Source organism: Sus scrofa, chromosome 12, assembly GCF_000003025.6.
Source record: "Sus scrofa isolate TJ Tabasco breed Duroc chromosome 12, Sscrofa11.1, whole genome shotgun sequence".
Classification (NCBI taxonomy): domain Eukaryota; kingdom Metazoa; phylum Chordata; class Mammalia; order Artiodactyla; family Suidae; genus Sus; species Sus scrofa.
Genome location: NC_010454.4, coordinates 1,335,284 through 1,442,625, shown reverse-complemented (window position 1 = coordinate 1,442,625; position 107,342 = coordinate 1,335,284). Strand labels below are relative to the sequence as shown.

The 107,342-nt window shown below is 63.5% G+C and overlaps 1 protein-coding gene and 2 long non-coding RNA genes across 3 annotated transcripts; all 3 read left to right on the top strand.

The window, feature by feature from the left end:
- Positions 9,852-11,136, top strand: LOC106507952. Its single transcript, XR_001304369.2, has 2 exons — positions 9,852-10,501; positions 10,840-11,136. It is a non-coding gene; the product is annotated as an uncharacterized LOC106507952 (long non-coding RNA).
- LOC110255944 lies at positions 19,861-23,796 on the top strand. Its single transcript, XR_002336928.1, has 2 exons — positions 19,861-23,089; positions 23,531-23,796. It is a non-coding gene; the product is annotated as an uncharacterized LOC110255944 (long non-coding RNA).
- Positions 36,004-92,352, top strand: BAHCC1 (BAH domain and coiled-coil containing 1). Its single transcript, XM_013989840.2, is given in 30 exon segments — positions 36,004-36,245; positions 57,303-57,482; positions 67,241-67,363; positions 70,693-71,337; positions 71,340-72,416; positions 72,669-72,777; positions 73,010-73,218; positions 73,330-73,488; positions 73,663-73,889; positions 74,052-74,382; positions 75,397-76,083; positions 76,086-76,202; positions 80,071-80,270; positions 80,417-80,553; positions 81,057-81,167; positions 83,217-83,337; positions 83,813-84,104; positions 84,793-84,975; positions 85,066-85,367; positions 85,546-85,653; positions 85,755-85,893; positions 85,993-86,107; positions 86,226-86,301; positions 86,406-86,514; positions 87,229-87,348; positions 87,499-87,627; positions 87,630-87,674; positions 87,783-88,960; positions 89,350-89,586; positions 90,075-92,352. Coding segments are annotated over 30 exon segments (7,851 nt in total). The 5' UTR covers positions 36,004-36,067; the 3' UTR covers positions 90,282-92,352.

Below are 107,342 nucleotides of genomic sequence, written 5' to 3'. Positions count from 1 at the left end.
GGGGATTCCTCAGGGAGAAATAAGCTTCTCTGTTGTTTGGACTGTTCCACCGAAAACGAAGCCTTTGTAGTTGGAGCAGTTCCACGGAACTGTGCTAGACGAGGTAGCCCAACCCCAGTTCTTCCCTCCCTGCAGTAGAATTTCACACCTCCCTCCTGGCCAGGGCCTCGGGTGGGTGGGCAGTTCCTCCCCTTGACTTCAGACTTGGCAGCGTGATGCCCTGGGGCCAGTGGGTTGTGGGCACATGTGAAGCGAGCAGAGGCTCAGAAGGCTCTAGCGGGTCTGTGTAGACTGCGTGCTAATGGGAAGCCACTGGCCCCAGGAGGGGGAGGGAGCCCCCAGGGCAGGGCTGGCCCTTCCCCCCGCAGCATCCACCCTCTGAGCCTGAGTGTGAGCATCGAAGTGAGGGCCGTTTAAGCCTCTGCACTTCGGAGTGGTTTGTTATGCAGCATTGCTGTGGTAACAGCTGACTAATACGCCCCACCTAACAGAAACGCCTGGTACCCGGGGAGCTGGTGTGACAAAACCCAATAGTATGTGGCATTAGCTTAGTGGTTGGCTTGCGGATGGCAGGGAAACGGATATGGTGAGCTGGAAATGATGACATGCTTCCCTTGTTGTGCCATGCCTAAACACGAGGGAAATCTGGGGAGGCGACAGCAAAGTGCCAGAAGGTAAGTGGAAAAGTAAGATCAAGATGAGTTTAAAAAGATACTTTCTGGGAGTTCCCACTGTGGGTTAAGAATCCGCTGCAGCAGCTCAGGCCCCTGCAGAGATGCGGGTTCAGTCCCCTGCCCAGTGCAGGGGGTTAAGGATCTGGCGTTGTCACCACTGCAGTGTAGGCTGCAGGTGCAGCTCGGATTCAACCCCTGGCCCGGGACGTCCATATGCCAAGGATGCGACCTTTAAAAAAAAGAAAGAGGAGTTCCCATCATGGCTCAGCGGAAACGAATCTGACTAGTATCCAAGAGGATGCAGGTTTGATCCCTGGCCTTGCCCAGTGGGCTAAGGATCCAGCCTTGCTGTGAGCTGTGGTGTAGGATCCTTTGTGGCTGTGGCATAGGCCAGAGCTGCATTGGCTACAGTTCCGATTCGACCCCTAGCCTGGGAACCTCCATATGCAACCCTTGAAAGAAAAGGCAAAAAAAAAAAAAAAAAAAAAGAGATCTTTTCCCAAAGTCAACAAGGTATCTTAGGATATTAAAAAAATATGGACGGTGACATAAACGCTGTTCAGTAGGTCATCAAAACTTAGATGGCACACAGCCGAGTGGTGAACGAGTGAGCCAGGAGGTCAAGCTGTGGAATTCTCCAGCGTCAGAGACACACTCATAAAGTAGGAAGGAAATGCTAAGAAACGTGGGACGTAAGCCCACTGTTTTCTGCGTTCCGTTATTGAAAAGGAATCAGAAGGAGGAGGAGGAAAGGAATGCTTCGGGTGAGAATATTCAGCAACAGCCTGGGCTGAAGACGCAGGAGGACTCTCCAGCACGCAGAGAGAACGGCATCAAGGAAGAGCTCCCGGGGGCAGAACACAACACGTTGCCTCCAAAACGAGAAAGGAAAGGCTAAGCCTGCCATCAGACGGCCACACCGCTGGATCCCGGGCACCGGCGGGGCAGCTCCGCAGTGTGGAGGCAGGATGCCTTGAGCCTTTAATTCTCTGCCTAGCCTGACAGCCTTTCCGTCGGGAGGAAAAAACGCTTTTCTGGGTCGTGCCAAGTGTTAGGAGAGTTTATTCCCAACAAATACCATCCAAAGTAATTACCAGCTTCCATATACTCCAGCAAAACGACAAACGCGTCCAAGAGGGAAACATGGGCTGCGGGAGCCAGTGAAACTATTTTTATCGGGGACGCAGGCTGGAAAATGCTCTCCACCGTCTGGAGGGAAATCCAGACGGCCTCACCGGGCCGTGGGGCGGCGGCAGGGGGTGGGGGGGATACCTGCTGGGTGTCTCCTTCGTGGGGACAGTTTCCAGTCACCTCTAGACGGGTAGGGACGGCTAAGGTCAAAGTGCATGTGAAACATTTTAAGGTAAATGACTGCAGGTATGAAGTCACACCTCCAAAGCATTAGAAGACAAAAGTGAAAGACATCCCCCCCCCCCCCCGACTTATCTGTCAGAGGCAGGAGATGGGGGCGGAGGGCGTCTAACGACAGGAAACGCAATGAAAACCCTAAGCCAGGTCTCAGGAGCGGGTTTCAGTGTGTCAGTCGGTAAATCACGGTCAATGCCGCGCAGTCTTGCCTGAAAAGACAGAGACCCTGGAGAGGCTACGACTCGGCATCTCGAGGGTGCTGTGTCTGGGAAGCCGACCCCAGCCGTGGCTGGTCTGGCCAGGGGTCCTTAATCTGGGCTCACGGGCAGGGTCGGGGGCCGTGACAGTGGATGGAGCCGCATTTCCACACCTGCTCTTCTCGGATCTCACCTCCAGTTTGGCATGTCCTTTGATTAGAACCCTGACTCTACTGAAATGACAGGTTTTTTCAAATTACATTGCAATGATTGCACGTATCTTGAAATAGTGTTTCTGTTTAGCAGTACTTCCAAATGTTGGTAGTATTTGTTTATTTATTTATTGGGGGGTGTTTGTTTTGTTTTTTTCTGGGCCGTATCCATGGCACATGGAGGGTCCCAGGCGAGCGGTCTTATCCCAGCTGCAGCTGCCGGCCTACACCATGGCGACAGCCATGCCAGATCCGAGCCACATCTGCAACCTGCACCGCAGCAGCTTGCAGCAACGTCGGATCCTTTAACCCACTGATGGAGCCCAGGGATCAAACCCACATCCTCATGGATACTAGTGGGATTCTTTTTTTTTTTTTTTTGTCTTTTTGCTATTTCTTGGGCCGCTCCCGAGGCATATGGAGGTTCCCAGGCTAGGGGTTGAATCAGAGCTGTAGCCACCAGCCTACGCCAGAGCCACAGCAACGCAGGATCCGAGCCACATCTGCAACCTACACCACAGCTCACGGCAACGCCGGATCGTTAACCCACTGAGCAAGGGCAGGGACGGAACCCTCAACCTCATGGTTCCTAGTCGGATTCGTTAACCACTGCGCCACGACGGGAACTCCCTAGTGGGATTCTTCACCTGCTGAGCCACAATGGGAACTCCCTTGGTAGATATTTCATGTGTTAATGAGGAAGCACAAATATCACAATTTTTCTCATTTAGTGATATATCTGTACAAAGCACACAAATCATATACTTTGTTGTCTTGTTACATAACTGGTTTCCGTTATAATCCTGTGTATTTTATGTGCTGAAAAACCTTATTCAAGAGCTTCCGTGCCTGCCCACTTGCCCCTCTCACAAGCGTCCTATCTTAATAAATCTATTTCTTGCCTAAAAGAAAAATCGTATTCTCGGGAGTTCCCTGGTGGCCTAGTGGGTTAATGATCTGGTGTCACTGCTGTGCCTCGCATTGCCGCTCTAGCAAGTTTGGATCCCTGGCCCGGGAAATTCCGCGTGCCACAAGAACAGCCCCCTCCCACCAAAAAGTTTACAATGATAAATTTTGTATGTATATTTTACCACAACAAAAAGCAAACAAAAGGAGGTCCTGTCGTGGCGCGGCGGAAACGAATCTGACTAGGAACCATGAGGATGTGGGTTTGATCCCATCAGTGGGTTAAAGGATCCGACGTTGCTGCAAGCTGCTGCGGTGCAGGTTGCAGATGTGGCTCGGATCCGACATGGCTGTAGCCATGGCGCAAGCCGGCAGCTGCAGCTGGGATAAGACCCCTCGCCTGGGACCCTCCATGTGCCACAGTGAGGCCCTAAAAAGCAAAAAGCAAAATAAACAAATAAATAAAAAATCGAAATTCGTAGGATGACAAAAAAAGCTATATTCGACAAATGCTCATCAAAAAGAGCAGATGCGGTAAGAGTAATAAAAGACAAAAAAGAATCCAAAGCAAAGACGAAAAGCATTTAGAGGGGTCCTCCCCGGAAACCCCCCACAATATTGAACTTGCAGCCATCACAGAGATATGGGGCCATCTGGAGTAGCGTTTCTGGGGCTTGAGTTGCAGAGACCAGGCCACAGACAGCGGGCGGCACAAGCAAAGTGTGTTTCTTTGAAGCAGGAAGATGTGGAGCCCGAGAAGGTACAGCTGTTGCAGGACCTCACTAGATAGAGAGGCTGGCTTTTGGAGGCATCTAGCTTTTGTCCTCATGGCTGCAGAATGGCTGCTGCGCCTCCGATTATGGGCTTTCCCACGACCACTCAGAAGGGGAAGGGCTATGGGCTAAAAGCCTAAGCCTTATTGCCACAAAGCTTCTCCTTCGAGTTTAGGGAGAGGAGTCCTCAGAGAGTTCAGCCTTACCTCTCCTTGGCCAGGACCGGGTCACATGGACACCTTTTGTCTTCCAGGGAGGCCAGGAATCGACAGAGGACAGGAAGGTGAACGAGGGGGGTCAGGGTACTGGTGCGTCTCTTTCTGCCACACCAGTTGGGAACGGCTATGGGCCAACCAACATAGCTTTGGAACACAGAACGAAGCGCTAGCGCGCACCCGTTCGACGAAGCCACACTTAGCAGAAGCTCCTCACACATTGGTCTCAGAAACTGAGAGGCCAGGTAGACAAAAAACAAATGAGGAAATAGTAGCTGCGAAAAGTGCAATTCGGATTTCCCGTTGTGGCTCAGTGACAACCTACCTGACAAGCATCCAAGAGGCTGCCGCTTCAACCCTGGCCTCACTCGGGGTTAAGGAAGGATCCAGCATCGCTGTGAGCTGTGTCGTGGTGTAGACCAGCCACTGCAGCTCCAATTGGACCCCTAGCCTGGAAATTTCCATGTGCTGCAGGTGCGGCCCTAAAAAGCAAACAACAACAACAAAATCATCGGAGTCTGGGGACCTTCCTTCCTTTCTCTCTCTCTTTCTCTCTTTCTTTGCCTTTTTAGGGCCACACTGGTGGCATCTGGAGGTTCCCAGGCTCGGGGTTGGATTGGAGCAGCAGCTGCTGGCCTACACCGCAGCTAGAGCAACTGAAGATCCGAGCGCGTCTGGGACCCACACCACAGCCCACGGCAACGCCGGGTCCTTCACCCACTGAGCGAGGCCAGGGACCGAGCCCGCGTCCTCATGGATACTAGGATACTGGTTGGATTCGCTTCCTCTGGGCCACGACGGGAACGCCGCCTCCTCCTCCCTCTCTGCGTGCTTCGTCTGGGTCTTGCGTCTTTGACCGCAGCTCCAGGCTGAGGACCCCACACGCGCACTCAGGCCCCAGATCTGTACGTTACCTCCACGTGGACGCTCACAGGACTTCGTGGTCAGTGTGGCTGCCTCTTTGGAATTCTTGGGGCTAATCTGGAAGGATGTGGGTTGGCTGACAGCCCAGAGGGGCGAACTGCACACCCAGGCTTCCAGTGGCATCGGAAGCAGGGCTGCCCCTGGCATCCAGGCAGCAGGAACCTGTGGCCTTCTGCTTGGGCCTCCATCTTCTGGCTTCCAGCTACCGGTGCCTCCAGCTACCGGTGCCACAGAACAAACCGTCCCAGACTCAGTGGCAGGAACCCCCATTCCCTGAGGCACACGCTTTCTGTGCGTCAGGAGTTTGGGCTGGGCCAGAGGCAACGGCTGGTTCCAGGATATCTGGGCCGGGATGACTCAAAGGGCCTGGGGGCTGGAATCATCTGGAAACACCTGTGTCCACGCATCTGGTGGCTGATGCCACTGTCGGCGGTGGCCCCTCCGAGAGGCTGGGCCTCTTCACGACGAGGAGGCCTTGGGGGCATCAGACCTCGTCCGGCCTGGCCCAGGGCTCTGAAGTAGAGAACTGACTGGAGGCATCGAGGCTTCCGCCCCCAGCCCTGCTGTCCCCAGAGCCAGCCCTGACCCTCGGGGGTGGGGGCACAGAGACCACGAAAGGCGTATCAGAGGATTTGTGAGCATGCATTTTTTTTTCAAACCACGCATGCGGGAAATGGCCCAATTCCGTTCATTGCACAAGGGTCGAAATTCCAGGGAGTGAGTCCAACCAGCGAGATGCAAAGAGTCCCCAGGAGAGTTCACTTAAAATTCGCGGGAGGAGGAGTTCCCGTCGTGGCGCCGTGGAAACGAATCCAACTAGGAGCCATGAGGTTGCGGGTTCAATCCCTGGCCTCGCTCAGTGGGTTAAGGATCCAGCGTTGCCGTGAGCTGTGGTGTAGGTTGCAGACTCGGCTTGGATCAGGTGTGGCTGTGGCTGTGGTGGAGGCCGGCAGCTACAGCTCCGATTCAATCCCGAGCCTGGGAACCTCCATGTGCCACGGGTGTGGCCCTAAAAAAAAAATTCATTGAAAAGTTGGTCTGTGAATTTGGGGTGGGTTTCGGGAAGGCCCCCTTGGTGACTGTGAAGCAGCTTCCTGGAGGAACCTGCCTTTGAGAGGCATCGGCTTGGCCCTGTGTCTCACAGTCAAGATCGCCAGGCCAACCCACATACAGCACTGGGTGCATGGGCGATTGCGGGGTGGACCAGGACCCCAGCCCGGGAGAGCACGCGGGGCGCGGAGTGAGAACGAGGGGTCCGGGGAGCAGGGAGCAGAGGCGTGAGACGGGGGACCTGGAGCGGGCGCCGGGCCCTGGCCCCCGGCCCGGCCCCTCCCACCTGGGAGCCCCAGCAGGGTTTCCGGACCCCAGCCCCAGCTCAGTGCCCGCTCACAGCCCGACCCCGATGATCTGAGAGGCCTGGAAGCGTGGCCTGCAGCCTAGTGTCTCTGCAGACAGACAAGGGACCCGGTGGTTCTCAGCCTGAGCGCCCATCACAACTGACTTGGGGACTTGCCGACACGGACAGTCTCGATTCCAGCAGAGGCTCTGCAGGACCCTCGACGGGCCTTTCTAAGGGCTTACGCTTTTGTGTGTGTGTGTCTTTTTGCCTTTTCTAGGGCCGCACCCGCGGCATATAGAGGTTCCCAGGCTAGGGGTCGAATCGGAGCTGTAGCTGCCAGCCTCCACCACAGCCACAGCAATGCCAGATCCGAGCCACGTCTGCGACCTGCACCACAGCTCATGGCAATGCCGGATCCTTCACCCACTGAGCAAGGCCAGGGATCGAACCCGCACCCTCATGGTTCCTAGTCGGATTCGTTAACCACTGCGCCACCATGGGCACTCCCTAAGGGCTTATACTTTTATTTAAGTGTGGGCAAATACATGTAAGCAATCCAGCAGTATATATTTGGCAATTATAAAAAATCACATTATATTATTTTACATGACTGTGATATGCAAGCATTATTTTGAAATAACCATGTAAAATTTATTTTGAAGTAACTATGGATTCATAGGCAGTTGTCAGAAATACACACACAGATTCAACACGCCCTTCACCCAGTTTCCTCCCAAGGCAACATCTTGCAAAATCACCCCACATCACAGCCAGGGTTTTGGCATCAATGCAGTCAAGATACAGAACATTCTGTCACCACAAGGGTCCCCCAGTTGCCTTTTATAGCCACGCCCCCCAGTTGACCAGCCCTCCCCATCCTCTTCCTCTCCGTTCCTGGAATTTTGTAATGTTGTCTTTGTCTTACTATGAATGTTATGTAAACGGGGCCTACCGAATGTGAGCTTGGGGACTGGTTTTTCTTTTCTCTTTTCCTTTTGGTCTTTCTAGGGCTGCACCCGCGGCAGATGGAGGTTCCCAGGCTAGGGGTCTAATCGGAGCTGTAGCCACCGACCTACACCACAGCCACAGCAATGTGGGTTCCAAGCTGAGTCTGCGCACGCGGCACGCCGGAGCGTTGCTCACAGCAACGCCGGATCCTTAACCCATTGAGCGAGGCCGGGGACCGAACCTGCGTCCTCATGGCTGCTAGTCAGATTCGTTCACCGCTGAGCCCGGACGGGAACTCCAGGACTGTTTTTCATTTTAGCCCTTCTGGTAGGTGTGTGCCCAAGCCTCAGCCTCGCTGGGGTTTTAATTTGCGTCTCTCATCAGGACGTGGACCGCCCCCTCCTGTGCCCCGCTGCCGTTTGCGTGGCCTCTTCAGGGAATGTCTGCTTATGGTCTTTCGCCCCTTTTCTAATTCGATTGTTTGCTTTTTTGCTGCTGAGCTTTAAGAATTCTTTCCATAGTTTGGATACTAGTCCCTGGTCGGATTTCCCCCATTGGTTTGTTTCCTTTCCTTTTCTTTTTTCTCTTTTTCTTTTTTTGCTTTTTAGGGCCGCACTCATGGCATATGGCAGTTCCCAGGCTAGGGGTTGAATCAGAGCTACAGCCGCCGGCCTGCACCACAGCCACAGCCACACTGGATCCGAGCCGCATCTTCAACCTACACCACGGCTCCCGGCAGCGCCAGCTCCCCAACTCACTGAGGGAGGCCAGGGATACGCCACGATGGGAACTCCTGTTTTCCTTTTTGAACTTTCCTTTTTTTTTACTTCTGAATAATGTCCAGCTTACCGTCGTTACTAGAATAGTACAAAGTGTTTCTGGGTGCAGCTCAGACAGTTTCCCCAGGTATTAACCTTTTACCATGTTTTCTTATTCTATTTACGGTTTTTAATTTTTGGAACCATCTGAGAGCAAGTGACAGACACGATGCCGCTACCCGTTAACATTCACCTGTGGATTCCCCGAAACAAGTACCCGCGTAACGATCAAAGTCAGGACGCTGAGGAGTTCCCTGGTGGCTTAGCGGTTAAGGACTTGGCATTGTCACTGCTGTGGCTCGGGTTCAGTCTCTGGCCAGGGAACTTTGGCAGGCTGCAGGCACAGCCAAAAAAAAAAAAAAAAAAACACGGATGTTATCTACGCGTTCCCTTTTTTGGCTGCCCTGCAGTGTATGGAGTTCCCGGGCCCAGACGATGTGGCGGCACTGGCTCTGGAATCCACTGTGCCAGGCCAGAGATCACAGCTGTGTCCCAGGGCCCCAGAGACGCCACCGAGCCTGCTGGGCCACAGCAGGAACGCCTGAGGATGTGAATGTTGATACCATATTACCCTTTACTCAGACTCCAGCCGAGCGCCTCGGATGCCCCAGCAGCGTCTTATCCAGACGCCAAACCCGGATCACACGCTGGCTCCGGGTTCTCTGTCGACTTCGTTTCAGAATCCAAGTGCTTCTCTGTGGCTCTGCCACTCTGGCGCCGGCAAGCCTTTGTGCCACACTTGGCTGTGACCAATGGGGCAGCACCTCGGGATTCAGGGAGGAGGGCGGATGGGCAAACGGAGGCCAGCAGGCGGGGGGCTGCTCAGGATGGCTCAGCAGCCAACAGCGGTCTGCCCAGGCTCTCCAGCCCCTTGCCAAGACTGCGTGGACCGTGACCTGGGAGTCTGAATATCACTGTCAGTTGCTCAGGCAGCCCAGAAGGTCAGAAGACCAGAGGGTCTCTTCCATTTTTCTTTTTTTCTTTCCTTTTTTTGGTCTTTTTTGGGCTGCACCTGCGGCACATGGAGGTTCCCAGGCTAGGGTTCGAATCGGAGCTATAGCTGCTGGCCTACACCACACCCACAGCAACATAGGATCTGAGCCGCATCTGCGACCTACACCACAGCTCACGGCAACGCTGGATCCTTAACCCACTGAGCGAGGCCAGAGATCGAACCCGAAACCTCACAGTTCCTAGTCAGATTCGTTTCCGCTGCGCCACAACAGAAACTCCCTAGTTTTCTTTTTAAAACCAGCCTCACCTGTAGAAGGTGGAAGTTCCGGGCTAGGGGTAGAATCGAAGCCGAGGCTGAGGGCTCTGCCACAGCTACAGCAACTCGAGATCTGAGTCACCTCTGCAACCTACGCAACACCTCGTGGCAATGCCAGGTCCTTAACCCACTGAGCGAGGCCAGGGATCAAACCCACATCCTCATGGACACTAGTTGGATTCTTAACCCACTGAGCCACCATGAGAATTCCAAGAGGGTCACTCTTTTTGGTCTTTTTTTTTTTTTTTTTAGGTCTGCACCTACTGCATGTGGAGGTCTGCAGGCTACGGGGTGGATAGGAGCTGAAGCCGCCGGCCTGTGCCACAGGCACAGCCACCCAGGATCTGAGTCCCGTCTGCACCCTACACCACAGCTCATGGCAATGCCAGATCCTTAACCCACTGAGCAAAGCAGGGATCGAACCCGCCTCCTCACGGATGCTAGTCAGGTTCATTAACCACTGAGCCACGACGGGAGCTCCCCAAGAGGGTTGCTTTTGAAAAATCTAGTTTAAAATATCTTTATCTGCAGAGTTGGTCTTTATATTTCACGACTGTGAATTTTTTTTCTTTTTTTGGTTGTGCATGTGGCATTCGGAAGTTCCTGGGCCAGCGATCCAACCTGAGCCACGGCTGTATTAACACCGGATCCTTCACCCACGGAACCGCCAGGACTATGACATTTCCGAGGTGACTTGGGAAAACATCCCTCGGTTTGGGTGGGTGCCTCGATCCATCTCCGCGCTCTGGGCAGGACCGCATCGGAACGGATGCTCTTTGCTGCTCTCACCGCGTCTTATCTGAAGGCACGCGACACCTGTTGTCCCAGCGCTGGTGGCAGGCACGCTCATCTTTCAGGTAAGGCAAGTCTGCCAGGCTTCTCCACTGTAAGGCTGATGGATAAGGATTTGAACTCACTAATGAATGAGGAATAATTAGCAAAGACTCGGTGCGGACGTGTGTAGAGTCCCTGTAAATTTTCTGCTTCCCATCAGCCTTTTGGCCCCTTTGTTGCCAATTCTTCCTGAATCAGTGCTAATATACGGGTAGCCGAAAGCAAGTTTTCTAATTCCGTTGTGCCTTCTACACCTAGGAGCCCACTCTCTCTCCCCTTTATGTAGTCATTCATTTATTTCTGTCGTGCATTATTTGTAGCATAAAGATAACCTTTCTCCCCGCTTTATTTGCTTGCTCAGAGTCTTCTGGACTTGGCAGCGGGAGCCCCTTCAGCCGCGTCCCGCCTTTTGAGCCCCCATCACGCATCATCCTTCCTTCCCTTCTGCCCCTGCTGGAGATTCCAGCCACAGCATGTCCTGCCCCAGCCCTGGAAATGAGCCGTTTCTCCAAAAGCCCTGGTCCCTCTAGAAGCGAATGGAACTTAGAAAACCAAGATCTGGGCACTGGCTGTGCTCGTTGTTTGTTTATGAGCCCTTTTGGCAAACGGCTAAGACACACGCACACCTATTTCTATATTAAAAATCATGGATTCAGGAGTTCCCGTTGTGGCGCTGCAGGTTAAGAACCCGACTAGTATCCATGAGGATTCGGGTTTGATCCCTGGTCTTGCCCAGTGGGTTACGGATCTGGTGTTGCTGTGAGCTGTGGTGTAGGTCACTGACACGACTCTGATCCAGTGGGGCTGGGGCTGTGGTGTAGGCCAGCAGCTGAAGCACTGATTCGACCCCTGGCCTGGGAATTTTCATGTGCTGCAGGTGCGCTCCTAAAAAGAAAAAGGAAAAAAAAAAAAAAAAAAAAAAAAGGAAAGAAAGGGAGAAAGAAAAAATTCCTTTAAAAAAACAGTCATGAGTTCATACCAGACCCACAGCTGGGCTCCTGCTTCCTGAGCCAGTCGGGGCTTCCTCCTTCCTGAATTTGAAGCTCCCCCCCGGGAGGGGAGACGCCTGGCTTCTTCAACACACTTCCCTCCAACGACTGCCTTGCCCTGCATGCAGCCCTCCAGCCACACGCCCGCGGGGTCCCGTCCCTTGGCCCCCCTAAAAGGACTGGGTCAGATGGAACCCAGGAGCGGGTCAGAGGGAGGGCAGCGCTTTCCCGCAGCTGCTGTGACACATTGCCGCGAACTGGGTGGCCTAGGACACCATGCTCAAACGGGTTCCCGCCTTTCTCTAAGCCTGGAGTCCCAAGTCCAGGTGTCGCAGGGTTGGTTCCTTCTGGAAGCTCTGGAGGAGGATCTGTTTCGTACCTTTCCCGGCTCTGTGGCTGCCGACAACGTGGGGCTCCCTGGCGTCGGGCCTGGGAAGGTCTCGCTGGGCACCCTCAGCGCCGCGGGCAGCCTTGCGCCGGGAGCCCCAGGAGGGAACGTTTCTCTGGGTTCTTTCACCCTCAGCGCTGAAGAGGCCTCGGATCTGGGGCCTGGACAGGCCGGGACGGGCCAGAGAGATCTTTCTGGGCAGCATGCTGGCTGCGGGGTCCCTGCAGGTTCTCTCCCCCCACCTCTGCCTCCAGGACTTGACTGGGATCCATGAGGATGCGGGTTCGATCCCTAGCCTCACTCAGTGGGTTGAGGATCCAGCATTGCTGTGGCTGTGGTGTAGACCGGTGGCTGCAGCTCCGATTCGACCCCTAACCTGGGAACCTCCACATGCCGCGGGTGCGGCCCTAAAAAGAAGAAAAAAGAAAGAAGTGGCCCCAACCCAGGGAGCACGTGCTCTGAGCAGAAAGAGGTCGCTGCTTAGACCTGCCACAGACGAGGGGGCTTTGTGTTTAGAGGGCAGTTGGGGGTGCTCCCCAGAGGCCCCGCTAAGCGCCACGGCCCCCTTCGGGGAACGGGGTCGGGAACTTGCTCTCTCGAGGGGTGGGGGTGGGCGGGATCTTGCTCAGGCATTAGCAGCGCCTGGATTTCCAGAAGGTGCTGGGGGAGGGGTGGCTCTCCAGAGAGACCGGCCCAGAGCGAGGACCCGGCCCGTGTCAGCTGCACCGGCCTGCATTTCGGTCAGGACGGGAGAGGCCGGAGCAGTGCTCTGTGCTCTCGGGTTCATTTGTTTGATGAAGTTGTCATAACTTGAAAGGCTCTGGTTTATAACACTAACTTCCTGTTCCAGCTCACTTGCCAACATAACCACAGGCAGGTTAACGGCAGGTCCGTCAACCCGCAGGGGAGGTGGCGAGCGGGAGCCCCCTCCCCGCCACGTGGCCCAGCACACACGTGGGCCGGTCTTGGCTCGGGGAGGCCGGCCCAGCCCCGCTGGCTCAGCCACGTCTACACCGCGAGAGCCACTCCTCGTGGCCGCCGCGCTCCAGGGCCCTCTCTACCAACCTTCCTGTGAAGGGGCCCGGCTGGGGGGGAAGAGAGTCACCCCCCGTGTGTGCCGGAGACTGAGAAGGGGAGTTACCTGGGGACGTGGACCCCCAAACGTGAGCGCCCCTGATCTGCAGCTCTACTTCCAGGGACCCTCCCAGTAGCCGAACCCCCCAGGTGCGGGGGGGTGGAACCAGGAAACCGAAGCCTCTAAGCTGGGCGTCCGTGGGAACAGGTCTGTGATCCACCGGGGGTGGGGGCGCAGGTGCTGGGAGCAACCATGGGCTCTATCATCTTTTCTGCCTTTGGGATATTTTTTTTTTTTTTTTTTTTTTTTTTTTTTTTGTCTTTTTGCCTTTTCTAGGGCCCCACCTGTGGCCTGTGGAGGTTCCCAGGCTAGGGGTCCAATCAGAGCTACAGCTGCCGGCCTACGCTGCAGACTCAGCAACGTGGGATCCAAGCCGCGTCTGTGATCTACACCACAGCTCACGGCAACGTCGGATCCTTAACCCACTGATCCAATCCACAACCTCATGGTTCCTAGTCGGATTCGTTAACCACTGCACCACGACAGGAACTCCTGGAATTTTTTTTAAGCATTGTGTTATTTTCCTAGGGCTGCCGTGAAAATTTTCTACAAATGTAGTAACCAAACAATAGGAATGTGGAGTTCCCGCTGTGGCTCAGTGGATTATGAACCTGACTAGTATCCATGAGGATGTGGGTTCGATCCCTGGCCTTGTTCAGTGGGTTAAGGATCCGGCGTTGCCGTGAGCTGTGGTGTAGATCACAGACGCGGCTTGGATCCGGCGTTGCTGTGGCTGTGGTGTAGGCCGGCAGCTGTAGCTCTGATTGGACCCCTAGCCTGGGAACCTCCACAGGCCACAGGTGGGGCCCTAAAAAGCAAAAAACCAAAAAAACAAAAAAAACCAACAGCAGGATTTTGTTCCCTCAGCGCTGGAGGCCAGGAGGCTGAGGTCAAGGGGCGCTGGCCGAGCTCCCTCCGACGGTTCCAGGGAAGTACCTGCTTCCTCCAGCTCCCGGTAGCCCGGGCTTGTGGCCACAGCAGCGCAACTCTGCCTCCTCCTTGTGTGGCCTCCCTGTGTGTCCGGGTGTCACATCTCTCCCTTTCTCTTATGACAGGGACGTCTGTCCTTAATTTTGGACCCATCCTAAATCCAGGGCCACCTCCTATGGAGACAGGGTATAAGTTGGAGCCGGGGGAGGGGCAGAGCCCAGCCCCTCCCCTGTGAATGGAGGAGCAGAGCCGAGGGAAGGGGCACGGCCCAGGCTGGTGGGCGCCTGGGCTCCCAGGCCCGTGGCTGGCCTCTAGGTCCAGGGACACAGGAGGAGCTCACACAGCCTATTCCCTCGGGGGGGGCCCTGAGAACCGCGGGGGATACGGCGGGGCTCACAGGGTGCCCGGGGCTGTGCCACCAGGTCAGGGCCTTTCTGCAGGCTCGGGAGGTTGGGGCCAGGGAGCCAGTTCTGGGAGGGGACGCTGGGGTGCACGCTGGCGTGGGGAGCGACCAGTCCCGCGAGGTGGCACTCAGCTGGGAGGAGAAAGGGAGCCAAACGGGCCTGTCCGGGTGGCCGGTGGCTTCTCGCGCGCCAGACACACGGGTCTGGGCTCCACCTTCTCTCGGTTGACCCAGGAGGCCGAGACTCTTCCTGCTGGGATCTTCCTTGTCCCCAGCCTGTCCTGGGGACCCCCCCTGCCTCTTCGATGTCCCCTCCCTCCCTCTAGGGGTGTCCCCCTTGCCCTGGCACTGACCTCATCCCCGCCTCTGCTTTCTGTCTGAGCGCTGCCCGGACCCCGGAGTCCAGGTCCGCAAACCAGCAGGCAGCTCTCCTGCACTCCAGAAGGACCCGGCTCCCTGATACCCCAGCCCCTGAGCCCCCCTGAAGCCCGGCAACCCTCAGCACCCCATCTCAGCAAAGGGCCCCCCAGGCCTGCAGGCTCAGCCCCAAGACTGCTGTCATGGTTGACTCTGATCTGCAGCCAGTCCACCTCTGGCCCTCCATCCCAGGCCAAGCACCAGCATTCTTCCCTGACCTGCAGCTTCCTCCCCGGGGTTCAGCCTGCTCCTTCTAGATCTCCCAGCAGCCACAGCCGTCCTTCCGTGGGTCTCCCACACCCGCACCCCGAGCCAGCCTTCTCAGTGGCCTGTGAGGGCCTCTGGAGTCTAGCCACCAGCGCCCTCATCGCTGCTCCCTGCTGCTCCTAGCTGAAGCCCACCGGCCTCCTTTCCTTCCTGGAAGCCGCAGGGCCTTTGCACCTGCCAGGGACCTAACCCACCTCCTCATGGATACGAGCTGACTGCGCGGTGGCTGAACAATGGAGTCAGCGTGAGGCCTCCAGACTGGCGGGTGGGGCCGACCTTGGCCCTCCCCTGAGAACTGGCCCCCTCTCTCACCCATGGGCCCCTGGGAGGCGCCTTCAGCCTCAGCACCTGGCCTGGGGTTGGCCCCTGCTGGGAGCTGCAGCTGGGTCTCAGGCCACCTGCTGGCCTGGGAACTCTGTGGTCTGCGAAGACATGTGCAGGCGGCTCTGCTCAGGGCGGGGGAGGAGGGAAGCGAGCTGAGCGGACACACAGGGGCCTGGGAGCCACCAGGAACTTTCCAGCCAGCCCTGCAGCCTCACCTCAGGGGCCTGTCTGCACCAGCCAGTGGGTGGGCTCACTAAGCAAAGGGCTCAGGCTGATTGGCAAACAGCCAGTGGGACAGGAAGGAGGGTCCAGGACGAGACCCCTCCCTCAAATCAACTGCTTTGTAACGAAAGCCACCTCAGCACAGAAAGGACAGCCTCACTCAAGGCCCCGTGTCAGTTGGGTGTTGGTGGGAAAATAACCCTTGATCCCTACATTATACCATAAACAAAACTTAATTAAAAATGGATCACAGGAGTTCCCGTCGTGGCGCTGTGGTTAACAAATCCGACGAGGAACCATGAGGTTGTGGGTTCGGTCCCTGGCCTTGTTCCGTGGGTTAAGGATCCGGCGTTGCCGTGAGCTGTGGTGCAGGTCGCAGACACAGCTCGGATCCTGCGTTGCTGTGACTCTGGCGTACAGCTCCAATTCGACCCCTAGCCTGGGAATCTCCATATGCCGTGGCAGTGGCCCTAGAAAAGGCAAAAAGACAAAAAAATAAATTAATTAATTAAATAATTAAATTAAATAAAAAAGGATCACAGACCACGATGGGAAAGGCACCCCCAAAAAAGTTCTAGAATGAAACATGAGGGACTCTCTTTAAGGCCTTATCGTTGGCAAAGATTTCTTGCAGAGACACCCAAGGCACAACCCATACAAGGGGAGCCTGGACTTCATTCCAAGAAGGGACTTCTGCTTCTCAAGATGCTGCGAGGAGAGGAGGAAGAGAAGCCGCAAACCCCCGTGGGGCTGCCTGTCTTGGTAGATAGAGACTTAGCCAACCAGAGCCTGGAGGCCAGAATAAACAATTCCTATGAATCAGTCAAAAGAGACGCACCGGTTTTTCTTAATGGGCAAATACGCCGAGGAAAGGCTGGTCGGCCTCATTAATCACCAGGAAAATAAACACGCGGACCACAAGGAGATCCCGCTCGGACCCCCTGGACCGTCTCGACGGAGAGCGTCCGACGGTGATCAGTGCTGCTGAGGCCGCAGAGAGCGGGGCTCGCGCACACCCGGGGTGGGGAAGGGGGGGGGGCCGCAGGACAGTCCCCGGAAAACCATCTGAGGATTTCTGCTGATTCGCGGGGAGCCTGGGGCGGGCGACTGCGTGTCAATGGGACTGGCCCAGGAGCTCCCGGACGACGGGTCAGACGTTACTGGGAGTGCCCGTGGGGCTGAACTTGAGCGAGGACAACACCGCAGTTCCGGGCGTACATCAGACCCAACTATAAATAATGAGCAGAGATGCAGCTCCTCAAAAGTCACGGAAAAGGCTGTGTTCGCCAGGGCCGGCCCCGGTGTCCTGGGGCCCGCGATCGGGATGGGTTAAAGCAGCACAGTTTTGGTGGTGGTGTCTGCTTGCTTTTGTTTTTGTTTTTCCATTGTCGGCCACTCCGCGGCCTACGGAGTTCCCAGGCCAGGGATCCGATCCAAGCCGCAGTCACAACCCAAGCCACAGCTGCAGCAACGCTGGATCTTAAGCCACCGTCACTGTGCCGGGCCGGGGATCCAACCTTCGTCCCAGCGCCACCAAGACGCCGCGGATCCTGTTGCACCACAGCAGCAACTCCAAAGCAGCACAGTTTGATCCGCTGGAGATTCTGGAGGCCAGAGGTCTGAAACAAAGATGCCGTTGGGCTTGGTCCCCTGGGGGCGCGGAGGGGAAATTCTGCCTGTGATTCTCTCCTGGCTTCTGGCGACCTTGGGCTGTGATGGTCCTTGCGGTCCCTGTGGCCGCATCACCGCCTCGCCTCCCCCCTCCGCCGCCGTGTCACCAGGCCTCCTTCCTGTGTGTCTGTGTCCAGCCTCCCTCCCCTTGTTGGATTTGGGGCCCGCCCTAATCCCGCGTAATCTCATTTTGAGATCTTCAACCAGTTACATCTTTTTCTAAGTAAAGCCTCCTTGGCAGGATTCGGCGACACATCTTCGGTGGGACGTCATTCAGCAAAGCCCCAGACTGGAAACCGCGTAAGTTCCACCCAACAGGAGAGGATACACACCTCACAGGAGTGACCGAAAGATAAAGGAAGAAGCAAAGCAGGAGTTCCCGTCGTGGCGCAGTGGAAACGAATCCCACTAGGAACCACGAGGGTGCCGGTTCCCTCCCTGGCCTCGCTCAGTGGGTGAAGGATCCGGCGTTGCCGTGAGCTGTGGTGTAGGTTGCAGATGCGGCTTGGATCTGGTGTGGCTGTGGCTGTGGTGTAGGCTGGTAGCTACAGCTCCGATTAGACCCCTAACCTGGGAACCTCCATATGCCGCAGGTGCAGCCCTAAAAAGCAAAAAAAAAAAAAAAAAAAAAAAAAAAAAGAAGAAGGAAGAAGAAGAAGAAGCAACGCAAACCCTCGCACTAGAAGTCAAAAGAGTGGTCCCTGTCGGGGGGGGGGGGGGGTGGGAGGGGCAGGGCTGGCCAATGACCTGCAGGCCCCAAGGGCGCCCCAAGGGGGCCGCTAGGCTGTCTTCCCCGCTGGCTGCTCTGCGAGGGTAAAACTGTGGGGCTGTAACTATAGCCGATGGTACTTTCCTGTCGGTAGGTTGCATCTTAGTGCAAAAGGCGCCCCAACCAAGACCTCAAAGGCGTCCCCAACCTTTGAGTTTGGAGAAGGGTGGGGAGTGGGTGACCCCCCCCCCCGAACACAACCAGGCATCACCACGGCTCAGAGCCCCTCCATCTGGTGGAGCAGGTCGGGGCCCCGTCCCGCCTTGACCCCCTGCCGGCCCCACCTTCGCGTCCTCTCTGACTTCACCCTGAGCTTCTGTTCAGGATGGGAGAGCTGCCCACGGGCCAGGGCCAGCGAGGGGGCTGGCGTCCAGGCGCTGCCGCAGTAAGTGACCACCGACTGGGTGGCTTAAATGGCAGAAATGTATGCTCTCGGTTCTGGAGGCTGGGCCCCCGGATCTGGGTGTTGCAGGGCCACCAAGGGCATGTCCCTCCTCGTCCCTCCCAGCTGCCGGTGGCCCCACGGCTTCCCTGGCTTGTGGCCACACTCCCCAGCCTCTGCCCCCCCCGCCCCCCTGCTTCACACAGCCTTTTTCTCACGCCTCTCAAATGTGCCTCTGCTTCTCTATCGAAAGGACACTTGTCAGAGCTCCCTGGTGGCACAACGGGTTACCTGTCCGGCACTGTCACTGCAGCGGTTTGGGTTGCTGCAGTGGCACGGGTTCGATCCCTGGCCTGGGAAATTCCACGTGCCACAGGTGCGGCCAAACATAAAAATAAATAAGTAAAAAGAAAGAAAGGACCCTCGCCCTTGGATTTAGGGCGCGTCGGAGCGCAGGGGGATCTTGTCTCGAGATCTTCACCTCAGTTGCACCTGCAAAGACCCTTTTCCCAAACAGGGTCTCATTCACAGGATGCAGGTGGGCACGTCTTTGGGGGCCCCCATTCAGCCCACCACAGTGGGAGCCCCAAGACAGCACAGAGTCAGGGACAGGACTGCTCCTGGCCACGTGGTTAAGCACGTGCCCTGTGGGATCTGAGAGCTGTGGGCACATCGCCAAATGCCGTCACTGAACCGCCAGGTGTGAACAAGCCTGCAGAGGGGCTGGGCCTGGCCCGGAGGGCCCTTCAATGACCATGACCGCCGTTCTGACAGGAGAGTGATGAGCACGAGCACTGGGCCACCCTCGTCCACAGACACTGCCCCCCACCCCTGCCGCGGGCTCGCCTGTGTCACTTGGGACACCCCAACAGCATCTGGCTGCTCCCTTCCCCACTGGAAGGAGTCTGCCCCGTGATCCAGGAGGGACAGGTGCACTCAGGGAGATGAGGCGACCTGCCCGCTCCCAGGCCAGTCCCTGGCAGATCTCGATTGGGTCTGGGCGGGTCTGAGCCTGGGGCCCTGCTGTCTCCTGTCAACCAAGAGGCACTTTGTCTGCAGAGGGTGGCTCTGCCGCTCCCGAGCGCACATGCAGGTGCAGCTGGGCCAGAAGCGACTTGCAGGAAGTGAAGGGTCCCCCTCCCAGGTCTTGGGCGCTGTGGAGTTGGGTGGCCCCTTAGAAACCAGAGCAGAAGGGGCCTCGGAGTGGCCCAGCAGGGCAGGGGTCCAGCGAACATGGCAGGCCTTGGGTGTCTGGTGTGGTGTGAGCCCTGGGCGTGGTCTTGCACTGTGGCGAAGGGGGACAGGGCAGAGGTGTGGGTGCCCATTGGCACCCCTTGTGTGGCCTGGGCAGCCTGAAACACAAGGGGTGTATGGGGCCGCCCTGCTGTCCATGGGAGGAGGGCAGTGCTGGTGGGGACCTGGGGCTGCTGAGCACGAGGGATGGCAGGGGCAGACAAGGCCTGGGGGCCGTTGGCCTTTTTGCTGCTGATATGCGACTCAAACCTTTGAACTCTGGGTGTTGGGTTCATTAATAACGTAAGTCACCCAACAGGAAGAAGAAGCAGGAACTGGGCTGGGCTTGGCCCGCCAGGAGTGCCATCGGCCTGTCCCCCACCCCAGGGCAGAACCCCACCCCTGCTCTGCCCCAGGCACCCTCACCTCTAGCTTGGCCCCTTGCCCAGAGACCCCGCCACTAAACGCGTCCATCAGAACCCAAATCTTGCACTTCTTGGGGTTTGCGGGGCTGCGGGTGGGGGGCTGTGCGTAGCAGCCAGAGCTCGGGCCAGGGCAGAGGATCTGGGTCTGAGCCCTGGCTCCTTCCTCTTGCCTGTGGGACCTTGGCCACCTGCTGGGGCTGGAGAAGGGGGTCCCCGATGACTGAGTTCAGCGCTCAGGAAGAGTCACTGTACCCCTGGGTTTTCGAGGGGACTCAGACTCACTTAACCAGCCTGAGCAGCCGGCAGGGGGTCGCTCTGCCCTGCGGCCGTGGCTGTTTTCCCAGCCAGTTCAGCCTCTTCGGGCATTCTCCGACTCCTTGGCGTGCCTCGCAGTGGTGGACCCTGACTCCTGGGCGAGCCCTTCTGCAGGCCCTTGACCCTGAGGGGAGCCTGGCCTCAGCCCGGGGCACTGGGTGCCACATACCCTGTCATCACCGGGCACCCGGGGCCTTGGCCTTGGCCTGGCACCTTCCGGGTGTGTCTGCCCAGGGCTCGCCGCAGCATCAGTGTTCAGGAGACAAGCCACACCGCTTTTGGGGAGTGGGAAGGACTTCTGGGGGCTGTGGGGGGGGAATAAGGAGGACCCCAGTTCCCAGCCCAGACCCACAGCAGCAAATTCAAGCCACCGGCCCACCAAGAACCCTGGGCCTCCACACCTCCACCTGCCCTCCTGCCTCCTGGAAGCCCATGCCTTGCCCTGGAGGCCTCCGGCGTCCAGGGGAGGCTCTCCAGCCACTCTCCGCTCTGCAGATCAGGGCCACCGAGGCCTAGTGTGGGGTGTCCGCCTCTGGAAGACTAAGAACTCAGAGGGGAAGCACACCCAGAGCCAGGCCGGGACGGGTGCTGCCACCTTGGGCGCCTACTTGCAGCTGGACCTGCTGTGGGGAGGGGATTCTGTGCAGAAGGCAGAGTAACCTCAGCCTTACCCCGCCCGCCCGATCCCCTCCCTCACCCACAGCCACCTCTCATCCTGCCTCATCTGCCACCGCTGAAACTGGGAAAAATGGGGTTTAACAACCCTGTTTTGAAGCTTGGGACTTGACGTGGATTATTTTTTTTTGGCTGCACCCAGGGCACGCCGAAGTGCCCGGGCCATGGATCGAAGCCCTGTCGCATCAGCGACTCAGGCTGCGACAGGGACAATACAGGCTCCTTAACCCCCCGAGCCACCAGGAAACTCCTTGATATTGATTTTTAACGCCTGTCCTCCACATCCGCTGGGCCCCAGGCCCAGGGCCAAGGAAAGACGGTGCATCCAACGCCCCCCTCAAGGGTTAACTGAGGCCAAAAAGCAGCCACTCTGGTTCTGAAGCGCCCCCAGCCCCAGGCGCTAATCCCTGGTCCCGTGGTGGCCACGGGAGTGTGGGTGCGGACAAAGCGGTGTTCATCCAGCCCCGGGTTTGATGATCGCAGCACAAGGACCCCATTCTCTCGGTCCCCAGCTGCATGCCCTCCCCCCGGGGAGCCCGACATCCCGGGAGGGCCCCTGAGGGCGGGGGCTCAGCTGCCGGGGCGCCGGGAATTCACAAGGGGCCTGCGTTGGGGAGCCCGTTCTGCCTGAATGGTACAGACAGCTGCAAGTCAGCTCCTCACGCCTGCAGTGGGAAGCTGCCTGCGTTTTTACGGCTGATTTTTGAACGTGAAGGTGGCGGTTCCCATCCAGCCTGTTAAAACCTCATCCCGGTTTCCGTCCAATGTGACCTTCTGGAATTGGCTTGCAGATGCTTTTGCCATAGATCAGCAGGTCCTCCCGGCGGCAGAGGTGGTGACCTGCCTTGCTGGGCCTTCCTTCCAGGGACTCAGGGAAACCGGCGGGGCTGGCAGAGCCTGCAGAGGGGGGCTCTCCAGGGAGAACGGGCCTGGGGCGGGGGGGTGCTGCAGCCCGAAGCACGCAAGGGCGAGGCCCACCTCTTCCTGCTCTGTCTACAAAAGGGCAAGAAGCTTGTGGGCACAAGTCTGCCGCGTGCATCCCAGGCTGTCAGGGACCCAAGACCAGCCCATCCATGTCCTGGTTTTGCAGAACTTGGGGCAGGTACCGAGCCTTTGGGTGAGAACACAGGAGAGTCGGTGCCTGTCTCAGGGTGCCCGTCTCAACATGGGCGTGATCATCGCGACACGGGTCCCGGTCTGTCCAGAAGCTTGAGGCGGTGCCAAGGACGCCGCCGGGCACTCAGACGCACATGCTGTCATCTGGGCCAGAGGGGCAGGCCAAAGGAGTTGTTTAAAGCCTTACCTTCTGGATGCCAGTCTGGGCCCCCAACCGAGGCTCTGCCCATCCCCTGGGCTGCAGCTCGCCAGGTGGGGCCCAGGGCCGCCAAGCGGCCAGGCTGGTGTGGGGGTGTGCTCTCCCCTTCCAGTCCTGGCACTTCTTTCTCCCAGGGCCCACGGAGGCTCCCTCACTCCTTCGCTCTCTGAGAAGACCCCCCCCCCTGCAACTTGTTGAAAGGCAATCCTGGGCCCCAGCTGTGTACTCCAGCAGGACAATGCATCTCGCCCAAGCCCGGAGGTCTCAGGCAGCACGTGGCGGGGTGGCCGCTGGGCTGGGACCTCCTCCCAGCCAGGGGGCAGGGCAGGGCAGGGCAGGGCAGAGGAGGGAGGGCCGGGGCATAAATTTTGGAGGAGAGGAGAGGATGGAGGAGGAGGGGCGAGTGCTTCGTGGGGCCTTGCGGCGGCTCAGAGTCCCTGGCGTGACCTTCCCTGCCACGGGGACAAAGGCCGGCAGGGCGGGCGGCGCCTTTAAGGACGTGGCACGGCGGGGTCGGTGCCAGGAGGCGCCGGGCGCGCCCCGGGGGAGACGCGCTGCGGGCGGAGGAGAGCTGGCGCTCTCAGCCCGAGGCCCCAGGGGCGCCCTGCGTGGTCATTTGCCCTCCTTGCCCCACTCGCTTGGGGTGGGGGCTGGGTGGACAAGGTCCTCGCCTCTGTTCCGGGCTCGGTGGGGGCGGGGAGCTCCGCGCGCGGGATGCGGGATGCGGGGGTGGAATGCAGACCCCCTGGAGGTGGGTAGCAGAGGGAGGGCCGGGGCCCTGGGCCTCTGAGCAGGAGGGAGGGAGGTGCTCGCCCCCCGCCGCCCGCCGGGGAGCGTGGAAGCGAGCGGCGGAGAGCCTGCGGCCCGCGGGGGATGGGGACCCGGGCGAGGCTGGCGATCCCTCCCGCAGCCCGCGGCCGGCCGGCCGGGATCTGAACGCGGGAGGAAGCCCTGGCGCGGGGCTCTCGAGCCACCAGCGAAGGCGACCCCTCTGCCTCCCGACCCCAGCCCCTCCCCGGAGGCGCGGAGAACCGTCCCGGGGCGCGCGCGCGGGGGGGGGGGGGATTAGATTTCGCTCCTCTCTCATCAATTTTCTGTTTAATGTCACCGGGCCCCATTGTGGGAGAGGGAAGCACGTCACCCGGGCCATAAATTTGCGCTTATGGCGTCTCCGGCCGCCTCCCCGTTCCAGGGACCCGGCGGACTCAGACGAGCAGGTCGGACACCGGCTGCCCGGACTGGAGCTGGAGCCGCCGCCGAGCGGTAGGTGCTGCGCCCGCTTCTCCCCACGCGGGTCCTGGGCGCCCGGCTCAGCTCGCCCTGCAGCGCAGTTTCCAAAGGGCTTTTGTTGCTGGCTGGGATGTAGGACTTGGATTTTTTTTCCCCACCCTCCTGGGGGAGGCTTTTTGCGTGGAAAATTCCTGCTATTAAAAAATACAAATGCAAACCAAACAAAAATCAATTCTGATGGAAAGAAAAAGCCCTCGTTGCGAGCACGTTGCAAATACTCGCCAGAGCAGAAAGCAGCAGGCCAGGCTCTGGGTTGGCTTTAGTGAAACGGACCTGAGCCCAGAGCCTGAGAGAGCCCCAGCCTTGATGGAATGTGCCCGAAAAGCCCCCAGGGCGGGAGTGGCCGGCCTGGCGCTGGCTTCGGGGCAGCTCCTCTGGCCATCCTGGCTGGGGCTTTTGGAAGAGATAGTTTTCTGGGGAGTCTCCCTTTGGGACCCTTTCCTGCCCCCCCCATTCCTGCCTTTGGCGGGTATTGATGCATCACGAATTGGGGTGGAATCTGTATTTGTGCAGGTCAGAAGAAAACAGACCTATTGAATGTTTAATTAAATGGATCGACTGCCCTGTTAACAAAAGAGGCCGTGGCCGTGCTTAGGTCAGACGAGACTGGTGACTGGTGGCCGAGTCGCCTCGCCTGTCAGCCCGGCTGCCTGCCTCTCAGGACCGGGAGGAGAGGGCTTCGCTGCAGGCCCTGGCAGCTCTATGGGGATTTTGATGGGAGTAATTTATTTGTGGTCTATATATGGCACAGGTAACCAGGCCAAGGATGCAACCCTCGGTCCCCCCAGAAATAAGAGGACAAGGTGTGTCTGTCACCTTCCTAGTCCTGAGGCCCAGCCCCCGGTTCTTCCCAGAGGCAGCCTGGGGAGGGAGCCCTCAGCTTGGTCCCGGAAAAAGTCCTGGGGTTACAGGACAGGGTGGGGGCGTGGCTCCAGCCAGGGGGGGGAGCAGGTTTGTGGGATGGGGGCCCAGATTGCTGGGCCGGGTGTGAGCGGGGAGCTTGGCCAACACAACGTGGGGGCAGGAAGAGCACGGGGAGGGTGGGCTGTGTGGCCCCAGGTCTGTTTGGTGTGTCAGAAGCCAGTCCGGATGGGCGGCCTTTTACCCTCTGGAGCCCCCTGCTGGGGCAGAGGTGGGAGGGGGGGCATCTGGCAGGGGCTGGGGCTTTTCCAAGTCTAGGAATTTGAAGAAATCCAGGGGGGAGCTGGCTTCGAGGGCGCCCCCCCATCATGGGCATGGTGGGTAGGACAGGTCCCGCTGTGCCACCTGATCTCTGAAACTGGTGCTCAGGGGAACTTTGCTGGACACGGGGGCGGGCGGGGTGGGGGGTGGGGGGCGGATGAGCTGCGACTCCAGAGACTGGGGCTTCCAGGCCCGGTTCTTTAGGCTCGACTGGCCTGGCTGGCCCGCTCCTCTTCTGCCTGGGCCAGCTGGATTTTCTCAGAGACCCTGACACCCAGCCGGCACCCCTCTCCCCAGGCCCTCCCACCAGTGTGAGACCAGGCCCTGGAGGCCACGTCCAGACGCACCCTGACAGCAACACGTGTAAACATACCCAAACACAGCCTCAAGCAGAGCAGCAGGGCGGCAACTGCTTACTCGGCACTTCCTTGGGCTCTGGGGCCACGTCCAGAGGGAGGCAGGTGTCCTTCCGAGGAGCAGTGGCCAGGCTGGTGGGGGGGGGGCCCTGCCGGAAGAACTAAGTAGCCCGCCTCTCGTCAGGCCCTGCCAGACCTTTGGGCCCCAAGCGGGGCAGTTCCAGCCACTGAGCCTCCTGCCCCCTTGCCCACAGGCCGGTCTGTGCTCTCATCAGCAGGATCCTTCCTCACGTGCTTGAAGACCAAGGGCCCGGTTTGGGTCCACCTGCTGCAGGGAGACATCTTCAGGGTGCATCTCAATTGCAGCTTTTTTTTTTTTTTTTTTTGCTTTTGAGGGCCGCACCTGCAGCATATGGAGGCTCCCAGGCTAGGGGTCACATCGGAGCTACAGCTGCCAGCCTGCACCACAGCCACAGCCACGCGGGACCCAGGCCACGTCCGCGATCTACACCACGGCTCAGGGCAACGCCCAATCCTTAACCCACTGAGTAAGGCCAGGGATCGAACCCGCATCCTCTTGGACATTAGTCAGGTTCATGACTGCTGAGCCACAACGGGAACTCCCCCCACCCCAATTTCAGCTTTACAGGGTGCATATAGGTCCCCAGAGCACCTGCTTCCTGGCGCTGTCCCCAGACTTCCTGGCACTACTGGTTCTTTTGAGACTCCCTGTGGGTCCTCCAGCCTAGCTGAGAAAGTGATGGGAAGCTGGGGGGGCAGGACAGAGGGGAGAGCAGGGGAGGGCGCTGGGAGGCCCCCTCCTCTGGGGTCCCGGGATCCCCCACCCCCTTTATCCGCTTTAACACTAATAGCAGTCAGACTGTCACGAATACAAAGTCAGGAAGGAACCTGGCCATCGGATGCTCCTGCTCATTTATGAAAATCACTTCAATTTAACCCAGATGGGCCTCCTGGTTGATAAGCTCACACAACCAGCTCCCTGAATTATACTTTCCGTGTGAACACACTGGCTTATATTTAGCCACAAATTATGACTCTGTGTTTAACAAGCACCTTTCCTGAGCGGAGGGGGCTGGGCAGCCTCCTGACCTGGTTGCACACACCAGCAACAGAATTAGCCCCCCCCACCCCCGCCCCAGCAAAGCTGTTCATCTGACTTCAAAGTCTGGCTCCCCTGCTGCTCTTGTTGCCTTTTAAAACTTCCAGCCACATCCCCAAGTCTGTCTTGGAGTCTGTCTGTGGCCTGCAGAGACCAGCTGGGCCTCCCTGACATTCCGGGGGCTCCAGCTGAGCAGGGCTCAGGCCTGAGCTGGGATCCTGAGAAAGGCACTCAGCCGAGCGCACGGAGCCTGGGAGATGCTGGAGGCAGTCTTCCTGCCAGGTGACAGGAGAACCCTCCCGCCCGGCCCGGCTCCTGACAGCGCTTCATCTTCTGTCTGCTGCCTCCTGACCCTGGGCCTCAGAGTGGCCCCCTCTCCTGCCACCTGGCCCTCTGGGCCCCGCCGGGCCTGCTAGATAATGAAGGGGCTGTGACTGGAAGCTTTGTTTCCGGTGGGGGCAGCTCCCTTCCCCGATGAGGGGTCTGGGAGATCTCTGCCTTCCTCTCCCCTCCAAAATAGGCCTGCCCCGACCAAGCTGAAGCCCCAAAGACAGAAGGCAGGGCAAGGAGAAGGCCACCCCCGCCTAGGCACCCGTGTCCCAGGCAGCACCTTGGGAGGGATGCTTGGGGGTGGGGCGGGGGCTCCTCCGCCCACTCCCAGCCAAGCTGAGGCTGGTGGGGAGGGAAGCCAGGGGTGCAGGCTGCTCTGATGGGTGCCCAGGGAGTGGGAGCAAGGGCAGGGCTGGTGCACACTGACCCCCCCCCCAATCCACCTCCCACACCTGCCACACCTGGTGGCAGAAGACCTCCTTCTGGGGCTGGGGCGGGCGCCTCGCCTGCTTCCCAGAGGCTCAGCTCCCCAGCCAGGGCACCGATTCTCTTCCACCCCCGTTACCTGAGAGGAGGCTGCAAACCCCTAAACCCTCCACCGTCCTGGGGAACCCAGTGGGCTGTGCAGCCAGCCAGATGGTGGGGGGAGGTGGGCTGGTAACTCGGCCCCTCAGCTGGGGGTGCCCGGCCCCAGCCCGGCCTCTCCCCTATGGCACGCGGGGCAAGTGCAGACCCGGGGTCCCAGCGCCCCCTCCAGACCGGCCTGCCTGCGGCTGGCCCAGCCTCCCACCCCCGTGCCTCTGGTGGGAAAAATGAGGAGTCAATTTTTGTCAAGAAATTGTTTCTAATTTGCCCTTTGACTAATGGCCCAGGGAACAATGGAGAGACACGGACACACAATTGCCCAGGCGGCGCAGCTCTGCTGCTCTCTGGCCCGAGCAGGCGTTTATCTGGAGCAGCAACTAATTCACAATTTTATGTAACTCGCCCGATGCCTCCACCCCCTTGCGTTAAAAAAAAAATGATTATTTCATGATTTCAGACACAGCGGGCCGGTGGTCTTTGGGGAGTGAGGAGCCCTGGATCCGCTGCTGCTGCTGCTCTCGGGGGGAGCAGAGGGGGCGCCAGCGCAGGAGGGGGCACCTGGTGGTGGCAGGGCCAGGGGCCACAGGGGCCCCCAGGCTGTGCGAGGGAAGAAGGCAGGTTCTCCCAAGCGCCGGTGCCAGCGAGCGCTGTGAAGGCGTGTGTGGGTGTGTGGCGCGCTGTGTGATGCGCAGGAGTGTGTGCGTGTGCGGGGGGGGGGTGGCACACCAGTGAAACGGCACGTGAGTTGTGTGTGCGGGAGTGCCGTGTGGCTGTGTGCTGTGCAAGTGCGCGTGCCCAGGTGTCAGGCACAGCTGGCTACGTGGGGCCAGAGGCCAAGCGCAAGCGAGTACCTGCCAGGCCTGTGCTCCCGCCAGGCAGGAAGCGAGCTGGGGGTTCCAGGGCGCCCCTGGGTGGTGTTCCAGACTGGGGCAGGGCATGCCCGCTGGCCAGGGTGTGTGGGCGTCGCCTGATGGGGAGCCCACTCGTGAAACTGTGGGCGGCTGCAGAGACCTGGGCGCCCCAGCTCAACCCTGACCTCATCTCTCCAGCCCTCTCCTTCCCGCCCTCTCCCACCCAGGGGAAGGCTGCTCTGCAGATCCTACACCATGTTCCTCTGAAATTGGAAACAGTTGTTAGCTCTGGACAACAGGGAGGGTGAAAAATGAAAGAGGGGAGGTTTCCTCCAAGCTGAGAGCTCGCCCAACCAGACGTGCCCCTGCCAGAGCCTCCGCGGGCCCCGTCTTCCGAGGGGGAACACGGGGAGCTTATTTTGGTACTGTGGGAGCTGCCTGGCGGCCAAGCGCCTGTGCTGGGCAGCTGCCAGCCCCTGCCACATCCAGCAGGCCCGTCTGCAGCTATTTGCTGTAACAACTGTTTTGAAACAGTATTGGGGTTAAAAAAAAAAAAAAAGAGCCCACTAGATTTGTTTCAAGTGACACTGGGGAGAGAGGGAGGCGGGAAGTGAGGCAGACAGGGAGCTGTTCTTCCTCCTCCCCACGTGGGCAGCATCTCTCTGGGAAGGTGACCTGCGGGACAGGGCAGAGGACTCTAGGGCACTCTGGTGTTCTGCAGGCCAGTTCTCACCCCCTGACTTAGGCGTGTGGTGATGGGGAGCTGGAAGGATCTGAGCCAATCTTCCGAGGGAAGGGAGGCCCGGAGCCTGTGCTGCCCTCCCGCCTCTCATCCAGCTGGTAGCCTGCAAGTCTAGGGCTGTGGCTGCGGTGGGGCCCATCAGCCAAGCTCCAGGACCCTCGGACAATACTCTGCCCGAGGGGGATGGGACAGGGTTTGGGGGCCCCCGAGGAGCTTCCCAGCAGATGCCCCTCCTCAGACACCCGGAAGGAGAATGGGGGCCTGGAGGCCCTTCCGACCCACCGTCGCGTCTGGGGGCGCACCAGCAAGCACACCCTCAGGAAGCTCCGAGCAACTCCAGGGACACTGCGGGTTGCCAAGGCGTTCTTTCTTTTGGATGGAGGGTTTCCTTCTTACACGTATTTTTCTCATTTTAAAAAATTTCAAGTGGAGCTTTAAAACTTAATCTTAAATTAAAAAAAAAAAAAAAGTTCTGGGCCAGAAAAGAAGCTCATCGGAGACAGTAATGGGGAAACATGCGGAGGTGAGGGGCGCCCCGCTGGGGCCTGGGAATCCAAGGGCAGTGCGGAGCTGGCGGGGCCGCTGGGCGCACGGATCGGGCCGGCTCGGCGCGCCACGCCACCGAAACCGGAGAAGTGCTGGGAGCCCGGAGTGCTCCGGGAGGGCACAGACAGCCGCTCCCTGCCTCAGCTCCGGCCCCGCCTGGCCCTGCGCTGGATCGGGGGGCCGAGGGCGCCCCCACCCACCTACCCACCCCAAGGAGGGCGCGATTTCTCCGGAGCCGAACAGGGCTCGGGCTGGCTTTCCCCGGTGTGCGTGGGAAGCGGGCGGCCTCCGCACGCACTCAAGGGTTCAGGACCAGGAGGAACCCCGTCTCCTCAACACTCCCTCCCGGGCCAGTGCTGGGATTTCTTTCTCCGGAAGCCACGGCCCAAGCCCGGTGGTCTGCGCCAGAGACCTCTCCCCCCACCCCCGCCCATCCCGGCGGCCGCGTTCAGCCCGCGCCGGCCCCCCGGGCCCACACCCGCGACCTAATTCAATCGCCCCCGGCCTAATGAATAGCCGTGCCCTAATCGGATCTCCTAGCGCTTTATGGATTTATGCGTGCCGCCTCTCCTCCCGCGGCCGCCGTGCGCCGCTCGGGGTCGCTTCCGAAGGCACCCGCCTCGGGACAGGCCAGGGGCTGGGGCCGTGGGGGGCGGAGCCCTCGCCGTCCCCTAGGGCTGTCGTCCGAGCCGGGACTCGGGGTCGCGCGCCCTGTCCTGAGCCCCCGGCCCGGGCCCGAGGAGCCCGGCGCTTACCTGCCAGCCCCAGGCTCCCTGGAACTGCCCCGCCGGCCGCGCCGCCGGAAGCGGGCCCTAATTCCGGAGCCCCGCCCGCGGCCCGAGCCCCCACCCCAGGTCAGAGATGCCCGCGGGGGAAGGCCGGCCCGGGCCGAGCGCCCGCTTCCCCTTTCTCTCCGGATTCCTTTGATCCGCGGGCTCTGCGCCGCACCTCGGCTCCGGGGCGGCCGGGGTCGGCCCGAGGGGGTCCTGGAAACGGTCCCCAGCTTATCTCCTTTCATCAAGCGGCCTTGGGCCGCCTTGAAACCGCGGAGCCAGTAATTGCTTTTTTCGGGAGGCCCTGTGCGGACTGGACAACAGCCAATCAGCGCCTTGTTTACACTCGGTGATTGACAGCCTGCTGGCGGAGTGCCCGCCAATCCGGGCGATCCCGCGGGAGTGGGCGGGGAGGGCGGGGAAAGAAGGTGACAACAGAAGGTCTCCGGCTTAACCCTTTAGTGTCCCTACCGGGATGAGCGGGCAGAAAATTTCTAACGCTTGTTCACGCGTTGGTTGGCATCTAGTTTATACATACATATACACATGTAGGTGTGTGTGCACATACACACACCTATATATGTATGTGGGTATATATATATATATATATATATATATATTGTCCCCCGGAGGGGGAGGCAGGGCTTCACCTGGAGAAAGAGGAGCAAAAATCATGTATCCATTGCCTCTAAGACACAGCCTTGACTCCTGAGAATAAATAGCATTTTGCTGGGAAACCAAATTCTAGCAGAGATATTTATTTGGAGACTCTTTTTTAAAAAGAAGTTTGCATCTGATTACCATGAAGACACCTCCCAAGTGTCTTTTAATTGGGCGGGAATTTAGCGGATATGTAAGAGCGACATTGAAACGTACTATGCCCGGGTTTCGCGCCATGCATATCAAGGTGAACATATTTTAAAAACCTCGTTGCTGATGAAGAAAGGGCAACCTTTGTCTTGACCTTAGTAAATCCATGATTTCATTTCGATCAGTTCTCTGTTGTAAAATGTAGCCAAGGAAGATAAAAGCAGGGTCCCCAGATACATGGCCAGAGACACAGGACCTTCTCCCCAGAGTTTGATCCTTGGATCAAGGGAAGGAGAGGACCAGCCGGGCGAATCTGGAGCCTGTACTGCGGGCGCGTGGGCATTCCTGAGCTTGGTCACAGCAGGCGGAGGCCTCAGAGTGGCCGAAGGACTGGGCAATCCGAGGAAGCCTCCGTTCTTGGAGCTCGGGCCTACCTGTGCCGGGTTCGACCACCTGCCAGACAGATCCTAGGTATTTGAAAAAGCATCTGTTGCAATGAGTGTTGCTGTTTATTCTCCTGGCCTCTGTGCACGAGACGCCAAAAGTGTGACATGCTGGGTTAAAATTAAAAACAGAATAAAAAAAAAAAACAAGCCAAAGCCTTCCCCTCGGCGTGGACACACACGCTCCCACTCGTCCTTGCTCCCTCTCCCGCCCAGCGCCAAACCGTCCCATTCAGCAGCAACGATCTGCGCAGAGGAGCTGCGCAGTCGCCGGGCTTGAATTAGGCGCCATCGGGCTCCGTAGTAGCCCTGCTGCTCCCTGATTGGCAGCTCCCTGGCCTGGCGCCAGCCTATTGGGAGGCCTGTTTACGCCGAATGAGTGGCACGAGCTCCCGGCCGCGGAGGGCCGCGCGGCCAATCAGCTCGCGGGCTGCTCGGGGCTGAGTGGCACGGGCTTATTAGTATGCAGGGCCCGTGGCTCGCCGCGCCGGGCTGCAGGTTTGAGAGCCGCTCTGGATGGGCTCGCTAGAGTCGTTGTTGTGGAAGCGGTGCATTTACAGTGCAACAGTCAGCACATTGAAAATACCAATAGGAATACAAAACAAAGTCACATTTACTGGTTTAATTGTATTGCATTCAATTGTATCCAGGAAACAGCCTCCAGTAAGTAACTGAAATTGCTTTCATTTTTTTGTTTTTTGTATTTTTATTATTATTTTATTTTGGCTTTGGGGATTTACATTTTTTTTTTTTTAGCGAGAGAAATTCAGGGTTGCGATGTTAAGTATATATCTTCCCTTTAAAAAAATCCGTTATAATGTCGAGCAGGCTTTTTTTTTTTTTTTTAAAGATGGACTATATATAAGAGCGATTTTTTTTTCCCTCTGAAAAATCGTATTGATCGGTTTAAAATCCCCCCCCCCCGTAATGCGTCCTTGCTTTGCTCTGAGCGCTTGTTTTCTCGATCGACACCCAGCATTAAAAATAAATAATCGCGACAGGACAGGGACCGCCAGGCTGCGTCCGGCGCGAGCGGCGCGGACGACTCTGGGTGGACAGTCGGCGAGCTCCCAGACGCAGTCAATGCGTGCCCGGCTCTGGCGGCACCACGGACGAACCCCAATTGTTTGCCCCCCCCACCCTTCTCCCCTCCCCCGAGCAGCCTCGGGTCTGCCCCGCCCGATCGCTCCTCGGCGCTGGGAACGAGCCGGCTCGCACTGGCCGAGGCGGCCCGGGCCACCTACCAGGGGGGCTTTCCGGTCGCTGGCAGCGTGCGGGGCGAGGGACCGGGCGGAGAGGGGTAACTGTAAGGTTGCGGGGCGGGGGTGGGGGTTTGCTTTGCAGAGCCTAATTCATTTCAGAAAAATTTTTCCCGGGGGATGAGGGTGGAAGAGGGGCCAAGCGAGGCCAGGGCAGCCAGGCTTTCTACCCGCGCGCGTTCCGGGCGGCGTGCGGGGCTCAGGCCACCGCCCGCTAGGCGAGGTCTGCGGGCGGGTGCGCTCTGGGGCCTGGGGATCCCGCGCGGCCCTAAGCCTCGGTCCTCTCCGGGTGGGGGCGGGGGAGGGGGGGTCGGATGCCACCGTTTCGCAGGGAGCGGGTTCTGTGGCGGCGCCGGAGCAGCCTGCCCCGGTATGCGCCGGGCCCCAACCAAGCCTGCAGGCCCCACGGCGCCAGCGCGCCCGAAGCAAGGGCAGGCTTCTTGGTGCCTAAGTTAAAACCGAAGCAAATCTGGAGGAACCCCACATCCTGCGGCGCTCGAGCCACGCTCAGCTGGAAAGGCGACTCCAGGGACCGCGCCGCGGGGTCCTGGGGAGGAGCCCGGCGTTGCGAGGTTCAGCTCTTCCCAAAATGCCCTTGTCAGCGATTTTTCAGCCGGCGCGGGGGCCCCCTGCCCGCCACCCATTTCGCTCCGTTTCATTTGTTAGACCCGCCCGATTCGCGGCTGCAGAGCTGTCCTCTGCTGCCGCCTCTCCCGGCGCTTGGGGGAGGGGGCTCGGAGCCCTGGGACTCGCGGGTGGCGGCACCTGGGCTCCGGAACTTCGCGTCCAGGACGAGGCCGCGGCGGCCGCGGGTCCCCGCCCCGCTCCCTGCCCTGCTGGTATTTTGCAGGCCGCCTCTCTCCGGCGGCCAGGGAGGCGCGGCGCGGCCTCTCCCCGGGAGCAAAGAACACAAAGAAAAGCCCCTCCGACCTAGTAGGAATCGCCGCGGCCCAGACGGGCGGCAGTAACCCAGCCCCTCCCGCGTAAAAAGTCTAGCAGGCTGGTGGAGAAGGATCAATCCAGCCCGCGATCCGCCCGCAGAAGGTGAAGATTAAAATTGCTGCTCGTAGCGGAGCCCGCATCCCGAGAATGTAGAGCAGCTTCTGCTTTCTCGGCAATTTTGGGATTTCTTATTGGAAAAAAAGGAAGCCCCCCCAAACAAAAGCAGAGCCTACGCGGCTTCCCGGAGGCCAGCGGGGAGTGCTGCACCCCCGCGCGCGCAGCCCGGGGCCCTCGGCGCCTTTGAAGCCGCAGATTCCCGACCTCCCTCCCCTCCTTCTCCCCTTTGTCCCGCCCCGCGCCCCCCGGCTCCCACCTCGCTTCCCGCAGGCCCCTAGCCCGGCACTGGCAGCCCCTCCCTTCCCTGACCCCGGTGCGGGCAGCCGGCTCACCCGGCCCGCCTCCGGCCCTGGCGGCCTGGCGCTGGCTCTGCAGGCCTAAGCGGCGGCGAGCCGAGCTGTTTGTTAGACCGGGGTAGAGAGCTGACGATCCCCAGAGGGGAGGAAACCCAGAACCCCTTTGTATGAAGTTGAGAGACAAAGAGAACTCTTTGTGTAGGCCTCGTTTATTTACAATGCAAAAGCTCTCCGAATAAATATGAAAAAGCTTATCAGCTGAGCAAATATGTATTCACTTAATACATTATGTCTTCGGTGGTAGATTAAATCAAACACAAAATACTCTGCAAATAAGACGTGTAGAACCCGCGGCATTAAATATAGCGATTTAAGATGGTATTCACAAAATGCAAAACGTCGTAATCGCTTTGTTGTCACGGGTGGGACGACCAAAAAAAAAAAAAATCAGAAGGCATTCTGCACATTTTGCTGTTAAGAATGTTGAGCCTACCCACCGCCCTTTTGTCGGAGGTGATCGCAAACATTCAAACAGTGCAGACTTAGGAAATGAGGAGACGTGTGCAACATGAAAGAGGTCCACGCGGCGGGGGCACCGCCGGCCAGTGTGTGTCGCTTGCTCGGCCGCCCCGCACCCAGCGTCTGAAATTGTCCCCGGTTTCGCTTCGGAGTGTGGCCTCTGCGTTGGGTGGGGTGGAAGCCAAGGGAGGTGGGGGGCCTTCGGTGGCCCAGCCTGGAGGTGGAGGTGGACGGAGGCCTGAGGTCCGCTGGGACCAGAGCAGCGGGGAAGGTTGCTCTGGGCCCGGCCAATTGTCCGTGCCCCCGGGTCCCCCCGGGCGCCCGGCCTCGGCTTGGCGGCCGGGGGCAGGCGCCGAAGGGAGGAATTCCCTGGCCCATTTGGGGCGCTGAGAAAGAACAATTTCTGATTCTCAGAGCCCCCCCAACCCCCAGCCCCCAGTCCGCAGAGGAAGATCCCGGGCGAATGTGACTGGGGGGCGGGGTGATTGTTCGAGCCTCGCCAGAAAGCTCCCGACTCCGGGACGGCAGGCCCGGCACTGCGGCGAGGCGGCCCAGGGGACGCCGGAGGCGGACGTCGACTCCCGGGGCTCCGGGGAGCTGGCCCGTGGTCCTGGCTCGGCGCTGCGGGGTGGGGGCCTGGTCCCATTAGGGCTCGGGAGGGGGGCTGGGTTCAAAAGAATGGACCCAAAGACGCATAGGGGGATGGGAGAGGGGCGAAAGGAAGGTTATTAAAAAAAAAAAAAAAGAAAGAACTCTTGAGTTACAATCAATAAAATTACTCGCTTAATTAGCATGGTTATTCGGTTAAGCGGAATGCAGTAAAAGCTGAACCTCGGAATAGGGAGAGAGGAAAAAAAGCTAGTGTGGACCCCAGGCCTTTCCTCGGAGACACCTTTGGGCAGCGGGGGAGGGGAGAGGGTGTGTGTGTGCGTGCGTGTGTGTGTGTGCGCGCGCGCGCGCGACTGTGTCTGTGTGTGCGTGATGGCTTCGCAGATTTGGGTTTTTATCACCCAGCGGAGCCAGCAGCCTTTCGCCGCGGCGCCCTCGCCGCAGGGACCTGCGAAGGGGAAGCGGCGAGCGGTGCGGCCGGGTTCCCTCGGGCTCCACCCGGCGGAGCGTGGCCGGGACGGTGCGTGTGCGCGCGGGGATCCGGGCGGCCCAGGTGGCCGGCGCGCGCGCGTTCAGCGGGGAGACGCGCGGAGCGCTCCGGGCCCCGCCGCCCGGCCTGGCCGCGGCTCGGGCCGGCGGAGCGGGGGGCTGGGGGGGGGGGCACCGGCAGGGTGGGGACCCCCCCCCGGGCGAGCCGAGACCCCGAGTCACCGAGTCTCCTCTGCTTGCCTCCGCAGACTATGGATCCGCACGGCGGCCGCCGGCTCGGCACGCGGCCGCCCTCCCAGGAGCCCAGTCCACCGGTGTGCTGACCGTTCCGTGGCCGCCACCGGTGACCCCGGACGCCGCCGCCTCCGCGTCGCCCGCGCGCCGCCCGCGCGCCGAGCCGCTCCCGGGCCCCGGCCGCGCTGCTCCCGGGAGGCGGCGGGCCGGGGCCGGGGCCGGGGCCGGGGCCCGGCATGGATGGCCGCGACTTCGCACCGCCGCCGCATCTGCTGTCGGAGCGCGGGAGCCTGGGCCACCGCAGCGCCGCTGCTGCCGCGCGCCTCGCCCCGGCCGGACCCGCCGCGCAGCCCCCGGCGCACTTCCAGCCCGGAAAGTACTTCCCGTCGCCGCTGCCCATGGCTTCGCACACAGGTCAGTGCTGGGCGGCCGGGCGCGGGAGAGGAGGCCCTGCGGCGAGCTGGGCAAGGTCCAGGGTCGGAGGGCGCCCGTCCCTCCCTTCTCCTTGGAGCCTTTGCGGAGAAGCCTTCGGTTTCATTTCCCTGCTCTGGCACCGGCGGCGGCCCGCGCGTCCTGCGGGCCCCGCGAGCCGGAGCATCGCGGTTTCGAGCGACCTTCCCTGGGGTCCCCCGGGGGTCTCGGAAGGGCATCCCAGGAGCCGGCTAAAAATAAAGCCTTTCCCCTCCTGCCACCCTCCCCCCACCCCTTCCTGCAGCAGAACTAAATTCCGCGGAAACCTCATTTCTGCATTCTGCATTCACATCCTTAAGCCATTCCGGGCCTGGGACAACGAGGCACTTTCTGCGGGAACAAAACGGCTGCTGTGACGCGGGGGGGGGGGGGTGCCGCGGCCTGGCGGATTAGGGCGGTGTGCGCGCGGGGTGAGCGTTAATAGGGACTGCTGGTGTAAGACGAGCAAATCCTGTTTCTATATAAAGCCTTGAAGTGTCAGGGCGAGAATGGGTTTGCAGGAGATGCATTTGCTTTAACAAGTGCCTCTGGTATCCTGCTAAAGCCGGGACAAAGCGTGGCCAGATCGCGGCCCAGCCTTAGGGCCTGCGCCCCGGGGGAGGGCAGAGCCGGCGCCGGCTCGGCTGGGGGCGGCCGCGGGGGCAGCCTCTGGATTTCGGTGCAGGCGAGTTCCCTGCGAATTTGCTCCAAGAGGAGAGAGCCAGGGCCATCCCGCACTCCGGTCTTCTCCAGGCCTCCAGAGCGGGCCCCTTGTCGGGTGGCTTTGATATTCCTGTTTGGCAAGGTCGGAGGCGAACCAGGGCCAGGGACAGGATGGCCAAGGGGCCGCTACCTCCCGAGACCCTGGAGATCACTGGCCAGCGCCGACTAAGTTGGCAGGAAGCTGGAGGGGCTGCGCCTGTGGGGGACCTGCCGGTCACCCTGGAAGGTTGGCTTGCTTTTGTTTACAGTGTGCTCTAAACATCAAAACGGTGGGTGCCGTGTTGTTGCTGTTGTTGATGGTGATTTGGCAGTAACAGTTCTTATTGGTAGCTTGATGAACTGTGAATACTAATAAAATTATATCTGCTTTAATGGGATTACAATTAGTGTGTGGATTAAAACGGATGGCAGAGTCAGGCGAGAAGGGAAAATGTCAGAAGGGAGAGCCCGCAGAAAGAATAATGTAAATTTCCTAAAAAAAAAAAAAAAAAACAACGAGAAATTATTTAATTGCTAGTGGGCTTTGAGCATTTGCTGCATGTCGAGACTCAAAAAGTTGGAGCCGGGTGGGAGTGGAGGGGGCCCGGACGCAGCGCTCTCGGCTGGAGTCAGCCCTGCGCCGCTTGCTGTTCCGCTGTGAGCCCTCTGCAAGGCTGCTTTTTCCCTGCTTCTTGCTCCTCATTCTTCCTCTCCCTTTCCTTCCTTCCTTCCTTCCTTCCTTCCTTCCTTCCTTCCTTTCTTTCTTTCTTTCTTTCTCTCTTTCTCTCTTTCTCTCTTTCTTTCTTTCTCTGCTGGATTTTTACCTCGGAAGAGCAAAAGTACTTGCCTGGGCAGTTGGTGATTTTAAATATCTGGCCTGGCTGTCCCTGAGCTTCCGTGTCCTGCACCTTCATCGGAGACACCGCCCACCCAGCTCAGCCCACACTGGGGAGCTGGGGTTGGGGGCTCGTGGTGGCTGCAGGGACAGTGCCACAGCTTCCCCACCCGCCCTCTCTGGCTGCAGGCTGCTGGTGCCTGCTGAGGCTGGGAGGCTGAGCCTGCTGGTCAGGGGGATGGGAAGGGAGCGGCTGCAGCCCCCCTGCCCCCCCCATTGGCCATGCCCTCCAGCCTGGAGGGTAGCAGACATGAGGGTCGGAAGGGCCCCTGACACCAAGGCTGTGCCAGTAGAGCGCAGACAGGCCTGGGCTGTCCCCCCTGGGGAGGCATGGCCAGGACGGATTCCCTGTCAGTTCAGGTCACTGCTGCCTCTCTCATCCCCATCCAGTCCCCACAGCCCGGCCAGGTCCTGGTCCGCCGCCATTTCTCCTCTCTGCCCTTCTTTCCAGATGCAGGCACCACCAAGTCAGGTAGGAACGTGGGCTGCGTGGCCCGAACCATTGTCTTGCTCCTTCCAAGTTTGACCACGTGGTCCTTAGATCGTGGGCCACGGAGGGTTTGGAGAAATTGGGTGGGCGCTGGCCCGGTCTGTGTCCTTGACCCAGACCCTGCCTGCCTCCCCCACGGGCAGGGTGCTCTAGAGGGCGCTGGAGGTCCCCAGGGCACCCTCGGAGGGGGGAGCCGGAGGGCCACGTGTCCCCAGCTCCTGGAGGCTGTTCCACCTCCCAGGGGGACCAGAGAAACCTATTGTGCTTGGAGATGGGCGACCCATTTGCGTCGGGAAGGCTGGCCTCGTGGGCGTCCAGCTAGAAACATCTGCCGCTGAAAGCCTTTTGAAATTGCTGAAAGCCAGGGTCTTGCATTGGTTTCAAAATTTAGCTGGATCCATTTTTTTTTTTTTTTAAAGGCGTTATGCCTCAGACTCCGTTGCTTTGGTCTGTATCTGTACATGATCTAGTCTAAGAAGAAAAGCCTGTATCATTCAGCTGAATTTTCTGGTGTGCGTCTGTGCATCTTGCGTGTGGATTTCCGAACGGCCGGCTTGGCGGCCTTTTCTCGTCTCCGCGGACGGCCTCAGGTTCCCAGGCTCCGGCTGCAGCAGCCCGGCCTGCCCCTCCCCGCTGGCTGCCCTGCTCAAAGGAAGATCCCTCCGAGCGGCTTCCTACTTGTCCGTGTGAGGAGGGTCCAGCCACCGGAGATGGAGCCCCTGGCTTCTGAGCATGGCCCGTCCCTGGCGCGGCCGTCCAGCCCGGGCCAAGGGTCTCCCTCCCCGTCCTCCACGGCAGCTGCCCTTCCTCGTCCCCAGCCCGTGCTTTCAAAATGTCAGCTCGAGGGACCCCGATGGGACGTCGGGCTCCTGGGCTGCGTCCGTTGTTTTTCTAAAAATGAAAGTGCCGATGGCTTTATCATCAGGCTGCAGGGTTGTGTGGTAAAGTGCTGTTCCAGTAACCTTGTCACCAAAAGGTGCAATTAAAATGTTTGGAATCATTATTTTTAGTGCAGTGTTAGATTTTGTCTCTAATACAGATGGTCCGGAGGCAAAGCTGTGAAATCTGGTGGGGGTGGGGCGGGAGCAGCAGCGACGCACCGACCCAAGGTTTTTCATGCGCCTGGAGCGCCTGGGGAATCGCGCGGGGTGGGGAGCCGCCCGGCCTGGGAGAGGCCGCGTCCCGCCCCGCCTTCCCGCCGGTGGGCTCCTGCCCTCCATCCTTCTCTCGGGGGGCCGAGCCTCCGAGAGTCACCGGGTCTCCACCCAAGGAAGACGGAGGAGCCGACCGATGGGGGGGGGCTGGGTGTCCGCAGTCTGGCTGCGTGTGGCCTCTCCCCTCCCTCCACCCCTTCTCCCGGCTTCTTTGGGGTGTGAGGGTCCAGCCTGGAAGCCTGGTGCCCTGGGCCTGCGGTTCCTGGGAGTAAACAGGGCGGCTGGTTCCTTCTGGCCGGAGACCCACCAACGCCTCTCCTGCTACAAGTGCTTCGGATCGCCCATCTCGAGAAGAAAAAACCGAAAAACGCAGCAGAGGAGAAGAAAGATCACTTCCTGGTGTGAAAAGACCCCATCAGAGGTTCCCCCTCCCGGCTCACGTGGTATTTTTTTGTAAAGGGAAAAAAAATACATTTTCGTAAATACCTCATTAACTCAATGACACGATGGCGTGTTTCTGCAACAGTTACCAACATTAAGTAGGTGTGAAAAGAGTTACTTTCCGAGGACGCTACCCATCCTGCTCAGTAAGTGACAGAAGCAGACATCAAAGCCCGAGCCGCCCCGCGGAGCCCGGGGCCCGGAATCCGGCGGCCGTGTGGACCCGCCGGCCGGGCTGTGGCCGCCTCGCCCGCTGCCCGCTGCCCGCTGCTCCGGCGAAGCCATTTTTGGAATGTGGGTTTTTTCTCCTGAGGGCGTGAGCTGCCCCCCTGTCGGATTATTCCCACGAGGATATTCCTATAGGAATATCCAGGTCACGTGAGCACGGAGGCACATTAGCCGGCGAGGCAGGGAGCGGCCTCGTGCCATCCCCAGCACCCCCAAACGTGCCCGTTTATTCTTAGAAATCTCCCTCGTCTGCTGCGAGACTGGGTTCAACAGCCCGCACAGACAGGACAAAACGCACAGGAGGCTGTTAGAATAACATGGAGGGAGCTAAAAATACCCCTCAGAAACACACATAAAAAAGCCAAATCCAACAACAGAACGAGCTAAAAATATTCCAGGCTTTGGCAAAGAGCACAGAGTTAAATAAATTATACAAGAGCCATTCATGGGAGCAAGTTGACTTTCTCTCTTACGAGAACTTGGTTCAAGCTAATAAAAATAATAATTTACTGGCCACTGAGCTTTGCTTGAGTTTAGATTTAATTGGTGGGGCTTCTGGCATTTGTCACTTCTTGGCGATTAGTGGGCTTGCCCTGGCCTGGGCGGGGGGGTGGGGAGGGGGCGCCGAGTCCTGGTCCCTGGAAGCAGGGGCAGGGTCCCCCCACCCCCACCCGAGGCGCAGGGCCTGGGTGCAAGGGCAGGAAACCCAGGAGGCCGGAGGAGGAGGAGGAGGAGGGAGGCTGCAGGAAAGGCAGAAAAGGGACAGGCAAGGCGCCGCTATTTTAATTTGATAAATGATCGTACACCTTTAAGAGTGTGTTTTAACAATCAAGATACACTCCAGCAAGTTGATAGGATGTTCGCTGTCAACTTACATATGTCATCAGCGCAGGCTGTGAGCATAAATAATGTGTGAGAGCGCGTGGGTGCGCTGCAGCCCTTCCCGGAGCTCCGCAGGTAGCACCCCTGTCTGCCCTGCTGTCTTGGGACAGCTGTCAAAAGATGAGTTGGGGTCCTCCGGGCAAGGTCTTCCCCTCTCTGGGAGTTCCAGGTCTCCCCACCAAAATAAGAGTTCCGGGTGAACATAAATAACGTGTGAGTGTGTGTGGGTGTGCTGCAGCCCTTCCTGGAGCCCCGCAGGTAGCACCCCTATCTGCCCTGCTGTCTGGGGACAGCCGTCAGAGGACGGGTTGGGGTCCTTTGGGCAAGGTCTTCCCCTCTCTGGGGAGTTCCAGGTCTCCCCACCAAAATAAGAGCTCCGGGTGCCTTGCTCAGAGAAATCACCCCTGGGTGTGATCTGAGGCTGGAAGCCAACACTGGGTGGTGTCTTTTCAGCGAGCAGATGTCTAAGGTCGGCCGTTTCCCAGGAATGTCAAACTTCCACCTTGGGATTAGGGTCAGGGTAACCTCTCTTGCTCTCTCTTGCTTGCTGCTCTTGACAAAAATGCCCCCAGAAATCCCAGCAGGCCCTCCCAACTCCCCAAGGACTACACTTCCCAGAATGCCCCTGGTCGAACTCCAGGGTCTGAGCCTGGGACCAGCCCTGACCTGGGAATTCCCAAGCACAGAAAGACTGCAGCCAGCACCACTGGGAATGAGTGCTTTCCGGGCGGAAGGGGGCCTTGGTCGCCACTCCCAGTGCCCCCTTGCCCTTCCTCCTGAAAGAAGCCTCTGAGCCCCGCCTGGCTTCCTCCCTACCATAAATATCTGAATATAGGCCCGACAGATGGGCACTGCGCCTCCGCCCCAGGGGCCCTGTGGGCCGCGTGGCTGCCCTGATTGGCATGGCCAGGGTCCCAGGGGGATTCCCACCGACAGCCTGATCTCCGCCCATGGCGAGTGCCCTTCTCGAGAGGCTACGATCACGCTGGCAAGGGGTCAGTGGCAACGGGATGCGGGATACGGGTGCTCCGTCTGGGGAGGGAGGGGTGTCAGGACTGCCTCTGCCTGGGGCGTCCCATGAGCACATCCCGCACAGCCTCTGGTGGCGCCTGCTCCCCAACCTCCCAGCACCAGAGCGCAGTGGCCCTGTCGCTGCCACGCTGACCAGCATCCGCCCTGCACGGCTTCGGTGCCTAGAAACCACCCGCCCCCCGGGACAAGCTGCGGCCTTAGGCCCCTCCTCACCCCCCTGACAAAGTTCTCAGGAGTGGCCCTCCTCGGAGGCCTTTGCACTCGGTGCTCGAGGCGGCCTGACCCCGGGCTTCAGGATGCCGTGTTGGACAGCAGGTGGCTTCCTGCCTCGCCTTCCAGGGGACAGCTCCCAGGGTTCCCCAGGCCCCTCTGGAACCTTCTTTATCCCACCAAAGACTGCATTACAAGCAAACAGCAAGATCACAGCAGCGTGTGCTGCCTAGAGAACATCCCACAGTCCCCGGCGATGCTGGGGAAGGTTTGGGCCCTGGAGCCCGTGCCCCAGGGCTGCTGCTCCGTCTTGGCTTTGACACCCTGCCTGCTGACGTTTTTATGGGATAATATACCGTTTAGATCACGCAGGCCTATTTGTCAGTGGGCCGCCTCTGTTTGTTATAATATATAATATTACTGCCTCCCGTGGCCCTGCCAGCAGCTGCCACCGGAGGAAGGGGACCGGTTGTTGGGAACTGGACGTGGGCTTAGAGGAGGGGGGGAGGCCCCCGGTCGGGGGGCTGCCCTGGCCGGGCTTATGGGGTCCGTTCGGGTTTGCAGCAGGCCTCGGGCCTGGCGGGGCAGCATCCAGTGCCCAAGCCGGGAGCCAGCCGGGCTGGCATCCCAGGGCCGCCGCAGCTGTCCAGACGATTAGGTTCCAGATTGGATCAGTCAGGAAGCTTTTCTTTTTTCTTCCTTCTGACCTAAGGTGGGGGCGGAGGAGGAGGGAATGAACAGGTGGGTAGGGTTCCCTGCCCCCTCCCTTTCCCCAGCACGCCCCCCCCAACAAAGAGGCTACTGTCTTTCGATCCAAAGATTTTGGAGCTGGGGAAGGGGGGCCCACCGTGTGCCTGGAACCAGAAGCAGAGTTGGAACGGCCCCTCTCTAGCCAAGCGCAGGAACTTGGTTTCCACTAGAAAGTGCCAGAAATGCGGGGGAGGGCAGAGGCGGAGGTGCTCTCTGAGAGAGGTCTCTGAGCGGCAGCCTGGGGTCCTCGAGGGTGACCTGGGGCGGTGGCTTCTTGGGACGCCCCGCCGCGTGGAGATCCTCGGCTGCCTTAAGGAGGCACCGAGCCACCCTCTGCTGTCTTCCTGGGAAAGGGCCGTCTTGCTCCTTCTCCGGAGGAAGCCAGGCCTTTCTTCCCCGGAACTCGGCCGGCGGCCCCTGGCCCGGCCCCGGGAGCCCCCTGCATCCCCCAAAGCCAGCCAGCGCATTAACCGGCCGAGCGCACGGGAGCCCACGGCCGTGGACAGGTGTCACGCCAGTTCACATGGGCTCACACCTCCGGGCAGGTCTTTGCACACACACCTGCTCACACTCAGGCACGCCCTCGCTCACCGACGCTCATAACTGGCCTTCAAGGAATTGGCCCCTGGGAGAGCCGGCCTGCCCGGGGATCGGAATGTGCCTGCGGGGCTGTCTCCACTCCCCGCCACCTGCTCCATCCTTCAGCTCCTGGCCACCTGCTGGGGGTGGAGCCTGAAGGTCCCCAGCGACCCCCGCAGGCGACGGGCGGGGCTTGCTGCTGGCCAGGCGCCCACCCCTGCCTCGGCCCCTTTCCTCCCTGCCCCTGTGGAACCCGTTCTTGGGGCCTGCGAACTGGAGCTGGCCCCTTGCCAGCACCCACCCCGGGCTCCTGCTTCGAGGGAAGCTGTCCCCACGTCCAGTTCCTCCAGCAGAGACTGTCCCCCAGGAAGTCCTGGTCAGCTTCTCCACCCCGCACCACCCCGGGGGTCAGCCCCAAGCCTGGCTGAGCCTTCAGCCCTGCTTTTCTCTGCCTTGGGGGCTCCCTAACCCAAGCCCCCCCCATGCCTTAGGTCAGCTCCCACCCACCACCCTTGTCATTCCACTGTCCCTGCAGCTCCCCACTACTCAGCAGGGGGTGAAGGCTGGCAGGGAGAGGTCCGCGGCCAGTGCAGCCCAGCGTCATGCTGTGACGTGCAGGCGGCACCTGTGAGGCTGTGTGGTGGAGGGACGGGGCCAGTGAGGATAGAACAGGGAGACACCGCTGCCCCCTCCCCTGCCGTAAAGGAGGGGCCTGGCCGAGCGGGAGCCAGGCACCAGGGGGGCCTCTTCCTGTCTGGCCCTCGACTGGCCCCCTGCAGGTGGCTCCTGCTTCTCAGCCTCAAGGCGGGCCCGGGCAGAGGGCATGGCAGGGCCAGCATGCGGCTGCTCGGGGTTGGTGGCCGTGAGTGGCCCCTGCTCTGGCCCCGAGGAGCTGTGGACCAGGCAGGCAGAATCCCTCTCTGCCTCCTCTCTCTGCAGGGAGCCAGTGGCTGGAGGGTCGAACGGGGCAGGCACAGACCTGGAGGCCCCCCCTCCAGCCTTCCCTACCCCAGCTGGCTGGTCCTGGGAGCCCACACCTGGCCACACCCCTGGCGAGGAAGTGACCAGCCCCACAGTCAGGGGAGCTGCTTCCCAGGGGACAGGCAGGGGCTCTGCCTCACGGGCCACAGCCGCCCCAGTCCCTCTCCCCGGTGGCCGTGCAGTCCTGCCGTCTTGAGGCCTTAGTCGGACCACAGAACTTCTGTTTCGAGGCCCTGGCCCTGGGTCCGGCCGCACCCCTGCCCGCGCCCTCCCTCCCGCTCTGCTGCCTGGGCTTTGGCTTCTGGGGCCGTGGGGGGAGGCTTGCGGGGCTGGGGACGTGAGTGGAGTGGGACGTCATGTGAGCAGAGCTATCGCCAGCCCTGCTCTGGGGCGCTGGGTCCAGGTGGGAGCATCCTGGAGCCCCGTGCAGTGCATTGCGGGAGGCCCTGGACCCGTAGATGCAGCTGGGGTGGTGGCGGTGCCGACCCGGTGTCCAGCTCGGAGGCCGCAGGCTCGAAGCCCGGGGTGAGGGGAGGCTCCTGGGAGCCCCCTTGGGCTTCTTATGCGGAGCGCACCGCGTCCTCGGATGATCCTGCTGGTAAGCCTTGCAGCGCCCCAGCGCGGGGACTGGTCTCGGGACCCCCTGGGGGGAGCCTCAGGAAAGCTGCCCCGTGAGCCTCTCTCAGCTAATTCATCCGTGAGCGCGAAGAGATGCTGGTGGGACGGGGCCACGATCCCAGCTCTGAGCTGAGACAGCCCCTGCCCCACACCTGGGCGAGACCTGGGACTTCTCTCCCCACCCATCTGTCCTGGGCCACCCGCCTGGTCCTCAGCCCTTTCCCAACGAGGGTGTGCCCTGCGGGGCCTCGGCAGCACCCCCCAACGCTGACCCCAGACAGGCACCAGTGCCCAGACCTGGCCGATGAGAGGGAGCCGACGTGAGTGTGGCTGGGCCAGGGGGCTGCCCGAGGATGAGGTCGGGTGGGAAGCCAGTGACTGGGGGATGAGGAGGGGTCCCACGATGGCTGGCCAGCTCCGTCCTCGGCCACGAAGACCCTGACTGGACACTGTGGTCAACAGCTGGCTCCTCCCCGCTTCCCCCTCCCTCCTGTCTGGCCGGGGCGTGGTGGGCTGCAGACGTGCGCCCTAAGCAGGCGTCTTGGGCTTCAGGCCTTCCACGCTGCCCACCCACCTGCCCCAGCTGAGCCTCAGCACCGTCCCTGGAGCGTCGGGTGGTCTCTGGGCCTTGGCTCCCCCCGACCCCTGCCTGGCAGCCCCCTGCCCAGCCTGTACGTGGAGGCCCTTCCCTCGCCCGGGCAGCGCTGCTCACAGCCTGGTGCCTCCGAGGCACTTGGCACTCGGGGGTCACTAGGGTCGGCCCCAGATGCCTCCTCCTGTCGCTCCCCGCAGGGCCCTGGCAGCCAGCATGGGGTGGATTCAGGTCCCAGGTTTGGACTCAGACCTGAGGACTGGACCCGGGTTCCCGCCCGCCTCCTGGCTTGGCAGTGCTGTGCAGAACGGTGCTGATGGATCCTTTTGTCCCTGGCTGTGTGCACAGCCATCCTCGCCCTGCAGGGCACGGAGAGCTCGGAGCCAGACTCCGTGGTCCCCCAGGACTCACCGGGTGGTGGGCAACCGCCCTCTCCAACCTGCCTGCCACAGGCGCGGCCGGGAGGTCACTCGAGGGCAGTTTGCCTGAAGCCAGTCTCCTTTTTGAGACTTTTTTGCATCCCTGTGGGTCTCCTAAAAATAAGCTTTTAATTTGTTTCAAATTAATATTAAAATTAAATCTAAATTAAGTTGCAATGCATCTTTAGGCGAACTCTTAAAAAGCCCTAACGCGTGTGAATACAGATAAAATTGAGAGAAGTTGGGACGATGGACACGGGGCACCTGTGTCCCTCGCACCCACCGCGGGTGGATGCCACGTACCGAGTGGAACTTCTACCCTGGGAGATGGATAAACAGTCCTGAGCGTGTCAAGCAAAAGGGGAGGGGGACCAGGCACAGATGCCCTGCAGGGACCGCCACGGCCACTCGTCCTCGCAGCGGTCAAGGGCCGAAGTGCCCCTGGGCCCGGCTTGAAGGGGAGGCTGGCTTGGGGCGTGGGGCGGGTGGGGCGTGGGGCTGGAGTGCGTCCATGGCTCTGTGTCTCGGGGCCGGAGTGTCTCCCCCTTCCCTCCACTGCCGCTCTGTGTATTGGTCAGCTAGTGCTGTGTAACAGGTCGTCTCCAACTTAGCAGATAAACATTTCTTCTCTCGGTTTCTGCGGGTCGGAGTCTAGGCCGAGGCGTCAGGGCTTCAGGCGTCTCAAGGCTGGGCTGAGACAGGGGTTCCTTCCTTGGGGCCCCTCCCCTGGGCCATCACAGCTTCTCTGTAGTCAAACCTCCCGAGGAGTGTCCCTCGCTTTTGCGGGGTTCTGCTCGTAGAAGCGAGTCCCGGGAGTTCCTGTGGCTCAGAGGGTTAAGGATCTGACTGGCATCCACGAGGGCAGCTCACGGTCGCAGATGTGGCTGTGGCTGAGGTGTAGGGCGGCAGCTACAGCTCAGATTTGCCCTGTAGCCTGGAAACTTCCATATGCCAAGGGTGCGACCCTAAAAAAAAAGGGAGAGGGTCTCGCCCACCCTTCAGGGGAGGGAATTACATACAGGCCTGAATACCTGGGGTCAGGGGTCATGGGGGGCCGGGGGCCAGCTGACTCCCCTGGGACATCCTGAGCGGCAGCTGCCCTCATGTGCTGACCCTAGCTGGTCCTCCCTGTCCTTCCGCTGCTGGCTGGAGGTCCCTCCCCTCCCCCCAGACCCTCGGCCTCCTTGCATATGTGACCTGGCTGGGCCACCAGAAGCCCCCTCCCTCTTCGCCTCTGTTCCGCCTGGTCCAGCTCCAGGGCCGTCATCACTTTCTCCCCAGGGAGTCCACTCTGGCCTGTCCCCTTGGAAAGGCTGGTCCCCCCTCCGGGGAGGCCCCCAGACAAACACGGCCCCGCCCCTGCCGGCGGGCACTGCTGTCCGTGGCTGGGCAGCGTGTGCCTTCCACCTGCCAGAAGTCTGCTCCCAGATATGCCAGCCCCAGGCCAGCGGGATGGCCCCAAGCGGCCGCGAGGCCAGCGGGGGTCACGAGAGGACTAAGGGCCATTGTCGAAGGCCAGGGTGCCCGGGCGCCCGCGGCTTCCTCGGGTTCCAGGGTGAGGGTGGGCGACCCTGCACCCTGCCGCCGCTCAGCAACTGTTTGTCTAACGGATGAGCTGGCTTAGAATTCCATTCTCTGGACGGAGCTCGGGGCCCGCCCAGTCTGTGGCTTGGGTGACAAGGACGTTTGTGCTGTCCGGTCTGGGCAGCGCTTTCTTCCGATGGTCCCGTGCCAGCTGCCTGCCCTAGCGAGGTCAGCAGGTGCCCGGGCTTACCTGGGTGTCCCCCTGGATTGCTTGGAGCCGACGCCGGTTCAGGGCAGACCTGGCGGCCCCCTCGGGAGTGGACAGCTGGTCCTGGCCTTTGGGGACCTCGTCCTGCCCGGGCAGCAGGTAAAGCCGCGTCCCCCACTCCAGCAGCAGAGTCCTTTTTTGCACATGGCACTTGCCCAGAGCCCAGAGGGTGAATCGGGCTGAGGGCCAGGTCTCCTGCCGTCCTGCCCCCGAGGCGAGGGGGGTCCAGGTGGCGGAGGCTCCTCCACAAGGCCTCTTGCTTGCCCTGCGGTCACGTCGTCGGGAGCCTCCTAGGAGCACAGGCCTCCAGGCCAAGGTCCAAGGCTGGTCCTCTGCCCAGCGCCCCTCCCACCCCAGGGCTGCTTCTCTGTCCTGGGGGCCCCCAGATCATTGGGGTACACTTCTCCACCCCACAAGCAGCTCTGCTCACTTTGAGATCCCAGAAACACCGCCGTGTTGCGTCAGGGGGTTTCTCCCTGGGCTCACGCCCACCGCCTTTGGAGGTGAGAACATTATCTTTGCGCTTTGAAGGGCGTGGGCTGCTTCCTCTCAGCCCTGCTGCTGTTGGTGGAAACTAAGACGGTGGGGCCCTGGGTGCACCCTGCCCCCGTCCCACCTCCCTTCTCCTGGGGGACTCCCACCACCAGCACCCCCCCCCAGTATGCTCTCTAGCGGGGAGCCAGGCCTGGCCTGGTGGGGAGGGCGGCCTGTCAGAAATTGGAGAGTGGGGAGTTCCCGTTGTGGCACAGTGGAAACGAATCCGACTAGGAACTCTGAGGATACAGGTTCGATCCCTGGCCTCGCGCAGTGGGTTAAGGATCTGGTGTGGCCGTGAGCTGTGGTGTAGGTCGCAGACACGGCTGGGATCTGGTGTGGCTGTGGCTGTGGTGTGGGCTGGCAGCTGCAGCTCCAATTCGACCCCTCGCCTGGGAACCTCCATATGCCGCAGGTGCCGCCCTTAAAAAAAAAAAAAAGGAATCGAATTGGAGAGTGTGCGCTCCCTGGAGGCCTCTGCCCGGAGAGGCCCAGGCCCCGCTCCCGTCTGCCAGGAACCGGTGTGCGTCGGCTCTGGGTGCTGGGCAGCCAGGGACCCGTCTCCCCCAGGGTCCCCTTTGGGGATTTGGTCTCCTCCGTATCTCCTGGAGGTGTCACACGTGCTGGGGCCCCTCGGGGCCTCCTGGGGGCCGGGGGGCAGGGCCATGGACTTGGCAGCCTCCCCTGCTCCCCCCGCCCCCGTGCCCCCTGGAGGGCCAGGCAGTCCTGCTGAGACATAAACAGCACTTTACATCCAGGTCCTCCTTCCCCGGCGCCTGCCTGCCCCACCTCGTGCCCACCAGGCACGCCCCGCTGCGTGTTCAGCATCGTGGGTCTGCCCCGCCGTGTCCCGCCCTCTCCGTGTGCGTGTTTGGCCCGGCCTTTCCTCTGGCTCTCTGCCCTTCCTGCTGGTCGTCCCACTTGGAGGCGTCCCTGGGCCAAACCCTGAGGGTCAGTCCGTCTTGAGCCCGCCCCTTGCCAAGGCCAGGGGTGGCCGTGCTGAGTAAGCCTGAGGCTGGACCAGCTTCCGAGGAGAGTTGGGGTCAGGGCCCACTGACTGGTGTCCCTCTGGCCGTCCCACCTTGCTCGTGACCCCGCTTTCTGGGGCACCCCGCGTCAGCCTGCCCCTTCCTATCACCCTGTCTCTCTCCTCCCATCTGCATTCCTCCCTGGGGCTGAGTTCCCAGGCCCCACAAGTGGAGGGGATGGCTGGGTGCGCCGCCGCTTGGAGGCACGGCCGGGCCTGAACAGAGGGTCCCTAAGTGGCAGAAAGGTGTGCCTGGATCAAACGGTACCTGAAGCAGTTGTCTGGGAAATGAGGACAAAAAGTTGGCACCATCAGAGGGCCCCATGAAGCTTATCGAGAAAGGGGTACAACAGGCTGCTCTGTACGATGGTCCATGACCCTGCTCCGGAATGGTGCTGCCTCTAGCCATGTTCAGTGTCGTTGGGATGGCTCTTCAGATCCGCCCACACCCATCCAAACCAGCTCCTCCTCGATGCCTTTTGGCTGAGACCTGGGGCAGGATGTGGGGGTGTCATCTGGAGGGACCCTACCAACCCTTCCTCAACGCGCCACACAGAAGTGGTGCGTCTCAGTGCCCCCGAAACTGCCAGCCTCCTGGCAGGGTGAGAGTGCCGTGCTTACGACAGCAGCGGGGCCGGGTACCCGCCAGGAGTGATGCTTGAGTCCATCTCTGCAGCCACAGGGCTGGGGGTGGGTCAGGAAGCTTGGCAGGGGGCTGCAGCCCAGATGCCCTTTACTAGTGCCCAGGCTGGGCACACAGCAAGCGGTGGCAAGAGAGAGGCTAATTGTTCGGGACTCTGACCACCCCAGACCCACCGTGGACGTTCCGGGGATGGTGGAAGGGGAGGGGAGGGGGGCAGGGAGTGGGTTAAGGAGGGAGGGGGGCAGATAGATGGGTGAGTCCACAGGATCGGGGAGCGCCCAGGGTGGTGGCACCTGCCTCCCCTCAGCTTAATTTCTCCTGTTCTGCCGGCCCTGGAGCCTCCACGCAGCACAGCCAGCAGTGTGGGGACAGAGGCAGAGCAGAAGGATCACACCCACTGGACGGAGTCTAGTGCCAGGCTGTTCATGGCTGGGTCACACAGGGCAGGAAGGGGTGGGCAGCAGGGCGAACTCACTGCCCACAGGCCCGGGGCCTTCGCCTGAACCAGGTTTCATCAGGGCCCATCCTGTGCTGGCCCCGCCAGACCCGACCAAACCCTGTGAGCAGGCCCGCCTAGCCCGGTGCCCCCCTACCCCCTTGTCCAGGCCCCTTCCCGCCCTCAGCCCATAGCTGAGATGCGGGGGTCCCAGGCCAGCACGGGGCTGCTGGGTGCCCGGGTCCAGGGGATGGGGTGGGGGGGGGCAGAGCGGACACCTGCAACCCTGTCCGGGTGGGCTCCTCCTCTGAGGGGACCGGAGGGGCCAGGGCGTCTGCACTGCCCCCGCACCACCAGGGCGTTCGTCTCCGTACAGCCGGCTTGTTCCAAGACAGCGTGAAGGGAAGCCTGGCTTTGGCCGAGGATGCTCCTCGGGCTGGCGGGGTCTGGAGGGGGTGGCGCCGGCGGGGCCAGGTCACCCCCACCCCGGCCTGACTGCGGCCTGGCCTTGGCCGTGTCTGCAGGGGGCGCGGGAGGCGGGAGGGAGGCGGGGACCCCGGGAGGTGTGAAGAGCAGGAGTGGGGGGAGCAGCCCTCTGGATCCCTGGCCAGAGTCCGAGGGCGGCCCCGTGGGGCGTGTGGGCCGCCCCTCTCCCCCGCCCCAGCCAAAGCTAAATTTACCCTTTTAATAAGAAGCAGATTTATATCCGGTTTTCCTTTTCTTTTATTAGTTCTGGGCTGTTGGTGGTTGGGCCTGTCCCTGTCATCATTGCCTCTGCATCTGTGGGGCTGGTGGCTCGGTAACCACAGGGTTTTCCTATTATGGCCTGAGAGACGCTGCCTCTGAGCCAACCGGGTCTCCTGGACGGTTCTCCTGGGCCAGCAGAGAGGGGCTTCCCAGGCCAGTGCTCATGTGTCTGGGCGGGCCCCATGGCCCAGGGCGGGGCTGGCGGAAGCTCGCCTCCCCCGCTCCCCTGGCTGCCCCCTCCCCCGGCACTGCAGCCTCGTCCTTCTCCGCTGTCCTTCCCTGTTCTTGGGCCTCCCCTTCTTGTCCCTCCATCTCCTGGGGCTGTGCACGGCAGCTGGGCTCCTGGGTGGGGTCCTCAGGACTCCAGGCCTGTGGCAGCAGAGGGGCGGCTTGAGGCGGGCAGGGTTTTCCCAGAGCAGACAGGGCATCTGAGCCGCTTCTGCACCACAGAGGCATCGGACCGCCTGGCAGCTGCCCCCAGAAGCCACACAAGCACTGGACCCGCTTTCAGCTCCAGGTGGCGGGGGACTGAGCCGCTGGGCTGGGGAGGGGGCCGACTCCCGGGCAGCAGGGGGGTTGGTGGGTCTTGGGGCCGCAGTTCGGTACAGGCTTGAGGCTAGAGTTCCCCTCCCACCACGTCTAAGCTGGATGTGTCCCCCGCCAGGGGCGCGGCCTGGCAGCCCTCCCGTGTCACCACTGGCATCAGACAGAACCAAAGGCCAGGAGCCTTTTTCAGGGCCTGGGTCAGTAGGGGGACGGTTTGGTGGAGACACGACTCCGGGAAGCAGTGTCCCTGAGGGGCCCGGCGCAGGGACCCCTTCGCACAAGAACAAGTCACCTCGTGCACACTCAGAGCCAGGCACACATACCCAGACAAACCCGAGTGCCCACGCACAGCCCCTGGCTGCCTCTGTGCCTGCACACGCGTGTGCACACACACACACGCACGCACACACACATGCACATTCATGCCTGGGCACTGGTGGGTTCCAGCCCAGCTGACCCAGTTCCCGGTGGCAACGTGATGGAGCTGGCAGACTCGTGTGCACCCGGAGGGGGTCTGTGGGGGGTCTGTGGGTGGCGCTGTGGTGCACCTGCCACCGCCAGGGCTGCAGCCCTTTGGGTTTCCCACGGGCAGCCCCAGAGCAGCCCTTCCCACCAGGGCCTGGTGTCCCCAACCCTGTCTCCTCCCCCATCCTTGTGGGTGGCCAGACAGATGGACCCGCCTGCGAGCAGGCTGGACCGAGCCCCCTCCCGCTCCGTCCCCACAGACCCCCGGCCTGGACTTCGTCCTCCTCTCCTGGCGGCCTGAGAGCAGCGTGGGCCGGGCGCGTCCCGCTGTCCTTCCTGCCTCCGCCCGCCCAGGGCCTGGCTCAGCACACGAGGGGCATTTCGACCCTCCAGGCCGGCCACCCGTCTCTCCAGTGTCTCAGCCGCCACCGCTGTCCCCAGGGCCCAGGCGGGTGCCCCAGGGCCCAGCTGGGTTCTGCAGGGCCCTGGGGGAGGTGGGAGGTGGGAGCCAGCCAGGTGGCGCCGGGAGCCCCATGCCAGCAGCCCATCAGCTGGGCTTCCAGAAGCCCAGAAGCAACGGGAGCACCGAGAGCCTGGAAAGGGGCTTTGCTCCTCAGGAGCGGCCACCAGCCATCACAACCAGGCCTTGAAAAAAAATAAATAAATAAATAACCCATTTCGCAGTTTCCAGAAAAGGAAGATGCTGTCTCGGTGGCCAAGTTCAAAAACAAAAAAACACAAAACCGCTCCTCCTGCCATAGCTCTGGGCTCCAGCTCTCTCTCCCAGCTCTCTGGGGCCCGTCTCTGTCTCTCCCTGCTTCGGGGGGAGGGGGTGGGGGTGGGAGGCCCCCAGGCCCGGCCGGCCCCTCGTATTCTGGGTGCTCTGCTGCAGGCAGACCCTCTCTGGACTAGAGGCTCCCCGGGCACATCTGTTGACCATCTTGGCTGCGGCAGGTGGGCCTGGCAAACAGGTTGGCAGCGGAAGGCCCCCCCCCCTCTGGTTTTACCTGGCCACACAGGGCCACCTCTGCCAGGGCCAGCACGTGTGAGAGAAGCCTGGGCTCGGCGGTCACTGGAGCCTCTCAGGGTGTCAGGGCATTGCAGCCTGGCTCTGTCCAGCTCGGGCAGCTGGCAGGGAAGGAGCCGCACAGCCAGGATCCAGATACCGCCCGCCTCCGGTCCAGGTTGTCTGGGCCTTGGGGCGTGGGAACGGATGGCCTCGGCGGGTGGAGGAGCTGGGCCGAGGCGGCGGGGTGGGTAGGGGGTGTCCACCAGCCCTCCCGGGCATTCTGGCTTCCGGAGCGGTTTTCTCAGCCAGCCCGGCACCCGGGCCAGGCCTCCGTGGCGTCCTCGGCGGGGCTGGGGCTGGGGCTGGAGCCCGGTGTCTGGGGCGGGCCGGGTGGTGGGCCAGCCGGCGCGGGGCAGAGCGGGCAGCCTCTGTGCCCCCCGACGCCTCCCCCGCGTTCAGATCCCTGTCTCGACATGATGCTCAATGCGGCCGGATCCCTGCGATGAGAGCCCACGGGGGACGAAGGGCACAGGCCACCCTCCTCTTCAAGGAGCCAGGGCAGCCTCGGAGGGACAGGCCTCATCCAGACCCAGCCCAGGCTTGGGCCACGGGGCCAACCCTGGGACGCTGTTCCTTTGTCAGCCCCGGGGTGGGCCCGCCACCTGGATGGCAGTGACCTGGATTAATACGAGGTTCGCAAAGCCCCTGCTGTGAGAAGGTGCCAGGATCAGGGCTCCCACTGTCCCCCCCAGCCCAGGCCACTGACCGCAGCACTCCGTGGGCAAGGACCCTGCCAAGAGGAAAGAAGCCTCCGGCCCAGTTCCCGGCCAGACTTGGCCGCGTGGCTCCAGCCCTGGCCGGGGCCCAGGCCGCCTCTGCTCAGGCTCTGTCTGGGGCTGGCTACTGGTCAGCGGGTGGGGGCTGGGGAGGTGGCAGCCAGGTCTGCTCACGCCTCTGCTGGCTGGGCATGGTGCCACGGCCAAACTCCTTGGCCGTGGAGGTGACATGGGAGCGTCCTGGACACTCAGTCCGTGGGTCAGGAGCTGGCAGGGGTCTGGGTGTCAGCAGTCCCCTTCGCCTCGCCCCCACGGCAGGGCCCCCCGGCAAAGCCTGTAGGACCCACGGCGGCTTCCAGACTTCTGGCTCAGGACGGTGAGGGAGAGCCCCGGGCTGGGCACCTGGCAGGGAGTTGGCTTTGCACCTGCCCCCACGCCCATCCTCCCCGCACTGGCCTGCTGTGCAGGGGGTGAGAGCCCTGGGCTGGGGTTTTAGGAGGGAGAGGCCACCTGGGTACTGGCACAAGTCTCCCACCAGGGCAGTGCACAAGCCTTGGGGCCCTGGAGCTGAGCAGTGCCTCACAGGTGGTCCGTGGGACCCACGGCTGTGCCCGGGCCTTCTGCCCCCTTCCTCGTTTCACCTGAGTGTCTAACAGCGGAGATTAACAGACATGTGACAAGCCTCTTCCGTCTTCAGCATGAAGGGAAGGAGGAGGCAGGAGACCCCTCACCCTCGGATCAGTGGCCCAGCCGGAGGCGGGACCCTGGGGGCCTCCAGCTGCCCACGAGGCTGTGACCGGCCCTGAGGGCTCGGAACGAAAGGTCCCCCCCTTTCCCAGGGAGCCCAGATCCGGGGCCAGAGCTCAGGCCTGGGGCACCGTCCCACCCCCTCACTTCTCACACTCTGGGGCGGGGCCCTTGCTTCTGGACTCACAAGCACCCAGGGGGTCCCCCATGCTGGGAGACTGGCTGGGGAGGCCCACGGCAAGAAGTGCGGCCTGTCATTGGCCTGTCCCCTGCCTGCCGTGTGAAGCCAGGACCCCGGCTGGCCGAGCTGCATGCCGCCACCCCCCAAAGCTCCCTGCAGTGGGACCCCCTTCTGGAATAGTGTCAAAACAGATGCCCACCCTTGAGAGTCCCGTGCCTCCCCACCCCCACCCAAATTCCAGCTCAAGGGACCCGTCAGGTCAGACGCCCTGTTGGGCCTCAGGCCTGCTCCCCACCTGCTCTGGCTGCAGGTGGGTGGCCTCGAGGGCGAGGGTGGTGGGTGGGTCTGCAGAGGTGGTCTGTGAGGGGGCTGCCTCCAAGCCTCAGGTTCCGGGTGGCCGCTCCTCCCGCCCAGCCCGGGGCCTGGCGCCACCCCCCTCCCCGGCCCCTCCCCGTGGTGTGGGAGAACTGTAGGTTCTCAGGCTGAGCTCCTGGAGAAATCCTTTATCCAGACCGACTTCTGGACTCGGTTGCTTCCCACTGTCCCCCGGAGGAGCAGGGCGGAGGGACTTTCCTGGGAGGGTGCGGGGGTGGAGAGGCCTGGGCGAGGCAGGAAGAGGCCTCACTCATCCCACAGGCATGGCCCCCCCAGGTCCCTGGAGCCCAGCAGGGGCCGCCCTCTGTCTCCGCCTGCTCCACCCGCCCGCCTGCCCCGAGGCCAGAACTTCCCTTCCCAGCCCAAGTCCCTCCCCTGGCTGGACGTTCCTGTGGTCTGGCCAGGCCCACAGCGGTCCCAGCCCTGCGGGCCGGGAAGTCCCTGGCTCCTGGGCACCTTCGCCCCCTGCCCCCGGTCCGCGCGGGGTCTCCCTTTGGCCTGACACCTGCTGCAGAGGTCAGCTCGCACCCCAGTGCCTGGCCGGTGCGCACATACCCTTCTCCAGAGGCCCTTGCCTCTCTCCGCCGAGTGTCCCCTTCCTGCACGGGAGTGGAAGGCAGGGGAGGGGACCTGCCAGGGTCCTGGCAGGGGCAGCCCCTCCCTCTCCCCTGCTCAAGGGCCTGCCGCCTCTCTGCTGACTCACCCTGTGTCTGGGAAGCTCCCAGGGCCAAGCCAGGCTGGATGAGGCATCAGGAATTCACCAATTCCCTCTGCCTCCAGGGCAGGGAAACCGCTGCCCTGACTCACCTCGGGCTGGGCTGCAGCCTCGCGGGGGCCCCCAGAACCCCTGCCAACCCTGCCAGGCCCCTCCACTCAGCCTGATGGGATAGCAAGCCCCCAGGTCCCTCCTCCCTGGACCCGGGATGGTCCCAAGCCAGGCTGGCTGCCCATGAGGGGACAAGGTGCCGGGGGCCCTGCCGGGGCGGGGGCTGAGCTGTGCAGCCCAGACCACCCACCGGGCTCTGGGGGCTGCTCTGCGCAGAGCTCTGAGTCCGCCCTTCCTGCGCGGTCCACCCGTCACCATGGTAACCCCGGGAGCCTCAAGCAGCCTGGCCTTGGCTCCTGCACTTGGGCAGAGAGGGGACACAGTGTCGGGGGCTCTGGAGGCTGGCTGCCAGGGGAAATGCCATGTCCTAGACTGTGACTTGCTCTCCGCGTCTCAGTGCCCGGGTCGGGGCCTGATCCAAGAAAGCCTGGGGGCGTCAGAGCCGTTCCCTGCCCTTCTGGCTGCTCCCTTCCTCTGCCTCACTTTCTTCTCTTGCTCGCCTGGCAGAGGGCACCCCGCTCCGATGGGGTCCTCAATGGGAATCACGGAGAAGGTTCAAGACCCGCGTCCTCCCGGGAGACGGGCTCTGGCGCGTCTGCCAGCCTTGGCCTGGGAGAGTCAGGGGCTCTGCCTCCGGGGCCGAGGTCCCCCGCAGGGCCACCTGTTCCCTATGGGCCCTGGGCCTGGACGTTGATTCTGCCACACCACTGGGCACCCGGTTGATGGAGGCGGGGTAAGGTGGGCACCGTGGTGACCGTGACAGTGCCAGCCTTGGGGTGCCGCAGTAGCAGGAGCTTGACTGTCAGCCGATCAGGCAGCACCCACCCCGGCTGCTGGCCGTTTGAAGGCAAAAGCCTGGGGCGCTTGGGACCCAGGAGTCTGGCCGAGAGAAGGGCTTCTCACTACCCCCGCCCCCAACTCACTCTTGCCCCCTGCGTCCACAGCCAGCAGCCGCCTGATGGGGAACTCTCCGGCCTCCTCTTTCATGGGCAGTTTCCTCACCAGCAGCCTGGGCTCAGCGGCCTCCGCGCACCCCAGCGGCCCCACGCCCTCCCCCTCGGAGCAGGCCTACCGTGGCTCCCACCCCACCGCCTCCCAGATCTGGTTCTCCCACTCCCACGAAGGTAAGTGCCGGGCTCCAGCTCCCAGCTGCCCCGTGGTGCCCGGGCCCAGGGGTGCGGCCAGGGGCTCCCCTGCTGTGGCCGGGAGAGCCAGCTGCAGACCCTGCCAGGCACTCTAGCGAGGGGCTGCTTCCCTGTCGAGGAAGCCCGCACGGGGGAGGTGGTAATTGGTTGGAAAGAGGGGGCGGGCCCGCCAGCCAGTGGTCCTGGCCAGATGTGCACCAGAGATGGGCAGGGAGGGAAGAAGGAGCGGGCGGCAGGGCTCCGGGAGGCAAATGTGCAGCACAGCTGGGCTGGCCGGGCGGGGCCGCGCCCTCCACCGCAGGCTGCGCCCACCCCCAGACTCAAGCAGGCATGGGCTCCAGATGTGCCAGCTGGGAGGGAGGGCCAGGGAGGAGAGAGCTGTCAACAGACTCAGGCTGCCACCCTGGGGGCCCGGCCTAGAGCAGAGCCCCTCCCAGGCCCCTGCCCCCCCCCACCCCACCCCCGCTGCCGTGGCTTTGTACACACAGTAGGCGCCTCATGCGCCTGGCTTTCAGGCCTTGTGGCTTGCAGGAGGGCCCCTGCTAGGATGCCGGGGCTCCCTGCAGCTTCCCCAGGGAGGGCACCCCCTGCCCGGCCGCCCGCTGTCTGCTCAGCCCTTTGGCACTGTGACGTGAGCAGCCTCCCTGGCCTGTGGTAGCTGGTATCCACTCGGCCCCTGGGCCCCCACGGCGTGGTAAGGGTTAAGCCCGACGGCGGCTGGCACGCGGAGAGGTAATTGCAGTTGGCAGCGGGCACAGAGGGCTCTCCGCTCCTGGCACCGGTACCGCCGTAACTCAATGACTGCTGAGCGGCGGGCGTTGTGTTTGCAGAGCACGCGGACCCACACACCGCGCCCGCCGCCGCCCGCGTTCCAGGCCGGGAGATTAGCGCCCGGCGCTGCTGGAGAGCGAGAGAAACCTCTCTTTGTGCAACAAGAAAGGGGCTGTTTTCCAAACGGGACAGGTGACGAGTGAGGGACAGTTGTTAAAATAATCTGGGCTCGAAGCGCCGTGCGGAGCACACATGTTGGGCAGGCGATAAGGAGCCACTCTCTTCCCCGGTGGAGGGGCGGCCAGGCCGGCCCTGAGGACCAGGTGGGCAGAGCAGGGTCCCTGGGCCAGACTCCCTCAGCAGCCTCCCCAGGGCACGCCCAGGGCGGTGGTGCCCGGCCCGGCCTCAGGGCTTCCCGGGCTGGCCCTGGGTAGCCCCAAGCTCCTGGCACCCCTCACCCCTGCTGCTCCCACCCTCCGCCTTCTGTGTCTGCCGGAAAACTCCTGGTCCCAGCAGGAGCATCTGGCTCCCAGGATGTCCTCGAGGGGAGGAGGAGGCCGAGCCCTGGGTGGTGGGGGCGCAAGGAGGCCCGCAGCAGCCGGTGCCACCACCGTGCCCAGCTAACGGCCGCCCTTCCCGGCACAGCCCCAGGTGCGTGGGCCCCGGTCAGGGTCGGGGCGGCTGAGCACTGCGTCAGGAAGTGTGTGTGTCGCCCCTCCCGTCCACCCGTGTGGGCCTTTTCCGAAAGGAGGTGGTTTGTGGGCAGCGCCACCTGTTTGGGGCCCTGGAGAAGGTGCCCCCCGATCTGCCCTCTGGGGGCTGCCGGGAGGGCAGGGTGGTGGCAGCCTGCAGGCAGCGCCCTCAACAGCCCCCAGACACTCACCCCCCACCCCAGCCGCTGCCGGGAGTCACGCCCACCGCCGCCCTCAGCCACAGTCTTGGGGCCACCTGGCCGTCGAAGCTCCCACCACCGAGTGGCTTGGGAAGCCAGTGTGGGGTGGCACTGTGGTCTGTGCCAGCCCCTGGCCCCTGCTCAGGTCGCATGTGCCCACACCCTCATGGGGGAGGGTGCTGTGTCGGGGGGCAGGGATGGGGCAAGGGGTGCGGGTCAGGCTTCTGACCTCCCCCCCGCCCCGGCTCCGGAACACATGGAAGGTGGGGAGCAGTGGCTGAGGCGGGGGGGGGAGTCACCCAGCCTGCCAGGTCCCACCTGTGGGCACCTGGTGTGTCTGTCCTGGGAGCCGCAGCACCTTCCAGCCCGGGCCTGGCCTCCCCGCCCTGCCTCCCTCTCTCTGCTGTGGGTGAAGCTGCCCTGCCCGGGGAACCCCTTCCCGCGGGGTTCCCCGGCCCTCCGCCCTCTGCAGCCTCGCTCCCTGACGGGCCACGTGGTGCGGCTGCCTCGCTGTGAGCTCCGCGGAAAGGCCTCGGGCGGGCGGGGCTGGGGCGAGTGGCAGCGCTTGCTGGCTGGCTGCCCTGGCAGCGTGCCTGGCTGCTAGTTTGACTGGGTGCCAGCTGGCTCCCCGCGTGCCGGGGCCTGTTTCTCTGCCGTGTGTGTGTGCAGGGGGAGGGAGGGCCAGGCGGGCGGGGGGCACGCGACATGGCCGGAGAGTGGGGGCTGGCAGGCCCGGTGGGCTGCCTGGGCGGGCTGCTCAGAGGTCTGGCCCTCACCCTCGTCCGGCTCCCTTTCACCGCCTCCAGGATGGGCGAGGAGATGGGCCGGGCAAAGCCTCTTGTGGCCCCCTCCCCAGCCTGGGGCTGGCCAGGCCTGGGCCCCTGAAAAGGTCCTTAGCTCAAGAGCAAAGAGGCCAGGACGGGGCTGGATGCCACTGGGGACCAGCTGCCCCTCCACCCCAGGCAGGGGCCCCACCTCTCTGTCCCGCCATCTGTGGGGCAGCTTCCAGAGCAGGGACCAGGGCTTCCTGCTTCCTCGAGGGAGCAGCTGGGGTGCAGGGGAGCCGCCCTGGAACATCTGGCTGGGGGGGGCCGAGCTGGTCTGTCCGCCCCTGGACCTCCTGGCCCCCCAGGCTCGCCCAATGAGGGGTCTCCCCAGGGCCTGGACTTTCCCTTCTGGGGCCCAGGGTGAGGGTGGGCGGCGGATCTGGCCCCAGGCAGGGGTGAGGCAGCGTCCAGCCAGCCTGCCCCGGGTGGGTCCCAGCAGCGGGGGCAGGGGTGCAGCACAGCTGGGCCTATTGTCAGCCAGCCTGCCCCCCTCCTTCCCTCCCCCACCCCCAGCTGCCTGGGGGGACCACCCACAGGGCCATGAAAGGGGATCCTGTCCTGGGGGGCCGGAGCTCCTGCTCCCCCTCGGCCTGCGCTGCTCGCGGTCTCTCGTGCCGCCTGGAGGGGGCGCCTGGGGCGGCAGTGGGCACGTGTGCCGGTGCTGGCTCTCGGCCTGGCCGGTCTCTGGCAGAGCGCCACTTCTCCATCCGGGGCTTGGAGGGAGACCTCCCGTGGGGCAGGGGCTGACTCCCTGCTGTCCCTCTGTCCCTCGGGGACCCCGGGGCCCACCAGGGCTTCTGGGAGCATGTCTGTGGGAGGGACCGAGGTCACCACCTCCTCGTGGCCTCAGAGGCCCCCATGGCTGCCGTCTGGAGGGCCGTCACCTGCGCTTCTCCGAGGCAGGCCCCTGCCTGGACCTGGTCCCTTTGCCCTTCTCCCGGCCTCGGTCCTCTTGGTGTGGCCAGGATGGCCTCTGACTCCGCCCCCGCACTAGGCAGCACCCCTCCCCTGCCTCCGGGTCCCTGCCGGTGCCAGAGGGGAGGGGCTGGGTCCGTGGGAGCCGCTGGCTCCTCTGACGTCCGGGGACCGCGTGGGGGGAGGGCCCGAGCTCTCGAGATCCAGATGTGGGGGCGCGGAGCAGCCGGGGCAGACAGGATCCCTCCAGCCGGCTCGTCAGAGCCAGAAGGAGGCCGGTTCTGTGTGGACCTCTGATGCCCTCCAGAGCCTTCGCCGGCTTCGCGTGGCCAGCCCTCCCTGCGCCCTCCTGGCGACCTCGGCCCCTCAGCGCCCTCACCTCAGGCACATCCTCATCAGAGACGTGGCCTCCAGGGGCCGCGCTGTCCTTGCGTGTCTCCTGCAGCACCTGTCCGCGGCTGGGCCGGGGAGCTGTGTGTCGCCCTGGGCCGACCTTGGCAGCAGGGGTATGGGCAGCCCTTGGTCTGACCGGGGTTCGGGGTGGCGTCGCTGCCTGGGCAGACGCACCTCTCAGGTTCACACCTGGGCGTGGGGCTGGCTGGCATCGTTTCCGTGGCCCCAGGCCCCCGGGATCCGCCAAGCACATGTCAGATGCCCCTGGGGGACAGGAAGGGGCTTGGAGCCCACAGGAAGGCAGGGCGGGGAGCCAGGGCAAGAGGTCCAGGCAGGGCTGGCCCAGGCTTCCCTCCAGCCGAGCTCCCTGGCAGTCAGAGCTGCTGTGGGGGGTGTTGGTGAGGGTTTGGGGGTCACGCCAGCTTGTTCCCAGCGCCAGGCTCTGAGATTGTCGTCATCTCCCCCGGCTTCAGGCCTGTCGCCCCAGCCCTCCCCACTCACAGGCCGCGCACCTTCCAAGGGGCCTCTGCCGAGCCTGCCTGCCTGCTCATGGGGCCTGAGCCCGGCTCCTCTCTGCGGAGCACAGGCCAAGAGCCCGGGACTGTCCATGAGCTCCTGGCTCCTGGGCTGGCTGCCTGCTGCTTTTGTTCCAGAGGCGCCCGCGGAGGCTGGCACCTTCCCCCGGCTCTGAGCCGCTCCCCTCGGCCTGGGAACAGACCGAGGCTGCCAGGCCCCGAACCCGTGTGGCTGGGGGTCAGTGTGTGCGTGGGGTGGGCACCCAGGCCCCCCCGACCCAGCCCCCTGCTGGGCACTCCCGAAGCCGCCTCCAGCCCAAGAAGGGGGTCTCTCTGGGCTCCCCCCCGCCAAAGCCCAGGGCGGTGGATCTTGGGACCTGGACTTGGAAGCAGAGCCTCGACACCCCAGGGTGCTGAGCCCGTGTGCGAGCCTGAGGGGCTTGTGGACAGAGGCAGAGTATTTGGCAAGAATCAGTGAGGGTGTGGAGAGGGGCTGTGCCAGGGTCACTCCCTTCACATGCCAGAGCAGGGGTGGCGGCAAGTGTCCTCCCACCTCGCCGCCAGGGCCCCTCCTGGACCCGGGGCCGACCGGATTCGTCGATTGCCGCCCTTCCCACGCTGCACGGGGATGCTGCTTCAGAATCCTTCCTAGCCCGCCGTCCTGGGCAGTCACTGTCACGCAGCAGACTGGTGCACCACACTTCAACCCGCTGGCACCCTGAGTGGGAGGGGTGTCACGTGGGAGAGAGCCAGCACCCAGTCGGGGTTGGGCGCTGGGTCCGGACCTCCAGCCTGGCACATGTCGTAGCTTTCAAAATGTTAGGAGTAGGGAGTTCCCGATGTGGCACAGCGGAAACGAATCCGACGAGGAACCATGAGGCTGTGGGTTCGAGCTCTGGCCTCGCTCAGTGGGTGAAGGATCCGGTGTTGCCGTGAACCTACGCCAGCTGGGTAGGCCGGCAGCTGTAGCTCTGATTCGACCCCTAGCCTGGGAAGCTCCACATGCCCTGGGTGCAGCCCTAAAATAATAATAATAAAAAACCAACCCGTGAGAGTGGGCCAGGCTTCTGAGCTGTTGGCTAGGGCTCTGCAGAGGAGGCTTGTAGGCAGAGCGAGGGCGGGAGCCGTCAGGGCTGCGGGACGTGGGTGGGGTGAGCTGGTCTGGTGGCTCCGTCGGAGCCCGGGCAGGTGCGCCGGACCCAGAGGAGACGGGAGGGGTCCTGGTCCCCCACCAGAGGGAGGCGCTTGGGGACCCTTCGACCCAGGTTCCGTGGAGCTCACCCACGATGACTGGCCCCAGGGGTCGGCGCTCAGCCAGGCACGTGGTGGGGAGCCCCCTCAGCCCCCAGCCGCCGCGGCTTCAGGCTCGGTGGTGGGGAGAACTTTCTAGCAACTCAAGCTTCCAGGGAGGTGGCCGTCTTTGTCAAGGCAGTGCAGGGAGCCGGGGCCGTCCATCGTGGAAGGCCTTGCCCCCATGGGCGTGCGGGTAGCCTGCGGGGACCTGGGGCATGTACTAGCGGCGTGGGCTGATCTCAACCCTGAGCCCCAGGCCCTGGAAGAGTTTGCTGAGCCTGCAGTGTCTACACTGAGCTCCGCGGGCCTGGGGGTGGCGGTCTGGAGGGACCCTGCGGTGGGGGGTCCTCTGACCCCCCCATCCGGGGCTGGCCGGGATCCCCGCAGGACTTGCCAGGGGGGTGGGTGCCCTGGGGCACCTTGGGCTGCTGGGGAGGCGTGGAGCCCAGGGCAGGTGAGGGCTGCACAGGTGGGTGGGGCCGAGCTGACTGGCGGGAGAGGAGGGTGGCCTCGGGGTGCCCTCCCCCCCAGCTGAGAGACCTGCCGCGGGCCTTGGGTCCTCCCGGGCAGCCACCCCTTCTCAGGCCCCCTCCCCCCCCCCCCCGCGAACTGCCCCCGCCCTCCTCACCCCTCTGTCCTTCGGACCCTGACCTCTGGCAGCCTCCACTGACCCCGCTCCCCCTGCCCGCTCAGCACACTTCCCACCAACACCCCGACCTTCCGGGATGTGGCCCCTGGGGGCCCGGGGGATGCCGGGAGGGGCCTCGACCTCTTACATCCCACTTCCACTTTCGATTTTTTTTTTTAGGGCCGCTCCCACAGCATGTGGAGGTTCCCAGGCTGGGGGTCTAATCGGAGCTGTAGCCGCTGGCCTCCACCACAGCCACAGCCACGCCGGATCCTCAACCCCCTGAGCGAGGCCAGGGATCGAACCCGCGACCTCGTGGTTCCTCGTCAGATTCGTTTCTGCTGTGCCGTGACGGGACCCCCCCACCCCGCCCCGTTGTCGCTTTTGTCACAGGATTGGGTTAAGTCTTCCGGTAACTCAGCGTGGGCGCAGGATGGGGGGGCGTTCTCAGATGCAGTAGGTGTGACCTCTGAGCCCCGGGCCCCTCCCCAGAGCTCGCTGGGAGCCTCCAGGGACACAGCCGGAGCCCACCTGTCAGTTGGGGTGATCTCAGTGGCTGGACTTGAGGGGCCGCGAGGGCCTGGGAATGAGGGGGTTCTGGACCACACCACCCCTGAAGGTGTGGACTCGAGGAGCCCCAGCCCTGGTTCCGGGGTGTCCGACGGCATCCCCCGCCCCTGCGCCCTCCTCGGAGCCCACCACTCGGTCTAAACCTCCGTGCACCCGGCGGCCCCGGGCCGGCCACAGCAGCCCCGGTTTCTGGCTCCTGGTCTCAGAACAGCTGCTCTGATTCATAAAAATCATTTTTTATTTTCTTCAATTCAGAGAGTGCGGTCTTGTTGGGAAGAAGAAAGGGTTCTTTCTGTGGCTCGGCGGGGAGGGCTTCTCCGCTTCCCCCTCCGCCCGCACCCCCGGTGCCCCCCACCCCGGCCGGGCCCCTTCCCCCGCCCTCTCCCTTTCCTCTTCCGCCGCCCTCATCTGCTTCCTCCTCCCTCCCCCTCATTCTCCTCTGGGGTCCCGGAGCTGGGGGGGGGCGCAGGCTGGACATGGGAGAGGAGAGGGCGCCCCTGATCCCTGGCCACCAGCGCAGGGTCGCGCGCGGAGGGGACATGCATGGCCATCGGCCTCCCTCTGGCCCCAGAGGGTGCGGCCGGAAGGAGCCCACCCCGGCCCGCCGGGCTGAATGCCCGCTCCCCCGAGGGCACGGGTGGGCGGAGGGGAGGCCCAGACCTCCTGAGGGGTCACAGGGGGGTCTGTGCCTGGGAAACGGAGTCTGGGAAGGAGGAATTTACAGACTTCTGTTTACCAAAATGAGGCCCCGTAAAACATTTAACAGCAGCCAATTAAAGGAGGACAGCTGCGCGGTTTAACCGCGCCCCCCCCCACCCCCAGCTACACACACACAGGCCTCTGCCTGGCCGCCCTGTCCCCCCTCCCCAGCTCTCGGCTTTTGTCAAGTCTTCCAGGAGCTGCGTTTAATCTGGGAAACATCTGCTCCAGCTGTGTCTCCGCACACAAACCCGGCCGGTCAGCCAGGCTCAGCCGTGCCCTCCGCAGGCGGGACTGCAGGGGGGACGCCCGGGGCGGCGGCGGGCACCTTCCCCACGTCTTCAGATGGGACCGGGGGACGTGAGTCCCACATGGGGCGACATCCAGGGACCTCTCAGAGCTTTCACAAGGCATGTGCTGACCAGAGAGCATCATGTGTCATTAGCGGCCCGTGGCTCCTGCCCGAGGGCCCGCCGGGGTCCGGTGCAGGGCACCCTCTTTGGACGGGAACCCTTTCTTCTTCCCTCTGTCCCTCTGTGGTGTCTGCCCATTTCCCGTTCCGAGCTCTGCCCCTTGTCCGTTCACCCAGCCTCTGAGCTGGTTCCGCGGCCCCACCCACGAAGGCATGGCCGCCCGCACCCTCGGGCCTGCACAAGTGAGTTCCAGGGCTGCCCCCCTGCACGCAGACACCCCCTGGCACCAAGGTGGAGCTGGCCTCCGCCCCCCACCTCCCTCAGCAGCTCCAGTGCCCAGGGGGCCCGGGGCCTCGGGCCCCCCGAGGACGTGGAGCCTGGAGGTGTCCTGAGGCTCCCCGCCTCCCCTCCTGGAAAGGTCTTTGTCTCGTGTGTTCGGTGGAGCCTGCGGCCCCGAGTTGTCACCAGGGGTTCCACCGGCACAGCAGAGGGCTTCTGTCCGAAAGGAGTTTGGAAGAAGGTTAAGGGGCTCCCGGCTCTGTGGTGCTCTGAGCGGCTGCGGGCGCCCCTGTTCCCCAGATGTGGGGCTCATGGCTCCCTTGTGTCAGGCCCGACTGTGACTCTTGTTCAAACACTGGTCCTGGCACTGTTGGCAGCCCGGCCCGGCCCTGTCCCTGTCCCTGGGGAAACCCTGGGACTCCTGCTCCCTCATCAGAGACCAGGTGCCCAGAACGCAGGTGGGAGGCGGCTCCCGGCAGCTGGTGGCTCTTGGGACAATCAGGGGTCCCCACGAGCAGCTCCTCTGGGACCCATGTTCCCTGGGGAAAAGCATGAGTTTGGGAGTAAGATGGCGCCCAGCCCAGCGGCCACACCGCCACCCAGTGCAAGCCCTCTGCCCTCCCCCGGCCCTCCCCGCCACGCCTGCTGGGGAAGGACCAGCCGTGAGGAGCTGCGTCCTGGTGGCTGGTGGCTCTGGGCATCCAGCGGACGCGCCTGCCCCACGCCAGGGTGCCTGTGTCTGGACGCCTCCCCTGGCCAAGGGTTAGCTCTGTCTGGGAGGCAGGGTGGTGTCCCCGGCAGCCAGAGCTGGGTCCAGGGTGTGGCTGGTGTTTCTTGCTGGGCAGTGCCAGGCCAGGAAGACAGTCCGGGCCCCTCCACGCGCAGAGGGCCCTGCTTGACTTGGCTCGGAGGCTCCAGGGAGGGCCTCGGGGCTGGGGGCCCATGCAGGGCACTCTTCCAGGGGTGGCATCGCCACCACTGACCTCAGAGCAGAGGGGGCCCCGCCGGTGGAGAGCCCGGAGCCTCTGGCCTCCAACGAGGTGGAAGGCTGCCACCCCGCGAAGTCAGCCCAGGGTGTGGGCCGCTGAGCCCGGAGCTGCCTGCTCAGGCGCAGGCCGAGGCGGCGTCCGACCCCGGCTCTCCTGCCCGGAGCTCGGCCTGTGCTGCAAGGGCCTGAGGCCGCGTGCGTCCCCCTCCTCCCCCTCCTCCCAGGACGCCTCTCCAGAGCCCCTCTGCTGCCCTGCCTCGCAGCTCCTGTGCTGCTAAGTGCTGCTGGGAGGGAACTCAGAGGCTCCCTCCTCCATCCTGCCTCTCTCCCCAGCCCATCAGCAATTCAATTTGTGCCACACCAGAGGGATGGTATTAGTCGAGTCAGAGTTAATATGATGTATTGATGGGTTGATTTCCCACTGGCGGGCTGTGCGCCGGGCTCCGCGGGGCGTCGCTCCCGGGCCACCTGCCGGCTTCTCGCCTCCCTGGGGTCAGGGCGGTGCGAGCCTGGGGCCCGGAGGCGCCTCTGCAGCCGTTTCCTTGCTTCTCTAGCTCCAGGGTACCCCAGATTTTCGGGGAGTCTGGCATCCACCTTCCTACCCATGAGCCACTTGGATCACCATGGAAACAGCAATGTTCTCTATGGGCAACATCGTTTCTATGGAACCCAAAAAGGCAAGTGCCGGCGTGGGGCCGTGAGGGATGGCGTGGGGCCTGGGGCACAGCGCATCCTAGAGGGGCCGGGGCAGGGCTAGGATGTCCGGGCCTCCAGGTAAAGGCGGCCAGCCTAAGCCAACCCTCCCTCCCAGGCCTCGGGCCCAGGCGGCTGTGAGAGGGACGGAAAGAGGGCGGGCCCGCTTCTCAGGCCCCTGCAGGATTCAAACTTAGGCCCAGACCACGGCCAAGCAGCAGGTTTCATGCTGGGGCGGGCGGGCTTGCCGGAGCCACGCCCACGCTGTCTGAGTTCTCAGGGTTCAGGGGAAGCATCCCAAATAACCGTGGCCCTGAGGGGGTGGCACCCAGCTCCCTCCCCGCCCTTCCCTGGCCCTGTAGCCCTCACCCCCGCCCCCGCAGCTCAGGGGCCCCAGGGGCAGCTCAGGGGAAGGATGCCATCAGGTGGGGGTCGGGGAGGCCCCCAGAACCGGTGCTCCCTGCCTCACTGAGCTGGGCCGCACCCAGGCCCCCACCCCGCACCGGGGCCTGGGGTAGGGGGGCGGCAGGGAAGGGGGCAGGGGTGCGGCCCAGCAGACAGCAGGGGCTGGAGAGGGGGCGCTGAGGTTGGGGCTTCGCTGATGAGAAGGTGGGGCCGTGGGGGGCAGTCCCCGAGGCGGGCGTGCTCGTGCAGGTGCACGCGCACACACACCTGTGCGTACCCAGCCCAGCCTCCAGGGCACAGATCCCATCAGGGCGCCTGCGGGAGACGCAGCCGCTCGAAGATAGGGCAGGTGTGGGGAGCCACCGGAGGCCTCGGCGCCCTGTCTCCAGGATTTTTCTGGGGTGGGGTGACATCTCATTTGCATTTTAGAAAGGCCTTCCTGGGACGGCCCGGAGGCGGGGTGCAGAGGCTTTGGGGTTAGTTTCTGTATTTGGATGACAAGGGTCATGGACTTGGACCGTGACGTGACTCCCCCTGGGGCCTGGAAGGGGCCTGAGGGTCAAGGGCTCCCAGGTGATCTCCATTTGTGGCCCAGGCTGTAGGAGGGGGCGCACCTGCAGGGGAGCAGTTCTGAGGGGAGGGGTGAGTTCAGCTTCCAGGCAGAGGGACGGGGTGGGGCAGGGGTCCTTCCTGGGGGTGTCCGGGAGGCGGCTGTACACTCATGGTGGGTCAGCGCCAGAGACGTGGGTTGAGAGGCTGACCCAGCCCGAGGAGAGGGGCTCCTGGGCCGGGGCAGGTGCGGCCCAGGGAGTGCCAGGACCGGGGCTGAGCGGGGCCGAGGTGGTGGCCACAGAGCAGGAGAGCGTCCTCCAGGGTCTCAGGGAAGGAAGCGGACCCGTGAGGCAGCCGGGGTGGGCCTCCCCACCTCCATTCCCAGCCCCTTCTCACAGCCTCCGGGCCACGAGCGTGGCGTGGCCGGGCCCAGGAGCCCGTCTTGCGTCTTTGTCCGGGCAGGGCCGCCGAGGCTTGGAAGGCCCTGGCCTTGGCCCAGCCCAGGGCTGGCTAACTGGGATTGGCGCAGATAAGGCCCTGCCTGCAGGCCGGGGCGGGAGAGCTCCCTAGACCGTCAGGGGGCTGGACGGCCACTGGACGCCTCCAGGGAGCCAGGCCTCCTGGGGTGGGAGAGCAGGTGCTCTGCTGCCCAGAAGACGCCCCCCGCAGGCCTCGGCCTGAGTGCCCCAGATTCCCAGTCAGCCCAGCTATGCTGCTCTTTTGATAGCGTTTTTCAGGAGCAGGCGGGGGTCCCAGCCCCAGAAACCCAACCCGGAGCCAGAGACGCCCTCTGGACCGTGGGCTCCTGCCTTCCAGGCGCTGACGGCAGCCTTGGGCTTTCACAGCCTTGGTCCGGAGCCGCACCCACGATGTCATTGGCTTTGGAAGTGGAGCTGTTAGGTGTGGGCCAGGCCGGCCTCTTCCCTCCTGCTTCAGGGAGCAGGAAAGTGACGAGGAATTTACGCGACTGAGGACAGTTTTAAAAGTTCCACCTGTTTCTTTGCTTCCCTCTTGTCTCGCTCCACTCGGACCATCTAGGCTGCCCAGCTGGGTGTAGAAGGGCCACCCAAGGTCCCCAGAGTTGGTACCATGGCCCTGCTTAGGGAGCAGGGGTATCCCCAGGGCTAGACAGCAAGCCATAGCCTGGCACAGGAGCTGGGGTTCACCCACCAGCCCCCAGGCTGGATGGGCCCAGAGCCGCAGAGGCAGTGAGACGCCTCAGTGGACTAGAGACGGGCAAGGCCGCCTGGGGCATCTTCCTCGTTGAAACGCGCACGCTGGCCCCCAGCCCGAGACAGCCACTTACGGTGCGGAAGGGCTGCGGGCTCCCAGGTCGTCCACGGCCAGCCCGTTCTCAAACGCGCCTTCCCTGGGCCTCACTTCCTCCGGGGGGTCTTCACTTAGAATGCACCATCCTGCTCAAAGGGGGGCCTCAGTCACCCCCGCCCCGTGGCGGGGCGTCCTGGCGCAGCGTGCTGTGCAGGGGCCCCATCATGCCGCAAGCCCTCCACGTAGCCAAACCCCAGCCACGAGCCCGCAGCCTCCCTAGCTTTTACGGTTCTGACGGCTGATTGTAAAGACCCACCCAGCTCATACTCCCCCAGCATCCTGTGGGGTTGGGGGGGATCCCTGAGACCCCAGCCCTCACCCCCCAGCTCCGGTTGGGACGCACTGCCACCCGCTGCCCCCCTCCCACCACTCACCCTGAGGGTACCAGGCTGAGCACAGGGCCAGGCCCTTTGAAGGGCCATCTGCTGAGAGCTGGACTTAAGTCCACACCTTGGGGGCATGGGGGGGGGGTCAGTGTTGAATGGGGACTGAGCATCTGACTGGGACGATAACAAAGAGACGGACGGTGATACAGAGCAGCACGGACTGTCTCCTGGCCACGGAATGCGCACCTGAGAACCGTGAGGATTCACACTTGGGGGTTTTGGTTTTGGTTTTGGTTTTGGTTTTGGTTTGTCTTCTTAGGGCCGCACCTGCGGCATATGGAGGTTCCCAGGCTAGGGGTTGAATCAGAGCTGTAGCCGCTGGCCTACACCACAGCCACAGCAATGCAGGATCCGAGCCGTGTCTAAACCTACACCACAGCTCCCGGCAACGCCGGATCCTTAACCCACTGAGCGAGGCCAGGGATCGAACCCGTGTCCTCATGGTTACTAGTCGGATTTGTTTCCACTGCACCATAACGGGAATTCCTGTGTTTCACAGTTTTAAGTGTTCCTTATTACCGCTGGGCTGGGTCGGTGCCAGCTGGCGGCCCATTGAGGCACCTGGAGCAGGGTTTGGGGGCACCAAGCCCTCCTGCCTCTGCCCCAGGCGTCCCGTTGACCTCAGCTCTCTTGGCTCGCAGATAACTTCTACCTGCGCAACCTGCCCCCCCAGCCCACGCTTCTGCCCGCCAACCACAACTTCCCCGGTGTGGCCCGGGCTGCCCCCGGCCACCCCATCGGCTCGTGCAGCCGCGACCGGGGCGAGGCCAGCCACCTGCAGAAGGGCACCAAGGAATTCGACCGCTTCCTCGTGGGCAAAGAGAAAGCCGGCAAGGCAGCCGAGGGCAAGGAGCGGCTGGCGGCAGCGGCGGCCGTGGAGGAGGACGGCAGGGGGCGGCACAAGCTGGTGCTTCCCGTGCCCGGGGACGCGCACTGCAAGGAGGGCGGCGTGGCCCGGGGCGCCTGCGAGGCCCGCCCGAAGCACCTGGCCGCTTGCCTTCTCAACACCAAGGTGCTCGACGGCGAGCTGGCCAGCTGCGCGGGGGGCGTGCTGGGGCGGCCCGGCGGGGGCATGCCAGCCTCCGGACGCTGCGCCAAGGAGGCGGCGGGCCCTGTGGAGCCCGGGCCAGCCTTCAGCGAGTGCCTGGAGCGGAGGCAGATGCTGCACCACGCTGTGTCCTACACCGTGCCATCCGGCCTGCCCGCCGGGCCGCCCCCACCGCTTAGCACAGCTGCAGGCTCCTTCTCCTGCCTGCAGCTGCATGGGGGCCCCGAGGGGCTCTGCCCCTGCAGGACAAAGTCCCCCGGGACCTGAAGGCCAGCGGGCCCACCTTCGTGCCTTCCGTGGGACACCTGGCCGACAAGGGCCGCCCCTTCCAGGCGGCCGAGGCCTGTGCTGTGGCGGCGGAGGACAAAGACCGGCGCCTGGACGGGGCTGTGGCCCCGGACCACGCTGCGCCTTACGGGGTCTCCTACGGCCACCTGAAGGCCGAGGGCAAGGGCGAGCGGCGGCCCGGGAGCTTCGCGGCGGCCCTCAACCCCCGGCTGAAGGGCCTGGAGTACCTGGACAGCGCAGGCCCCGAGGCCCCGTTCCCCGGGCTCCCCAAAGGAGGTCTGGACAAAAGCGGCTACTTTGAGTTGCCCGCCCCCTCGCAGGACTGTGCCCGGCCAGGTCACCAGGACCCTCTGGGCGGCAAGGTCACTTCAGACAAGACCGCGAGCAAGGAGGCCCCCGTGGCTCCCCCCGGGGCCCAGAAGGTGGCTCGCATCCGGCATCAGCAGCACTTGGTGGCCCCCGAGGTGGAGCTGGGGGGCGGTGGGGCTGAGGCCAAGCACAAGTCTCTGGAGCTGGCGTCTCTGGGCTACGGCGGGCCGCCCCCACCCCCGTGGAGCGTCCAGTCGGGCCAGGGCGCCGCCATGGCCATCGGCGAGGAGCGCAAGACAGGTGCCTACCTGGACCCCTTCGGCGGCACCTTGCAGCAGGCCGCCCTCCTGCCGCAGGACCTGCCTGCCCCGCCCGACGAGGTCTCGGCCATGAAGAACCTGCTTAAATACAGCAACCAAGCGCTGGTGGTCGGCCAGAAGGCGCCCTTCGTGGGTCTAGGGGGGCTGAAGGCCAGCTGCGCCCAGCAGGATGGGAAGTTCCCGGCCCCCAAGGGCCCGGGCCAGGCCCCCGGGGAGGTGGAGAGGCCCGACTGTGCCCGGAGCCGGGAGCACGACGCTCCGCACGGCGACGTGGAGGTGAGGCAGCCGCCCGTGGGCATCGCGGTGGCCTTGGCCCGGCAGAAGGACACGGTGAGCCGGTCGGAGATGGCCTACGGTGGCAACCCAGGGCGGCAGGGCCGGGCAGCCCCCGCCTTCAAAGGTACGGCCCCTCCACCGAGGGGGAGGCCTGGGGAGGGTTGCGGACCAGCCCTCATCCACCCACCCGAGGCTCCCAGGCTGGGCCCGGGCTTTCGCGCCCACCACGTCCCACGTCCGCAGGCCCTCGCGGGGCTGACCCGCCTGCCTCTTCCCCGGCCCGCTCCCTGGCTCCAAGTGGGCTTCCTGCCGGCTCGGCCGCTGGCTCCCCGGCCACCCCAGCTCTCACCCTTTCTGCTGTCTCCAACCCTTGCAGCCGGCGGTGGGCCTCGCGCCACCCACGGCCTGGACCTGGAGGCTGAGGAGGAGAGGGTGCGCCTGTGCGAAGACCGCCTGGGGCTCACGGGCCGCGAGCTGCTGCTGCAGTAAGAACCAGGCTGCAGCCGGGGGCAGGGGGGCCACGATGGCAGGTTTGGGGACCGGCCTTGGGCCTGGGGTGCGCCCCCGCCAGGCTTTGCCTGGGTTTGGCCCACATCGGAGGGGCTCTGCCAACCCTCCTCCGACGATGAGGCCCACCTGAGCGGGACCCTGCGGGGCGGGGTGGGGTGGGGCGGGCCGTGGGGGCAGCTGTGCTGAGCCCCCCCCCGTGATATTTAGGGACAACAAGGACCTCGTGGAGTTCGCCCGGATCCACCCGTCGGGCGGCTGCCCTGGAGACCTGGCCCCCCACCTCATGATCGCCGGGGGCTCCTCCCTGCCGAGCGGCCAGCTGGGCGGGGAGCCGGCCCCCCACCCCCACCCGGCCCACCCCCCCTGGCTGCCCCGCACCCGAAGCCCCTCCCTGTGGATGGGGGGCCATTCCTACGGTCAGTGCTCCGGCGGGGGCGTGGTGGGCAGTGCCAGCCTGGGGCTCACAGCCCTCCACCTGAGGCCCGCCTCCCGCTCCACGCGGCCTGACCTCAGCGCTCTGTCCCCAGGCCTTGGGCACCCCGCCCTGCACCAGAACCTGCCCCCCGGCTTCCCCGCGTCCGTGCCTGGCTCCATGCCCCCCGTCTTCCCCCTCTCCCAGGACGCCCCCGCTCAGCTGGTCATCCTGCCCTCCGAGCCCGCGCCCCACACCGCCCCCCACGCGCTTGGTAAGGGCCTTCCGGGCCAGGCCGTTTGCCTGTGGGGGTGTCAGAAGTGCGTCCGGGCAGGGGCCTGGGCCCGGGAGGCAGGTGTAAGGCCGATAAGCAAGAGGTGAGGGCTGGAGGGGCCAGCCGGGGCCCCGTCCTCACTGGGGCCGACCGCTCCTCTGGCCCTGCCCACAGCTGACGTTATGGACCAGGCTTCGCTGTGGCCCCCCATGTATGGGGGCCGGGGCCCTGCCTCCCACATGCAGCACCCAGGCCAGCTCCCCGTCTACTCACGGTCCCAGTTCCTGCGGCAGCAGGAGCTCTACGCCCTGCAGCAGCAGCAGCAGCAGCAGCAGCAGCAGCAGCAGCAGCAGCAACGGGCCAGCCAGGCCCTGGAGCTGCAGCGGGCCCCCCCGTTCCAGGTACCCGCCCCCTTGGCCACACCCAGCCAGGACCCAGGGCACCCCTGGGTCCCCCTCTGCCGCACCCTGCCTGGCCCAGGAGTTCCCCAGTGCCCGCCCCACCACTGGTGCTGATGCCCTGAGCGGGGGCCCAACCGGGCTGAGCCTCTCCCCCCCCAACAGCAGAAGCCGGAGGACCACCACCTGGAGCCGGAGGAGCCCCCCCAGGAGAAGGCCCTGAAGTCCACCCACAAGCCAGTTGCCTTAACCCCCACGGCCAAGGGCACCCCCTCCCCCGCCACCACAGGCCCTGCCAAGCTGTCACCCTGCTGCCACTCTCCGGTCCCGAAGCCCCCCGCCAGCTGCCCTACGCCACCGCCGCATCCCGGCGCCCCGTGCACTTTATCTGTCTGCCCCTCTGGCAGCCCCGGCTCAGGCTCCAAGCTTCCCAGCACCGAGGACAAGCGTGGGGAGGGCCAGCGGCCCGGAGCCAACCTCAGCACGCTGGAACCAGGTCAGAGCGGGCAGCGCTGCGCTGGCCTTGCCTCCCCCGCCCCGACCCCCGCTCTAAGGCGGTCACCCGCCTCGTGGGCAGAGCTGAATGGGGTTGGGGCTGCCTGGCTGCAGGGGTGCCCCCACCTGCCTGGTCCCCCAGGTAGGGCTCAGGGCAAGGGTGCCTGTCCCCCTGCTGTTTCTCGTCTTCCTTCTCCACAATCCTTCTGGGGGACCCTCGGGGAGGCCCTCAGGGTCCCCGCCGCTGGAAGGTCCTTCACGAGGAAGATCAGGCCCGGCAGCGGGCGCTGAGAAAGCACCTGGCCTGCCGGGGACAGTGCCAGCCGCACAGCTGGGGAGCTCATCCCTGCCCTCAGGGCTCAGGATGCCCCCGCTTGGCCCAGGGCAAGGAGAGGCGGCCGCTCCAGGCCGGCCTCGGGCTCTGCAGCCGCCCACCGGCTCCCTGCAGCTATTTGATTCTCTCTGAATTAGGCTGAGCGTTTACCCTGGAAGCCTGCGTGGCGAGATATAAAATCCGTCCCAGTTCCACAATAAGGAGACGGAGCCAGCGGAGGTTGTGGAGTTGTGTGTGTGTGTGTGTGTATTTTAGAGTTTTTTGCCTTTTTTTTTTAAATTGTAGTTAATGGGGCGTAATGCCTCCAGCAGGCTGCCAGCTCGTTCTGGTTCAGGGGAAGCCCTGATTCAAGTATCTTGTTTTAACCCCCCCTTTTCTGGTTAGCCACACCACACAGGCCAGAGATGGCCCCCAGAGACCCCCGAGGCTGTGGCAAGAGCCAGGGAGCTCATGGCTGTCCTGGCCAGGGAGGGGGCACCTACGGTCCCTGGCGCTGGGGGCCTCCCCTCCTGTACCCTATGCTCCCCTTCTGCCCCCTCAACATACCGTGTTTGTTCCTGCCCCACGTTCCACGGGCAGAGTGTTACCTGGGGACGCCCCTCCCAGGTGCGGGGGTCTGAGACTTCGGCGGCCGCTCTGGCCCCGGCCACTCCCTTCTGACCGTGTCTCTCTCTTCTGCAGACCTGCCTCCCGGATACACCTGCCCCGCGGCCGGCCCGGGCTTCTCCCTGCCCCCCGACGTGCACTCCTCTGACCTCTCGGACCCCGAAACTATGCAAGCCGCTCCCCCGGGGGCCCAGCCTGAGCTGGCCAGGACGTTCCCACCCCGGGAGCTGCACCCACACAGCCCCCAGAACCTGGAGGAGCCCGGGCTGCCCTCGGGGCCAAGGGAGCCCCCCCAGGACCTTGCCGCCACCCCCCACCCTGCTGAGCGGGGACCCCTGGGGAAGGCAGCAGACCCCAGCCCGCTGGAGGGGCTGCGAGAACTGCAGTGCGGGGCCCTCCTCGAGGGAGGGGGCCCGGAGACCACTGGCCAGGCTGATTCTACTCAGGGAGGGGCCCGTGAGGAGAGGACCACGGAGGAGAGGGGGGAGGAGGGAGAGCAAGGGCCCCCGTTGGGGAGCGGCCCCCAGGCCGGGGAGCAGCAGGCGGGGAGCCTGGATGCCCTGGGGCAGGCTGAGCCCGGGCAGCCTGAGGTGGAGGCCGAGGCCCAGGCGAAGGCTGGGCTGGAGGAGGAGGAGGAGGAGGCCTGGGGGTCGACTCCTCACGGCAGCCAACTGCCCACTGGTCTGGATGCCCTGGTGGCAGCCACCATTGACCTGGGGGACTTGCCTGGCGTTGGCCCCCTGGACCCTCAGCCCCCGCCGTCCCTGGGCCACCCAGCACAGCACCCCCACCCCGTAGCTCAGGGATTCATGGAATCGCCCTGCTCAGCGAGCTGGCTGACCTGGAGACGCAGCAGCAGCGGATGGAGCCGGCCCTGCAAGGTGAGCCCCAGCCCTCCGGCCGCGGGAGCTGGACCCTTGGGCACAGGCTCAGGGTGCGCCAGCCAGCCTGGGGCCTTCAGCCCTGCTCGGTTGTCCCCGCAGTATGGCCCCTGTCAGGAAACCGGAGGCAGGGGTGCCCACACCGTGTCACCCACAGCCCTGGCTGCAGGTTGGGCCGTGAGGGCCGGGCCTCATGCGCACCTGACGGTGGCGGCAGGAGGTGGCACCACTCCTGTTGCTGTGGGTATTCCCGATGCCCTCGGCGCTCAGGGTTGTCACCGGTTTACGCGGAGGATGCCAAGGCCCACGGGGGACTGGGCCGGCGGTGCAGCCGGGAAAGGGTAGGAAGGACGGCGCTCTCAGCAAGCGTCTAGCACGCAGGTTCCCCGGTCCCGGGCCAGAGCCTGCAGGGGGACCAGCTGGGGGCACGGTGGCCCTCGCTCCCCGGACCCCAGGGAGGTGGCACACCCACGTCCCTCCACCTCTCCAGGTTCGGGGCCGACCCGCGGGGCCAGGTGCTCCTGTGTGCCCCCCGCTCTGCCCAGAGGCCCCGTGCCGACGCAGGGCTGGTGCTGCCAGAGCCCGGGCCCAGGCCTCTTCACCTCCACTCTGCCCGTGGGGAGCCCACTGGGCTCTCCCTGCCAGAGTCCCCTCGGGGGCACCCCTGCCAGGCATCGTGCTGCCATGGCGTTTATAGAAAGAGCCCAGCAAACCCCTCGGCTGGCCCTCTCGCTTGCCATAGCGTGAAGCCCCCCACTGCCCACGGCCAGCCGCCAGCGCCGCTTGTGCCGCGTGAAGATAAGCCAAGTCCTTGTAAAGTTAACGTCCCCCAGGGCCTCTGTGTCCCTCCATTCCCATCTGACCGAAGGGGCCACCGCTGTGCCGAGGGGAGGAAGCCCGGAGCCCTTGCAGGGCAGGCCCCCCGGGAGGTGGGCCTAGCGCTCGGAGCTGTAGGGTGAGGAGGGGGTGTCCCGGGCAGGCCCTGTGCTGCCCAGACCCACGGTGTCTGCGGCTGGCGTGAGGGCGCGCTGGGCAGACGCCGGGCCCTGTGTGTGTGGCCGCCTGGTCTGTGCGTGTGAGTGCCTGCTGGACCCGTGCCCATGCACTGAATGGACGCGCGGGTAGAGACCACGTGTGTCCCGTTGTGGGCGTTGCAGCTGCGGGCTCCGGCCAGGCCCTGCTGCCACCGCTGGGCCTCCCTCCACCCTCCCCTTCTGGGCCTCCCAGCCCCACCCTCTCTCTGTCCTAGTTAATTGGTGGGCACAGCCTCTCAGAGCTCTTTGCTACCAGCGTGGTGACTGCTTTGCCTGAAATTAATTAGGAAGGGAGCCTGTTTTCCGAGCAAGCAGCAGGACTTGCAGAGGGAGAAGGCAGGGGACAGCCTGGGGACAGGCTGGGTCGCAGAGCAGAGAGGGAGGGGTACAGATCCCAGAGGAGACCCCTGAGGTCCCCCGCTCCTCCCCGCGGGCAGAAAGGCCAGGTAGGGGCCCCTGGGAAGTGGGGTGCGGAGGTCCCCTGATTCAGGAAGGCAGCGTGGCCCCCGGCTCGCACAGCTGGGCCGTGTGGAGCTGGGGCTCGGGCCCCACCCTCACTAACGTGGGTGTCCAGAGCCCTCGCAGCCCCCACCAGTAGGACTTGGCCACAGGAGGCTGCTTTTCCCCCACCTGGGCTCAGGTCCAGGGAGGGAGCTCGGTGGGTGGGCTGCCCAGCCCCCAGCCCTCCATCCCAGGGGGCAGGATTCAGAACCCAGGTGGAGCCTGGGGCAGGTGGAGTTGGACACTTGTGCTGTCTGGCTCAGGTGGTGGGGCCTGCCTGCAGGGGCCCATCCCTGAGCACCCAGAATGCCCCCTGGGCATTGGGAAGGGCCGCCCAGGGGCGTGGTACCCACGGGGCTTGCATTCACCTGGGAATTTTAGAAAGCCCGGGCCCTGTCCCTTCTGGATTGTGGCTGCCCTTCTTTCCTAAGTGACCCTGAACCCAGGTTAATAAGCCGAATCAAGATCCCACCGCGCCCACAGACCCCCCCACACACACCTGTGCCTCTACGCCTCCCAGCCCTGCAGCCTCCACAGACCTGGCTGATCGGGGAATCCGAGCCCGGCTCTTCCCTGTGCCTCGGAGCCCCCAACCTGCCTGGGCAGCCCAGCTCTGCGCCTCTCCCGGCACAGGGGTTAGAGATCTCTCCAAGGCTTGGAGGGTGCTTGTTGTCTGCGCCCACGGCCCCCTGAGCCAGAGAGCAAGACAGGGTGTCTTTTGGAGCCCAGAGAAGAGCCCAACCCCACCCCTATGTCCCTGAGCCCACTGTCCCCCCAGAGTCCACCTTCAGACTGCTGTCTCGGTGGGCTTCGCCTGCGGAGTCAAGGGGGGTCAGGAGGATGGAGTGGGGGGCAGGGAGGAACAGAGGGGCTTCCCAGCAGTCACAGCGACCCCAAGCAACGGAGACACTCTGTGGAACTTACAGCTGAAATGGGGGCTTGCCCCAGCTGGGACTGGGGAGGGGGAAGCCCCCCTTGGCCCCTCCCCCGCTTCCAGGGCACCGTGATGCGGCACCCCACTCTGGCCGTGACCCAGCACTGCATCCAGAGGCTCGGTCCCCACATCCACCTGCGCTCTGTCCCGTGACTGAGCGCAGGTCACCCTGACGCATCGAGGCAGTACCTGGGCTGGCCCCCCTTTTGCAGTTGGGCGGGACTTCGAAATGGTGTGATAACCCCCCATCCCTCTTCAAACAGTGGATTCCTTCCTTTATATCATTGTGACTTGTGGGTTTCTAGTCCCTTCAATTATTTCAAATCTGTCACTGTCACTATTCAATTTAGTGATTGCATTGGCTGAGGTTTGGTCCCTTCAGCTGCCTCGTGTGCGAGCTGACTGTCCCGTCATTCTCTGAGCTCTGCCTGTGTTTTGAACCTTCTCGCCCCCACCCCCGGAATCATCCATTTCTTCAAGAAACCCAGGAGTTCCCATCATGGCTCAGTGGTTAACAAATCTGACTAGGAACCATGGGGCTGAGGTTCAATCCCTGGCCTCGCTCAGTGGGTTAAAGGTCCGGCGTTGCCATGAGCGGTGGTGTGGGTCACAGACACAGCTCGGATCCCACATGGCTGTGGCTGTGGTGTAGGCTGGCGGCTACAGCTCCAATTAGACCCCTAGCCTGGGAATCTCCGGGGCCGTGGGTGCAGCCCTGGAAAAAGACCAAAAAAAAAAAGAAAAAAGAAACCCGATTCCTTGCCTTAAAGATATTAGAAGCCAGATTTGGGGGGCTGAGTGTGCCCATTGCTACCGGGGTGCTGCTGCTCCCAGGTCCTCGCAGAGGGCAGAGCTGGCCGTATGTTCTGGAAATCACAACTGCCCGCCGACGCCTCGGCACTCGGCACCCTGTCCAACCCCTCAGGGCTCATCCCGGCTGGCTCCCCTCCCCCGCTGCAGTCTCTCGTGGGATCAGCCGCGGGTGCGTGCTGACCCCCACCTCTGCCCCCAGCCCCTCCCCGGGGGGTTGCGCTGGGTCCCAAGCCTTTCCCCCGACGGATGCTGCCCTCCGCTGGCTCCGCCGCCACCCCGTGCTGCGCCAGCCCCGCTCCCGTTGGGGCTGTGACACTCTGGTTTTCACGCATTTGGAAGAGGACAGACACGCAGGGCCGTCTCTGTTAGAAGCGTAACAGGCCGCATGCCTTAAGGAAACGGTCTGGGCACCGTCCCGAGGGCGGGGGCCCCCCAACGGGGCCGGCTCGCGGGAGCCGAGGGCGACACCTGCAGCCTCTCCCTAGTCTCAGCCTGCGTCTGCGAGCAGGCTGGTGTCGGGAGCCTCTGCGAGGCGCAGCGTGTGGCCTCCCCGCTGCAGACACACTGACCCTCGTGTCCCCCGCAGAGGAGGAGGACGTGCTGGCCTTCAACCTGCAGCGCCTCGCCACGCTGGCCTCAGCCTGGTCCCTGGTGGAGGCCGCTGGCCTGGACAGCCCCGCCTCCTCGAGCCAGCCCCCCGCCGCCGACCCCTGCAGGGCGCCCGCGCTCACCCCCCGCATGCAGATCCTGCAGCGCAAGGACAGCTGGGCCCCCAAGACCAAGCCTGTGAGTGGGGAGCCCTGGCCGCCCCATCGCCCAGTGTCACGACCTGGGGCGGGGCGGGGGGGGGCTCCTGGTGTGTGGGCGGCCACCCACCTGCCTCCTCCTGGGCCCCGCCTGGGCTCACAGGCCACCGTGCCCCTTGCCCCTAGGTGTGCCCACTGAAGGCTGCCATTGACCGGCTGGACACACAGGAGGTGGAGATGCGTGTCCAGTTGGCGGAGCTGCAGAGGCGCTACAAGGAGAAGCAGCGGGAGCTGGCACGGCTGCAGCGCAGGCATGACCATGAGTATGGCCCAGGCTGGCAGAGGGTGGGAGGGTTGGGGCGCGGCTGGGGAGACGCCCTGGCTTCAGGCCCTGGGGCTCGGGGGGCACAGCCCAGCCCTGGGCCACCACCTCAGGGGCAGGGATCAACCTGCAAGTGCTGGGCTGAGCGGGGGTCTGGGAGGCCCCAGAGGCGGCGGGAGGATGAGGCGTTCACCCAGCAGAGGCATTAAGGGGGGGGGTTCTCGGGGGTAGTGGGGCCAAGGGTGAGGGGACTGGGCGGCCAGGGCAGGAGTGGCGGTTTGAGGAGCAAAAGGAAGCCCTAAAGTTGCGGTGGCAGAGGTGGGAGCTCCCCTGACTGCTGTGCGCTGGAGCTGAGACGCAGGGCTGGGGGTGGTGGGGCCAGGCCAAGTCTTGGGAGGGTCTGCCCCCCCCACCACAGCCCCCGAGGGCAGTGCCCTCTGCTGGACCCCTATCAGGGAGCCGGGCCGGGTGTCCACTTCTGACCACCCCTCCCGTGGCTCCCAGGAGAGATGAGAGCTCGCGGAGCCCCGCCAGGCGGGGGCCCGGCCGGCCAAGGAAGCGGAAGTACTCCAGCTTGCTGCCTGCCCTGCGCCCCGGCGACGGCAAGAAAGTCAAGTGAGTCCGGGGTGGTGTGGAGGCCCCCACGGGGTGCCTGGGGCTGGGGGTCACGCGGCGGGGCTGGGCTGGCCCAGGTGCCGTCGAGGCCCGGGCAGTGAGGGCCAGGCTGCTGGGCGGGCCCCCCTCACAGCTTCTCCTAAAGACCCAGCACTCCCCCGCCCCAGGACCAGCACTGGTGAGCGGGTGAGCTCCCGGGGGGCCCGAGCTCAGTGTGGACCGGCCCTGGCCCCGGGCCTGGAGCGTGGCCACACCAGCTCCGCACACCTGGCCGGGGCCGGGGCCTCCCCCCTGCTCGGCCTCCTCCCGGCCCCTCGAGTGCGAGGCGGCGTTGCGTAAAAGCCTCTTTATCTGCACCGTATAGAGTCGTTGGTCACGCTGCGGTGCGGCTCACGGCTGCCGGCCCGCGGTTATTATCCATTACCCGCCCGGCGCCGTCGTCGGCGCACTCCCGGGCCTGGTGTAATTGTCCTTCTCGGCTACAAATTGCCTCTCCCGGCAGGCCCATTTGCATAAATCCTCGAGCTTCTCCAAACACGATTGGCGCGGCATGTGTGCACTGCATCAATCCTGATGATTTGGTAATAATAGTTAAATCGGCACTAAATGGTTCCTTCAATTAAGACAGAGGCAAAAAATTAATCTCAGGGCTTTATGTCACAAAACATTAGCAAATGCGGAGAAGGTTACAGGGAGGGGAGCGCGTCGCGCCTGCGGGCGGGGGAGGGGATAGGCCATATGGCGGGGGGGGCGGGGGGGGGTCCTCCCTGGGCTGTCCCTCCGCCCTGCCCAGGTACCACAGGGCAGGAGCTCCAGGGGGCTCCCTTTGAGGACCAGCCAGCACGGTGAGGGCTGCTGGCTGAGGTCAGGGCCCGTCCAGGGGTCCTGTTGGGGAGCCCCTGGCAAGACTGCCCCATGCTTCTCTCAAACCTGCCTGGTACCAAGCCCCCCCCAAGCCCGGAAGCTGGGCCCTGGTGTTTGCATCGTGGCCGTGTTCTCCCTGGCTGGGCCGGGAAGGAAACCGAGCCCGGGGCCCTTTCTTCCCAAGGGTCGTGGCACCCTCTCCCCACCTCAGGCTCCACCTCACTCTTCATCCCGCCGCGGGGCCCCCACCCCACGGAGGCTGCCGACGGCTGGACCCCAGTCCAGCAGCAAGCGGGAGGGCTGAGGCCTGCAGGCCAAGCATGGCTGCAGGCCGGCTTCCCACCAGCCCTCTCTGGGCAGGAAGGTAAAATGTACGGTCCGGCCCTTCAAGGCCAGAGCGCTCAGCCTCCACCTGGGACTCGTTTCCATCCGCGCTGTGTGGGTGAGGAGGGGGCAGGTGAGAGGCCCAGCCCCCCAGCCACGCTTGCAGCCTCACACCGCCGGGCACAGGGAACCCGCTCAGAGTCAGCAGCTTCGTGGCCCCGTCTATGAGCTGGGTGATGGGTACAGAGTCCCTCCCATGAGGGCAGAGGACAGGGCCCTGGGGGAGGTCTGGGCCCAGCAGCAGGGGTCCCTGGGGGCTGGAAGGCAGAGCCTAGGCACGAGTTTCTCTGGCCACCGTTCCCCTCATTCTCTCCCAGGCAGCGGCAGAGATGCTGGGGGTGGACCCCGTTCCCAGGAGCGTCTCCCGACGCCCTCTTTGCTCCAAACTGCTGCAGCCACTGGCCCTTGCTCCCCTAAAGGCCAGCCTAGCAGAGGGGCACCATTAAGAGCACCCCCGTTTTCCAAGCAGAAAGACTGAGGCCACCGCCCAGGCCACTCAGTTGCTCAGCTGGCTGCAGAGCCCTGGCTCCTGAGCACCGGGCTGCCTCTTCCCAGGCAGTGGGCAGAGGGGGCTGGCAGGGCAGCGGGTGCGTGGGGGCCCAGCACTGGCTCTGCCTGCTCGGAGGAGCCTGGCCGGGACAGAAGCGGGGGCCCTCGGGGCGGCACATGGGTCTTCCAGATGTGCAGCTGCCCTACCCTCCCAGACCCCTGGCCGCCATCACAAGGGCTATTAGGGGGACAAGGCCCGGGCGCCAAGGGCGCCTGCGTCTGGCCCGTGCCCACCTACCCCCATGCTCCCAGGGCAGTGCGGTCCAGCCTCAGCCTGCTGTGCGCCGAGCTGCGGGGCGGCGATGACGAGCCATCAAAGAAGCGAGGCCGGCTGGAGAAGGGCGCCTACGTGGGCCTGCAGCCCGCCTCTGCGGTGAGTCCCACTGCAGCCTGGCCCTCAGGCCCTGGTGCAGGGTGGCAGACGGACAGGACAGGCAGCAGGCCGCGGACACCCCACCCCTCCCCGCCCCGCCTCCATCCTGGGCTCCTGGGAGGGACAGGGGAGAGGTGGGTCTGAGTCTGTTGTCACTTTGTGTCAGAGCAGGAGGCTGGGCCTGTCCAGGACCCACACAGACTCTTGGTTGGGTCTTAGGTCTCCCTCCCCCGAGCCGGAGCTGGCTGGGCCGTCTGGGGAGGCTGTGAAGTGGGGGACAGGACAGGCTCAAGTGAAGGTTGCCGTGGGCAGGCCCTGTGCCCCGGAGCCAGGCTCCCGCTCAGCCCCTTTGGAGGGCAAGGCCGGGCAGGTGCCACCTCCCAAGCCCAGCTCTGGTGGAGGCGGCTGAAGGCCGAAGGCGGTGGCCCAGAGCGGGGACCCCCGGTGAGTGCAGCCTCCCCCTGCGTGTTCACAGGAGAAAGTTCGGTGCAAGAAGAGCAGCAGTCAGGGTGACCTGGCATCCGCAGTGGCCCACAAGGTGGCCCAGCTGAAGCCAAAGGTCAAGACCAAGGGACTGCCCGCGGGCCTCAGCCCCTTCAGACGGAAAGAGGCCACCCCAGGGGGTCGCATCCGGAAGAAGCTGTCTCGAGCCAAGAGCGCCAAGGTGACCGGGGCAGCCCGGCACCCACAACCAGACGGTGGCGTTGGCAGCAGGGAGACGCCTAAGTTCCCGGCCCAGCCAGCAGCGGCCACGGCACGCGAGGCAGGCAAGTTACCAGAGCCAGGACCTCCAAGGCCGCTGGGGCTGGAGGAGTGGGTGGGCAGGGGCCAGGACAGCCACCGGAGCCCGGTCGGGGCGCGTGGGCAGTGCCGGACCAAGGAGAACCCCTCGCTGGCCTGGGCGGAGTTCTCTGGGCCCCACTCCCACATGGGGGGGCCACAGGGAGGAAAAGGCTGCTGGATGCATCCTGGGGCTATTTTTAGCTCTCCTGCCTGCTCCAGCCCGCCTTCCTGCAGTGTCCGGCGGGCTGGCCCGGTGGGGTTATCTGGCCCCCAGCAAATGCACATTTCCAGAAACCGGAGCCTGGAAAAATAGAGGCTTCCTCCCTGCCACCCCCCCCCCCCCGCCCCAGGGCTCTCCCGAGAAAGAACAAAGGGAGGGAAGAGGAAGCAGGAAGCAGCCGGGCATCTGGCAGGAGGATAAGGGGGAAGGGGCTGCCCTGGGGAGCAGACCCCAGCCCTGCGCACCCCACAGGGCATAAGGAAGGAAAACCGAGGCAGAGGAGGAGGGCCCCAGAGGCCCGCCCCTCCCCCATGCCAGACCAAACCCCTGCGCCCGGGCACCTGGCCCAGGTGCCGGCCCCGGAGCAGCCCCGGGATGACAGCGCCGCCTCCACGCGGCCCCCAGCAGAGCCACACGCCGCACGGAGTCACCTGGACTGCCTTCCTCCCCAGGCAGCGGCTCGGACAGTGACAATTGTGAGGGTCTGTTGGAGGCAGAGGCACCCCCGAAGGAGCCTGGGCTGGCGCTGCACGCTGGGGCCCGCGTGGCCGTGCTGGGGCCCTCACCCTCCTCCGTGGTCAAGATGGAGGCCAACCAGAAGGCCAAGAAGAAGAAGGAGAGGCAGGGCTTGCTAGGTACCCACGGGCGAGGGGCCGGGGTAGGCCTGGCCGGTGGGGGCCCCGCGGGCAGCCGGGCCCCTGCAACCGCCTCCCTCCCTCCCACAGGGGCCTGCCGCCTGTCCAGCCCTGAGGGTGAGGTCAAGGTCAAGCGGAGGACGGTGAAGGCCAAGGTGGGCAGCAAGCTGGAGCGGGCCCCAGGGCACAGGCCCCCAGGCGGGCCCGGCAAGAAGAAAACCAAGAGCAAGGCCAAGGGCAGCCTGCGGGCAGAGCCGGGGGCCACGCCCGGCAGGGACACCCTCGGCAGCCCCTCCCGGGCCTTCACCTGCCACGCGGAGGGCAGCAGGCTGGCCAGCGAGCGCCTCAAGAGGGCCACCCGCAAGAGCACGGTGCTGCAGCCAGGGCTGCGGGTGAGGGCCAGCGGGCCCCAGCAGGGTGGGCGCCAGGCACCCCTGTCCGCTTGCCACACCGAGTCACACCCTGGGACTCACGTTCGGGGTCACTCCGGGTCAGCCTGAGTGGCACCCTGGGCAGCCCGCGGGCAGGGAGGCTGGTGCCACCCTCACCTCAGACTCTCCCCTCCCGCAGCGGAAGAACGGGGCCCTGTCCATCGCCCTGTCACCCCGCAACGCCAAGGCCATCCTGGGGAGAGGCAGGAAGGCGGGCAAGGTGAAAGCCAAGGCCGGCGCCAAACAGGTAGCTAGCTAGCATCCCCGGCCCGACCTCAGGGCCCAGTCGACCCTGACCCCTCCCGCACCCCCCCCACCCCGAGGGAGCTGACCCCTCTGGCCCCCCAGGGCAAGGGCCAGGCGGTGAGCCGGCTGCTGGAGAGCTTCGCGGTGGAGGACGACTTTGCCTTCGAGGACAGCAGCAGCCTCTCGGAGGACGAGGAGGAGGCCAGAGGCCCCCTGAGCGCCGAGCAGAGCGCTGCCCTGGGTGAGCGGCGCGACGGGAGGCTCCGCTCTGGGGCAGCGGCGGGCGGGCAGGGGCGGGCCGGCCCGGAGCTCACCCCCCGCCCCCGCCGCGTGTCCCCAGCGCGTTCGTGCACCATCCACAAGGAGGACCTGCAGGACGGGCTGCCGGTGCTCATCCCCAAGGAAGACAGCCTGCTGTACGCGGGCAGTGTCAGGACCCTGCAGCCCCCCGACATGTGAGGCCCGGGAAGGGGACGGGCCGCGGCCGGGAAGGGCGGCGCAGGGCGCGCGCGGGGGGGGGGGAAACGGACCCGCGGGCCCCGACACACGCTCCCTGCCCTCCCCCTCCCTCAGCTACAGCATCGTCATCGAGGGCGAGAGAGGCAACCGGCAAAGGATCTACTCGCTGGAGCAGCTGCTGCAGGAGGCGGTGAGGGCGCCGCCCGGGGAGGGGGCGGGGCTGCACAAGCCCCTCCCAGGCGCCCCCGGGCCAGCCCCGCCCTCTCACGGCCGCCGCCCCTCCTGTCTCTGCAGGTGCTCGACGTCCGGCCGCAATCCAGCAGGTACCTCCCGCCCGGCACGAGGGTCTGCGCCTACTGGAGCCAGAAGTCCCGCTGCCTGTATCCAGGCAACGTGGTGCGAGGTAAACCCCCCTCAAGCCCCCACCTCCCTCCCCCCACCCCGCAAGGCCAGCGGCCCCTCCCCCCGGGGAACGCTGCAGACTGCAGGGTCCCCTCCGGGCCCTCTGGGGACCTCCCACCGGCCCTGCTTCCCCCGCAGAGCGCAGAGCTGGTCAGACAGAGCAAATGATAAGGTCAGCTCCCTGGTCGCCAGGAAAAGGCGAGAGAGGTACCTGGGCAGGGGACAGGGAGCTCCTCTGGCCGTCCTGAAGGCCTAACAGAGAGGGGGACCCAGAGCCGCACACTTGGCGGTTTGAACTGGTCACCTGGGCACAGCTCTCTGGGGGGGAATCCTTCTGCCCCACCCCCGGCACCGGATGTGGGGACCCTGCGGTCTGATGGGTCGGCAGGCAGGAGGCCTCGGGCCACCACATGTGTTTTCGCACTGTGTGCACCGGGGGAGGTCGGGGCCCCCGCCCTGTGTGGGTGCCCTGGGATGGGGGTGATGGATGGCCGTAATATTGCCGCTCCAGCCGTGCTGCGGGAGGCGGAGGCGAGGCGAGCTGCTCACGGCTGCCATGGCAGCTCAAGGTCAAATGTGATCAGGGAGCAGAATGTCCCAGAGTCATTTGTCAGGCGCTCTGGAGCCCGTCCTGTCATCCTCCCGCCCCGGCCTCCGGGGCGAAGCCCGCGGGCCTGAGCGGAGGACCGCGTGCTCAGGTGGGCCCTGTCCCCAGGAGCCTCCAGTGACGAGGAGGAGGACCTGGACTCCGTGGTGGTGGAGTTTGACGACGGGGACACCGGCCACATCGCCGTCTCCAATATCCGACTGCTGCCTCCGGACTTCAAGATCCAGTGTGAGCCCCAGGGCCCTCCAGGGTCAGCCGCTGTGGCTGGAGTTGGGCTGGGCGCCTCCCCCCCCGGGTCCAGAGGGTCTCTTAAGGAGAGGAGCGAGGGAGGCTGTCCCCCTGGCGGCACAGCGCTGAGGCCGCTGGTCCGCTCCGCAGGCACAGAGCCCTCGCCAGCCCTGCTGGTGTCCAGCAGCTGCCGGAGGACCAAGAAGGCGTCCTGTGAGGCACCCCCGCCCAGTGAGACCACAGCCCCCAGCCTGTCTCCCAAGGCGCACGACGGCCCGAAGCCTCGAAGCCTCCCGGGAAGAAATCCGTCGGCAAAGACAAAGCCGGTACTCCCTGGGCCGCCGGGACCTCGGCTGGGGAAGCACCCCCGGGGGTGGGGGGCCCAGGAGGGGCCGGGCAGGTGGTGCCTCTGACTCCACCTGGCCCCTCCCCAGGCAAAGCGGAGCTCCTGGGCGCCAGCACCAAGCCCCCCACGGGGGCCTCGGACCACTTCCTGGGCCGTCGTGGCAGCCCGCTGCTGAGCTGGTCCACGGTAGCGCAGACCAAGCGGAAGGCGGCCGCAGCGGGCGGCAAGGGGCCTGGCTCGCTGCAAAACCTCTTCCAGCTCAACGGCAGCGCCAAGAAGCTGCGGGCCCGCGAGGCGCTGTTCCCCGTGCACAGCGTGGCCGCGCCGGTGTTTGGCAATGGCTTTCGCGCCGACTCCTTCAGCAGCCTGGCCAGCTCCTACACGCCCTTCGTCAGTGGGGCTGGACCCGGCCTGCCCGGGGGCGCCCACAAGCTGCTGCGGGCCAAGAAGGCCGAGCGGGCAGAGGCTGAGAAGGGCGGGCGGCGGAGGGTGGGCGGCGAGTTTCTGGTCAAACTGGACCACGAGGGCGTGACCTCCCCCAAGAGCAAGAACTGCAAGGCGCTGCACGCAGGCGACAAGGACGCAGGGCCCAGGCCGGGGCGGCCCCTGCCCAGCCCTGGCTACGGGCACCCGGTCCTCGTGGGCAAGGACAGGAAGGGGCGGGCGCCCGTCCACCCACTGCCCATGGGACTGGCACTGCGCAAGTTCGCGGGCCAGGCCGAGTACCCGCTGCCCTGCGACAGCGACTGCCACAGCTCCTACTCGGACGAGGAGGAGGACGGCCCCAGCCTGGCCCCCGGCGTGCCCTCCGGCTTCCTCGCCCGCCTGTCCGTGTCCTCCTCCTCCTCGGGCTCGTCCACCTCCTCCTCCTCCGGCTCCCTGTCCACCTCCAGCCTCTGCTCCTCGGATGACGAGGGCTCCTCCTACAGCTCGGACGAGGAGGACCCGGCCCTGCTGCTGCAGACCTGCCTCACCCACCCCGTGCCCGCCCTCCTGGCCCAGCCTGAGGCCCTGCGCTCCAAGGGGGGCGGCCCGCACGCGCACGCCCAGCGCTGCTTCCTGTCCAGGACGGCGGTGGCCGGCGGGGGCGCGGGCGCGGGCCCCAGCGGCAGCAGACCCAGGCTCAAGCGCAAGGAGGCCCTGAGCTTCTCCAAAGCCAAAGAGCTGTCCCGGAGGCAGCGGCTGCCCTCCGTGGAAAACCGGCCAAAGATCTCAGCCTTCCTGCCTGCCCGGCAGCTCTGGAAGTGGTCGGGGAGCCCCACACAGGTAGGCGGGCCCGGGGCGCCCCCACGGCGCGTGCCGTGGTCCTCCTTGGCGGTCTCATGCCCAGCGCCGTTCCCATCCCTTGAACGGCCCTCGGGCATGGCGAGGGCCTCGGGGGCTCTGCTGCACTGCCCCCACCCTCGTGGCTGGACGTGCATTTGGGCGCGGTTTCGTCCTTGGAAACCAGGCCGCCGTGGACTCTCGCGAGCCTGCTCCCTCTGCTCCCAGATGCAGTGTTTGTTCGCGGGCCTTCGGTCTTGCTGTCAGGATGGGGGGTGGGGGGGAACGGGCGGGGCCAGCCCCGTCCTGCGTCTGCAGCCAGCGCCCACGTCCCACCCCGTCCCCGAGGCCCCCGGGCCCTCACCGCGCTCTGGCCCCGGCTGTCTCCGCAGCGGCGTGGCATGAAGGGGAAGGCCCGGAAGTTGTTCTACAAGGCCATCGTCCGGGGCAAGGAGACGCTGCGCATCGGGGACTGCGCCGTCTTCCTGTCGGCCGGGCGGCCCAACCTGCCCTACATCGGCCGCATCGAGAGCATGTGGGAGTCGTGGGGCAGCAACATGGTGGTGAAGGTCAAGTGGTTCTACCACCCGGAGGAGACCAGGCTGGGCAAGCGGCACAGCGACGGGAAGGTGGGCCCGGGGGCAGGGCGCGGGGTGCGGCAGCCGCAGGCACCTGCAGTCTAAGAACACCCCGCCCCCCAGGTCCCTCCCTGGCCGTGCCCCCGTGGCTCTCCGGGAAGTGGGTGACCGTTTCACCCAAGGGTGGGGGGTCTGCAACCCAAGGCAGCGAGAAGCACCAAACAGGCCGGGTCCTCGGCAGCCCCCACCCCCGAGCCCTCCGGTCCCTCCCTCCCTGTGTCAACCCACCCAAGACAGAAGCGCCCCCCGTACCCTTCCCGCTGTCCCTTGGGAACCGTGTTTGCAGACGGTACGGAAACAAGTGTTTCTCCCACTGTGCCAGCCCCGCCGGGGACCTGGGCACAGACCCCCTGGGCACGCTGTTCAAATGAAAGCGTAGCCAAGGGAGCCTTCCAAAACCAAGGGCCCCGTAGGGTGGGGCATGCCGGGTGCCGGCTGAGGCCGGACCCGACCCCGAGCACCCCACCCCCACCCCCCAGAATGCGCTGTACCAGTCCTGCCACGAGGACGAGAACGACGTGCAGACCATCTCCCACAAGTGCCAGGTCGTGGGGCGCGAGCAGTACGAGCAGATGACGCGGAGCCGCAAGTACCAGGACCGGAGGGACCTCTACTACCTGGCAGGGACCTACGACCCCACCACTGGGCGCCTGGTGACGGCCGACGGCGTGCCCATCCTGTGCTGAGCCCCGGCCGGACTGGCCTGCCCACCCGAGGCCAGGCGGTGCCCGGTGCAAGCGGGGGCCCACCCGCCCCTCGGTGGGGGGCGGCTCTGAGCCAATATGCAAACCCACCGAGGCAAGATCCAGGCTTTTTATGATTTTCCCTGGAACGAGAGAGAGCTCCTGGGCGTCCGAACCCAGCCCCACCCGTCTGCGGCAGAGGGTCCGCTGCGCCCCTCGGGGGACCGGCCGGCCCTCGCCGCTCTCCCGCTGGCAGTTCACGAGCGCGTAGAATCCAAGCCATATTTTCCCTAGTACCTCCCACTGTCTCCCACCAGGGAAAGCAGAAATCAGGTGTGTCGTCTATTTATTTCTCTCTGTAAATATTGTATTTCTGCGGGGAAGTTTTATGGAAAAACGTGGAAAAGGATTTTGTTTTCCCCACACGCGTGACAAGGCTGTGCGTGGGTGCGTGCGTGCATGCGTGCGTGGGTGCCTGTGTGTGTGTGTGTGTGTGTGTGTGTTTAGAGACTTTTGTTTCATTCGGAGGAGGTTTTCTTTGAAAATGCACTGTTTTCCTCAGCCTAGCTGAGTTCCAGCTGGGGCGTCTGTGACGACAGAGGCAGCTGGGGTGGGGGGCGCACAGGAGGGGGCGGACAGGACCCTGGGGTGCACCCGCCGATCTTTTGGGGGGACTGTCGAACAGGGGGAGCCACACGCGCGTTTCCTTATACTTCATTTCCCGGGAAGAGGGCAGTGAGGGGCAGCTCCGACAGTGAGGACCCCGCGGGGAGAGCAGGGACCCCGGAGCAGGGCCCCAGCCCGAAGGGGTGACGGCAGCCATATGTATCTTACCTCTGTTTAAAACGAAACAAAATGAACAAATACTATTTTAAAACTCTCCGTATGAAGAAGTGATGTTTTGATTTTATTTCCTGAATGTCCCCAGTTTCTTTCGATGTCCGTGTCAGTGGCCCGCTGGTCCGGCCTCCACTCAGAGCAGGAAGGGACGTGGCCCCCGCCAGCTCGTGCGGACGTGCCGGGCAGGACCCGACTGCCTGGCGGGCTGGCGCTTGGGGCACAGAGCGGTGTTCCTCCTGCCCACAGCCCAGCCTCGCATGCGGGGAGCACCCCTGGGGGACTGTTCACCCCTCTGCCCAGCGACCTGGCTGTCGGGCAGGTGTCCCAGACTGCCAGCACCCCCCAGAAACCCCAGAGAGCTAGTCCCCCCTTCACTTCTCCTGAGGCCAAGAGGAACAGGCAGGGCAAGCCAGACCCAAGGCCCAACAGCCCTCGTCCCCAGCACGCACTGAGGCTCCCGGGGCCCACTGGGAGCCCCAGGAGAGCACCCCAAGTTAGCCTCTGCTCCCTAGGACGAGCTCTCGTGTGACCCGCAGACACAGCCCAGGTACCCAGCAAGGAAGGGATGTCGCTGGCTGCCCAGCCCCCTCTTTTTTCTAACCAGGAAACCACCCGCCCCTCCCCGGCTCCTGGCCGCTCCCCACAGGAAGGACAGGGCCCCGGGGTGGGGGGGCGACCCCGGCACCCCAGCTCCCTCTCCCAGCCCAGCTCTCGCCTTTGTCTCAGCACGAGTGCAATACTTCATTCCTGGTGGTCGTCCCGGAGGCGGCGGCCAAGGTTCTCCGCTGGGGAGGCAGAAAGACTCCACAGAGGAGAGGCAGCCGGTGCCAAGGTGCGCGGGGACGCCCAGCCGTGGAAGCAGCACCCAGGGCTCCGATCACCCCAGCCGCGAGGCGGGAGCCAAGGAACAGGCTGCCTTTTCCGGGTTCTCTGCCGCCGGCTGGTCCTCTTCCCTCCTCCGCGGAATTCTGCCCTTTGCTTTCCTCCTCCTGGCCTCTCCGCGTGTGTGCAGACCGCCTGGCCCCCCAGCCGTGGTTAAACCTGGCAGAAAGCACGACTCTTGTACATGTGTAAACTAAGAGGGTGGTTGAAGTTTTTTCAATGTAAACACTAAAAACAAACACAAAAAAACAAAGGTTTTATGAACAGCAAACTCTATATGTAAAGGCCTTTGGTATTAAATTTTTTATTGATAACTTGCTCAAGAATAAATCTATGACCGATTGTACAGGTTTTCGGTGGTCCCGGAACCCTAACTGCACCCCAGTGTGCGTGTGCGTGTCCCACGGGGATTCCCCAGGGACCCCAGAGGCCGGGGTCTCAGCCGACGGGAGACTGGGGTGTCTGGGCCGGGCCTCCCCTCGAGGCAGCCAAGCGAAGCCCCCGGGCGCTGGGCCCGGGCAGCCAGAAAGGCCCTGCAGTGGCTTTGGCCTTCGTGAGCCTCCAGGACGAGCCTCCCTTCCTTCGCACAGCTCCCCAGAGGTGGATCAGACACCCAGCCCGAATCAGTCCCCGGGGCCCGTCGGGGGGACGGGAGAGGGTCACCCCCCCACAGAATGCAAGCGAGCGATGGCACGGGGCGGGGGGGGGGTCAGTGGAAGTGATGTTTTATCAGGTAGAAATGACAACTGGCTGCTCACAGTTCGTCTTTAATACCGCAGACCAACTGGGGACAGGGGCATCAACAGCTATGCCCGGCCAGGGCGAGGAGGCTGGGGGCTGGGCGGGGAGCCGGGCGCCGGGCTCAGATCCAAGTGGGGGACAGGGGTGCTGGGCTCAGCGCCTCAGCCGTCGAGGGGGTCATCTAGGGACTCCGCTGGCCAAAGGCCGAGGGCCCGCCAGGCCCCTGCCGGCCTCTGCATCTGTGCAGCTGCAAGGAGGAAGCCCAAACAGGCGCAGGACGGACCCGGCACCCCGGCTGGCCGGCCCAGTGCCTGCCGTATAGGGCAACCCTCACCAGTCCTGTCTCCCGACAAAGAGGGAGCTCAGGCTCCTGATGGCACCCAGGGCTGTCAGGGGAGCCGCCGACACCTCTCCCCCATTCCAAACACCCTGGAGTCAGCCATTCTTCCCCACAGAGAGGGATGCGGCCAGGAGCTTTCTCAACCCCTGCAGATAAGACCCGCCCCTGGCAGGAACGCAACGGTCTCCACCTGTCCGCCCATCCACCCATCCGTCTGGTATTTTGACAAGCAGGTACCGAAGACCTACTGGGTGCAGGGCCCCGTGCCAAGACACCAGAGTGCCACGCTGGAGGGATTTGACAGCCCCCGCCCTCCAGCCGCTCAAGTGCAGCCAGGAAGAAGGCTGGTGCAGAAGCCACCGCAGCCGGGGAACCCAGCCCTCCAGTGAAGCTGGGCTGCGGAGCGCGGCTGCCTCAGCCCCGGGCAGCCGCAGACCAAGGACCCCGGGGCGCGGGGGGCTCCTCTCCCAGGAAACTCAGCCCCTGACAGGAGCACTTCTGGGGCCCCCACAGCTGCTTCCTTTAACCGATTCAATCTGAGGGAAAACGTTAGAGCTGAAGCAGCTCAGAGGAAGGCAGGAAGTGGGGTTCGCGGGGGGGCGAGCACCTTGCACCGGCCTCCCCTCTAAAAACCGTGACCTTGGAGTTCCCGTCGTGGCGCAGTGGGTAACAAATCCGACTAGGAACCATGAGGTTGCGGGTTCGGTCCCTGCCCTTGCTCAGTGGGTTAAGGATCTGGCGTTGCCGTGAGCTGTGGTGTAGGTTGCAGATGCGGCTCGGATCCTGCATTGCTGTGGCTCTGGCGTAGGCTGGCGGCTACAGCTCCGATTGGACCCCTAGCCTGGGAATCTCCATATGCCGCGGGAGCGGCCCTAGAAATGGCAAAAGGACAAAAAATAAAAAATAAAATAAAAAATAAAAACTGTGACCTGGAGAACAGCCCCAGGCCTGAGTCCTCAGCCCAGGGGCAGGCTGGCCCTGAGGCCAGCAGGGGCCCTGCTCTTCCTGAGCCCGGGAGTGGGGCTGGGGCTCCACTGGAAAAAGCCTCCGGATGGGATTGTGGGGGGGTGGGGGCTGAACCCGAGGCCTCCCACGGCCCTCGGGTCCCCAGCATCAGGCGCCTCAGGCTCCCCAGCCCTTCCGGCAGTGACGGAACGGCCTCGGGGCCTCCTCACAATTCGGTTTTCGGAGAAGGGAAAGTTAAAACCACTCTTTCTATTTGGGAGCTTTTGAACAAGTTTAAGATCTTTGCTCCTTGTCAGGAAATCTGTTTTCACTTATAAGAAACAGACTCTGCCGCGGCGAGCAGGGGAGGCAGGAGACTCGGCACTGACAGGCTAATTACATTTTCTCCACCGGGCCCTTCAGCAGACCCCGCGGATCCCGAGCAAAGCACCCTGGGCCCGGGGCTCCCCAAGCTTTCCGCAGTGGCTCCCCTCTTGGGTTGCCTGTTGGACCGAGTCTGGAAGCAAGTGTGGGGGGGCCTGCAGGAAGAGGACCCGAGCCCACTGCCGTGGAAGGGGCAGCCTCTGCACAGGGCACCCAAGAATTCCTGGGATCAGCAGGGAAACCAAGCTGTCCCAGTCCCAGGGGGCTCCCCTCAGCAGCCCTTGAAGGCCGCCCCAGGCCACAGCTCCCGTGGCCCAGAAGCCCCTGGCGCAGCAAGAAGAGCCTCTCCTGCAGCTGCGCCCAGGACCAGCCCACCCGCAAGGACCATCCCACCGAGCAAACGAGCAAATGAGAGGCCACGTGGGCGGCCGCACTCCAGTCACATGACCCCCCCAGCCAGTCAGGATGCCTCTGCCACAGTGACTGGCTTCAAGCCGGGCATGTGACTAGGATCCATGAAGATGTGGGTTCGATGGAGTTCCCGTCGTGGCGCAGTGGGTAACGAATCCGACTAGGAACCATGAGGTTGCAGGTTCGGTCCCTGGCCTTGCTCAGTGGGTTAACGATCCGGCGTTGCCGTGAGCTGTGGTGTAGGTTGGAGACGCGGCTCGGATCCCGCGTTGCTGTGGCTCTGGCGTAGGCCGGTGGCTCCAGCTCCGATTAGACCCCTAGCCTGGGAACCTCCATATGCCGCGGGAGCGGCCCAAGAAATAGCAAAAAGACAAAAAAAAAAAAAAAGTTGTGGGTTCGAGCCTTGGCCTTGCTCCGTGGGTTTAGGATCCGGTGTTGTTGTGAGCTGTGGTGTAGGCCGGCCGCTGTAGCTCTGATTCGAACCCTAGCCCGCGAACTTCCATATGCCACAGGGGCGGCCCAGAAGAAAAGAAAAGAAAAGGAAAAAGCAGTTCTGGCTTACAGAAGGCTCTTTGCAGGTGCCAGCCCCAGCCCCAAGTGGACCATGGTGCCATTACAGCCCTGCCCGCAAGGCCGTCTTCCCAGCCGTAGAGCGTTGAGCCGAGGTCTGCAGAGTCCTGGACGGTGCTCAGCCATCTGGCCACATGCGGGGGACTTGGAAGGAGCAAAGGACAGATGAGTCAGGGCGGCTGGGGGAGGGGAGAGTAGCGAGGCATCACAGACCGTGACCAGCGGCTAGCATCGACCTGCCTGCGAGGTCATCAGGCCCGCTGTGGAAGGACTCTTATTAATGTCAGTGGGCACGGACCCACCCCAGGGCTGCTCATCGTCTCCTGTCCCCCCAGCCAGCCTGAGACCTGCTCGAAGGGCTCCTGCAAAGAGCATGGGGGGCAGGCGGAAAGGATGCACCCCAGGACCCCACTGGAAACCTTCCCTCCCTCTGAGCTGCCAGGCCCTGGGCAATGACACTGCCTGCAGAGAGAGGCAGAGATAAACCCCACTGGCCAGTTCTTGCCTTCAGCATCCTCTTGTGTCCAGCGACTGGGAGGGGCAGAGACCACGCTGCCCCCGTATCTGTCTTCCCCATTTTCCTCAGTAATAGAAAAACCCAACTTTAACTGGGCATCTGGCTGTCCAGAGCCAAGATCACATTTCCCAGCTCCCCTTGCAGCCAGACCGAGTCCCGGGCAATGAGAGGGACCAGTAACACCATGTGCGGTGGAAAGTGTCCTTAACATAGGCGCTGTGCTCTTCCTTGTCTCTTCTCCTCTCCTGCTGGCTAGAATGTACATGCGATGGCTGGAGCTTGAGCAGCCTTCTTGGATCAGGAGGAAGCCATATGTGAGAACAATAGAGCAACAAGACAGGAGAAGGAACCTGGGTTCCTGATGACAATGGAGCCTCCAAAGTGGCCCTGGAAGCTTTCTGTGAAAAAGAAAGACATCTCGCCCTTGTTCAAGTCACTGTCGTTTTGGAGTTTCTGAACACTAAATCTAATCCTCACTGAGTGCTGAATGCAGTGCAGTCTGCCCCCCGTCTCTCAGGCTCTCCTTTTCTTGCCACTTGCCCGTCCGTGCCGAGGACGTCCACGTCCCGCCACGCCTCGCAGACCCGCCCACGCCCCTGTGCCCGGACACCTCTTTTAAGAGTCCCCGGGGCAGTGACGTCTGAGGTGGTTCATTCTCCGTCCTAATGTCACTGCCAGGCCAGGCCCTACTGCAGCACAGAACACTCCTCACAGCCTGTAATTATGTATTTATTGTGGATTTCTTTGATTGCCTGCTTCCCAGGACTGTCATTAATGCGAGGGCAGGGCCCCTGCCTGTGTGTGCTCACCAGGATGTCCCTGCACCCAGCTCAGGGTCCGGGCACAAGTGCGTACCCAGCAACCCTCCCCCCACCACAGATGGGTGCTGGCCCTGCGGATACGACGGCCCTCCCCCCACCCCTCCTCGGCCCCTACATCCCCTGCTGCTGCTCCCACCCGCCTCCCCTGCCCCCCTCCAGGGCCCGGCGTCCCCTCCCCAGTTCCCCATGCTCTGCACCCGTCCTGACCTCGAGATGGGGCTCCCAGCCCCAGCGCCTTCTAGTGATATCCGCACCAGCCCGTTTCCCTCTCTGAGCTCTGCTCTCAGGGGGCAGAATCGACACGGGAACTCCCAAAGCAGCTCCAGCGCTCGCTGGCCGTGTGGTTTCCCACCTCAGATCCGCCTTCCTGTCCTGTGAGTGGGAATCATGCCCCCCCCCCGCCATCCTGTTCACGGGGGCATCAGGGAGATCGGAAGGTGGAACCTGTTTCCTCACCGCCAACGGCTAAGAGTAAAGGTCAGACAATCCAACGTGCTGACACGGGTGTGGGGCCCCGGGACCCTCCCATGCTGCTGGGAAGAGAGGCGGTCGGGGCGGCCCCCAGCGGAGCTGGTGTTTCTACTGCAGCTGAACACTGCCCCCCAGCAAGCCGGCCACCAGGTACAAACTCGGAAGGCATGCACTAGGGTGTTCACAGCGGCGCTATTTGCAAACTTCGGTGATAGCCCACGTGCTCTTTCGCACATAGAGACCAAGCACATAGACTGGCTGCCCGTCCCCAGAGCACGACGCAGCCGTACAAGGGAGCACAGCCCGGCATGGGTGCAGTCGCATCACTTATACTGAGGCAGGAGGCCAGCCTCAAGCCAGGCGGTGTGGTTGCACGAATACATATAAAGATCAGGCAAAAGACATCTCTAGGGAGCATCTCCAGGGTGCGGGGTTGGAGGGGGCACCAGGGAGCCTCGGACGGGGCAGGGGGGGGCGGGCAGCCAGTCGTCCGGATGGGACGCTGGTGGCATGGTAAACACAGACGCAAACTCCATTCGCCTGTAAACCTGAGACGCGTGCACTCAGGTTTTTAGGCGAATTTTTAAAAGGAAGAGGCGTGTGCAGGGAATGTAGAGACAGTCTTGTCCCCCAGACCAGCCCGTGTCGCTCATCCCCTCTCCCCTTCTTGGCTCAGGGCTGCGCCTCTGCCCTGAGGCTCTGGGCTCCGCGCAGCGCCCCACGGAGCCCACCACTCCTGCCGTGCCTGCCTGCTCTTCCTGGTCCTCTCGCTCTTTTTGACCTGAGGGGCACCACAATGACCGCCCCCCACCCCGGGGCTCAGGGCTGTTCCGACAGCACCGAGGGCACCGGCAGGTCCCGCCCAGCAGCCAGATGGCACTCTAAGGGACATGCCCTCCCCACTCTGGAGCGCCATCCGGTCCACCTGCCCGGTTTCCTTCCACGTGGGAAGCAGGCTCAGGGAAAAGGCAGGTCTGGAGTTGGCGCTCCTGACGCCAGGCCATCGGATCCAAGTTTCTGATCTTGGCCGAGGCAGGGATGGCAACCTGGTCATCTTGTGTGCCAGCTGCGATTGATTAGGGGCTGCCTGAGAAGGCGCCAAGGATCCTGAGCCCACCTCCGGGCTGTGCAGGAAAGAGGGGCTGCTGGATCAGTGACATCGGCCACATGCGATGGAGGAACTCGAGGTGACCCTGCTGTCCCTGAGGGCCATCCTCACGCCACAGCCCCCGCTGCTCCCACTCGGGCTCCTTGAATCCCACCAAAGCCCCCACCACCTCCCTGACTTCAGCGGATGCTGATGACCACAGCTCACGTGTATTTACTGAGCCGGTAATTAGCACTTCACATTCTCATTCGACTGCCCGCTAATCCCATTAATGCTGCCATACGACAGGGGGGGTCCGAGGTAGGGGCGCCTGGGCCAGGCCCCCCGACTCCCGCCGGGTGGGGTGTGCACACAGCCAGACTCCCTGGAGCCACGTCTCTGGACCCCACGGTTTCACCTGCGCCCTTTGCCTTCCTTCATCTTCTCCGGGGCTCCCACTCCTACCTGCCCTTCAAAGCCACCTCAAGCGCCACCTCCTCCCATCATCTCCATTCTGCAAGGAGTCCTCTTCCTCCCAACTTCTCAGAGGTCCCTGGCTCAGGCTGTCCCCTCCTGAACTTGTTCTGGCTACTCCTGTTGGACCGCGGACGTCACGCCTCCTTGGCGCCTCCTGGGGCTGAGCCCTGGCGGGGTAGAGACAGGCCCCCTGAAAGGATGTGAGTGAATGACCCCCCTCGCCCCCCGCCACAGAGGGAAGCCCTGTCTCTAAACTCGCCAGGCAAAACGCATGGTCCAAGAGTTCCCACTGTGGCTCAGTGGGTTAAGAACCTGACATAGTATCCATGAGGATACAGGTTCAATCCTTGCCCAACCTTGCTCAGTGGGTTAAGGATCCAGCATTACTGTGAGCTGTGGTGTAGGTCACAGATGTGGTTCGGATCTGGCGTGGCTGTGGCTGTGGCTGTGGTGTAGCCTGGTGGCTGCAGCTCCGATTCAACCCCTAGCTTGGGAACTTCCATTTGTCACAGGTGTGGCTGTGGAAAAAAGCCAAAACCCAAAAAAGGCGTGGGCCCTTCGTCCTGCAGTGTGGGCGGAGCACCCTCTGACGCAGGCACCGTGAAGAGACAACGGCGAAAGGCCAGTCCCTGCCCCGGGGACGTATGGTCCCAACTGTGCCCATGACAGCTAGGAGCATCTAGGAGGCCATGTGGACGGACACATGTGCTCTCTGTCCACTGCTCTGCCTCCTGTTTGACTCATCACTGTACACCGTCCTTCTGGAGAGCTGGAATGGGTTCGCACTGGGAGGGAGAGGCTTGGCCAAGCCCCACCCCACCCATTTCAAACGTACCTCTGGGAGGTCCCACCGTGGTGCAGCAGAAATGAATCTGACGGGTAACCCTGAGGTGGCGGGTTTGAATCCCTGGCCTCACTCGGTGGGTTAAGGGTCCGGCGTTGCATGAACTGTGGTGTAGGTCGCAGACGCGGCTCGGATCCTGCGTTGCTGCAGCTGTGGTGGAGGCCGGCAGCTGTAGCTCCATTTTGACTCCTAGGCTGGGAGCCTCCCTGTGCTGGGAGTGCGGCCCTAAAGCAGGGGGGTGGGGGTGGGGGGCGAGGGGGAGGTACCTCTGCAAGGACACACCTGGGTTTCACTCACACCGTATGTCACTGCCTACAAAATAAAACAAAACAGCAGTGTTCCTAAGATGCTTCTAGTCACACTTCAGAACAGGTGCTGGACATGTCCCCATTTCCCGCCCCAGCTGTCCTGCCCTGTGGCCGGAGGTGGACCCTGGGGCACAGGGTCGCTAGGGATTCAGCCAGGAAGGAGCTGCAGCTGTGAGGAGCAGGCAGGAGGAACGTGAGGCCAGCACATGTACAACCAGGACCCTCCCTGCCAGGTTGGCCACGACCCTCCTTCCAAGGTCGGACCTTCTGCTGGATGGGCCTCTCCCATGGCCCTTCAAGTCAACGGGATAGCAGCTCCCCGTTATTGCCGGCCCTGGCCTGCATGATCTCCTCTTCAATTCGTTCATTTTCCATTTATTCAACTCTTTTCAAATCCTCTGTCTGAGGTGCCATAAAAGTGTAAGACCACATCAATTGCCCGTATCAAAGAACATTCTTGTATGTTCCACTTGGAGTAGCTTGGAGGGGAGACCAGTGGAAACTAGGGGAAGGCTTGCCTCCAGGCCTTCCTGGGGCCACCGCTGTTTGTGGCCTCAGGATAATAGCAGGTGCTGTCAATAACCGACTCAATCAGTGAATGGATTGATCCCTGCTGGCCCCTCCACCACCCAACAGCAGATTGCCCCTTCCTTGACGATTTTCCTCAGTCTCCTTGGTCAAGCCCTCAGGTCCCTCCTTCCCTGAGCCCAGCCTTCTGGGGGTACAGTGGCGGGGGGTGGGGAGAAGCCCAAGCCCAAGCCGTGGTTGGACCCGCGGTCCAGCAGCGGGATCAAGAAAACCCCAGGGGCTCCACCCTCACAGGCTCTGTGGCTTTGAGGCTGTCACTTCACTCCACGTGTGCAACGGGAGCAGCCACGACCCCCCCCGCCATCCGCGGCCCCGCACGACAGAGGGCCGAGAAGATGGCACAGCGCTTTGCGCTCCAAGGGCACTCGGGGACCCTCGGGGACGGCTCGGAGTCCTCGGGGCGAGCGTCCCGGGAGTGGCGCGGGGCCGCGGGGCCGCGGGGCCGCGGGTCGCTGTCCTGCCTCCGCGGCGCCCCGGGCTTTGGGCGCCCCGCCCGCCTAGGACTGAGAACCGCCGCGCGCGCCTCCCCACGTGGGGCCGTACGGGCTCGCAGCCCGGGCACCCGATTGGCCACCAAGCAGCCAATCAGAGGGTGTCGTCGGCAGCCACCTCGCCAATTGGCTGCGGAGAGCCAGTCAGCGAGGGGCGGGGCCTTCTTTTGTTCTCTCCTCCGCGGCCCCGCCGGCCCCGCCTCCCGGGCCCCGCCTCGGGGTCCCCTGCGGCCCCGGCGCCTCAGCTGTGGGCACCCCCCCACCCCAAAGCCCCGGTCGGGGCCGCCGGGAGGCTGCCAGTTGCGGTCGAGGCCCCTCCGAGCTGGCCGCTCCTGGGGCCAGCCCCGCTCTCGCCCCCTCCTCACCCACCCGACTGGCATGGGAGAAAGAACCAGCTGCCTGAAACACAGCCTGCGCAGGGGCTGACCTTGGACAAGCCCTTTCAGCTACGTCCCTCGGTGCCTTGCCCTTGCTTTCTCCCTGTCTCCCAGGACTTGGGGACAAGAAGAGCCCATAAAAAATGAGCTGGGGCTCTTTCTGCAACGTGCCCAGGCAGTGACAGAAAGTCTCCGATTTTTCCTGCGGGGGAGCGTGGAGCACGTGGGAGATGGCCTTAGAGGGGAGACTAAGTGTCTGGACATTGCTAACCTGAGCCCTCATTTAGAGCGACAGTCCTTTCCTGATCCGAGGGGCTGGATGGGGGAAGGGACAGAAGCCCGGGCCTCAGCCGGGCCAGCTGTACAAACTCTCCCCAAATCATCCTCCCTCTTCCACCACTTCACAGGGGCCCCCCTCGGGGGTGGAAAGTGGTGGCCCTAGGAGCCAGGGCCCTTGCCGGGAGAAAGAGCACTGGGCTGGGCTAGGGGGTCAGGCGTTCAGTCTGGTCTCTTTTCCTCAAAGTCACCACCTTCCTCCAGAAACTATCTGGAGGCATCGCCCAGTGCCTTGGTGGCCACACACATCCTGGGAGGCAGCCAGGCTGCAGTGCTGTCCAGGCTGTGGACACAGGGCTCCCGATCTCCAGACTGGGGCCTGAGGTCCTCTCCAGGCTCGGATCCCCTCTCTGGGAGTCTAGAGGTTCAGCTCCGTTCGTCCCATGATACAGCAGCTAAAGAGACCACTGAGGTGGGACAGGGCCCCTGCCAGGCAGGTCAGGGCCCACCGTTTCCTCAGCGCCCTTTGCAACCCCCATTGACTGGTTTTTTTTTTTTGTCTTTTGTCTTTTTTTTTATTGCCTTTTCTAGGGCCACTCCCGAGGCATATGGAGGTTCCCAGGCTGGGGGTCCAATTGGAGCTGTAGCAGCAGGCCTACACCAGAGCCACAGCAACACGGGATCCAAGCCGTGTCTGCAACCTCTACCACAGCTCACGGCAACGCCGGATCCTTAACCCCCTGAGCAAGGGCAGGGATCAAACCTACATCCTCATGGTTCCTAGTCAGATTCGTTAACCACTGCGCCACGACGGGAACTCCAACTCCCGTTGACTTTGAAGAGCCCCTAAGCCAGTATTGGTGGCGAAGATGGAGCCCTGACAGCGGCTCAGGGACAGTTTGACCAAAATGTGGTCACCCACCTGGAAAGAACTGAGAGTCTGTAAAAAATGTAATTCCCCAAGAAAGACAGATTTGAACCTGATTGGTGTCCAGAACGCTTCTTCATGTCACGGGTGGAGCACGCCCTCACTCGGTGTGACTCCTTGGCTCTGGGGTGCTGGGCCACCCACTCCAGCTCCCAGCAAGCAGCATCAGGGTCAGAGGCCTCCCCCGCAGCCTGGCTGTAGTGGCCCCTGGAAGGACTCCCAGCCTCAGGGCCTTGGCAGGTGTCTGCTGGCTCCCTGGGAGTGGGGTGGTGGGAGGCTGACATCTGCAGAGTGTTTTTACTGTTGGACAAATTGAATCAATTAAACAGGCCCCATCGGGGTGGCCGGGAGCCCAGTGAATGGGAAGGAACAGGGAGCGGAGCCAAGGGGGCAACACAGCCTGTCTCCGGGGGCATCTCGCCAGTGAGAATGCGGGGTGAAGAGGCAAGTGGGACACACCCCTTTCCTGGCTGTGTGGGGACAGGGACCCTCTGTGCTGACCTCAGTGAGGGAGGGAGGGGCATGGCGCAAAAGCGAAAGCCAGAAGAGGGTCCTGGGGCAAGTTACCGGGGCTGCGGTGGAGGAAACTCAGCGGGGGCTGGCGCAGGTTTGCATCCAGGATGCAGGCCCTCTGGGCTTCTCAGCTGTCAGCCCTGCAGACGGGGGCTCCAGAGCTCCCCAACAGCACAGGCTCCTCTCGATGGCATTTTGTGGCTCCCGCATGGAGGCCTCCGGAAGCTGCAGGCTCCACCAGAGAGAGAGGAGGCCGCCCAGGGAGGTTGGAGGAGCCAGCGGAGGGAAGAGGAAGCAGACTTCGGAGATGATAGCAAGGGCCGCCGGTCACCCACCTGGAGCGGAAGCCCCCCCGCCTTGGGCAGGCCCGGAATGATTTAGGGGCCGGCTGCTCTGTGACCTGGCTGACCCAAGGCTGGCCACGGCCTGGGAGGCCAAGCAGCTGCTGGAGCGTCCGGCTGCCAGAGCAGCACCCAGTTCCCTGACTGGCAGGGCAGCAGGGCCACCTCCTCAAATGCCCTTCCCCAGAGCCTCAGGGCAGGTGGCGTCTCTTTGGGTTGCTGCTGCTGGGGCAGGGAGGGTTGCCACACGTCAGGCCAAGACCCCTGCTCGCCCAGTTGCCACCAGGCACAGCACGTGACAAAGGAGCTTTGCTCTGCTCTTCATGTGCCACAGTGGTGACAATCTCACTGTCACCCAGGACAGCCAGACCACATCTGTCCCTTGATTTCAAATGACCATTATGATGCCACCTGAGGCTCTGGCATCTCATCAGCGAACTCCCGTGGAGGCCACTGGTCAGCGGGAGAGTGTCATTTGCCAGCCCTCAGAAGCCACGGGGCAGAGGCTGAGGAAGGGCACTGACCAGTGTCTGGGCCTGGGACTGGCTGAGGGTCCCACTTCCAGAACTTAGCCTGGGACCAGGGTTAATTCACCTGGAGATGAGGAGAAAGCTTTGCAGCTGCCGCAGCCCCTGGCCAGGGCCATCAGTGGGGCTGCCGCCCTTTCCTGGCCGGCCGACCATGAAACAGCCTGAATCTGGGGCCCCGCGGCTAGAGCCAGGGGGCCTGCCAGAGGAGGAGGGGCTGTGGGAGGGGCCGGGGAGGCTGGTTGTTGCTTGCATGTCACCTGCTTAGGACCTCCGAACTCAGACCTCCCCCCCAAGGTAGGGTTTTGAGGCCCGGAGGTGGTGCGGATGGGCCAGAGGGACCGGAGAGCGATGCCAGATCTTGGCTGTCTGCTGTCTTGTCTGAAGGGGAGTGCGTGTTCAGCCTGGAGGGTAGGCACCCCCTTCAGGAGATGGGATTAGTGCAAGTTTGCTTGCAGAGGAGCAGTTCACAGGGAGGTGCGTAGCCCTGTAAGGAAGGAGTGGCGGTTGCTCCATCCACTGAGTCTTTGCTGCCTTTTCGCACCCCCGCCCCCCCTCGCCCGACCTCCGCCAACTGCTGTGCAGCCTCGGGCGGCACGTCGTCGCCCGCCCGCACCCTTCCGAGGTCGACCACGCTGCTGTGAACCAGGAGATCAACCACCGGCGCCGCCGTGGGCTCTCCCGGAGGGAGCCGGCCGGCAGGAGCGGTGCGGGGGCGCCCTCCAGCGGCCGCGGCTGGAACGGCGGCCGAACGGAGGACCAGAAGCGCGGGCGGCGCTCAGGGGAAGTTGGCGGTCTTCCCAGATCCAGCCTGCGGACCCCTCCGCACCCCAGCGGACAGCGTCCCCGCCTCTCCTAGCCCCCGGTATTCTTGATTGGGTAGCAGGTAACTTGGGAACCAAAAAGAGAGCTGGAGTTCCCGTCGTGGCTCAGCAGTTAACGAACCCGACTAGCATCCCTGAGGACAAGGGTTCCATCCCTGGCCTCGCTCAGTGGCTTAAGGATCTGGCGTTGCTGTGAGCTGTGGTGTAGGTCGCGGACGCGGCTCGCATAGGCAGGCGGCTACAGCTCCTATTCGACCCCTAGCTTGGGAACCTCCATGTGCCGCTGGTGCGGCCCTAAAAGACAAAAAGACAAAAAAAGGGGGGCGGGAGAGCTGCTCCCCTGAGGCACTCTGCCCCTCGCAACTCACGAGGTGGGATGGAGAAGAGAAGCACTCACACCTGCTAAGTAACTAGTCAGTCCTTCCGAACTCGAATCCTGCCACATCCAGGAAAAGAGCACTTTTGGTGCAAAGAGACGGCAAATGCTGTTTCCAATAAAATACAATTCACCGGTTTTAAAGAGTACAATTCCATGGCTTTGGTACATTACATTATTCGTTTTTAAAGTTGTAAACATACATATACCAAAATCTGCCCTTTCAAAACCATTTTCAAGTGTACAAGTGGCATTTTCAGTGGTATGAAGTACAATCACAGTGTTTGGCAACCACCACTCCTATCCATTTTCGGAGTTTTTTCATCATCCCAAAGAGTTTTTTGGGGTTTTTTTGTTTGTTTGCATTTTTATGGCCTCACCCGCAGCATATGGAACTTCCCAGGCTAGGAGTTGAATCAGAGCTACAGCTGTCGGCCTGCACCACAGCCACAGCCACAGCCAGACCTGAGCTGCATCTGTGACCCACACCACAGCTCATGACAACGCTGGAGCCTTAACCCACTGAGCGAGGCCAGGGGTTGAACCTGCATCCTCGTGGATGCTAGTCAGGTTGGTTTCCACTAAGCCAGGATGGGAGCTCCTTTAATTGCTTTTTAGGCCCACACCTGTAGCATATGGAAAGGCCCAGACTAGGGGTCAAATCGGAGCTGCAGCTGCTGGCCTACACCAGAGTAACACCAGATCCAAGCTGCATCTGTGACCTACACTCCAGCTCAGGGCAACGCCAGATCCTTAACCCACTGAGTAAGGCCAGGGATTGAACCCGCATCCTCATGGATTCTAGTTGGATTCTTAACCCTCTGGGCCACAATAGGAACTCCATCATGGGTTTTTTGTTTGTTTGTTTGTTTGTTTTAAGCATTGTCTTCATTACAAACTATATATTTTGGGGAAATAACTTATCAACTACAGAGGAGAAACACTTTGTACTGGAGAAGACCACGCTGGTTCTGGGGGCTACTACCGGTTTTTACAACAAGCTCGTTAGCTTCCTGAGACCTAGGATAACCCCCTGCCAGCATGGAGTGAGGGGTCCCGCCAACGAAGGGGCAGGGGCTTCACATCGGTCAGACTGCGGTTCCACACACAGGTCCATTATTTGGAGGGCGACCAGAATCTCAGGCTCGCTCGCAGCCTCACTTCCTTCACTGAAGGGCGGGGGAGAGACCTCGGTAACCGCGCAGGTGGGCGCCCAACGACTCCCCACCGGGCTCGCCGCCGTCGCCACCCCGACCCCCATCCCTGCCACCAGGTTCTCCTGGAGCCGCGCGCCCATTGGCCAAGAACGCAGCCGCCTGGGCCAATCACGGGGGGCGACGACCCAGCGCCCAATCCGGGCGCCGCGGGTGGGCGGCAGCGGGCGCGTGCGCACGGGGTATCCTGCGCGCGACCCCGCCCCCGCCGCTTGTGGGTCGCCCCTTGGCGCCCCCAGGTTCTCGTGGGGTCCTCGTCGAGTGTGAATGGGCGCTACTTCTCGGCTTTAGTCCTGGAGGGTAGAGGCAGAATCAGGCATACGCGCCGCCCCTCCCCGGCTGCGTGGAGACCCCCCCGCCCACCCTCGACCGAGGGTCGGTGTTCGCCGGCCCCCCTCCGCGGCCCCCCATCCCACTCATCCCCTGGTTCCTCTAACCAGAACCGGGAGGTGGAAGCCTGTTTTGCAGCAGAATGGTCATTATGTAAGAGAATGAAGGCTTCAGTACAAAAGGGAGACGCAGAATTTACGAGATGGCCCCCTTGGAGCCCGTGGGCGACATCTGGCTGCGAGAGGGGTCTCTTTATCCAGAAACAAAGGGACCCCCGGGCCCGTGAGGCCGCAACAGCGGGGGTCCCTGTCCGTCCTGCGGGAGGGCGCGGGGAGGAGACACCTAGGGGCGGCTGCGGCTCCCGATGGCCGCTCGTGTAGTTTCCCCCCGCCCCAGCCCCGCTCCCGAATTCTGGGCCGGCCTGCCCTTCCGCTCCCCCATCTCCTCCCCTCTCCCCTCCCTCTCCCCCTCCTCCTCCCTCCTCCCTCTCCCCTCTCCCCCTCCTTCCAGGTCCTTTCCGCCTCTCCTGCCCTTCCCCCCTCCTTCCCCTTCCCCCTCTCCTCCCCTCCCTTCTCCTTCCCTCCGCTCGCCTCCCTCCCCTCCCCTCCCCCAGGCCGGCAGCCGAGCGGCAAGGTTAAGAG